General features: G+C 38.7%; 2 protein-coding genes across 5 annotated transcripts; one reads left to right on the top strand and one right to left on the bottom strand.

The window, feature by feature from the left end:
* Nucleotides 1–41,440: 41,440 nt before the first annotated feature.
* PFN2 (profilin 2) lies at nt 41,441–46,002 on the top strand (the record flags this gene model as incomplete). Of its 2 annotated transcripts, none has more annotated exons than XM_080696082.1 (3): nt 41,441–41,572; nt 43,585–43,777; nt 45,905–46,002. In XM_080696082.1, the coding sequence occupies 3 exons, from the start codon at nt 41,441–41,443 to the stop codon at nt 46,000–46,002; spliced, it is 423 nt and encodes a 140-aa protein (XP_080552208.1). The 2 variants fall into 2 exon arrangements, with proteins under 2 accessions (XP_080552208.1, XP_080552207.1); XM_080696081.1 differs by lacking the exon at nt 45,905–46,002 and adding an exon at nt 45,583–45,680.
* Nucleotides 46,003–50,262: 4,260 nt separating this feature from the next.
* Nucleotides 50,263–111,952, bottom strand: RNF13 (ring finger protein 13; the record flags this gene model as incomplete). 3 transcript variants are annotated; one of them, XM_080696825.1, is made up of 9 exons in its annotated part: nt 50,263–50,627; nt 50,918–50,998; nt 74,264–74,357; nt 78,791–78,896; nt 82,323–82,413; nt 89,365–89,452; nt 101,935–102,060; nt 108,122–108,202; nt 111,839–111,952. In XM_080696825.1, 9 exons carry the CDS (start codon nt 111,950–111,952, stop codon nt 50,263–50,265), a joined length of 1,146 nt encoding a protein of 381 aa, XP_080552951.1. The 3 variants fall into 3 exon arrangements, with proteins under 3 accessions (XP_080552951.1, XP_080552952.1, XP_080552953.1); XM_080696826.1 differs by having other exon boundaries at nt 50,263–50,540; XM_080696827.1 differs by lacking the exons at nt 101,935–102,060; nt 108,122–108,202; nt 111,839–111,952 and having other exon boundaries at nt 89,355–89,406.
* Nucleotides 111,953–144,179: the final 32,227 nt, after the last annotated feature.

The raw sequence follows: 144,179 nt of genomic DNA, 5'->3' as shown, positions 1-144,179 counted from the left end.
CTGGCACTAAGGCAAGAAAGATACTTATTGGTCATCAACATTTACTCAGGGCCACTATCTGAGGGGCTTTTCCAGGGCTTTAGATACTGTATCTCATGGGGTGTGTGTGTGTGTGTGTGTGTGTGTGTATTACTCAGGATTGAACACAGGGGTGTTTTACCACTGAGCTACCCTAGCCATATATTTCTATTTTATTTATTTATTTTTTCATATTTTTTATTTATTGAAACAGGTCTCACTAATTTGCTAAGGATCTCACTAACTTGCTGAGGCTGGCCTTGAACCTGCAGTCTTCCTGTCTCAGCCTCCCCAGTATTGGGATTACAGGTACACATCACCATGCCAGGCTTCATGTCATCTTAATAGCAATGCTTATTTTAAAGATGGGGAAAGGAGCCGGGTATGGTGGCGCACGCTTGTAATCCCAGCATTTGGGAGGCTGAGACAAGAGGATCGCGGTTTGCAGGCAGCCTCAGCTACTCAGTGAGGCCCTGTTTCAAAATAAAGAATAAAAATTCGGGCTGTGGTTGTAGCTCAGAGGTAGAATGCCCCTGAGTTTCATCCCCAGTACTGCAAAAAATAAATAAGTAAATAAATAAATAAGAGGAAACTAGGACTCAGAAAGGTGATCTACATGCATTCAAATTGGGGTTCTGTGCCAGCCCACTAGGCCATAAAATGAAAGAGATTCTCGGGTTTTGTGGTGAGACCTCGAGGCAAGTTAAAACCCTGCCCCTAGCCGGGCATGGTGGCTCACACTTGTAATCCCAGCATCCAGGAGGCTGAGACCAGAGGATCGCGGTTAATGAACAGCCTCAGCTACTCAGTGAGGCCCTTTGCAACTCAGTGAGACCCAGTTTCAAAATAAAGAATAAAAAAATAGGACTGGAGATGTAGTTTGGAGGTAGAATGCCCCTGAGTTCCATCTCTAGTATTGAAAAAAAAAAAAAAAAACACCTCTTCCCCTACACAAGGGAATCATACAGATATATGACATGGACCGCGCATGTTGGAGTAGATTATAAATAAAAGGGTTTTCCCTTGGGAGCTTAATATACAGTCAGCATACAATTTTCAAAAAGTTAAAGTCATAACTCATATGAACACATATCAAACATGTAATTCAACTCATTAATAAGCATGGTAAATTTGGCCTAAAGAATATTCTAGAGACTGGGTACTTATTGGTAAGAAAAACTAAAGACTAAAATTATTTGATTAGAAATAAGACTATGTCTTACAGGCCAATAAAACCAAAACTTTGAGGTAACTTTTCCCTTTTTTGTGTGTGATACTGGGGGTTGAACCCAAGGGCTTTCTGAGTCTCACTGAGTCACTGAGGACCTTACTAAGTTGCTGAGGCCATTCTCAAGCCTGCCATCTTCCTGTCTTAATCTCCCAAACACTGAGATTACAGGTGTGTGCCACTGTGCTCAGCGTGAGGATATCTTTCTTTCAGACAAAAATATCTGTGTCTCTACCAGACAAATGCATAAAAATCTATAACTTAACATACAATTTCACAGTAGTAAGAAAAGGAGTCAAATTGTTGGGGGGTGATGAGTTGATTCCTTACCTCAGGAACTCAGGGTTGGTGGGGTACTTGATTTCTTTGGCAGAAAAGAATTTCAGCACGTACCAGTCAGAGGCAAAGACAGAGGTTTACTTAGCAAAGTGGGGGATACATGATCAAGGGAGAACATGGGCCATCTCAAGAGTGAGACTGGTAAGCTTTTGGGATCACATAGTTTGGTTTTTTTGTTTTTTGTTTTTTGTTTTTATAGTAGGGGCACACAGCAGGGATGAAGGCCTGGGTTTTTTTCTCAGCATCCTCAGGTTTCTGACATTGATGTTGGGCCTGAGCTTGACCAAGTGTCAGACCTTCTTTGTGGAGCCTTTGTTTACCAGATAGCTTAGAAACTTCTTGTGGGGAAATAGGCATTTAAGATTAAAGGTGAGGGCCTTTTGGGGATGTTTGCCTAAGGACAAACAAACCCTGTAGAATGAAGATAAAAATCAACATGGAGTTTTTAGATTTAGATAGAGCTACAGTCTTACTTTTTATTTCTGTTTGTTCTTTCTTACCTATTACTTTTATTTCTCCTATCCTACCTCAAAATGAAGAAATAATTCTCTAGATAATTACTCATTGGTAGGTTTGCTAAACAATTCTCTAGTATGATAGGAAAAGGATATGGTTCCTCTCTTAGTCTTGTTTCCAAGTTTGGGTTGATTATTTTTCTTATCAGTACAATAAAAACCTATTATTGTAACCGTGCCCAGGCTCTTGACAAGGTGGGGAGAAAATTACAGATGTTATGGGTCATGGAGGCAGGGGTTTATACCATACCGAGGTCTTTTTTTGTAATAAAAAAATATAAAAATATTTTACTTTTGAAAATCTTACAAAAATTTACAAACAAGAGACACATAGTTTCTACCTTCAAGGGCACAGGAAGGGGCCGTGCACAAAGCAATCCTGTTTATTTTTCAAATGCTCTGGAACCAAACACCTTTAACCCCAAGTTAAACAATGTAGAAGCAACCTAAATCTAATATCTAATATTGCATCATGCTTGAATCATTCTGGTCACTGTTCCATGTTATCCACGTGAGTGATTCGGTCGAATGAATTCTCAATAGCCTTGTGAATTATCTTACACCAGGAAATAAGTAAAAGCATTGGATTTTCAGTGGCCAACAAGACATTGTGGAGTAGTTAAGGTAAATGGTCTGCTAGTGTGCAGTCCATGTTGGACAGCCTTAACCTTGCTAGTAAATGTGTGTCCTTGTCAGACTCTTCTGTCCCCCTGCACTAAACAGGCTCAGTTAATTTCCAGTCCCACCTTTCAAGCCAAGTGAAGACCTGGGAACAGGAGGTTGTTCAGGAAGGTTCAGGAAGGCATCACCTCCTGTGGGGTTGAGGGGAGGTAAGAGACCACTGGTGGGCACCCAGAGATCAGGGCCCACCAGCCCACAAGAGAACAAGTCAAATCAAGGATTGAAATTGGGCAAAAGACATTGGTTCCCTCAAACCCAACTCTGACCAATCACAAAAGATCAGATAGGGAATCTCAGTGAGGTTTAAAAGCCCACCTCCCAAGAGCTTGGGTGGTTACTCTTCTCTGGGACCCCCACCCCATGAGAGGGAGGTGAAATATTTCTGTCTTCTATCTTTCCTTGACTTAAAAGAAACTTTCATATTTCTATACCCGTCCTTAGTCCTTGGATTTCATTCATTGAACTCCACTGAACAAGAACTCTCTAAGAGGAGACACCCCCATTTCTCAAGTTTTGCCTTAACCAGACTAGTTCTTCCACCTTTTTTGATCCAGAAGTAGGGCAGAAAAAGGGGAAAAAGAGAAGAAAAAAGATGCTAAGAGATATTAAAGTATTAGGAACTCAAAAAGACATACAGAAAGGGCACTTAGCATGTGAAAATACAATTAAATCTTTTCTATTAAAGGAATAGCTTGGCTTAAGCTCCATTTTGAGGAACCACCATTGTGTAACTTGGTGTGGGCTTGTATTTTTTTTTTTTTTGGGTAAAGATGGGTTTTTGTGAAAATTGCGAGTGCTAACTCCATGCCTGGCAACCCCTTCGATCAGTGGCATAAAGATTGTGAGGCCACGCTCCCACCAGAAGAAGCACAGCACAGAAGCCCCACGTGGAAAATAAAGTTCCCAGCTGTTTTCTGCCATGTCGTTCTTGCCTACCTAACTTTACTGGTGGCGAGATCCCTTTTTGCAAAAAGTAAAATTCACCCTGCCAGCCACTTTAAAATACGTGTCTTTTCTTACAATGCCATAAAATTTTAATTCCATCATGCACGCGCAGACTTCCTAGAATGGTTCCTACAGCATCAACGCGTATTAACGCGCTTGAGACAGGAACCGTAACCAACCTGAAGCAGGTACTACTTTATTCCTAGAAGAGGAAACACAACGATTGAATAACTTGCCCAGGTTAAGTCATAACCTGCGTATTTCCATCCCAGAGTAAAGTCACATTCCAAGGGACACCAAGAGTTTTGTGTATTTTCTGTGGCATTCCTTTGAAAAACTTAAAATTTGTAAACACAGCTTATAACTACTCTTATTGAAATCCTTCGCGTTTACTCTCAACTGACAAAAATCCAACTTAAAGGCTCTCAAGATGAAAGGGGTTCTTGTGAGGATCTTGCAACCAGGGCTGTTCTCCCTGCAGGCATCGCTGGATCCAGGGCCTCTGGGATGCCATCTGAGCATTGAATGTGCGTCTTTCTCTGCCTCTTGGCTCTGCTTTGTGTGAGGCCTTTGCTCTAGAGGGAGTTTCTTGCATGCTGCTGGGGGAAATTGCTTCCAGCAACTCCAGGTTCACACAGTCTCCACAAGGAGAAATCCCAGAGTACAACAGATGCCTTACATCTCCTAGTGTCCACATACTGGTCGTAGGGAAGGCCAGTGCTCCCAAGTCATGGAGACCTCTGGTAGGCCAGACAGAACTCAGCTAGCTGGGGAAGGTCACGGGGAACTCAGTCTTTGCAGAAGCAAAGAGCATTCTGTTACCTGAGCAGGGAGAAAGAATATCAGGTGAAATCGACAGATAACCATCATGCTTAAACACGGCTTTTTCTCCCTCCTGACTCAGAATTCTCTTGTTTGTGCAATTCAGAGACCACCAGCTCACACCCCAGCCCCAGAGCTCTCGCCGGATTCTATTTCTGCTTCGCAAATCCCCCCTCCCAAGGCCTCCTTCTGATTTAGATTCAATGTCAATCACTTACATTCTAATTTGATTTTTTTTTTTTGCTAATGCACTATGTCTCCCAATAATACCTGAATTTAAAACCCTAAGTGAGCAATTAAAACATTTATTGCTGGCTCAAATTAATTTTAGTGTTGGCACATTGGGAGGGAGGGCCTTGGTCACAACACACAAACACCCAGCGAATGTGCCTATTCCCCATGGCAGGACACTGTCACAGTCACCTGGGCCAAGACCTCCTGCTGCCCACACAGCCAGTCATCAAGACAGAAGGAAACCTGACTGCAGCTGGTACCAGGAAATTCCTTCCACGAACAGTCATAGGGTTTCTTTTAAACCTGGGACACATGGGCAGCCACTTCTTCTGGAGGGGATTTTCAAGGGTTCAGAATGATCTTACCTTCTCTGGTTACCCAAGCACAACAGTTAACCCAACCCACAGCGTATTTTCTTTCATCAGACGTCACATCTTAAATATTCTTGCACAATTCTCTCTTTCAATCGGCTGCCCCCATCTCTCTCCACGTAAACACTGTATGATCCCTGGCCCTTTGTCATTCTTGACCATTTAATGCCTCTTCTTTAATCTGCTAAGTAAATGCCTTAGAGGAGGGCTGCCCACAGCCCTAAAGGAGCGGGGCTTATGTTGGCAGGATGACAGAGCAGCATCAGCGTCCCACGAGCTGCAAACAGCCGGAGTAAATGGAAGGCAACATGTCTTCCCCAGCACCAGGTGGAGGAGACTATTATGAAGTCAACTAAAAGCTCACACTTAGGGCACAGCCCTGAGATCTCCACTGATGGGCCAGCCTTCGGCTTTTAAATACATTCTTTCCATAGGTGGCTCAATATTTTCTCCAAATTGTTTCTTTTCAACAAATGGGCTCAATTCCCACCCCTGACTTTTTACTCTGAACCTATGTCTACCTGCAAGCAAAACACAAGGGTGGTATTTGTAGTGAAGAGAGTGCATTTTATATTCCTTTATTCCTTCCACATTCTTCCGGGGGATGCTGGCATTGATTAGTCTAACAAATTTATTCCCTAAGGAAGAAGTTTGCTAATGCAGGAAGGCTAAACAACACCAGGGTTTATTTTCTTCATTCTATTGGTGACATTGTTCCCTACAGGCCACTAATCAATAAAGCTTGCTATTTCTTTCTTGAAAAAGACTTTACTATAAAATACTGCACTCCTTTCCTGGTCTTCCTTGGGGAAACCAATTCCATTGTAGCTACGGTCTGAAGGAGAGGTGAGGCTCTGTCCAGAAAAATCCAGGCTTGCCCAGGTTCCTCTAGAACACTGAGGAGCCTATTTGGAGGTCTGTTTGCATTAAGGCTCCAGAAGCTTACAGAGGAAACTGCTTTTTTGGGGGGGGAGGGGGTGCTGAGCTACACCCCAGTCTGAGTTTTTATTCTTTATCTGGAAACAGGGTCTTACTAAGTTGCGGAGGGCCTCACTAAGTAGCTGCCTGTGAACCCAGGTCCTCCTGTTTCAGCTTCCCAAATGCTGAAATTACAAGCGAGAAATACCACACCCAGCTCCAGAGAAAACTTCTAAAAAGAGATCTTTCACAATGAAGATTTTTCATATTCAGGGCTGGGAGCAAAGGGGTGATTTTGAGTACAACAGAGAGTGCAGGGCTCACATTGTTCTCCAGATGGATCTTCCTACTGTCCCACTAATCTCGACTTTTCCCTGCATCCTCTCCCCTCAGATCTCTGCCTAGAGTGGGAAGGGAGGTTGAAATACAAAAGAAAGGTATTTCACTAATACGTCTATAAGGCTTAAAGAGCAGGAAGAAGTACTCCCTAGTGGTCCATTTTTTTTCAGCCTGCTTCTTTCCACCGTGACCCAAAACACCTGATGACCTCAACTTAGAGGAAGGAAGATGTGTTTGTTCACAGTCCTGGAGGTTCACAAGTTTCAGTCCATGTTAGGCCTGGTCACAGCTGCAGAGCTCAGGGGATGGTGATGGGAACCAGAGAATGAGAGAAGATGACCGGAGGCTACACCCCCTGCCCCCCGGGACCCACCTCCTCCAGGGCTACTTACCACTCAGCAAACCCATTGACCCATCACTGGGTTTATTCACTGATTATATTAGAGCCCTCATGATTCAATTATTTCACCTCTGAACAATTTTTTCCCCATTGCCAATACACAAACCTTTCCAGGGATCATTCTATATCCAAACCATAGCAACCATGTTACAGAATACAACACAAGTGGAAATCGATGTACTGGCCAGGCATGGTGGCATAAGCCTATAAGCCCAGTACTTGGGAAGCTGAGAGAGGAGGATCACAGGTTCAAAGCCAGCTTCGACAACTTAGCAAGCAAGACCTTGTTTCCAAATTAAAAAAAAATAATAATAATTTGGGAATGTAACTGGAGATGAATGCCCCTGGGTTCAATCCCCAGCAACACACACACACACACACACACACACACACACACACACACACACACTATTGTTCCCATTTCATTAGAATAATCTTTGAGCCCAGGATTCCTACCTATAGCAGCCCAGCACTGAAGCCATCAGACACAGCTCAGTGCTACGTGGATGAGGAAGGTAACAGGAATATGTGGGAAATGGTGGAGTCATATTATAATCATGCCCCACAAAGGCTGGTATCTGCCTGACTCTGGGAATGATTTTTTTGGGGGGCCAGCGGAGCAGGAAAGATGTGTACCTAGAGCTCCTGAAATTCTGTGACTAGAGGCTGACTCAATAAAAAAAATCACTTTATTCCTATTTCTGTGGTCCTGTTTCCCCTCAGGTTTAATGTAGGAAGAGATGAAAGTCAGAGTTATGATAAAAATGCATTTATTCAATTGTCTGCTGTCTTTTTTCTCCAAAACATAATTTTAGCTCTAGGTTACTCTATTTTTTAGTTTGTAAATGAGCTGATGTTTGGAATCAGTCTAGTTTTTCTCTTGGGCCTGTAATATACGTTATTTCTAAGAGTGCACTAGAAGTATGATGAGCCAAAGCTGGGCCAGAGATTACAATATTGATTTCAAATTACAGATATACTTTCAGCGGGGAAAAAGAGCAGACCAACCCTTTTGCCAGAGCTTCTCCTGGGTGTCCCCTTTTTAAGATCACAATTCGGATGCCTGCAATCATTTGCATTTTTGTTACTAATTATTCCTGCCATTGGTGCAACCAGCTACTTTTGGGTGCAATTATTCCCTCGTGTGTGCAATTACACACAAAGAAATCCCAGCTCTGCACGTGCAGCTAATTGTGATAAAACAAAAGAAGGCCAAGGAGGACAATTTGGCTCCTCAAGTCATAACTCCAATTTCATATGTGTGCCAGAGACACGAAGACAGAATCATGGGACCGAGTGATGATACCCACCCTGGGCATCATGGGCAGGAGAAGCATTCCCACCACTGGTTATGGGCATGTTTTTAGAGGATTAAGTTCTAAACTTACCTAAATGAGCAACTCATTCCCACTACTTATTCGCCTTTTGCCAAAGTGGGTTCTAGACACAAAATCAAGCCATGGAGACTTTTAGTTAAGGAACCAGACTTTCAGAAAATGCCAGATTTCAGTAAGATTCTGTCCTGTTGTGGTATTCACAAAGAACACGGACATGGACATTCCACTGAATGATAACATAGTCAGTCCTCATCCCTTGTCTGTGCTAGACACCAACATAACTGCTAAGCCCCGGGACTGGGAACGATGCTATAATCAGCTGACTCGTGAGGTCTCAGTTCCAGGAGCATCAGCCCCAGGTGGCAAAATAGAGCAGGCTGCTACACAAACCAGGGTTCCAGGCAGCACACATATGGACCATTGTTATATTAGATCTCAGTGTTCAGGTCCAATTTTAGATTAGAAATAGGAAACAGGTGTGCATCCAAGCCTACCCTCAGCCTGTAGCCCTACTTTAGTAGAATTATACACACACACACACACACACACACACACACACACACACACACATACACACACACATGTTCCTTACCAGAGCTTTAGCTAGTTTTTTTTTTCCTTGGAACGCAGTTTCGCACATACCAGTTCTGGAGCCAGCCTGTCAAGGTTACTATTTACTATATACTGTTGTGAGCCAGTTACTTTACCTCATCGTGCCTCAGTTTCCTCCTCTGTAAACGGAACCAGTAATAGCCCCTGTCCCATGGTGTGTGTCAGAGACAAAAGGAACTAGTACATGAAAACCCTTGCAACAGTGCCTAACACTCCATAAAGGTGGTATGTTTTTGTGAGTTCTTACTGCAATAATTTATGTCTAGATCTCCCCCCCCTCTGATTTGTTAAGGAAAAGTATCCCCAACTGAAGATAATCATATAGCTCTTCAAGTTATACTCAATCGTTATTTAACACACAGGACTAAGGTGAAAATAACTTGATTAGTTTCTGTTGACTGGAGGCCAGGTTCTAGAAAGTTAGACATTAATCTGTAGAAAATTGATAAATTGTGAATATTTTTTTAATCCAGAGAAATTATTTCTTTTCCATCAGAAAGAATGGCCTAATGTTTAAGGATTTAGGGTCCTGGAGGCCATTAACCATACCTAACTTTGCATTCTTTTTCCAGCCTGGTCCTTGTTTCATTGACTACATTTACCAGTCTCTCCTGTCCTCCTTTGGCCCAATTTTGCCATTTTGCTGGGGTCTTCATTAATGAATTAAAGAAACTTTTGACAAATGCTCACCACCTATTGTTTACATGTCATGCTTTCACTTTTTTTTAAAAAAAAAGATATTTTTGCCATACTCTATCTCCGTCTTTGGCATCTTTATGCACTAGTCCTGTGCTTCTCAAATGTTAATGTGCATCCAAAATACCTGGTAATTTATAAGGTCTGGAGAGAGACATAAAATTTATGTCCTGTTGTGGTATTCACAAAGAACACGGACACGGACATTCCACTGAATGATAAAATACTCAGTCCTCATCCCTTGTCTGTGCTAGACACCAACATAACTGCTAAGCCCCGGGACTGGGAACGATGCTATAGCCAGCTGACTCGTGAGGTCCCAGTTCTAGTAGATGCTGCTATCCTTAGTCCTGGTGCAAAGCCTAGACTTGGGAAGTGCAGGTGCTTAGAAATGTCTGTGTAAACATCCACCCAATGGTGGGAACCAAAGATGTCTTACTTCTTACCACCCCCTTCCAATAGCCACTCTTTGTTTTCACAACACATACTCCATAATATAGAGGATCTGATTAGGGTGAGGGTGCAATTAATAGACCATGTTTATCATAATAACCTAGTAAATGAGAGTCTTATGAGCTGGTAAGGGGAAAACCAGAGAAAGTTCATTCATAGGAAAACACAGCCGGTTATGATGTCAAGATGATGTCATCTTTGAGGGTTATGGTCCTCTTGCAAGTGGCAGGTCCAGGATTCCCAACAGAATGACAACTACCACCAGCAGCTTTGCCCAACCAATGTCATTTCCCAAAGGCCACAGGCATCTCCTCTTGAGCAATCTCCGGCTTCAGGCAAGTGAATCATACTTGGCCTGGAAAATGCAATGTGAGCTTCTAGCCCAGGCAATGGACTTAGCTTCCAGTTCCTGCCATCTTAGGGAATCTAGCTTCATTCGTCTGTAAGCAACAGGCAGTAAACTCTCTTCTACTGGAAAAATGAAATAATTATGTGGCCTGAGTGTGAATCTACCCTGATGGCTCATTAGAATTGAGAACTTGTCTACAAATACGTGGTATCTTTGCCTGACTCTCACTTCCAGAGAGCCTGTTATCATTAGTTTGGGTAGGACCTGAAAAATAGTATTTTTAATAGTGTGCTATGGCTGGGGGCGGGAAGATAAACAGCCACATTAGCTGCCCTGCCATTGATGTAGACAGGAAGTTGTTGAGGACTGACTCTTTCAATCACTCCAGCAACTCAAGAAAGCTAAGCTGCCTCTAGCTAGACATCTTAGGAGCATTACAAATTTTCAAAAAAAAGTTTAATTCTAAACACTATAACATGAGTGTATGAAGACCGTTTTTTTTGTTTTTTGTTTTTTGTTTTTGTTTGTTTGTTTTTAGTGGTACTGGGGTTCCTGGAAACCCTTCTACCTCCAGGCTACACTCCCAAACTTTTTTTATATTTTTATTTGGAAACAGGGTCTCTTAAGCCAGCGCGATCCTCCTGTCTCCGCCTCCCAAGCGCGGGGATTACAAGCGTGCGCCACCATGCCCGGCTGTTAAGACCATTTTTAAAGGAAACGTTCTAGGTGCTACAGAAGGTCTTCTTTGGATGGCTTGAATCCTGCCCATGACACTTCTACTTGCCCAAACACCTGGAAATCAGAGGAACAATGAGTCACCAGAGCGTGAAAATAACAAGATCCACACAGAAGGAATATATTTAGGCAACCAGAAAACTGTAAACCTGGGATTTGGAAGATGTGTGTGTGTGTGTGTGTGTGTGTGTGTGTGTGTGTGTGTGTGCAGGGGATTGAATCCAAGAGTGTTCTATCTCTGAGCTACACCTCCAACTCTATTTTATTTATTATGTTGAAAAAGTTACCACAGGCTGGCCTTAAATCAGCAATCCTTCTTCCTCAGCCTCCCAAGTACTGGAATAACAGGTGTGTGCAACCGCACCCAACTCTCTTTTTTGTTTTTGTTTGTGCGTATGTGTGGTTCTTGTACCTCTGGGCTACATCCCCAGACTTATTTTATTTTTTATTTGGAAATCGAGTTTTGCTAAGTTGCTGAGAGCCTCACTGAATTGCTGAGGCAATCCTCCTGTGTCAGCCTCCCAAGTACTGAGATTACAAGCGTGTGCCACCATAACCTGCCTTTCTTTGGTTTTTAAATAACATTACTTTGATTGCCAAAATGATAAAGCACTTCTAAAACTAAAATAAATCAATTCTAAAAAATGTTGTAAGGTAAGAACATGAAATCTTTGTTTCCACATTCTCTTTTGTTTCTTACCATTTTCCTTTCCCATGCCCAGCCCCTCCATCCCCAAAGGGGGTCAGCACTGAATCTAGCAAGTTTCCGTCTGAATCTTTTCATATATATGTATGTATGTATGTATGTGTGTGTATATATATATGAAAATATATATTTGTATATTTAATATATGTGATATATGAGGAAAAATATATACATATATATTTATATAAATATATACATATGTATATGATATAGATCATATATTGAGACAGAGAAATAGAGAAACCTCATTTTTCCATGCTGTTTCCAGGTCTTCCCCACCATTCTCATTTAATTCTGCTCCAGTCGGGATCTCTCCAACACTGTTTCATAGAGAACTTCAGCAGAGCTCCCACAGTGGTAATCATTTGGCAAAACTCAGTGGACATCTTCCCCGCCCAGCAGCTCACTGCAGACACCAGGCTCCCGGTATCTGCACCTCTGTGGCTGCTCCTGTCTCCTCTGCGGGCCTTTCCTCATCTCCCTTCCCTCTAACCCTGGACCCCGAGGCTTGGCCCTCCAGCCTCTTCCCTCGTCTATCAGTCACTGCCTTGGAGACCTGTCCCAGTCTCTGGGCTTTAAGTGTCATGCAGTTGCTGATGATGCCCAAATTTATGTGTCCTTAGAAATGTATACATATTTTATGTTTTGGTTTGCTTTATTATGATGTGAATATTGTTATGTGCCTTTCTTTATCTAAGTATGTCTAAGTTGTAAATTCTTAGAGGTGGAACTAAGAATGAGAAGGTTTTAGAATACTCAGCACTGCGATGGAGGGGACCTCCGTTTAATTATCGAATAGCAGAACTGAAAAGTGATTGGATTTAATAAATGAAAGCCTAAGCAGTAGATAATGAGAATGAAAGGGAGAAAAGGAAAAGTTGATTATAAAAAAAGTGGGCATTGCTTTCTACTTCTCTAAGCCCCAAAATATGTATTGGGTATCTATTTTAGAGCAGACACATGCAAAGGAATGAGACATTGACTCTGACAAACAGGAATATGGCCCTAAAAGTCTCTCTCAGAGAGGTAATGCTTCTCTCTTTCGCTTTTTGGACAGGATTCATCTTTACTGAGTAATTTTAAAAGTGTGTCCTGGTACTTGCACATTATACTTGAAGCCTGTAGACCTTTCAAAGAATACTTCCCAAGCTGGGCATGACGGTGCATACCTATAATTCTAGAACTGAGAGGCTGAGACAGGAGGATCACAGATTTGAGGTCAGTCTCAGCAACTTAGAAAAAGACTCTCAGCAACTTAGTGAGACTCTGTTTCAAGATAAAAATAGGGCTAGGAGTGTGACTGAGAGGTAGAATGCCCCTGGGTTCAATCTCCATGCTCCCTTCTCCTCCTCAAAACAATCTCTCAACAGAACAAGGTCTCTTTCCTATAGTGGCTGCTAAATCAGGGTACTTCCTCACTTTGGCCAGCTTTTGACCACTTCAGAGGCCAAAATATCTCTCCATCCCATCATTGCCTAAAAGCTCCAACTCTGTACATAGGAGACTTTGGGGACATTCCAGATCAATCAGGAGTTTTGTTACAACACTGAGGTCACCCTAACTAAGCCAGTATCACTGTGTCGATATTTTTTGTTCAGATTTAAAGAACTAATTTTGCCAAGAAGTTTGCAAAGCCCAAAATAGAGACTTCAAAGACATGGAGGTGGAGTTCAAAAGACATCTCACATTTTGATGGGGCTTAGTTCAAGACATCCATGACAAGAATGAGTTCATTTGGATGGTACAGGGGGATAGCGTGTCGACTGCTAAGGATTTTCAAAGGTTTCTCTGCCATGTTACTTACAAAATCTCCTGTGAAATTCAGTCTTTTAAGTCAAATTAATGATATCATCTCTCGTTGCTGGTACCTGTGTGTTCTTACCTGCTTAGGGAAGGGCAGGGGCTGGTGAGCTGAGCTTCTTCCAGCATCAACAATCTCAATTTTCTCAATGTGGGAAATTTAACTTACATTAGAGGTAATTGCTTTTCATAAACAGTCCACAGGCTCAGGGCTGAATCTGAGTCTCTGACCCCAATCTTAACTCTGAGCTTGGCACAGAAAGCATGAAAGGTCTGGGTAAGAATGTGAGCATGTCTACAGATGCCAGCTAATAAGAAAGATTCTAAGTACTCTTTAATTTGGCCACCTTTTTTTTTTTTTAAATCACATCCTGTCATTCTACCATAAATGTTGTGATGAAATGCTTTGTTTTTCTTGGGTGCGGGGATAGAATACCGCTAGATCCTGGAGAGGTTTCTAAGAGAAAGCAGAGAAAGCAAAGATCAGCCAAGACAATTGGACTTCCTCTCCTTTAGCCAGTGTCAGCTCCCTTTCATTCTCTGTCTTTTGAGCGCCGCTGCCTCATTAGAGCCTCTGACGCTCTAATTTTGCAGTTCCACCAATTTGACATTGAATTCACCTTTCCTTTTACAGGATCTGCTGCTTTTTCGGTTCCCTTTTCGGACTCTGCAAAGATAAAAATCTCATTTTGCAATGAAAACCGAGACCTGGATACAAAATAGACCCAGGACTTGCCTTAATTGGCAAAGGAAAAAAAAAGAAAAGAAAAGAAAAGAAAAGAAAAGCTTTGAGTGAGCCAGATAATGACCCCAGTACAAACCCAACTTTAAATCCAGCATAATTATCATTTTTACACTCAGAATGAAACCCAAATCACTTCGTTGTGAAGGTGTGGGAGAAATAATCATGCAGTGCAGTGGGGGTAGGCGCCACTCAGCCATAGTTGCCATAAGAGTCAGTTGTACTAACCTGCTGGATCACTGGCTTGAACCTGTCCAATATGGAACAACCTCAGGTGTAACTAGAAACTAAACCCATTGTTATAGTTTAAGTCTAGAATGTCCTCCCCAAAATTCATGGATTGAAAGCTTGGTCCCCAATGTAGCAAGGTTCAGAGGTGGGGGCAAGAATGGAGGAGGTGGTTTGCTGGAAGTGTGGCCTTGAGGACCATAGTTGTCCCTGACCCCTGTCTGTCTGTCTTGTCTGTTTCTCTCTCTCTCTCTCTCTCTCTCTCTCTCTCTCTCTCTCTCTCTCTCTCTCTCTCGCTCTCCTTCCCAGGTGCCATGAGCTGAGCAGCTTTCTCTGCCATGCCCTGCTGCCATGATGTTTCTGCTTTGGAGTCAGCCAACCATGGACTGAACCTCTGGAATGATAAGCCAAAATAAATCTTTCCTGCTTTAAGTTGTTTGTGCCAGGTATTTAGGTCATAGCAACAGAAAGAAGAAAATGCCCAAACAGGAAAATTTAAGGAAGGCTAAAGCAACAACTGCAATTCATTTTTTTCCAAGAAAACTTAGTAATCTTTAAAAACAAACAGATTTGAGAATTTACTTTTACCCTTCGGATAGTTTGTCTCCTACTTATACCACAAGCTAAAGTTAGACACCAAATCTTCTAAAATTCCTCCTTTCTCTTTTGCACTCTCCACTCCTCTTTTTCTTTATCCCAGTCCCTTCTATCTCCTTCTTCCCCACTCTCCCCTTCCTTTACTTTTGGTTGGAAGGAAGTGGGCATTCCTCCAAGGCTCAGTCTTTACAATTTCTCCTTTGAAGTATCCAACTTTCGTCTTTATGATTTCTATTTTCTGTCTCCAGATCTATCATCTCATCTATATTCCAGGTCCTTGGGACGCACTCACACGATGCTGTTGTAGCTCATCTCAAAGAATGCCACATAGATCCCTTCTCCTATCAAGAGGTGGAATGTATCCCTTCACCCCCTCAAAACTGGGCAGATATGTGACTGCTTTGACCAACACAATACAGTGAATATAACACTGCAAGACTTCAAAGCCTAAAGAGCTTACATCTTCTTCACAAGTTTCTTGGAACACTAATGCTGGGAGAAACCAGCCCTGGGAAATGCCAGCCATCGTGAAAGAAATCCAACTACCCCAAGACCACACTATGCAGTAAGGAAGACATAGCTAGAAAATAAGGAGAAGTCTTGTGGAGAGAGAAATGCCCCACCAGTTCCCAAATGTTCCAGACATCACAGTCTAGGCAAAAGGCACAAGGGTAAAGAATATAATTACAGCCTTAGCTGTCATGTGCGTACAACCTTATGAGAAGCCTCAACAGGGAACTACCCATCTGAGCTCATCAAGACCATAGAATGGAAAGAACCCATCATAAATGGTTGTTTTAGCCTGCAAAGTTTTGGGTACTTTGTTATGCAATATAAATCACTGGAAGAGATGTCTAACTTTCACTCATGCTCTGACTCCTTCATGTAGCAACTGTTTCCTGAACAGATCTTATACATGGAACAACTTGCAAGGTACTAGGGATAAGCAATGAACAAGACAAACCTAATCCCACTTACATGAGGATGACATTAAAAAAAAAAAAAAAGCAAATCACTGCTCAACCATTTTGAACTTCTAACTCCTTCCCTGTCCTATTAGTTGATAAATTTTCTTACTTTTTTTTTTTTAGTGGTACTGGGGTTCCTGGAAGCCCTTCTACCTCCGGGCTACACTCCCAGACCTATTTTATATTTTTGAAACAGGGTCTTTTACGCCAGCGCGGCTGGCTTCAAACCTGCGTGATCCTCCTGTCTCCGTCTCCCAAGTGTGAGGATTACAAGCATGCGCCGCCACACCCGGCAAATTTTCTTACTTTTAACTGAGAAAATTGAAATAGAGAGGAACTCTTTTATTGACCCAGGATGTCTACAACATGTAGAAATTCCACATTTCTCTGAATGAATCATCCCCTGAGGTTACCACATTTATTTGAGCTCTGTGTTCCATCCCTTTCATATCAAGTTCTTTTTTTTTTTTCTTTTTTGCAGGTCTGGGGATGGAACCCAGAGGCATTTGACCTCTGAGCTACACCCCCTGCCCTATTTTTTTTTAATTCTTTATTTTGAAACAGGGTCTCACTAAGTTGCGGAGAGCCTCACTAAGTAGCTGAGGCTGTCCACAAACTGCGATGATCCTCCTGTCTCAGCCTCCCGAATGCTGGGATTACAAGCTTATGCCATCACACCCACTCATATCAAGTTCTTTATAACTTTTATCAAAAAGTAAACATGGTCCAGGTGTTCTCAACCAGGCCCTTGGCTCAACAAGCCTGAACCACAGACTTGTATATATTAAGCCACGTTTGACGTCTTGCTAGATTTGAACATGGTTTTCCCTCCCCCCAAAGGTTCATGGGTTGGAAGCCTGGTCCCCAGTATAATGACATGGAGAGGTGCTGGAACTTTTAGCAGGTAGGACCTCATGGGTGGTCATTGAAGGCACCACCCTCAGAAAAGATAAATGCCTGTCTCTCAGAAATGGGCTGGGTCTCTCGGGACTAGAGGGCTGGTTGTTACACAGCAGCCCATGTATTTGCTCTTCCTCAAATGCAGCTGCCATTCTTGCACACATTCCCACTATGTGGTACCTTCTGCCACGAAGAAATGGTATCATATAGCCAGAAGGCCCTCATCAGAGATCAACGAGATGGAACCATTTGATCTTGGACTTTTGGCTGCCAAAATTGTGAACTAAATAAACAAGCCTCTTTCCTTTATGAAGTACCCAGTCTCAGGTACCTTGTTAGAACAACATAAAACAGACTAAGGCACCCCTCGACTTTGGTACCTTAAGAGGCATCTCAAACTTTACGTGATCCAAACAGAACTCTGAACATTTCAGCTGTATCCTGTACCCTCATAGTCTTCCCTACCCCAACAAATAGCTCCCTAGCCAATTCCATTTCTAAAATAGAGAAATTATCCAAGATTTCTCTTTCACCCCCACATCTAATGTAATAGGCAGCTCTCTTGACTCTGCGTCTTGACTCTGCCTCCCGAGTCTTGAATCCACACACTTCTCTTCAGCATCAACACATCCACCCTGGTCCCAGCCACAATCTCTTGCTGGGCTGTTGAAATTTCAAGCCTCTTAACTTGTCTGTTCGATTCCACTCTGACCCATACAAACTGAGCCTCCTCTTTCTAGGGCAGCTCAATGAAAACACTAAACATCTAAAGGGCACTGACAAGGATTTTGGAACTCTACTGAGGTTTTAAAAACAGGACCAAAGCAAGATACACTGCATGAGTCACAGCAGTTTACCTGAAATCCTTCCTCAGCTCTGAATGCCTGTCTCCACGGCAGCCTCTCAGAAATCCCTCCAGGGGGCTTTCCCAGCTCTTTCTTCTCAAACTCTCCTCCAAACTCTGCAGCCAGCATTGTCTGCTTCCCTTTCCCCTCCCAGCATCTGCTCACTGCTCACTGAGGATTCATATTTACCTTTTCTAGGCCTCTTTCAATTTGTCATTTATTCCAAGCAACAACACAGTCAGGATCCAAGATCTCCTTGGACAAGAGGTGAGGCTGCAATCATTTGTAATACTATACTTTTTTTTTTTTAACCCAAACCACAAATTCTACCTAGAAAAAAACTTCATTTTCCTTCCAAGAGGACAACACACTGTTTAGGTCATCTTCCAAACTCATAACCCACCCCCAGCATCCTTCCCCAGTTGTTCCCTTCTGTTGGGTTAAGCCACATTCTTCCCTGACCTCAGGCATGGGGTGTGAGTGGGGTGAGGGATGCTGGGATGACTGGTGAGGACTGGATCATCCGGGATTTCTTCTGATCAATGACTTTTGGACTCACTGTAAGAAATGGATTTCATATAACAGCCAAGTGCATTGTATGCATACACACTCATGTGACTAAATAAAAAATTTAATAAAATATTATTAATATTTCCTATTCTGTGTCTTTCATTTTAAAATGATATTTGATCAGCTGGGAAAACTGGTGCATATCTGTAATTCTAGTACTTGGGAGGCTGAGGCAGAGGGATCACAGGTTCAAGGGTAGACTCAACAATGAGTGAGACTCTAATCAACCTAGTGAGACCCTGTTTCAAAATAAAAATGAAATAGGGCTGGGAACACAGCTTGGAAGTAGAATGCCCCTGGGTTCAATTCCTAGGACCAGCAGAAAAGATGTTATTTTGATCCACCAAGTGATGTGTGTGCATATGAATATATCACTTTGAATCTCACTATGTTATATATCACTATGAGCTAATAAAAGTATAAAAATAAAAGTAAAAACAGTACTGATCATCTTTGATATATACCAAAATATTTACAGATGCAATGACAGGAAATATAGAAGTTGCTGAAAAGTAATTGGGACAGAGGACTAGGATGTAATGAAATTGGCCGTGAGTTGATCATTGTTGAAACTGAGAAATTATTGAAATTGAGAAGTTGTTACACAATACTTTCTACCGTTTTGTATATTTGATAACTGACAAGTCGGGTCCCTCCCCTTCCCCACATGACCTCTGCAAGTGCAGGAGGTGGAACCCTGGAGGCGGAGATTCTGCTCCACAGGCAGTATCAGGAGAGAAGTGGCATGCCCATGCTTAATCCCATCCCCCAGAATATCAGCCTTAGAAGCAGGAGCACTTCCACTCTGGCCTCGGATGGTCCCACTGGTGGATTGGACTGGCCCCCTTCCACCAGAGGGGAATTTCGAACCCGATTAAAAGTTGGTACCCCACATTCTGGTTGCCTCCACTCATGTTTTTACACAGCATCCCTGCACAGACCTTTCAATAACTTCCTTAACAAAAGTTTTAAAACAAAACAAAAATACTAGCCATGACCCACTAAGTTGATTTGATAATTTACTTATAAGCAAAGAATTACAGTTTGTAAAGTACCTTCTAGAAAATCAACAAGTTAGGAAACCTGAAACTAAATGTAGTAGAACATTTAACATTGAAGTTTACTCTAGTATTCTCCCTCCTGCCCCCAAACAAGGCTTAGTTCTCCATCTAGAGATGAAAGGTAGGATGTTTTCTACATATTTCTTCCTTTCCAGGGATTGTTGTATATAAGATGTCTCTCTGACAAAAACCTGAAACAGATACTGGGGGAATCTCCACTCACCAAGATTCGGGTCAATTTCTCACATCTGATTTCCTGAATATGAGGGGACTTGAGGGTCTTCTAGGGTCTTCATCAAGCCTATGACAAGTGCAGTCATATTGGAAGCAAATTAGAAGATGCTTTTGTGGCCAAATCCTGCAGAGTCTCTGATGTTGGTCTCCAGGGCATAAAATCTGCTCAACCACTGCAGGCAGCCCACCACGCTGACTCATGAGGTTTTCCCTGGTGTTCTCTGAGGCCTTCCATAGTCAACCTTTCTCTTCCTTCTTTGCCCATCCTGCCCACAAGTTCTCAACTTTCCCAAAACAGATAATCTTTACAAATAGCCTCTGGACTTTATTGTAAAACCTTCACAGTGGCCCAATTCTCAGTGGATCCTGAGGCCATTCATACCTGTGTGGATCAAAGATTAAAATGAGATGAAAAGATGATAGAATTGGCCAAGGCAGAACTGCCAGGTGTCCATTTTGAGAGGACTTAAAAGGAAGCAATCACTGCATCCATCTAAATAAGACGGTAAGTTTTCCTGAAAATCTTGTCAGTCATGCCCATCAGTTGGCCTCCAGGGGGGACTTTATAAAGTTCATGTTTGATGATGAGTTGCCAGCCATCTGGGATATGATATCCATTGAGAAGGCGACTTTTATGAAAAGGAAAGGTCCTAGTTGAGGGAGGATGGGCAGCCTGTTGCATGTAGCATAGAGCACCAGTCCGCAGCTATCTAGACCACTGGCTGCAAAGATCATACCCAGGAGGCACTGGCCAGGTATGGGGAGAACTGCCTCAGGAGGACCCCAGCTGTGTGGACCCTGACAATGTACCTGCAGTGCCTACTCACCTGTTAGATCTGCTGAGTAGGGATCTAGCCTACTGCTCCAGCATCATCTTTTGTCTGGAAACCATCAGCAAGAATGCCTAAACCCAATTCTTCTAAATCCTGAACATATCCATGGAAAGGAGGCCCTTAAATACACTATTCGATCATAGTATGACCTAAGATTTCCAAAGGATACTTCTGGCTATAAAAGTTTAGTCTACCTCCTGGAAGATATTAAAAATTCCCATAAAGTAGACTATTAAAAGGCTGCTGATACCCTTTTTAATAACTTACATGCAAAGATTACTGATTTCAGTGGTTGCCTTCTGCAGTATCTGGTGGATGACAGTAAATTATTTTACTGACTACAGTTCCCTACAGGAACTATCCCTCAACCTGCCATTGAGCTGCCGGTATCAGCTCTCTTAGAACACCTCTGTTGTAGAACCCTCACAGAGCTTTGATTCCTCCTGCAGTTAAGAGAAAAACTGACCCACTAATGGAGATTCTATGGGTCAAGGCTCTGAAACTCAGTACAAAAAAAAAAAGTCACACTTAAGAAGCTCTTTCCATAAGCTGTGACATGGCTGCTGCTGCTGCTGCTCTTGCAATGCACACAGTCCAGCTTTTCTGGGGTCAGATGCCTGGCTCTAGGATCCCTAGGCACTGGAGGCAGAGATGGGCTCTGGTCTAGGGCCAGGTCCTGGTCCAGGCCCCAGGCTTCCAAAAGCTCTGCTCTCTGAGTCTCCTCTCAGCACTGGCTGAGAGTTGCCTCCAGATGACCCCACATAGTAGGGTGCATGGCTGGGCACCAAGCCCATCTCTGAATGGCTGGGCACAGAGATCCCCGCACTACATATATTACTCTTGCTGTCTGTCCTCTGGTATCTGCTTCTGACTTCTTTTTTGGGTCTGTAATGGATTCACATTACAGACTCTCGTTTCCTGAGAAACTGTGTCCACGGAAGCTTGGGTTAAATAGGTTAAAAATTCTTTAAAATTGCATCTGACCTGTAAACCATTGAGGAAGCGGACTCGCTCAATCTGCAGCAGCCTCAGTGGCCCTGAGAAAATCTGCCTCAATATGAATGCACCAGCCTGTGTCAGACATTCTTCCTGAGGTTGGAGGAAAGATGTCTCCGAGAGGGCTATACCATGTCCCCAGTATTCTGAGGAGTTGCTCTCCAAAGAGAGGTTGCTTCTAGGGGTCTGTGCCATCCACTCTGCATCACTCAGACACTTTGGATGAAGCAGTCGTTGAAGTTCAGTTCTGGGGGAATATATAACCCTACATCCATCCTTTGGCACCTCAGGAGGTACCATGTGCTGGGCCCCAGGCTGGCTGTTCTCATCCATTTCCTCATTTATTCCACACAACTGAGTGATGTAGATAACATCAGCATTTTGGAAGTAAGTAAAGTGAAAGCCAGGGAGATTAACTAACTTGCCCATTGTCACGCTTAACAAATGCCTAACTGAAGCCCCGACGTGGTGGCCCACGCTTGTAATCCCAGTATTTGGGAGGCTGATACGGGAGGATCCAGGTTGGAAGCCAACCTCGGCTATTTAATGAGGCCCTCCGCAAACCTAGTGAGACCTTGTTTCAAAATAAAGAATGAAAACTCGAGCTGGGGGCGTAGCTCAGGGGTAGAATCCCCCTGGGTTCAATCCCCAGCAACACACACACACACACACACACACACACACACACACCCTGACTGGGATTCAGAGCCCAAGGCCATCCCAATGTCAGAATTTACACCCTTACCTGTGGTGCCACCTTGACTTCCCAATCCTCTCTTGGCATTACAGAGGTTTGTCAAGTATTTCCTCCTCGAGTAAAGACCAAATAAAACTTACCGTCTTTGTCAGTTTAGGTGCTGTACCATCGTTGGGCAGCTTTAGCAACAGAAATTTGTTTCTCACAATTCTGGAGGCCGAGAACTAGTGACCTTGCTCTTGGTGAGTTTATCTAGTGTTGGCTTCTCCTGTTGCACCTCAGTCCTATCCCCTTCTCAGGCTCTTGTGAGGACATCTGGGGTAGCTCTGCTCCCTGAAGTTGAAGTCTCTTCCACTCTTCTTATTTGCACTGTGATTTGCTTTGATTTGGTTTGGTTTCCCCAAATGCTATGACCAGAACCAAGCAGGATATTCGCAGATTGAACGAACTGGTAAGACAATGCTTCTTTTCACTCCCCATGTCTTTCTCAATGGTTCATAGCATTTCAGTGCTTTATTTCATCTTATTGGGACGACAAAAGCAAAACAGAGCAATATTTCACCATACAGTGACTTCCCAATCACTGTCCTGGAACATGACTTGACTTGGAACCAATGACTCTATTCTATGGCTTACATTGGTGGTTTCTGAATAGTTCAAATAGAATTTACCTGCAGAATTAAAAGTTTTCAGTTCCTATTCCTGAGAGAAAGGCACATTACCAGGTGTGTGTGTGTGTGTGCGCGCGCACACGCGTGTATATGTCCTTTATATGAATCAGAACTTCCAAACATCTTCCCAAAAAGACCAGAATGTTTCCATGACTCAAATACATCTTTTAACAATCAATCGGGCCTTCACTTTACTGGATGAGAGTATCCATCACCTGAGAGATGTGAATAAAGCATATATATAGTATGGTAATGGGGACAGAAACCAAGGCTTCAAGCATGCTAGGCAAGTACTTTACCCCTGAGGTAAATCCCCTACCCAAACATATCTTTTTAAAGGCTTAAAACAATATTTTGATTTGGCTATATTTTATGCCTGACTTCTTAAATATGTTTTTTCCAAAACATATTTCTGCTAGATATATAGGTAAATTTTCCATAAGCTCAGTGTGGTTTCAGTTGGTAGTGGAGTGGGGTTGACCCTGACCCTGACACAGCTCCCGACCACACATGTCCACGTCATCCTTTTCACAGGCTGTGAGACTCTAGGTGATGCCCTTCATCAGCAGAAAGACTGCTTAATTCCCGTCTAGCAGTTTATTTCTAGACTAAAACATTCTATTGAGGAAGAGCTTCCTGGACACTGATGCAAGTTTTTAAGGTTTGCTGTAAAATTTTTTATTACCTCTCCTTTTTATGATGTTCGTGTAACATCTAATTGCCTACCTCCTTAATTACTAACTTCTCAGTCCACTTTTGGAAACCCTAGTGAAAATTTCACCCAGTTTTACTCTTTAAAATGTTTCTTGTCCTATATTTTATTGTTTTGTTAGAAATATGTAGAACTGAAGCCAATAAAAGTACTTCTGTGATAAAGGATATCAAGCGTGATCAACCCAGTCAACTCACTGGGTATCTAACCTCAGCCAAGGCTAAGAACCATGCTGTCCTAAACTCTCCCAAGTTCCCAACACCTTAAAGCAAACGTAAGGAAGTAGACCCATTCTGTCTCAATGGAATACATATAAGTAATGAAAAATAATAGACATTACTATAGTTTTTATGATTGCAATAAATGAATATAATAAATCCTTGCATAAAGACAAAATACAGATTTTACTTTATCCAGAACCTGTCAACATGGGATCTTGCCTTACCTAGAATATATATTCTAAATAAATGTATAATTTTTTAAATGTATAATCTAACGTACTTTTGAAACTACTTGAACACAATATCCATATTTTTGAACCTGAATCCCTGCACTGTGTGCAGAATATATATGCATGCCAAATATATGTGCAGTATTTTAATTCTATGGGAATAGTTGAAATTGGACTCAAAAATTGCACATATAATATGATTCCAATATTTTTCACCTCCTTTTAATATTCGTAGAAATACTGGTGATGATGTTAACAATGTGCAGTATGACTACTGGTAGACCCTAATGTCAGATCTCTTTCCATGTTACAGGGTGAACCTTAGGCAAAGACAAAATGGTGCTATCATGGTCAAAGGTAAACCAATTTAAGTACATTTCAAACGTCTCAGCATAAGAGCCAGCCCAAGCTTTTGATATATCTTGTCTACTTATTCTCTTGCTTTCCATGTGACTTTTTGTGATGGGCCAGCCCTCCCACTCAGTAATCTCTGTGTCTCTCCAATGGTCTGAGACAGGACTCAACACAGACCTGGGAAAACACTTTCTTTGGCATTTCTTCCAGAAGCGTCTGCTTCCCATCAGGCATTTCCATGGACAGGAGCTGTCCCCTTGGGAGAGTTTGCATTTGCTGAATTGAAGCTTTGTCCATTAGCTCTGACTCTCATGTGTTTGGGAGTGGCGCTTCCCCAGTCTGCCCACAGAGGTGAATAGCATGAGAACTATCAGTCCATGTTCTTGACTCTTCATTGAATAAAACAGAAAGAGAAAAATAATACTTAGCTACTAGTTTACATAATTCTTGCATGAAATCATCTGGGGTAATTATTTTATAGTTAAATTGTGGATTTATTGAGGTCTATCTCACAGAATCCTTAGGTGATCAGAAAGGGAAGGGGATTGCCTTACTTAGCATTTTAGTACTGATATAATTTTTACCAAAAAATGTCACACATTGACACCCAATTTACTTCAACATGATGCTGGTGTTAGTCACGCTGGTGTGTTACAGAGCCGGCCGACAGCCTCTGAGAAGCTCCAAAGCATTCCTAGACAATCAAAGTCCAGGGTCAGGGGATAAAGGCATCTGCAAGACCATATATGACCTAAAGCCCATGGAACGGACCGAGGAGCTCAAAGCGGAAGAAGAACTTCCATTCACAAACACAGCCTGAGATTGATCTACCCGTGTTAAAACAAAGGCAACCAGCCACAGCTGAGGCATGTGTCAGGGTGAAGAGGCCACAAAACTGGATGAATTGACGCTTTTCACCTATGTTAAAAGTAACGTGGTGCTGGGCATGGTGGCGCATGCTTGTAATCCCAATACTTGGGAGGCTGAGACAGGAGGATCACAGGTTTGTAGCTAGCCTCAGCAACTAAGTGGGTCCCTCCACAACTTAGTAATACTCTGTTAAAAATAAAAGAATAAAATATGGCTAGGGATGTAGCTCAGAGGTAGAATGTCCCTGGACTCCACCCCCAGCACCACACAAAAATAAATAAATAAATAAATAAATAAATAAATAAATAAATGTAACTGGGTAATGAGAATTGCTTCTTATTATTACCTACAGTGAATAATATTCTCTAGAACTAGAAAAAAAATGATATGTGGTCTTGAACTTTCCATGAATGGAAAATGTGTACTAAAGTTTCTGTTTGGAGAGAATAGATGACCAGTTGTGGATCACAGAATTAGAGAAAACCTTCCTGGCTTTCTAAAGAACCACAGGATGTTTGCTATGCCTAGAGATGCCACTCTGGGTTTACACACTAGAGGCCTACATAACCAGAAAAAAAAAAATCTTTCATTAGGAGGGCAGTTTGCAGGTATCCCTGGAAACAGGGATGTCTACAGTGAAAGTTGAATCCAGCCCCCTCTACTAGTCAAGCTTAACAGCATACTTAATATATAGAAAAAGAGTTTAATGAATCTAATACATTTCTATAGAGCAAAAACTAAAGAGTAAATTTGGAATGAAAACACAATAAATTGATAACAGGCACATCCAAAGATGCAGAAAAATGTCATCTAAAGATAAGAGAAAAAGAAGCCATCAGTAGTGACAGGACTAAACACTGAAATCACTAGAAGTACTTTGCAGTTGCTATTATGAATACGTTCAAGGACTTAGAGGAAAAGCTGTCATAATGACCACATAGATGGGAAATATTACAAAGAATAGATACTATAAAAAAGAACCAAATGGGAATTCTAGATCAGGAAATGAAATATCAGCAGTGAAAAATTACTTAACTGCACACTGGAAATAGAGAAGAAAGGATAAGTAAAAGTAAAGACAGAAAATTGGAAGCAATCAAATCTGAATAACAGAGGAAAAAACAATAACAAATGTGTAATAGTCTCAGGAAGAAAGGAGAGACGATGGGGCATGAAATTATATTTAAAGCAACTATGGTTACATATATCAATTTGGAGACTCCAAGTTTGTTTCAAAAACTCTAAACAACCATATACAAAAACCCACACCTAGAAACATCATAACCAAACAGACGAAAACTGAAGATAAAGAGGAAAATCTTAAATCAGCAAATAAAAATGATATATTACATACAGAAGAATAATAACACAAATAACAGCTTACTTCTGATAGAAAGGAGTAGAGACCAGAAGATAGTGGAATGACATCATTAAAGGGCTAAAAGAAAATAAAACTGTCATTACGAACCTTTCTCAGAGACAGTTAAAACAGAGAATTTGTCACTAACAGACTTTTATTACAGGGAGAATTAAAGGGAGTTTTTCTGGTTGAAGGGAAGCAATGGCACACAGAAGCTTTAATGTATAAAAAGGAATCACAATGTCTAGAAATAATAAGTATTTAAATACATATAAAAGGATTCAATTTATTTAAAAGACAAATGATCGCTTAAAGCAAATTGTTTAACACTATATTGTTAAATTTGTAATTTATATAAATACAAAACAAGGTAATAATAGAACAGAAGATGGTACAGTATTATCTATAAGTAGATTCCGATGAGAATAGTGCAGGTTGAGCTGGCCGTGGTGGCGCACGCTTGTAATCCCTGCGCTTGGGAGGCTGAGACAGGAGGATCGCGCAGGTTCAAAGCCAGCCTCAGCTACTTAGTGAGGCTCTCAGCAACTTAGTGAGACCCTGTTTCCAAATAAAATATAAAATAGGTCTGGGAGTATAGCCTGGAGGAAGAAAGCCCCTGGGTTCCACCCCTAGTACCACTAAAGAAAAAAAAATGCAAATAGATTAGCTAAAAAAATGTAGCAATCTAAATGAAATACTCAAACATATTGGAGTGACCAAAAGAAGGCAGAAAAGGAGGAGAGGATTAACATTAAAAGATAGAAAGCTGTGGCTGTCGAGGCTGTTCACAATTTGCTCAGCGTGCTGCTTGGTGAAGAAGTAAGCTTGAGGAGTTACCTGTGTCTTTTGGGACCTCCCTCTGCAGACTGGCTGCAACACCATTACCTGGAAGCTTGTTGGAGATGCAGAACCAGAATCAGTAAGATCCCCAGATGATTCTTACACAAATTAAATTTTGAGAAACACTGCTGTAGAATATTCTCACTTTCCATGTTTTTTTTTTCCTGTAGTTTTTAAGTATATAATACAAATAATACTGAGATTTGGGGATATAAGGTTCTTTTAGAGTGGTACATGTCTCTCCAAAAATGTGGCTACATGCATGATTTTGTTATAACCCAGGGACAAAGTTTTTTAATCAAACGTCACTTCTAACTGAATCATGTTAATCAGCGTGAGAGGAATTAACAAATAGGTCTCGTAGCAAAAGTCATTGGCGTTTCTCATTTCTATTTCATGAGGCATGTGTATTTTTAAAAAATCATTTCTGGATCACTAGAGTTCATAATTTCATCACATTTCACTGTTCACTACAGCTCTGCCTAGAGATAAGAAATGAAAAATGAAAACAGATCTCTGATTCATGCTTCTTTTGTTCTAATGAAGACACAGCTCACTGACTTTTAAAATAGAATGTTTTAAGACCAAATATTTTATTTGGATATATCTGAAGAGCTAAAATATTTCTATTGAAACTGTCTGTGAGAAAACATTTTAGATATGAAACATCTGTTTTGGGTCATTTCTAGTTAAAGACTAATATTTGCACAGGGCAGGGAGGCCCATGGCAATATTGTATTGCTCTAACCATAGTATTTCCATGATGTCGTGCTCCTGAAGGACTGGGTAGAAATATTCACCCCTTAAGCATGGCTCATACATTCCCAAAATATGGGGGGATATGCAAACTTGTAGATACATAAAGCTTTCTCACCTCCACCTTCTCTTTCATTTGGGGGACAGAGGGTGGTGACAGTAGGTATGGGCACTGGACACAGCTTCACCCCACTAAAGGCTCGAGATTGGGCCAAGGTGCCTAGAGTCAAGGGAGACAGGAGTGTTGGACTTAGTATCTCTCCAGCAGGTCATTGCCATTAGTAGTTCTTTCTGGTTCAAAGAGAATATGACCAAGACACCGCTCTGACTTTGTGTGGGGGTAGGGACCCTCTAATCCCCACCTTTTGAATAGCAAGAAGTAAAAACTTAAAGCTTCTTGTCCAACTTTCCATATACAGGGTACTAGAGCTGGAAGCTCCTAGGAGCTTTAAAAGTTACTGATGCAACCAGGCATGATGGCACACACCTGGAGTCAGTACTCAGGAAGCTGTGACAGGTGGATTGTAGGCTCAGGATAGCCTTAGGAATTTAGGAAGACCATCAGCAATTTAGTGAGCCCCTGTTTCAAAATAAAAAGGGCTAGGTGTGTATCTGAGAGGTAGAATGCCCCTGGGTTCAATCCCCAATATCAAAAAGCAAAATTACTGATACCTATGTCTCATTCCTGAACATTTTGATTGAATTGTCTTGGAAGATGGCCTGATCACTGGGCTGATTAAAAGTGCCCCTGGTGCCTGCCGGTGTGCAGCCAGGGGTCTCTGTGCCACATCCTTGGGGATCCCTCTCTCTTCCTCAAGATACCCCTCCCTCCCTGATCACGGTTCCTTGGATCATTTGATTCCTTCTTTCTCCTCAGCTACTTTCTTTCTGCCCTTATTGAACGAGTCTCCAGTCTTTTGGGTCTTCGAAATTGTTGTGGGTTGATTTGGGCACCTCAAAACTCAAATGTGGGAGTCTTAACACCTAGTATGTGACTGTATTTAGAGACAGGGCCTTTAAAAAGGTGATTAAGAAGCCGGACATGGTGGCACACCTTTGTAATCCCAGTTTGGGAGGCTGAGACAGGAATCCAATAGCATATTCACAGCCAGACTCAGCTACTTAGTGAAACCTTTCACAACTTAGTCAAACCCTGTTTCAAAATAAAGAATAAAAAACAGAACTGGGGGTGTAGCTCAGAGGTAAAATGCCCTGGGCTCCATTCCCAGTACCAAAAAGAAAAACAAAAACAAAAACAAAAAAACCTCTCATGCCAGTAGACCCTATTCCAACATGACAGGTGTCCTTACAAGAAGAGACCAACATGTGCCAAGTTACAGTGAGACAGTGAGAGGACAAAAAGTTCTGATGTGCTAATGCATTGTAGAGTGACTATAGATAGCAATTATGGGCTGTGCATTTTAAAAGGCTAGAAAAAAAAGGAATTTAATAGGAAATGACAAATACTTGAGGATATTAGTATGTTTACCCTGATTTAAACACTATACAATATATACATGGATACAAACATCACACGGCACCCCATTGTTATATATGTTTAAAATTTTTAAAATTTTAAACATATATAAAATTTTTATTTGGATATATCTGAAGAGCTAAAATATTTCTATTGAAACTGTCTGTGAGAAAACATTTTAGATATGAAACATCTGTTTTGGGTCATTTCTAGTTAAAGACTAATATAAATATAAATAATATATATTATAATAAATATAATATATAAAATTAATAATATATAATATAAAATTAATATATAATATTAATATATTAATATAATATATTAATATATTAATAATAATTATAGAATTATTATATAATTATATATAATTATATAATTATATTATATAATTATAATTATTAATAATAAAATATTATATTAATATATTAATAATATAATATAAAATTAATAAATATAATATATAAAATATAAATTATATAAATAAATATAATAATATATTATAATAAATATAAATATAAATAATAAAGACTAATATAAAGACTAATAATAGGTGTTAAATTAAAATTTTTTTAATTTAATAAGGAAGAAGAGATAGGACACAAAGAGGCACATAATAAAAACCATTTACAAACAGCAAATATGGTCATCTATAAGCCAAGGAGACAGGCCTCAGAAATCAATCCCATGAATACCTTGATCTTGGACTTCTAGATTGTAGTAAAGTACATTTCTACTGTATAAGTCGTTGAATCTGTGGTACCTGACTTCACAGTCCAAGCTGTCCAAGACAGAAATGTTCCCAGAGCACAGGATGCACTAAGTCTTGGTCCTTCTCCCGCGGAAGCGAGTCTGTTGGCGTGTGGGTTAGTCTTTAGCATCTGAGCAAAACAGCCGCACTGACATGAACATTAATGACAGTGGACTGGATGTTTAGACATTGATATAAAATTGATTAAATTCCTTTAATGTAAACTGCAGTTGCAAACTTAATAGGACTGAATCTTTTGATCACTTTAACACCTTATACAGCAGATAAAATAAACATGATTTTTTAAATCTTGTAATATTTTAAAGTATTCTGTCAAATGCCAATATGCTGAATTTATTTATGAAAGCTGTTTTGTACTTTCCTAAAAATTATGAACTTATTTTGATTTCTTCTGAATGTTTCAGTAATCTTAGCTTGATATTCTCTAAATAACAATTCTCACCAGATCCAAACTCATTGAGGCACATAAATCTATTTTTTTTTCTTCGCAAGCAACTCAAACCCAAACCAATAATTATAACACTGTGCTTCTTTTCCTTATTGTTTAACTTTGTTATTAGACTTTTTAAGTCCACTCCTTTCTCTAGATTTTTGGGTCTAGATTTTTGCCTTTAGAACTTAGCGTCTGCCTCCAGAAATGTTGCATTCAAATTATATTTTACATTGCTCCATATTGTAACCGACTGATCTACCTTATATACAACATATATATTCTTTATGGACATCTATAAGGAAGATTTTTTTCTCTTCCCACACTGTATACACTTATGATTATATTTATTTTCCCATTGCTTTTATTCATTGTATACTTATATGAGTAGACTCTCACACATGCAGTTTCAAACTTTTCTTCTGAAGTTTGACAAAATATAGAAAACTGAACCAATTAGATAGATTTCAATGGAAATCCATATAATCAGTACCCAGATCAAGAAATAGGTCTATAACAGCACTCCAGGGCACACTTCAAAAACACACCCCAGTTGTGCGTGGTGGTGCACACCTGTGATGCTAATGTAGTGCTTGGGAGGCTGAGGCAGGAAGATCAGCCTCACCAATGTAACAGACTCTCAGCAATCTAGTGAGACCCTGTTTCAAAACAAAAATTACAATAGGACTGTGGGTGTAGCTGGGAGGTAGAGCAGGGCGTGGTGCCACATGCCCATAATCCCAATACCTCAGAGGCTTAGACAGGAGGATTGCTGGCTTGAAGCCACCCTCAGCAATTTAGTGAGGCCTCAGCAACTTAGAGACCCCATTTCCAAGAAAAAACTAATAGGAGCCTGGCGTGGTGGCGCACACTTGTAATCCCAGCATTTGGGAGGTTGAGACCGGAGGATCATGGTTCGCAGACAGCCTCAGCTACTTAGTGAGGCCCTCTGCAACTCAGTGAGACCCGGTTTCAAAATAAAAAATAAATAAAAATAATAAATAATAATAATAATAATAATAATAAATAAATAAATAAATAAAAATAGGGCAGGGGGTGTAGCTTGGAGGTCGAATGCCCCTGGGTTCCATCCCCAGACCTGCAAAAACAAAAACAAACAAACAAAAAAAAAAACTAATAGGGCTGGGGGTGTTACTGAGGTAGAATGCCCTTGAGTTTGATCCTTCGCAACACACACACATACACACACACACACACACACACACACACACACACCACAAAAGTGCCTCTAGGTTCAATCCCTAGCACTTCCCCATCCACACACAAATAACCAATTCCAAAAGGATATGATTTCTTTTGTTTAAAAGTATATGTGTGAGGCTCAACCATACTATTGAAAAGTCTTAATTTTGTTCATTCTCAGTGCTAGATAAGACCCCATTTTGTGAATGTAACACAATTCATTCATCCATTCCACTGCTTATGGGCATTTAGGAAAATCTTAAGGCTATTATAATTTGTGCTATAAATATTCTTAGTCTTTGGTAAAAACATACAAACACTTCTACTTGGATATATAGATAGGAGTGGAATTGTGGGATCTTAGGTTTGCATATGTTAAGTTTTGGTAGATACTGCAAACACCATTCCAAAAAGACTGCAGTATTTTACACTCCTGGTAGCAGTATATAAGTTGTTCTGGTTGGTAACAACATCTTAGTTTTAATATTTGCCAGTGTGATAGGTATGTAGTGATATTCTATTGTGGCTTAAAATTTCAATTTCAATTTTTGTAATGAAATACATATAAAATTTACCATCTGAATTCTTCTAAGTGTGCAGCTCATGAACTCCATTCAGAGTATCCGCATTCCCTTCACCACCACCCTTACGCAGAGCTCTCCATCTATTTTAACTGAAACTCTGTATGCATTGAGTAACAATTCCTCATTCCCCTCTGTCCAGACCCTGGTACCACCATGCCACTTTCTGTCTCTAAAATTCTGACATGGAATCATACACACGGTATTTGTCTTTTTGTGGCTGACTTATTTTACTTAGCATTAATGTCCTCAAGTACCAGCCATGCTTTAGCGTGCCATTCTACATACCTACTACAGTTTCTCTAATTCATCAATGACATTTGGGTTACTTACACCTTTTGGTTATTGCGAGCTATGCTCCTATAAACATGTGCACAACATCTGAATTTTTGATTTTGGTTCTTTTTGATAGACGCCTAGAAGAGGAATTTCTAGATCATATGGTCATTCTGTTGTTAATATTTTGAGGCACCACTGTACTGTTTTCCAATATGGTGAAAATCAGAGGTCCCAATTTTTCCACATCCTCGTAAACACTTATTATTTTTTCAATACGAGCCATTCTAACGGGGATCAGATGGTGCACGTGCTTCTAATCTGCCCTTTTCTGGTGGCGAATGTGGCCGAGTGTCCTCCCCGGGGTTGACTACCCTGCCTCCTCTTTTGTGTCTGAGATAACTTTGCTTATAGGTTGTCACTCTCTTATGAAAGTTTATTTACACGTTCTGGAGTCTATGTGTTCTGAATTAGCTTTTCAGATTCATGTTTTGCAAATAATTCCTCTTACCCTATGAACTATCTTTTCTTATAGAGAAGGGAATCTGTCATGTATGTTCTCTCCATGATTTTGAAAATCACACTTTGGTCCCACCCATTATTTAAGACTTTACAGGAACTAGTTGAGTCTTTTTTCTATTTTTCTGGTACTAGGGATAGAACTCAGGGGCACTTTATCACCGAGCTACATTCCCAGACTTTTTTGTTTTTTGTTTTTTTATTTTTTTAATTTTGAGATAATCTCCCTAAATTGCCAAGGGCTGGTTTTTAATTTGGAATCCTCCCCTCGGCCACTCAAGTTATTGGGATTACGGGTGTATGAACCACTGTGCCTGCCTAGTTTTTTTTTTTTCTATGAAACATTCTTTTATTACCTTCTTATACCTTTAAACTCCATTAACTTTCTCCACCTTTACCCTTCTAGAGTGCTTACTATCTAATGGTAATGCAATTGGATTGTAACCTTGTTTGTCTCTTATATACCCTGTAGCCAGACTATATTGCTTACATATTTTGCATGAATTACTTCCCTACTTATTTAGTTAGTTAGTTAGTTAGTTAGTTAGTGGTACTTGGGATTGAACCCAAGAACATTTCACCTCTGAGGTATACCATGAGCCCTATTTTATTTTTATTATTTATTTATATGTTTTGTAGTGCTGAGGATTGAACCCAGGGGCATTCTACCTCCAAGGTATACTCGCAGCCCAACTTTTGTTTTTATTCTTTATTTTGAAACAGGGTCTCACTAAGTTGCAGAGTGCCTCACTAAGTAGGTGAGGCTGTCCTCAAACCTGGATCCTCCTGTCTCAGCCTCCCAAGTCCTGGGATTATAAGCATGTGCCACCATACCCGGCTTACTTTTATTTTTGAAACAGGGTTTCACTAGATTGATTGGTCTCACTACTTGATGAGGCTGCCCTGAAACCTGTGATCCTCTTGGCTCAGCCTCCCCAAGTACTGGGATTACAAATGTGCACCACCACATCCAGATCCTGCTTAGATTTTAGATCAAAGGAGAAGCTGAGAGTGGTGATGCATGCTTGCACTCCCAGTACTTGGGAGGCTGAGACAGGAGGATCACAGGTTCACAGCCAGCCTCAGTAACTCAGTGATGCCCTCTGCAACTTAGTGAGATCCTGTTTCAAAATAAATAATAAAATAGGACTGGAGATGTATCTTGGGAGATAGAATGCCCCTGAGTTTCATCCCTAGTACACCAAAAGAAAAAAAAATCAGAGGAGGACTTTCCTTTATGTTGTCCTTAGTATATACCAACATGTACAGTTTTAGCAAGAGCCCAATACTTGTTACATGACTTAAAAAATGGTAATACAACAAGGAATATCTACTGTCCAGTAAGAAGAATTGATAGTAAGAAGAACTGATAGTAAATAAATTGTACAAGTCAGTACACTTTGTTAAGGGGGACTTGAAAATGGAACCACAAAAGTAATCGAATGAATCTCGTATCTACAACATAAAACACTTTTGACCTAGAGTTGGTACAATTATCCTACCCTCATGTTTATGCTTTTGTTTTGCTGTTGGACTCTTTGGTTAATGTACATGATGAGTCTGGGTCAGCCTGAAACGGCAAGGCAGTAGTATAAAGCATTGACATTGGTGTTTAAGAAGCTTGTTTTATGCAAAATTACCTGCCTAATGTAAGTTTCTCAATAAGGATGGCAGTATTGTAGATTGTAGTGGTGGTAATATTCTTCAAATATCAATATCAAATTACGTGTGTGTGTGTGTGTGTGTGTGTGTGTGTGTGTGTGTGTTTGTGTGAGATGGTGGTACTGGGCATTGAACCCAGGGGCATCCTCCCTCCAAAGTACACTCCTAGCCATTTTAGGTTTTTTTTGTTTGTTTGTTTTTGTTTGTTTTGAAAACACATCTTGCTAGATTGATGAGGTTGGTCTTTAGCCTGTGATTCCCCTGTCTCAGCCTCCCAAGTATGTGGATTACAGGTGTGTGTCCTCAGACCTGGCTAGTTGATAGTTAAAAAAAAAACCTATATTTTAACATGCTCTTTAAAAATGCAACACATTTTTGATCAATTTACACTTTTAGTTCTCTAATTATCCATATGTTTGTGGAACCACAAACATAGGGTGAAATATAAGCTTTTCTGGAGAAAACCAAAACATTTTAAAAAGTTTTATTTTAATACATTGTAAAGGAAATAGCTACTTAATTAAATTAAATTTTATTGCTTGTCTTCCTGGACTGAGATGAAGAAAAATTGGATATATTCTCTTTGGGGGTGTTTTGATAAGTGCCTGTGTTTCATATATCAGATAACAAGCTGACTCTTGTTTTTACAGGCTTTCTGCCCTACCCTTTGGAATTCTACAACAAACATCTCTCAAATTCAAATGTAACTTTCTTGGATTGAAATGTCCCATATGTGATTCCAGAATTCCCTTTTTGCATTTGGTAAACCTGAGAAAATGAGTCAAACCTCTTAGAGAATTTTCTACCAGTTGGTGTCATATTTAGATATGACACCATATCTTATGTCATAAGATACAGAAAACCTTTCTAGCCTCCGGGGCCCTATTTAATGTATCACCACCATAAAATTGATATGACAGTTTTCTATGCTATTGGCCAATTCAGTCATTATTACAACCGCCATGCAATAAATGCACAGCATTTCCTCAAGTGTTTAACTCACAGAAAAGCAAAACTTGATAAAACTTGATAAGGACTCAAGGTAGGCAGGAAAATGAGTGTTCTGGTTAGGCTAGGGTTTGGTTGTATTTTACAGAGACTGCTCATAGTAGCTTAACCAAGCTAGGAGTTTATTAAATTAACAAGAGCCTGAGGGTAGGCAGTGCAAGGTTACTGAAGCCACTGTAGAAAAGGCCCCTCTGCCATTCTGCTCCACAACACTTAGCACAGATACAAATAGCTGCTCCACCTGGATACTGTATCACACTCTGGACAAGATGGAGAATAGGTTAGTGGTAGGAAGTGTATGCCACAGAACCGTCCTTTGGTCTGTATTTGTATTTAGATGTTAGAAATAAGTAGCTTTCCATGAAGTAACTTCTGTTCCAGCTCACTGGCCAATGAAGATGACCACCTTTGCTAGAAGAATATCTGTACAAGTATTTTAAATCAGATTTGTTATTACCTCAACCAATTGATGATTCTGTTAAGGAAGAAGAGTGTGTAGTGGTTAATCAAACCATCAACTGGCTAATCAAATCATCAATGTCTATCCCATTTGATTACCTGAATTAAGTGCCATGTTTTACATTTTAAATATTGCTGTAGGTATGCTTCTTTTTTTTTTTTTGAGTTTGGGGATGTAACCCAGGGGCATTGGACCTCCAAGCTACACCCCCTGCCCTATTTTTTATTCTTTATTTTGAAACAGGGTCTCACTAAGTTGCAGAGGTTTTCACTAAATAGCTGAGGCTGTCCGTGAACCGCGATCCTCCGGTCTCAGCCTCCCGAATGCTGGGATTACAAGCGTGCGCCACCACACCTAGCCAGGTATGCTTCAAGAATGCATTTCTTTCCATTCCTTTGTAAGTTCTCCACAACACAGATCATAAGTAAGTTTTCCTTTTGATTATTATTTCTCAACTTACCTGATTATTCCATTAAGAAAGAACTTAATGACATAACCATTCAATGGATTACAACAGCCATTAAAAAATGTCAAAAATATGGCAAAATATTTCCACAAGTGCCTCATAAAAATGTATCCAAATAACTAGCAAACCTGACACAGACACTCACCTTTACTCCTAAAATATGTATATTAAAGCCATAATTAAACACTATAGTACATCCAGAAAAATGTTTAAAATTAGAGAGGCATGATACCAAGCACGAGTGAAATGTGAAGCAACTGAAACCCTCACACAGAAACTAGGTGAATCTTCAAAGCCCCTTTTTTCCCCATAAATAAAGAGAAACAAATCTTGAGCAGAAACCAGACAAGCACTCTGCATGCAAGTAGGAATGGTACTGGGTGAGTGCAAATGCCAATAGCAGCTCTGTGTGTGTGAGGGCCTGGACCAGATACTCAGGGGGCAGCACAGGGAGGGTGGCAATAGCATCAGGTGCCCAGAATCCTGAGGCAGAGAGCAGAGGAGATGCACATCTGTTGGAGGAAAATGTTTTCAGCCCAGATCATTACAATTTCCATATATCAAGATCAAGGAAATATAAATTCACAACCTAGAACCCCCAGGTATAAAAGGTGACGAGCCATCATGGTGAACAAGAGTAAAAACAACACACAAGGTATTTAGATATTGGAACTGTCAGACAGATGCAAGGTATACAATGATGAGGTAAGACATGTTTTTGAAAATAAAGTAAGAAACCACTCCCCTGACCCCCCCCCAAATCTGGATGAATAGAATATCCTCCTCAGACATTTTTGAAGGCAAGAAAGAAAAAAGGCATAAAAGTAGGACTAATAAAATTTTTTACAAACAAGTCCAAGTATATGCCAATGAATATAAGTGGAATAAACTTGCCAATTAAAGGATATATTGCCATATTGAAAAAAATCCCCAAATCCAGCTATGTGAAGTTTACAAGAGACACACCTCACTTGTAAAGACAGAGAAAGGTTGAAAAGCAGTAGAGGGAGAGAAGCTAAATAACAACAAAAAGAGAACTGAGATAGTTACCTTAATATTTGACAAAGAGTACTATTGGTGATAAAGAGGGCAAGAGGACAGCTACTTAATGATAAAAGCTAAATTCATTGGAAGGAAAATATAGCAATTTAAATTTCTAATTAACCTCAAAATAAAAAAGGCAAAAATTCATAGATTTTAGGGTAAAATGGGAAAATCGAGAATTATATTTGTTTTTACTGTAAAAATTATAAATAAAATGAGTAAACACATTAATAAGATGACAACTGTACTAGCTTGCAGGACTACGGATGATCTTTTTCTATTTTCTAAATTTTCTTTTCTTTCTTTTCCCTTTCTTCCTCCCTCACTTCCTTTCTTCCATTCTTCCTTCTTTCGTTATCTTCTGGCCTTGAACTTTTCATTTCCTTGCCTCTACCTCACAGGAATCTGGGATTACATGCATAAGCGCGAACACCTGGTTTCTACATTTTGATTATTGTGATATTACCCTTATAATAAATATACCTTTCCTAAAAACAAAGTATGGAGGTTAAGATTTTAGATATCTGAAGGTTTTGGTGGGTTTAGTTAATTATGATTTTTATAAATTTTTTAAAAATTGTCATCTATTGCTTTAGTTCATACCCCAATGTTTATCAAGTTGAGTACGAGTACATTTTAACTAGAACAATTCCTAGATGGCTTACTAAAATGTCAAGTGACTTATTTATTGGCTTAAATAGTTCAGTCTCTATTAGACTTTAATGACAGGTTTGCCACATAGTTTATTTTATACAATAAGAATAAAATAATGTATAGTATCCTACTCCAAGTTGAAACATGCTATTTATTCCCCATAGCTACATCATTCTGGCTATTTATGTCAACAACAGTTATGACTTACCTAGACTTCTCCTAGATGCTGCTATTATTACACTAGTGACCAGTTACCCTAAAAAAGTAGAGAGATACAAATTGGTAATCGCTGCTGTTCTCATGAGGATGTTTCTTTGGACTTAGCCTATGTTGTTTTTCCTAAACCTGACTATTCTGCCTCTACTTATACTTTTGAAAGATGTGTGATAAGCAACTGTTAGATGGATAGATACACATCAGTTCTAGACAAGTGGAAAGCAGGGCACGCCAGAAGGCTGGCTCTAAAGCAAATAAACTCAGGCTGACTTGATCATCATGGCACTGAAAACAGAGACAATAAATGCACTCTCTTTGAACATATAACCCAAAAATCTAAGCTGTGAAATCCACTATTGCACAGGATATATTTTTCATAGCTATTCCAATTTACTGTATGCAATTCTAGAAAAATAACATCAAGTTGGAAAAGTAAAAGAGCCATTAAAATGCACTGCTGTATTTTGAAAAACATAAGAAGATAACAGGAATTCTAAGTTCTTATGAATGTTTTGCTGAATACATGTGTTTTGGGTCTTTTGAAATTCGAATTGCCAAGGCATTCAGTTTATCTATCTTTTCACTGTCTGAAGCCAATAGTAAAAGAATAAGAATGGAATATAATTATTTCCAACTATGTGCTATAACAGTACAACAAGATCTAAACTGTGTGTGTGTGTGTGTGTGTGTGTGTGTGTGTGTGTGTGTGTGTGTGACTGAGGATGGAACCCAGGGGCATCGACCTTCAAGATACACCCCCCTGCCCTATTTTTATTATTTTGAAATGGGGTCTCACTAAGTTGCAGAGGGCCTCACTAAGTAGCTGAGGCTATCTGCAAATCCCGATCCTCCTGTCTCAGCCTCTCGAATGCTGGGATTACATGCATGCGCCACTACACTTGGCTAAGATCTAAACTCTTAACAACTTCAGAGAAAATTAAAATTTCTTTAAGTCATCATCACAGTTTCTTTTTGATCATTACTTTTGAAAATTTATAGTATTGTAATCTACATACATGAAGAGCACACATCCTTAACTACTCAGATTAATGAATTCTCACAATATCCATGTAATCAGCACATTGTCACCATCATTAGCTTTTAGGGTGATAAAGGCTAATAAGTAAGGATTAAAAACATCAGCAACCATCACAAAAGGCAAAGAAGTAAATGATGCATAGGGTTTACTAAGTTAGGTGGGAAACACTTGAAAAAAAAAATAAAAAGTTTGGTTCACACTTTATACCAAACAGGTATTCAGTCCCTTCAGAACACTAGCAAATTTATTATCTTAATCTGACAGATGACTAACGTGGAGTTTCTCCTACTGTACTTTTATATTAAAACGTAGACACAATTTGATTGTTTAGCTACGTCCTTGTGTCCTTACCAGAGCTACAATCCTACAATTTTCCTACTAATTGTGGCACTACCCAATGACTTTCAAATTGAAAATCAACTTTTTAACTTTTATGGTTTTCTTTCCATAAACTGTCAGGTCGTCTTGTACTTTAAAACTTAAGTCACGGTTGTAGGATATCTAATGCTGTATCTAGTCCTATTGCCTAGAAGTTGCTTAAAGACTGTAGAATTAAGATTCACTGGGAATCTAAGATTCACTGGAATTCACCTATTACCTTGTATATATAAGCCTTTCCCAGATCTGGGTCCTGGAAATTCTTTTTTTTCTTTTTCACTTTCTGAGGACATTTGAAATATTATAATGCTAACTCAGTGAACCCTTGTCTAGATTAGCACCCTTTGTATTTTCATGGGTGTCTTCCACCCAACGTAAACTCCCCCTGTATTTGTAAACCGTCCGTATTTGTTTGGCTCCAGGTTCACGAGCCAGTGAGCCCCCTGTGCGATCGCCCCCATCAAAGGTGCTCTACCTGGCACAGAACGCCCGGCGGGGGCGCGAGGCCCGTGGTACCCAACGGAGGCAACAATGAAGGATGCGCAGGGTTCCGCGCGCGCGCGCGGGCTCTGACTTCAGCAGCGCCCCGCTGGCCATCTTTAAGAACCGAGGGGCAAGAGGGCTTCCCGGGAGGACCAGGGAGTCTGGCTGCGGCCGCGTGGGCGACCCGGCCACAAAGAAGCCCACGCGCGCCGCATCCCGTCGCCCGGGCAACGGCGTCCGCGGCGCGCATCCTCGGCCGTGATTGTCCCCGCGGTATCCCTCCGCGCCCCGCCCCGCCCCGCCCGGGACCCTCGCGCGGGGCGGCGCGGCGGAAGGATCGCACGCACGCGCATCCGCTGCACAGCCGCGCCGCCCAGCAGCCCCGGCAGCCGCCCGCACGCCGGTCAGCTCCCGGCCGGGGCCCGGGCCGTCCCGCCGTCGCCGCGTCCCCGCGGTCCCCGGCAGGGGGGCGGTCGGTGCCTGCGCAGAGCCGCCTCCTCCCCGCCCCCGCCCCGCCCCCGCCGCGCCCGCCGCCGCCGCCGCCGCTGCTGCTGCTCGGCGTCCCCGCTGCAGTGCGAAGGGCTCGAAGATGGCCGGGTGGCAGAGCTACGTGGATAACCTGATGTGCGATGGCTGCTGCCAGGAGGCCGCCATTGTGGGCTACTGCGACGCCAAATACGTCTGGGCGGCCACGGCCGGGGGCGTCTTCCAGAGCATCACGGTGAGGCCCGCGGCGCCCCCTCGCCGCCCCCCGGCCGCCGGTGCGGCGCGGGCCCTCCCCCGGCCTGCGGGGCTGTGCGCGCCCCGAGCCGGGCTGCGGGGCTGCGGGGCGCGGGGTCTGGGTGCGGGGCCTGGGCAGGGGGCCCGGGCTGTGGGAGGCGGCGGCGGCCCGGCCCCCGGGGGTCTCCGAGCGACTCTGCGTAGGTTTGCCGGTGTCCAGGCCTCCCCGGCTGGTGAGGAATGTACGCCAACCACGTAGGTGGTGGATTCGTGAATCTCGACTTCAGCTCTATAGGGTTTTTTTTTTTTTAATTCTCCAAGATGGCGAACTGCCATTGATTTCTCTTCTCCTATGGAGATTCATCGATATGCCGTTAGCCCCAGTTATGCAATATAGCTAAAAAAAAAAAGGGTGGGTTTTTTTTTTGGGGGGGTTCAGTCATCTGCGAAGGCCAAGGTGGGGGACACTTCTCCCAGGTCCCTCCCCCTTTAGCTCTGGTAGTAAAGGAACTAATGCAGGTTTATACTTAACATTGCCTGATTTTCTGGTGACATGAGGGTTTTGACTTGGTTGACACATGTTTGGGGAATATTTGTCACCAAGGCTCCAGCACCGCTTTATCGTTTTGCCTATTTCTGCCTTGTATCACATACCAGACCATTGCTTTTATTTCACGCTCCCTTCCCATCAAAGGCCAAAATCCAAGTCCCCTATTAAGAGGCGCTAATTATTCTTTTACTACTTAGCATGGTTTAACATCCAACTGTAGATCAGTCCTTGATACTAGTCCTTTAAGAATCCCCGATTCTCGCACTGGGAACTACCGTCCTTACAGAGAATTGGCATCTGGTGGTCAACTTTTTTCCTGCAGTCCTCTTGCCTTTGTGTGTGAGTTCCCGCTGTCTGGCTGGGAAGATTGCGGGAGTGTGCTTGGAAATGGCTGGGGCCTGCTATGACTCTGCAGTTCTGATGGGGGCGACGCCTTCCTTCTTATTCAGGGAATGTTAGCATGCACGTTTTCTCCTTTCCGGTTCTAGGGGCTTCCTCAGTTTCTTTCCCAGTCTCCCTCCATTTTCTCTCTCATTTTTACGGTTGCCTGCTGCAGTGATGTAGACGGAATCCGCTTTGCGTTTGCCCAGAAGGAAAACTGATTGCTGAGATGGGAGGAGAACGGAAGTTGGAAAGAAAAGGGAGCAGTGGCTAGACAGATAGGAGGGAAATATGAATTTGGAAATGCGCTGAGGCCTGGGGATTGGAACTGCTACCATCAGGGATATTTCAAGCTATTCGGGCAAGAGAGAAGTGAGCAGATCCGCTAAGCACAGGTTTTATTTCGGGAGACTTTCAAGGAACTTTAAATTTGATGCTTCATGACTGATTGTAATGTGACCGAAGGTGTTGACAAGCTGCTATTCAAGGAGTTTATAGCTGGGTCTTTACCATTTTACATGAGCACCTTTGGGCACCACCTGATGTGATGTAGTTTATAAATAACTCCTTGCAGTTTTGCTAGTGTCAGCTGCCAACTATGTAGAAAGATTCTTTGTACAGATTGCTTTTCAGTTTACAAACCACACTATTAATGGTGAAAGCAAATTAATTGATAGAAAATGGTAATCATTTAGGATTTGATTAACCTTCAGAAAAGACTGAATCTTAGCTGGGCATGGTGGCCCATGCCTACAATCCCAGTACTTGGGAGGCTGAGCATAGGTTCAGAACCAGCCTCAGCAACCCAGCAAGAACCCGTTTCAAAAAACAAAAACAAACAGGAAAAAAATTTTTTTTTTTTTAAGGAGTGGGGGTATAGGGTGAGGTAGAATGCCCTTGGTTGGATTCAATTCCCAGTACCACAAAAAAGAAAAGCTGGAATATTGCTTTTTACATTAGTGAAATGTGGCAGGATAAACTCAACAGTCTTTTGTGTTATAACAAGTCCTGAAAGGAATTAACCACAATTTTAATGTTTTTCCTTTTCCTTTTCCTTTTTTTCTTTTGGGGGGGGGGAGCAGCCAGTAGAAATAGATATGATTGTAGGAAAAGATCGGGAAGGCTTCTTTACCAACGGTTTGACTCTTGGCGCAAAGAAGTGTTCAGTGATCAGAGATAGTCTATACGTTGATGGTGACTGCACAATGGACATCCGAACAAAGAGTCAAGGTGGGGAGCCAACATACAATGTCGCTGTCGGCAGAGCTGGTAGAGGTAAGCAAAGTATTTTTGTAGATAAAAAGTTGCATGCCCTATTACAACTTAATAAGCAGGTTCTTTAACATTTTGAATGACAGTTAGTCCATAATGGCTATTAAGGTGGTTTTCGTGACCTGCCCAGCACTGAAGGGAAACACTGCTTTCTGTCTGCCTGCTTTAAGGTAGTTGCACCTGCAGCCTGGCCACCTTTCATCCTGGCTTCACTCTGAAACACAACCTCGATATCAACTCACTTTGAGCATTAGTGTAGCATGAATGTAAACTGAAAATGAAAAGTTGTCTCAAACTGCTTGACAGGTCAGAAGGTAATCTTGTGGTATAGACGATCGTTAAATCCTCCAGATCACTTGGTTATTTCTGTCCCTCATGAGTCTTTTACCTTTGGCTCTTTTGTTCTTCCTTCCTTGCTTAGATTCTTAGTACTTCACTCATCATCATAAAGAAGAATGAACACCTGTTCATTTTCCTTTTAGAAACACTGCTGGGGAAGAGAGAAATAGATGAGTGTTTGGAATCAGTTGTCCACTTACTAAAATATCTTCAAACTGTGTCTGAGATTGAGATTCGAAAAATAAGAAACAACAATTGGTTTACAAATTTAGTCGAAAAATTCTGGTGTCTCCAGACTTAGACCAGAATTTCTGATGTCAGTTTTATGGAAATTCTTACTGCCTTTTATCCTTTCAAAAGAAACTTTTGAAATGAAAGTATATTGTAACACCTAACTGACTTAACAAACGTGTTTTAAATGTATTAACTTCTATAAATGATTTTTAAATAAACAAGGCTTCAGTAGCCTCATGTGGCCGACTTGATGCATCTAATTTAAGAACAGCCTCCCATGTGGAAGGACCGATGCTGCACTGAGCCATAATTTAATGCTGTGGTTCTACCAGCTCCCTGTGGTTGTCCTAAAGGTCACTCTTATTCTGGTGTGATTTGATGTTTGTGAGAATTTACTTAAAGAAAAACTAAATTACTTTAGAATGATAGACAAAGCCGTAAACATTAGCTCTTCTCAGACATACATATTCTTTAAAAAAAAAAAAAATCACAATATGAAGCCAGAATGAGATTTTCTTACTGTAGCTCACCATTGACATCTAGTGGCAGTGAATATAAAATGTAGCATACACTTTTACATATATTTGAGGTTGGACCTTAGAATTGCATCACAGAAAAACCCAGTGTTAGAAATAGTAAAACTTTCAGGATTTTAGTCAGTAGTAAAAACAAGACTAGCAGAGTGAGAATCTCAGTATGCTTAAGACAAATACTTTTAAATTGGCTTTTTTCTAAAAGGTACTGAAAATGCTTTTTAAAAATTATTTTTCTTAAGTGTACAATATGTTTATAGTCTCACTGGTGAGACTTAATAGTTTGTACTTAGGAAACATGTTGAACTTGTGAAGAATTTTTTAAAAATTGCCCATGATTTTTAAAGTTGTGTTTTTGGTACAAATAATACATACTTGTCCTATCAACCAGAATTTCTTGTCCTAAAATAGAAGATAAATGATTGCTTCCCCTTCCCCCAAGTTGTATAAAAAAGACAGTTGTATAGAACTTTGCTGCTGATAATGGTGCTTCCAAGATGCAGCCCATAGTCTGTGTTCTGCTTTTATGATAATTCTGGTTTGAAAGCTCTCCATTCTGGAGAGTTAGTTGACTTCAGTGCTTGACAGTTCATGGAAAACTAACTTAATGTTAACTTATTAATCTGGGTTCTGTCTGCTAAAACTTAAGTGACTTTCTTGATTAACACTTCTTTTGAAACACTTTTCTTCTTTCTCTTTCAGTCTTGGTCTTTGTAATGGGAAAAGAAGGGGTCCATGGAGGCGGATTGAATAAGAAGGCATACTCAATGGCAAAATACTTGAGAGACTCTGGGTTCTAGCTGCTAGGCAGACTGTTAAGTATTAGGGGAAAATTGCTCTTAAACTTTCCTAGCTGTAAGCTTAAGTCTTAATTCTGGAAATTTTATTAGCAATGCAGGGTGATGGGGTATGAACCTGTGTCTCCTTTGTATCCCTCTGTTGGTGGGGAAAGGTGTCTTTCTTTCTGCCCTCCCCCCCTTAAATAATTCTGTTCACTTTTGTTTTGTTTCCTTGTGTACTCCAGCATTGGTTATAGTCATGGGAAAGGAAGGTGTCCACGGAGGCACACTTAACAAGAAAGCATATGAACTCGCTTTATACCTGAGGAGGTCTGATGTGTAAGCAGCCTCTCCCCATCTACCTAGCAACTGTCTTCATCAACACCCCAATTATGGTCACACGCTACCAGACTGTGTAGCTGGTAGCTAGTTTTTCTTTACCTATTTTCTAATGTCATGATTCCTGTTTGCCCAATGGATCATTTGTATGCTAACCACTGTATGTAACCAACTCTTATCTGGCAACATAATTGCAGCACAATAATGATTTGCATGATACCTTGAAATTGGGGGGAGGGGGCATGCCAAGTTGGGCATCACTTTGTCTTAGCAATTAATGGGATATTGATTACTAAAATAAGTTAATATTAAGCAAGGTGCCGGTTGTACAATCTAATTTGATCAATGTCTTTTCAGCACTTTGAGCATTTACTTGGCTCATTTAGTCTTCCTTTTTGTAGCGCATGGTTGGGAGGAAAAAGTGCATGCATCTTTCCTTCACTCCTCTTTTCTCCTCCCCTCCCTTCGCACATAAGATATTTGGTTTGCTACCATCCACCTGTGCAGTGCCTGGTTTATTTAACCTTATACCCCTTTTGTCAGCGAGCTATTGAGAGCTGCAGTAGTTTGCTTTTAGTATTGTGGTTGCACTGGGGTAGAGTCAGACCTTTTCTCATAGCGTCTCAAGGACCTATGAAGAGTGCAGCTGCAAAACAAAAGCAAAAGGCACTTCCTCCCGTGACCTGGAGTAACCACACTGAGTGAGTCCCCAGGGGTATTCCGTCACTGCAATAGCTCAGATATTTGTTCTGTCTTTTCCTTTGCACACCAGCTCTACTCTTTAGTAAAATTGTAAAGGCTGCCATTATGGACATTAGGTATCCCACATAACCATCTGGAGTGTGTCCAGTTTGTTCTTCATAGGACCAATTTTTATTTGCAGCTTGAGTTTTTATAAGAAGTTGCATTATTGTGGATTTGGCTGTCTTGTGATGAATTTTTTTCATATGTATTCTGTGCCATACTATTGTTAAAATGAACTGTTGCTATTGTGAGATGGATTTTAACTGACCTAATAAGGGTTTCTTTGGAATGGCACTACTTTAGGGACATCCTAGTATTTGCTTCTATTGTTTGGGCCTTGTGGATAATGTACAGATTTAAAACAAATCTTGTTGCTGATTTGTCCATTTCTTTCCCTGCACTTTGTTACATCTGGGATACAGTCTAACTCATCTGATTTAATATGCATTTAAAAAAATGCCATAACTATTAAACACCTTGTTTACAGACAGATGAAATAAATTTATTCCAACCAAATACTGAAGACTCCTGTTGTTCATGTAAATTATCGGCTTATTGTTACAGTTCATTTTCAACATAATGGGAATATAGAGAATAGACCAGAGTCTGCTGCAAACATAAAATTAAGTACCTAGGAATTTCTTTTTAATAGGCTTTTATTTATTAAAAAGTGCTTCTAGTTATTTCAGGCTCATCTTCAGATTTACATGAGGAAAACTGATTTATCTGCTAGGAAACTTTCTCTCTTGGTCTCCAGATGGGGAAACTAGTGAGCGTAAGAGGCCTCAGTACCAAGAAGGGTTTCTGCACCATTGTGGCTTCTTCTGTGTTGAGCTGTCCTGTGACTTTAGGCTGGAGTCTGCGGGCAGGCAGAAGTCAGCCAGCGGGGGCTCTCCCACATAGGAGCAGAGGCATTCCTTTGACAGCATTTAAGGGAATTAGGAAGCTTTTATATTTTAATGGCTTTTGGAATAACATGTTGACCATGGCTAAATAGTTTAATAAGTTCCCTCATATCTACTGAAGTTTAGTAAATATGTATATTTAGGACTATTTAGATAAATCAGTATTAGCATGAACTGTCAAGCAGAGACTTAGAGCAGTAGGTGATCAAGTTAGTGGGTCTGATTGAAACTGGGTTAGGGTTCCACACCCTGCAGATGGAGAGTCTGTAAGTCCAGGAAGTGTGTGTGTGTGTGTGTGTGTGTGTGTGTGTGATGGTGGTGTCATAGGGATTGAACCCAGTGGTGTTCTACCCATGAGCTTAGTTATACCACTGAAATATAGATTTCAAGTGAATAAGAAAGAGTAATGATCCTAGTCAGTATTAAGACACTTCAAAAATGTTTTTTACAGCTAAAGTTATTTGGAATTTCAAATAAAGTAAATTTTGATTCAGAAAAACTTCCAACTTAAATGTAAAGGAACCTAGTCCTTGAGCTGATCTGAACCATGGACTAAGGGCTAAAGGTTTATATAATTTTAATACACAGCCACACATTATAGTGACTAAAACTCTTCTTGTTCTAAAATACTCTATTTTGGGTATATTTTGGGTTTTTAATTCATTTTAAGGCTTGTATTTATCATGCATTTATGTACCAGACACTGAGGTTAGTGTTTTATCATCACATCTTCCCTTGGGCTAACGAAAGTATGCAAGCCGGGCCTGGTGGCGCACGCTTGTAATCCCAGCATTTGGCAGGCTGAGACAGGAGATTCACAGTTCATGGACAGCTTCAGCTACTTATTAGGCCTTCAACTAAGACCCTGTTTGAAAAAAAGAATAAAAAATAGGGCAGGGGTGTAGCTCGGAAGTCGAATGCCCCTGGGGTTCCATCCCCAGACTGGCAAATAATAATATAATTAATAATAATAATAATGAGCAGATTTAAAAGGGTGATGGCAGTAAAATTATGTGACATTATAGCTTTGATTCATCACCATGGGAAACTTTTCTCAGGCTTATGTTTGGTGTTTAAAAAAGGAAGAATAAGGTAGTATCTTGACAGTATGTATTGAATTAAGGTACTTTTTTTCCCCCCAAAGTGAAAATACCTGGAATTTTTTGTTGTTTTGCAGATTCTAAAAAAAAAAAAAAAATAATTCAAGAAGTGAAATTTCTTCCTAATGTTACATTTCTCTTAAAATGCATTAGTGTTTTTTTCCTTTTCCAGCAAACACCTCATACGCCTAATGTACTATTCAGAACATTTTATTCACAGTTTCCCATGTCAGCAGATACACTGATAGTAAAGCTATACCATAGTTTATAAATGGTACCATCATGTACGCTGTTTATTTTTGGAATGATTCTAACTACAATCTTTTTAATAAGTTAACCTAAATGCTGTGAGTAGTCCTTATACAAACTTCTCAGCTAATGTGTGCTTATCTGTCTCGGTGATTATCCCTTTATAATAAATAGTCTGCATACATAAGACTAATGTGTTAAGTAACAGTACAGAAGAACAAATATTTACTGGTTCTTAAAGTGGAAAACATGTTTATTAACATTCAAATTTCTCTCGTACAAGGCCATATAAAAATTCTTAGCATTTTGATTATACATAAGTCTGTATTTTCTACATAGTTACAATGATGTATAATATAATTTACCTTTTCATAATACATTGTTTCAATACATTAGTTCTGTTAAACATATGCACTTATTTTCAAATCCAATACTTAGACAATTTCTGCCATACATAGTTTAGCAGGGCTGATTAGCCATAAGATGCTCTTTATTAAGAGGTATATGATCTGCGTATTAACAGTTGCTGAAGTTTGGTATTTTTATGCAGCATTTTCCTTTTGCTTTGATCACAACACAGAACCCTTAAAGATACTGAAATATCCAGTAAGTCCAGAGACACTACTTTTAACTGTTCAATCAAATTCATACATAACACTATAGTATTAAAAACCTTTAAAAAAAACACCTTAAAATCTGTACTACAGACTTTCTTATCAAGATACTACTACTTGGGAACGGGATGGAAAAAGTTAGCTTTGAGTTTCTTGGTGTGTGGATGGGGAAAGGGCTAAGTTATGTTGTTGCCTCCTGATGGCGATTTGGGGAAATACTAGAACAGACAGTGTTCCAAATCAACATTTCTAGCTAACTTTATGGACGTGAGAGTCAGCTTAGCTCATGCTAGATGGTGCAGTGCTGACTTCATGTGTAAAACACAATTTGCGTACTGTGATCTAAGTCTTAATTGCAAGCTATATTGAGGACTTTTTAAAAATGTTTTGGCTATATGTCATCTTCAAAGAGCTAGTTTGATGCCTGAGTCACAGCACCAGTCTGTTATTACTTATTAGTGAAATGAAGTACACTCCTGTAAATAAGTACCCGATCAAAAAGCCTGTATTGGTAATTTGATTAAACTAAGTGCTAAGAAAGTAAGTTACTTCTACAGAAATCTCTAAAGGGAGCCAAAAAAAAAAAAAAATCAAATTATAGACCTAAATAAATGTCTGAAAAGGAAGTAACAAATCCATCACCCTCTGGAAGTCACACAGTATTTGCTATGTTGTAATCCTGTTCACTATTAGGCTGCAACTGAACTATGACACTGTGTTCATTAGCTGCATTATCTGCGTCGCTGCTGTCGGTATCCTCGTTTTCATCCTCCTCGTAGTCTGAAGATTCTGTCATGTTCTGATGTGAGTGGGATTCTGACAAAGCCCCAAATGACTGGGCACTGACGGAGGCCAAGGGTCTGAGTAAAGGGGTGTGCTCTGACACTTCGTTTTCTTCCTGACTGCTGTCTGTGTCAGAGTCCGAATCGCCTTGAGAAGGAACAACTTTCTGCTTGCAGACTGGACAGGTTTTTTTGGTTTTAGTTAGCCAAGGGTCTACACACTTGCAATGATAAGCTGTTGAAGCAAAATATATTTATCTTCAGTTAGTACACCACGATTCAGAACATGTTGTGTCTGAGTTTTGTGATGTGTACATGTGCCAGGGACAAGAGAAGGAAAGTGTACAATTTCATAAGTATACCTCTATAAGTATATACTCATAAGTATACCTTTAATGAGATGCCTCATTAGTACACAGCCTGGCTTATGGTGTATTAATAACTATTTTCTCACACCTCCTCTCTAATATTGGACCTAAATACAAATTATTCTGTGTGTAAATTCAAAGCAGTAATTGCTCATACCATGGGAACAGGGAAGGATTCTGAGCTTGTCTCCATCTTCATATTCATCCAAACAAATGGCACAGACATCATACTCATCTCCTGAACAGAAAACCGTGAAAAATCAATTAAGATTTGTAGAGAAATACTTTAGCTTCTCATACTTTTCTTGGATAGGTGTCTTCACAGTTACTTTAAATGCCCACTGACTCACTTATCATTAAATGATGCCTTTGTTTTTTGTTGGACTTGAGTTACATAGCTATTCAAGTTTAAGGACCTGAAGTTACAATTTAAGTGATTAACCTTTTACCTAAAAGTGATAAAAACATGTCAAATTTGTTTATCGCAATTATTCTTGCAAAGGACTTTAATAAGAATCATAATCACATTAGTGTTAAACATTTACTATTAACATGCTGATTTTAAAGTTTCTGTGTATCACTTGATTGACTGCAACACTGGGGATTGAACCCAGGCCTCGGGCTTGCTAGGTAAGTCTATTACCCTTGAGCTATGCCTCCAGCTCTGAGCCATTTTTTCCAAATAATAAAAAAATGAAACATGTTAGAACACATTCAAATGTTTTTTAATATTTTAATAAAAACAATGAGACACACTGGGCTTCAAATCTCCCAACATACAACATAAAAGTTCAACATCAGACACCTAGGTACTCAGGTGATATTTATTACTTAATATCATTGCTATCTTAATTGTCTTACTATTGAATTTGTCACATTTACAATCATAGTTTTTAATTCATAGCTCTGTGGAACTCAAGTTTATAATCTTTTAAAGGAAATGGCAGTCTTTTAAATACTTTTAAATATATTTATTTATTTATTTATTTATTTATTTATTTATTTATTTTGCAGTACCGGAGTTGGAACCCAGGGGCATTCTACCTCTGAGCTACACCCCCAGACTTTTTTTTTGAAACAGTGTCTCAGTGAGTCGCAAAGCCTAAGTAGCTGAGGCTGTCCGCAAACCACAATCCTCCTGTTTCAGCCTCCCAAATGTTGGGATTACAAGCATGCACCACCATGCCTGGCTCTTTTTTCTTTTTTAATATGGAACACTTCATGAATTTGCATGTCATCCTTGCACAGAGGCCATGCTAATCTTCTCTGTATCATTCCAATTTTAGTATGTGTGCTGCCAAAGCAAGCACCTTTTAAATAATTTTAAACTCAGCTTTTTCAGTTGAGTTAATAGCAGCTTAGACATCTCAGTGACTGCTTTCAGTTCAGTGTTTTCCATTAAATGAATATGTTAGGTAAAAACTTAGAAGAAATCTCAGGGAACAAAAGACAATTAAATTCATTGCCTGTCCCACACAGAGGGTAACAACCATGGGAGATATCAGAAGTAAAGTCATTGTCTGAATAGTTAGTCTGGGTCTTTTTTTTTTTAATGGCACATTAAAAAAGGGAATGATTAGTTCTTTTGAAACAATCTTCTTTTAATGTCCTCTAGTCATTTATTTATTTAGTTTTTGTTACAGTACTAGGAATTGAATCCAGGGGCATTCTACCTCCAAGCTACACCCCCAGATATACATACGTGTGTGTGTGTGTGTGTGTGTGTGTGTGTGTGTGTGTGTGTGTGTATGTGTAATATTTATTTTTATATATTTTATTTTTATATATTATTTTTTGTTCTTTATTTTGAAACAGTCTCACTAAGTTGCAGAGGGCCTCACTAGGTAGCTGAGGCTGGCTTCAAACCTGCATCCTGTCTCGGCCCCCTAAGTACTGGAATTACAAACATGTCCCACCACGCTCAGCTCCTGTAGTCATTTAAACACATTCAGGAGGAGTCCAAAATAGAAAGCCTTAGTGAAAATTAGCGATTTTTGTCCATTATCTTGAATTTGCTTACTCTAGTATCACAAATGCACATTACCTGTAATGATTTCATTGTATAGAATTTGGCAAGGCTGATTAGACTCAAATACTAGAATACTCCAGTCTACCTACAGTGATCTGTAATTGTACAGATGATCCACTGACGTGGACTTAGAACAGCCATTTCCGATATATTAAGCAATAAACCATTACTGATGTTCTCATGCAAATCAAACTTGTCTCATCACCTTGTGAAAACAGCTACTAAGAGAGATGAGCCTGGATTATCCAAGTGGACCCAGTGTGTTCACGAGGGTCTTGAAAAGTGCAAGCGAGAGGCAGAAAAGTTCCTCATCAGTGCGCACAATCAGCAGCCCCAGCTGTGAAGATGGCAGGGAAGTTAGCAGTCAAAGCGAGGGTGACCTCTAGAGGCTGGAGAAGGTAAGAAGGTGGGTCCACCTCTGGAGCTTCCACAAAGAAACAGCCCTGCTGATATCTCCCATATTTATCGTCTTTGTGTGTGTGTGGGGGGGGGGGGTACTGGGGATAGAACCCAGGGGCTCTCTACCTCCAAGCTATTTTATATCTTATTTGGAATATTTTATATTCCCAGACCTATTTTATATCTTATTTGGAAATAGGGTCTCATTAGGTTGCTGAGAGCCTCACTAAGTAGCTTGAGGCTGGCTTTGAACCTGCGCGATCCAACTGTCTCAGCTTCCCAAATACTGGAATTACGGGCAAAATTTCAAAGATGTAGTATATGATCATGGACCAGACTAGAGCCTAGTGCTCTGCAGAAAATTATTCTTCATAGTCTTGGACACTTATGTTTCAGTCTTGTCAGACAAAACAAAATATTGACATACTTGTGTCTTATGGTTGTTGTGAGGGACAAAAGAGAGAAAGCAAAAGTAGAGTGCCTGGTACTTGGCAATATAGTGCCTCTTACCCATTTTCCACTTGCTAAAAACTAGCCTGATAGGTGTACTGGGGCACACCTTCTCCTGTCCCACCAGATGACACAGTTTACAGTAAGCTACTGGCAATGGATATTGTGCCTGTTGTACTGAGGGAAGTTGTGTAAATTAGTTTAATATTCAGCAGCCCTTGAACTGTGAGTATAAAAGACTTCTAGTTTTACTAGGTTAAGTGAGTTAGAAACACTTAAAAGCAGGTTGTTCCTCCTATATATTATCTCCAGCCAAAATGTGGTTAAAGGTCACTTGTGCCAAGTTAAGAAGCCATGATATAAACCCCTCTGGGCGAGCGAAGCTTTGCTGATTCACTACTGGTCATGATGTAGAGAGGCCGGGGGAGAAGGAAGACTCATGTCTATGTGAAAAAATATGGAAGTGCTTCTGACTGGAATTCTGGTGTCTGGCTTTTGTGTTACTTTCATAAAGTGTCCAAACGTATTCCTGAAGGTAACTTTTAAAGACTCACCAGTCTGGGAATGTAACACGTAGGTGTAGAGAGCTTTCATTTTTCTCTGTAAACCTGTTTTTCCCCCATGACAGTTTAAGCCCCTACTCCCGGCTCATCAGGTGTAGCAGAAGCCCTGACCCATCACAACAAAGCTAGGCAGCCACTACATGGCGAGAACTGAGCAGCAAGCCTGGGCATACCCCTGCCTCTTCCCACACAGTCTGCATTCAGCCTGTCACCATGTCCTGTAAGCCTGTAGCTGCAAAATGTATCCTGACCCTGTGCCCTTCTCTCTCCTCAGTCACTCTGGTCCCGACAGATGGGATGACTCTAAGAGCCTCCTCTCTGGTCACCCTTCCATTCCTGTCCCATGCTGTTTTTCCCTATGGGCCAGCCTGATCGTTTAAAACAGTGTATCAATTCATGTCAGACCCATTTAAACAACTTCCCCATCTCACTAAGAATAGAATCTGAGCTGTCGGTGATCTGAGTCCTCCCACCTCATTCCATACCAAACAGTCTACTCTCCTGTGCTTCAGCCACACTGGCCTCTCAGCCTTGGAACAAATACAAGTCAGTTAGCTGGAGGACTTGTGTGGGGCCAGGCTGTGACAAAAACATAAGTACATATAAGATAAAGAGGAATTACCACTTCTACAGACTCAAAACTGAGCTCGTCTGAAATAATCATAGTGCAAACTGATGCAGAACGTCATTGCTGAGTTTTATTACAAATTAGTCCAGCCATTAAGTCAAACAAGAACTGATTTCTTCAAAAGATAAAAGAGGTTGAACATTCAGATCTAAATACATAGAGATTTCAGAGGAGAGAATGAACATACACTTTATAATAAAATGCCAAGGGAGGGCATGTCACTGGATTTATAAGCTTCAAAATAGAAAAGTATCTTCACTGATCAAGTGCCTTGCCACTTGTCCACTGTATCTGCCAGTAAGAAAACAGCAGCAGCTTTTCCCCAGCAAATAAAATGAATAAATTCTGTCCTCTAGTCTGAACAAAATACAAAAGATTAAGATACTTTTTTATAGCTGAATAGAATTCCACTGTGTATATTTCCATAATTTTGCAATCATTCATCTATTGATGGGGGCCTAGATTGGTTCCATATTTTGGCTATTATGAATTGTGCTGCTATGAACATGGGTATACGTACACTACTGTAGTTCTCTGATTTCAACCCCTGTGGAAAAATACCCAGGAGTGGCATAATAGCCTGATCATATGGTGGATCTATTCCCAGTTTTCTAAGGAATCTCCACACTGATCTCCATAGCAGCTGAACTATTTCACACTCCCACCAACAGTGTAAAAGAGTTCCTCTTTCCCCACATCCTCGCCAGCATTTGTTGTTATTTGACTTCTTTATGCTTGCCACTCTGACTGGAGTTAGATGGAATCTCAGCATAGTTTTGATTTGCATCTCCCTGATGGCCAGTGATGTAGAACATCTTTTCATGTGTCTATTGGCCATTTGTATCTCTTCTTTTGTGAAGTGTCTATTCAGTTCAGTGGCCCATTTCTTGATTGGGTTGTTTGTTCAGCTATAAAGAAGAATAAAATCATGCCATTCACAAGAAGATGAAAAGATCTGGAGAGCATTCTGTTAAGTGAGATCAGCCAGGCACAGAAGGAGAAGGGACATAGGTTTTCTCTAATATGCCCAAACTAGGGAGCATTGGGGATACCAGAGGGACTCCAGATAATGGAGGGGAAACCTCGGCAAAGCAAGGATGGAAGGACAGGAGAGGAAGAAGGCTGAGGTTGATTAATGGAGTTACATCCGAATATGTATAAAAGTATGAATATAGCATGGTTAACCTGGACACTCATTGTTGGGAGTGGGGGAAGGGAAAACAGGGAGGGAGGCAAAGAGCACCAAATGTATACCATTTTCAATTAAAAAATAAACAAAAAACATTAAGATACTTTTAAGGCCAAATTTGAGAATTCTTACCAGCTTGAAGGGAATGAAACTAATATTTACATCCAAGGTTAGCCTAAAATGCAGTTAAATGTAAGCATTTCTTAATAACTAGGTTAGAGTAAAATTTATAAAAACTGAACACTGTTCCATTTTTATGCAATCTACTATAAAGTGCTATATTGCTTTTTTTCAGTCACTGAAGTAAAAAAAATATTTCTCTGTGTGTTAGCTTGGAAAATCTCAGTAACTGAGCTATGAAGAAAAGTGCTTGGTAACTTAAAATGACAGGCATAAAATCTATTTTTATCATTTATATTTAAGGATGCAACTGCTCCACAGACTGATGGGGTGAGGAAGATAGCCTCAGATAACTCCCCTAAATGCTTAATAGAAGGACTGTCAAATGAAAGCATAAGGATTTCCATCTGTTAGGAAACACAGTGAATGGTCTTTATTGGTTAAATTGGAGAAATACATTAACTGTTGCAGGAAACTCAAAAATCCACAATTTCAATTGAGCTGTGGTTTTTTTTGTTTTGTTTTGTTTTGTTTTGTTTTTTTGTACTGGGGATGGAACCCAGGACCCAGTGTCATTCTACCTTTGACCTACACCCCTAGCCCTATTTTTTATTCTTTATTTTGAAACAGGGTCTCACTGAGTTGCAAAGGGCCTCACTAAGTAGCTGAGGCTGTCTGCAGACCATGATCTTCCTGTCTCAGCCTCCCTGGTACTGGGATTACAAGTGTGCGCCACCACGCCCACCTTAACTGAGCTAAGAACCACAATGAGTAATGAAACGTATACGAAGCTGGCTGTTTAAGAAGCAAAAAAATAACCAAAAGGCTGTATTACTTTGAACACTGCTAGAAATGGTGGTGTAAATACACAAATCTTTTTTTGTGTGTGTGTGGTACTGGGGTTCCTGGAAACCCTTCTACCTCCAGGCTACACTCCCAGACCTAGTTTTTTGTACTTTTTTATTTGGAAACAGGGTCTCTTAAGCCAGCGAGGGTGGCTTCGAATCTGCGCGATCCTCTTGTCTCCGCCTCCCAAGTGTGGGGATTACAAGCGTGCACACACAAATCATTTTTATGCAAATTCACTTAAGTATTAATCAGCACAAACATTTCTTAAAGACTTGCAAAAGTGAGGATCAAGAAGATGGGAAGATTGAAGATTATGGCATCTCCCATCTCCACATAACAGTAAACATGAATGTGCTAATTTTTATAGCTGTTACACTGTGTAAAAGCTTCAAATTGCTAGTTCTTAATAGTTCCTGTGCTGGGCATGGTGGCGCACGCTTGTAATCCCCGCGCTTGGGAGGCGGAGACAGGAGGATCACGCTAGTTCAGAGACTCTGTTTAGGAGACTCTGTTTCCAAATAAAAAGTATAAAATAAAATAGGTCTGGGAGTGTAGCCCTGAGGTAGAAGAGTTTCCAGGAACCCTAGTACCACCAGAAAAAAAAAAAAAAGAGTTTCTGTGGATTTGATTATAGGCTACACCTATGGAATATATATATATATATATATATATATATATATATATATATATATATATTGGTGGTACTGGGGTTCCTGGAAGCCCTTCTACCTCCGGGCTACACTCCCAGACCTATTTTCTATTTTATATTTTTAAATTTGGAAACAGGGTCTCTTAAGCCAGCGAGGCTGGCTCCGAACCAGCGCGATCCTCCTGTCTCCGCCTCCCAAGCACAGGGATTACAAGCGTGCGCCACCATGCCCGGCTGGAATATATTTTCAAATGTCAAATTATTTTTGGTTCACTGGCAAATATTTCCAACATACTTTTTAAGATAATGAAGAAGATAATCATTGGAATAGTTTCTTTTAGCTGGGCGTGGTGGTGCACACTTGTAATCCCAGTGCTTAGGAGGCTGAGAGAGGAGGATTGCATAAGTTCGAAGCCAGCCTCAGCTACTTAGTGAGGCTCTTAACAACTTAGTGAGACCCTGTTTCCAAATAAAGTATAAAAATAGATCTGGGAGTATAGCCCAGAGGTAGAAAAGCCCCTGGGTTCCACCCCCAGAACCCCCCCCCCCACAAAAGAATAGTTTCTTTTATTCTTTTTTGTGGGGGCAAGGTAAAGAGGAGTGAGGGGTTAATTATAAATAATTCACATTTCCCTAACATTTCCGCTGTGTTCAAAGCCTACGAGAGCTCTTTTATGGCTTCCATGGCATAGTACCATGACTCCCTGGAAGGATGAATGCCTACAGAAGTGTTCCAAGTGCTTCCCTTCATGTTTTCAAGTAGATGCAATGAGCATAGATACTATGTTAAAAGCTCTTTCTTTCTAACATCTATGAATATCAATACCATTAGAGTATATCAGAACATATATAACAAATACACTCTTACTTTATATGACAAATGTCATAACAACCAAAAATCATAAAACGTACTTACTGAAAGTGATTCAAGTGTTAATACACAGAAAGTTATATATTTTTTCAAGTGCTTTACAATTTTGGGACCTCATTTTTATAAACATAAAAACTTAATGACTAGCTGGCTGTGGCACGCTTGTAATCCCAGCATTTGGGAGGCTGAGACAGGAAGGCTGCAGTTCACAGCCAGCCTCAGCTACTTAGTGAGTTCCCCCGCAACTCAGACCGTTTCAAAAGAATAAAAAGACTAAAAAATAGGGCTTAGGGTTCCTTGCAGTTCATAGCCAGCCTCAGCTACTTAGTGAGGTCCCCCGCAACTCAGACCCTGTTTCAAAAAAATAAAAAGACTAAAAAATAGGGCTTAGGGTTCCATCTCCAGTACCAGAAAATAAGTAAATAAGTAAATAAATAAATAAATAAATAAGTAGATTAATAATAAGGGATAGGGGTGTAGGTCAGAGGTACAATGTCCCTGGTTTCCAAACCCAGTATCGCAAAAAAAAAAAAAATTAATGACTGAATTTTGATGACATTTGCATATGATTTTATTCAAGGAGTAGGTTTGTTTTTATAAAAATAATTGCTACCATTTTTGAGCTCTTGTTATACACTAGGCAGCATTATAAGCATCTTTCATATGTTGATTCATCTTTCATATGAATCCCCACAGAGACCTTATGAACGAACTGCATAATGGCTCTCACATTTATACATGGAAGGATTCATGGAGAGGTCATATAGCCAGTCAGTGGGGAGATTCAGAATTCCAAAACAGGTCCTCCAGACTTCAAAATCTATGTGCATGGTCTTAACCACTATGATGTATTGTCTCCTAAGACATGTACTTAGATTTCTGATCATATTTAAATATTCACATTTTAAAGGGGTTCCTTTTTGTCTTTTTGGAACCAGGGATCAAACCCAGAGCACCACACCTGCAAAGCAGGCGCTTCACCACTGAGCTACATACCGATCCAAATATTCACCTTTAATTGAAATGCTTTTAGGCAGCCACTTATTTACTAAGAAATGGAAACATTCTCAGTTCATAAGCCAGAACTTTTTCTTGAGGTATGTCACACGGAGAAGTGATGAAGGTAATTTTTTCTTTCAATCTATGATGGCTTAATGTTTTTTACAATCCCTTCTAGTTATTCTGCAAAAGAGCAGCTATATTCTGCAACTTTAATTCAGGGTCAAATTCTTCTCATGTATTGTGATGATAAAATGGTAGTGCATGTACTACGGGAAACAATCAGGTGACTCCACTAAATGAAAGCAAAGCATTAGCAACTTTCGAGGAGAAATGTGTTAGAGATTTTCAATTAATTGGGGACAAGAATAAAAAATGATGCTTTACAGGCTAAAAGTAAATCCATTAAACTTAAAAATTAAGTATATACATAGGTATCAGCCCTAAATAGCCTGACTTTAAAAATATTTTCTCTCTATTTAAATATTCATTCTATATTATTCCTTATTGCTTCAAACTTGGTTGCAATTACCTATGCAGATAAAGTACAGCTGTATCCAACGTATTTCTGAATAGAGGGTCAAACATATTCAAAGATTTGTCATCCTCCTGAAGAGAAAAATCGACTTAATGGGATTTTAGAATGTAAATACTGTGCCAGACCGCACATACTTAAGAAGCATCTCTGGTACAAGTACAGAAGGTTTCATTATTCTCTTCTCATTTTTCCTTTTTTTGGCCACTAAGAAATCAGGGTGTAAAATACCCTTTTAGAGCTGACTTCAAGCTACTTAAGTTTACATATGTTGTTAAATACTAATGTGTTCTAATCCAGTATGTCTTTTTCTCCTTTTAAAGCAGTTAAAACTTGCTCAGTTTCAGCTACATTTGTGGCACTGGGACCACATTATCATTACAGATTGGTTCTGGATGATTTCTTCCTGTTGGCTAGATTGGCCTAATATTTAGTACAACTTTCAAGTGATTATAAAAAAAATCAAACATAAAATTTCCACCTAAACTGTACATAGAAATTGATAAGAAAACACTAAGATCCAAATAAAAATAGAAGCAAGGGCATGCTATAGCTTGGATCCTGAAAGTTCTTTCAAGGGCCATGTGTTAAAGGCTTGTTCCTCGTGGGGTACTTACTACTTGAAGGTCACAGAAACTACTGCAGGAATAAGTAATGAAAAAGCATTTGTAAAGAAGTAATAAACAGGCCAGGTATAGTGGCATACAACTGTAATGCCAGTACTTAGTAGGCTAAAACAGGATTGCAGGTTTGAGGCCAGCCTCAGCAACTTAGCAAGACTCTGTTTTAAAAATAAAAAATAAAATAGGGCTGAGGGTATACCTTAATGGTAGAATTCCCCTGGGTTCAATCCCCAGTACCACACACAGAAAAAGTACTAAACGTGGCAAAATCAAAGTTATGCAAGGTTAGCAATAAATAGCAGTGAGGAGGGAAGCTGTATGAATATGGCTAAGCCCATCATGTTAAGTTCCGAATGCCAAGATAAGGATCCTGGTGTGAAACTGTAGACAGCAGAGGTCAAATGAAAGCTCTCAAGCAGAGGAAGGACTGGTGTATGAAAACACCTTAAAATTTCTTCATCACTGTGGTAAAGGGACTGGTGTGTGTGTGGGGGGGGGTAAGATACAGCGATGAGCCAGAGACTTGCAAGACTGAGCGCCTACTATTTAGAGCTTCCAGGATTCCTGTGTAACTAATGTGGGCTTGCGTGATGCAATGGTGAGAAATAAACAGATTGATCATCATTTGAAAGAATAATTCACTGGATTTTATAAATAGATATTGGTAGTAAAAAGTGAGGGGTAAATCAAAGATATTGTATAGAATCAAAAGTGATGGCTGTTGCCTAACTTTAAACATTGTATTTGAGAGTAAGCTAGGAGATAGAAAAGGAGCAGGAGAGAGAATTGGGGAAAATTAAATATATAAACAAATTAGCTATCCAAGCCTTTTTAAATGAAAAATATTAAAGATTTGGTCAGTGAATACATTTTATCCTGAAATGTTCTGCAATTACTGTGAGACTAAACATAGCATGAACAATATGTACAAGTTCTTTAAAGACTAGTGTGTAAGGATATATTATCTCTGTAAAGATGGGATAGAGATTTGTTCCTCCTCACTAGACCACATATTGCAATACACAGAATTCAGTACCGTGATAGAAAGTTATACTTTTCATGCCTATGAACCTATATATAAATTTACATTGTCCTGAAAATTCCTGGAGAATTGGAGTGGCATTTTCTTCTTTATAAGTTTTCTGGAGTGTCCACTATAGTAATAGTCAAACTGGTTTACTTACTTGACAAATATGGATTAAGTACCTAGTAGGTGCCATGAAATGTATTAAAGTAGAATTTAAAGGAAGAATTGGTATTTTCAGGAAAACAAAGTAGGAACAGTAACCAGAAGTCAAATAAATTAAATATTAGTATGAAGGCATCACAAGAAGTAGCTCATCAGAGTAGAATATAGGACCCCAGGAAGAAAATAACAGGGTGAGGCTGGGCTATGAGTAGGGATCAGACCACATGATCCTGGCTAGGGGTGTAGCTCAGAGGCAAAATATCCTTGGGTTCTATCCCACCACACACACACACACACACACACACACACACACACACACACACACACACAATTTTTAGAATAAACCATGAAAGTTACTTTGCTATACAAAATTATGAAGTGAATTATCGCTAACACCAAAATAATGAACTGTCATATATATGCTGACTCAGTTAATGAGAAAGGAAAATCAGTTTTGGACATGCCAACCAGGAAGACTGTGCCGGTTATCCAGGCAGAGACATCCATTAGTTAACTAGATGTATGGGACCGGAGCTTAGGAGGAAGATCCGGGTGGGAGATAAAAGTTTGGAAGTCATCAGGCAGAGATCACCATGAAGAAGCAAGAGCTAACACGAAAACAGTCTGATATAATCCATAGATCTCTGCCTGGAATACAGAATGCTCTCAAACATTTGCTACTAGTCTAAGTGTTGAACAAAGAATAAATGGAGGCAAGGAGATTCCTACTTGACAGAGGACGAAGAGGGCTGACATGATTAGCTGCAGAGTGCTCCTGAGTACCCAGCCACCCACACCACCAGGACTGAGAAACATGGCGTCTCAGCAGAAAAGTGCTGACGGCAGCAAGATGCGTGTGTAGAATCCATTGAGTCAGAAGAAGGCTGAGAATCTCTGAACCACTTTTTTTTTTCTTCTTGAGGGAAGAAACTAACCTAACTTTATAAATGCTTCATTGCGTCATTGACAGTGTAACCAACATAGGATCATTACACTTGTTAAGTAGTTATTAAAGTAAGTCACAGAGAATTACTAGCCCTGAAAATTTGTTGATAATACTGCCTGAGGAAAGACAAATTTAAATAAAACATAAAATATGCCATGGATAAAGAAACCAATGAAAATAATATGTATGAAAATATTTTGCCGGGTGTGGTGGCACACGCTTGTAATCCCTGCGTTTGGGAGGCAGAGACAGGAGGATCGCGCAGGTTCGAAGCCAGCTGCATGCGCTGGCTTAGGAGACCCTGTTTCCAAATAAAAATGTAAAAATAGGTCTAAGAGTGTAACCCGGAGGTAGAAGGGCCAATAAAAAAAAAAGAAAATATTTTCCATAAGGTAGAATGCTAAACATGTAATCAGAAAAAAAATTGATTCTGAGTAACTGAAAGGAATAACCATCCTGTAGGACACAGTAAAGACTATTAAACTACTTTAGATTTCTCTTTTTGCACAAATTAAGGAATCCCCAAGACTTAATCTTGCCCATAGGATTTCAAAGATCCTGTGGTTCACATGGTACCAGACCTGGGTTTTGGTCCACAAAAACAATCCACATTGGAGAAGTCACAGTTCTGCATTGCTTTCTTCTCAGAACTTAGACCCTTGGGACAGGTGTTACCAGAGACAGATTAAATGGCTGGCTCGAGATCACATGTAATCAGTAGAAGAGTGACATTTTGTGGCTCTAAATCCTTCATTCTTTCCACAGATCTGAGAACTGCTCACCTTGTAAAAATCAACTGCTAGCTCACTCTTTGCTGTTGGGTTCATAAGAACTACTCAAAAACTTCTTCCTCCCAACCTACCCATTAATATAGATTTGGTAAAAAGTATAGTTAATGCTGAAGTTTATCTGTAGTGGGATGAAAAAGTAGGAACCAACTTTAGGAAAGAAAGTGACTTGTGGTTCTGGTGGAGTTTTGCAGTTTTACCTATAATTCCTAAAATGAAATGACTCCTGTAGGGGAAGAAGTAATACAACTAATATTCCTCACAGCATAAGACCCAATAAAAGCAGGTGCTTGCTTTCTTTATGCTCTTTATTTATTCAATTAGGGAAAATTTCAAACAGATGATTGTTTTTAAGATAGCAACAGTGATATATTAATCATTCTGTGTTCAGAACTATATTCTACGACCTCAATTGACACCTTCAGGCAAATAGGAAGAGAAGGGGGAAAAGGCAGCGTTTCCTCAAGACACTTTATTGCTATTTGCTCAAAAATAATCATAAATATCTTTGATGACTAAGAAAAATAAATCCCCATAGTTGTACAATGTACAAACTATATAACTGTATGATGTGGCCTAGATTCAGAATTCTTGGTGAGGTAACTTCCTAAAAAACTTTACACCTAAAAGCTATTAAGAACATCAGTTTTTAACACTTCCATTATCCTTTAACAGCACTGATCCTAACAGGCTTTTCATTGTCCTAGACAAGGCAACCCCAAGGGGGGGAAACAATCAAGCTGAATTTCTGATTAAAAAAAAATAACTTAAATATAAGTGGCCTATGTTGATATGGAAATCATTTTTATTTTGTTCTTTTTCATAATTATGATACAGCAACATCTTTTTCATAGATATAATGACTTCCACAATGTGTTTAGTCTGCCACTTCTAAGAGGAATTCATCCATTCAATGACTGGCTCTAAATTTCTCATAATTGACTTGCACTGAGATAATCATAGGTATGCTGAGAACATAGTTTTACACTGTTAAATCATTTGTGCAAATTAAAAACTACTGTCAGTGGCCGGGTGTGGTGGTGCACGCTTGTAATCCCCGCACTTGGGAGGCGAAGACAGGAGGATCGCACTGGTTCGAAGCCAGCCTCGCTGGCTTAAGATACCCTGTTTCCAAATAAAAAATATATAAAAATAGGTCTGCGAGTGTACCAAACACACACACAAAAAAATCTACTGTCAGTGAATATAATGGAAGGCATATTAGCAAATGTTTGTAACTCTGACAAAGTGCTAGTACAAAGTGGCTTGTGATTTCAGTATAATTTGAAGCAATTAAGCAAATACTTGAATTCCTACTATGTTCTATGCTAGGCATGAATGTTTTATAGAAATTAATAAGTCCCATGCAAAGAAAAATATCTTTAAAACACAGACTAATAATTTACAAATATTAGATATATCTCAATTTATTTAGCACAAAAGATGTGCTAAATAAAGATGCTTTCTAAATTATCTCTATTAATTCAATATTTACATAAAATTAATGGTGATATCTACTTTTTGGTAAATTTCATAAAAAACCTGAAATATGACAGTTCCTTCTTAATTTATATTAACTCCTACATCCCTACTGTGTAGGTAGAAGAGTGTGTTTAGATTCCAATGTAGGTATTTTATTTTTAAAATATATATGTGAGAGCCAGGTGTAGTGATGTACTCTTGTAATCCCAGTATTTGGAAGGCTGAGACAGGTGGATCACAGGTTCTCAGAGAGCCTCAGCTACTAATTGAGGCCCTCTGCAACTTAGTGAGACCCTGTTTCAAAATAAAAATAAGAGCTGGATGTGGTGGCACACTCTTGTAATCCCCGCACTTGGGAGACAGAGACAGGAGGATCACGTAGGTTCAAATTCAGCTGTGCTGGCTTAAGAGACCCTGTTTCCAAATTTAAAAAGTATAAAAATAGGTCTGGGAGTGTAACCCGGAGGTAGAAGGGTTTCCAGGAACCCCAGTACCACCAAAAAATAAATAAAAAATAAAAATAAGGCTGGAGGCATAGCTCAGAGGTAGAATGACCCTGAGTTCAATCCTCAGTACCATAAAAGATACATACATACATACATACATACATACATACATCATACATACATACATACATACAAGAAATATACCAAATAACATATACATTATAAGTTATCACCTTGAACCTCCTTATGATATATAATTACAGTGTGTCAATGAAAGTATAAAATGTGTGTATGTATGAATTCCTACGATACATGGATATATGTGTATATATCTCTATATACACTGATATGTTTCCTACCCTGCTTATACAAAGGGCTGAGAAGCAGATATATCTTAGCAGTGATGACAACAACTAGCACTCAAGATTGTTGTTTCGAATACTATTCCCACTAAAAAGAATCAGGGCTCTTCAGACACATGCTTATTCCAGGGCTGGAACAACATCCTGCTATTCCAGGAAACTAAAAAGAGCAATAAAAAGGGGGGAGAGGATGGCACTCACAATTTCTAATCTGACAGAGAAGTCATTACTTCAACAGCTAGACAAAGCCATAGTGGCACAAACTTGCAATCCCAGTCTTTGCAAGGCTGAGACATGAGGATCACAAGGTTGCTGACAGCCTCAGCTACTTAGTGAGGCCTTCTGCAACTTAGTGAGACCCTGTTTCAAAATAAATAAAGAATAAAAAATATGGCTGGTAGTGTAGCTCAGAGCTATAATGCCCCTGGGTTCAATCCCCAGTTAAGCAAAAAAAGAAGAAAGGAAGAAGGAAGCTGGAAAGACTAAAACAACTCTTCGTGTATCTACTTGAGAATTGAGGCCATGGAGAAAATCACTGTGTGCCCAAAATTGGACAAACAGATTGACAAGAAAACAGAATCACAACTTACTAGAGCAGAAACCCAGTAGAAAAAAACTCTGCAGGGAGGAAGGTTTCTAGCCTGGCACATAAGACGTTTAGAAGTTACTACTCAGTCATAACTAGTAAAAGACTGAACAAACTATAAAAAATCAATAGACTTACCAGAGTAAAGAAGTAAAGTCATAGGGTATACCATGCCCCCCAATACACTGGAGAGACAGATGAGCAAGTATTCACAACTTTTAGACAGAAATCTGAGTAGAAAACACAAGAACCAATAATGGTAGAAAAGCCTAAACTATGTTAAACAAGTTAGAGTTAAAAATTCCAGGGGCACCCAACCCTTGGAATTTTTAGTTTTACTTCTGGGGCTCCATGAGGAGAAAGTCCTTTCTGCATTGGGGCATGGATGTGGAAATATTATGTTCTGAACAAAGCCTGTCCTCAAGAGAAACTATTTTACCTGATCATAATCTACTGAGGTTTTGAACTGGGGAAAGAAAAAAAGATCCTATCAGCTCTAGTCTTCTGTGCAGGAAAGGAAATACACAACGGAAGACACCCCCTCCCCAATCCATCTAGACTGGGCGGGGCGGGGGTGGGACTAAGAAGAACTTGTGAAGTTCATAGCCTAGTGTTACAGGCTCACTAAAATACTGAGATATTGCCGGGCGTGGTGGCGCACGCTTGTAATCCCCTCGCTTGGGAGTCAGAGAGACAGGAGGATCGCACAGGTTTGAAGCCAGCCACGCGCACTGGCTTAGGAGACCCTGTTTCCAAATAAAAATGTAAAAATAGGCCGGGCGTGGTGGCGCACGCTTGTAATCCCCGCGCTTGGGAGGCGGAGACAGGAGGATCGCGCAGGTTCGAAGCCAGCCTCGCTGGCTTAAGAGACCCTGTTTCCAAATAAAAAATATTAAAAAAAATAGGTCTGGGAGTGTAGCCCAGAAGTAGAAGGGCTTCCAGGAACCCCAGTACCACCAAAAAAAAAAAAAAAAAAAAAAAGTAAAAATAGGTCTGGGAGTGTAGCCCGGAGGTAGAAGGGCTTCCAGGAACCCCAGTACCACCAAAAAATAAAAATAAAAAAATAAAATAAAATACTGAGATATAATTATGGGACCATAGAACATTTTGCCCCCTCACATCTTACTATCATATCACTAATGTCCTACTGACTGCATTTTTCACATGATATGTAATATCTGGCTTTCAACCAAAAATTACAAGTCATTCTAGAAGGCAAAAACACAGTTTGAAGAAATAGAGCATGCATCAGAACCAGTATCATATAGCAGGAATGCAGGAATTATCAGAGCAGAAATTTAAGATAATTATAACTAATATGCTAAGTGCTCTTAGAGAAAAATCGGCAATATTCAAGAACAGATGGATAATAGAGTGGAGAGATGGAGGTTCTAAGAAAGAACCAAAAAGAAATGCTATAGATCAAAAACAGTGTAGCAGAAATGAAGACTGCCTTTGACTAGTTCATTAGTAGACTGGCCATAACCTAGAAAAGAGTCTTCTGAGCTTGTGAAGATATGTCAATAGAAACTTCCAAGTCTTAAAAAGAAAAAGAAAAAAAATATGGAAAAAAAGAAACAGAATATCCAAGAAGATAGAACAATTTTAAAAAAGTTTAAGTTATACATAATGGAAACACCAGGAGAATTAAATGATAAACTAATAATGACTGGGAAATTCCCAAAATTAATGTCAGACACCAAACCACAAACCTAGAAGATAATCACTCCAAAAATGAACACATTATAACTTAGAAAAAACAATTTGACAACAGGCACTGGACATTGAAGAAATATGGGCCCATCCTAAGAGAGCCAGCCTAAGAATAATCGGAATAGAGGAGGTAAAAGAAGGTGAAACCTTCAACAATCTCTTCAAAGAAGTAATAGCAGAAAATTTTCCAAATATAGAGCAACAGGTCGATACACAGGTTCAGGAAACTTATAGAACTCCCTCTAGACGATATCAGAGAAAGGGTTCCCCACAGCACATAAATGTCAAAATGACCAATGTAGAAGCCAAGGAGAGAATCTTAAAGGCAACAAAAACAAAAGGCCAAGTAATATTCAGAGGCAAACCAATTAGAATTACTCCAGGCTTCCCAAACCAAGTCATGAAAGCCAGAAGGGCCTGGAGTAACATATTCCAAACTCTGAAAGAAAACAACTTCCAGCCAAAAATGTCCTACCCAGCAAAACTATCTTTTAAATTAGATGGAGAAATAAGAAGCTTCCATGACAAACAGAAGCTGAAGGAATTTATGTCGTCAAAACAAGCGCTAGAGAAAATACTCAAAGAGATTAACTACAAAGAAGAAATAAGTAATACATGCCAGAACAAGAGAAACAAGAATTTCCATCCAGCAGAAAACTAAGCAAAAAAGAACAGAGTATTTCAAACTGAAATAAAATCTTAACATGTTAGGAATTAAAAATCATCTCTCAATAATCACACTTAATGTAAATGGCCTCAACTCCCCAATAAAAAGACAAAGTGCATTAAAAAAAACAGAACCCATCTATCTGCTGTTCCCAAGAAACACACCTTACAAATAAAGATATAAACAAATTTAAGGTAAAGGTTGGAGCAAGGTAATCCATGCCAAGAGAACTCGAAGTCAAGCAGGAGGAGCAACTATGATATCAGACAAGGTAGACTTCAAGCCCAAGCTTATTAGAAGAGACAAATAAGGTCATTTTCTACTGGTAAAAGAAACAATCCAGCCAGGCGTGGTGGCGCACGCTTGTAATCCCCACGCTTGGGAGGCAGAGACAGGAGGATCGCGCACAGGTTCGAAGCCAGCCTTGCTGGCTTAAGAGACCCTGTTTCCAAATAATAAAAAATATAAAAATAGGTCTGGGAGTATAGCCCAGAGGTAGAGGGGTTTCTAGGAACCCCAGTACCACCAAAAAAAAGGAACAATCCAGCAAGAGGAAATAACAATAATCAACATTTATGCCCCAAACATAGGTGCAGCTACTTTCATAAAACAAACTCTCTGTGACATTAAGTCACACATAAATCCCAATACAATAATACTGGGAGACTTCAACATACCTCTCACACCATTAGACCGATCTTACAGACAAAAGGTCAGTAAAAATGGCTCAGAACTAAAGAACACCATTAATCAAATGGATCTGTTGGACACATATAGAATATTTTACCCAACTACAGCGGAGTTCACATTTTTCTCAGCTGCTCATGGAATGTTCTCCAAAATAGATCACATCCTGGGCCACAAGTGAGCACTGGAAATTTAAAAAATGTGACATACTTCCCTGTGTCTTTTCAGAACATAATGAAATGAAATTAAAAATCAAATATTAGAAGACCCAGAGAAACCACATAAACATGTGGAGGCTGAACACCACACTTCTGAATGAAGAATGGGTCATAGAAGATTTAAGAGGTGAAATCAAGAAATTTATATAAACAAACAAAAATAAAGATACAACATATCAAAACCTCTGGGACACTTTGAAGGCAGTGCTAAGAGGAAAATTTATAGCATTGAGTGCTCACATAAGCAAAACAGAAAATCACCAAATAAATAACCTAATAACACCTCAAAGCCCTTGAAAAATAGGAACAATCTAACCTGAAAGCCAGTAGAAGTAAGGAAATTATTAAAATCAGAGCAGAAATTAACAAACTAGAGAATAAAAAAATACAGAAAGTCAACAAAACCAAAAGCTGTTTTCTCAAAATACTTAACAAGATAGATAAACCACTAGCCAACCTAACTAAAAAAAAAGAGAGACAATCAACCCAAATTATGAAGATAAGAAATGAAAAAGGAGACATTACTACTGACAGTGTAGAAATCCAGAGGATTATCAGAAACTACTTTGAAAAACTATACTCCAACAAAATGGAAAGTCTGGAGAAAATTGACAACTTTCTAGATAAATATAACCTTCCTAAATTGAGTCAAGAAGATATTGAAACAGCAAAAAAGAGCCTACCATTAAAGAAAAGCCTAGGACCAGATGGTTTCCCAAGTGAATTCTATAAAACCTTTATAGAAAGAGCTAATACCAATACTCCTCAAACTATTTAATGAAACAGAAAAAAAGTGACTCTCCCAAATACATTCTATGAAACCAACATCATATTAATACCAAAACCAAATAAAGACAGTTCAAGGAAAAAGAACTACAGGTCTATATCTTTGATGAATTTGGATGCAAAACTGCTAAACAAAATACTAGCAACACGCATTCAAAACCACATAAAGAAAATCATACAACATGACCAGGTAGGGCTCATTCCAGGGATTCGAGGCTGGTTCAACATACGAAAATCAATCCATGTAATTCATCATATAAACAGAACCAAAGACAAAAATCACACGATCATTTCAATACATGCTGAAAAAGCATTTGTTAAAATATAACATCCATTTATGATAAAAGCACTGCAGAGAACTGGAATAAAAGGAACATATCTCAACATCATAAAGGCAATCTACAATAAGGCCACAGCCAATATCATATTAAATGGGGAAAACCTTCAAGAATTACCCCTGAAAACAGAAACAAGACAAGGATGTCCATTATCACCACTTTTCTTCAATATAGTACTTGAGACTCTAGCTCTAGCCAGAGCAATAAGGCAAGAAAAGGAAATCAAAGGAGTACAAATAGGGAAAGAACAACTCCAAATAGGGAAAGAAGAACTCAAAATTTCACTATTTGCAGATGACATGATACTATATTTAGAAAACCCAACAAACTTAACCAAAAGGCTTACAGAATAAATCAACAAATTCAGCAAAGTGTCTGGATACAAAATCAATCTTAAAAAATAAGAAACGTTTCCATACACCAACCATAAATCAACTGAAAAAGAAATTCAGAAAACACTTCCACTCAGGATCTCCCATAAAAAAAAAAATACTTAGGAAAACTTAACCAAGGAGATAAAAGATTTCTGCAAAGAAAATTATAAAACATTGAAAAAAGAAATCAAAGATCTTAGAAGATGGAAAAGTCTTCCAGGTTCATGATAGGCAGAATAAATATCATTAAAATGGTCATCCTTTTAAAAGTGATCTACAGATTCAACATAATGCCCATTAAATTACCAAGATCATTCCTCACAGACATAGAAAAATCAGTCCTTAAATTTATTTGGAACAACAAAAAGCCCAGAATAGCCAAAGTAGTTCTCAGCAACAAAAACCATGCAGGAAGAATCACAATACCTGACTTTAGACTATACCACAAAGCCATTTTAATAAAAACAGGATGGTACTGGCACAAAAACAGATACATAGACCAATGGAACAGAATAGGAAACCCAGAAACAAGTCCACACACTTACAACCAATTGTTTTTTGAGAAAGGAGACAAAAACATACAATGGAAAAAAGACAGCCTGTTCAACAAATGGTGTTAGCAAAACTGGCTAGCCATATGCAAAGAATTGCAAATTAATCCTACTTTCTCACCCTGTACAAGAGTCAATTCAAGATGGATCAAAGACTTGGAAATTAGAACAGAGACGTTGAGGCTCCTTGAAGAGGTCATAGGTCCAACTCTGCAACACATAGGCACAGATAAAAACTTTCTCAACAAGAAACCAAAGGCACAACAAACTAAAAGGCGAATCAATACATGGGACTGCATGAAACTGAAGAGCTTCTGTACAGCAAAGAAAACTGTCAAGAACCTTAATCGAGAGCCAACGGAATAGGAGAAGATTTTTGCCACCTACTCTTCCAATAGAGGATTAATATCTAGAACATACAGAGAACTCAAGAAACTCAACACTAACAAAACAAATAATCCAATCAAAAAATGGGCAAGCGAACTAAAGAGACACTTCATGAAATAAGAAATTCAAATGTCCAATAGATGCGTGAAAAAATGCTCAACATCTTTGGCAATCAGAGAAATGCAAATCCAGAAGACCCTTAAATTTAACCTTACCCCAACTAGAATGGCAACCATTCAAAACACAATCAACAACAAATGCTCACGATGATGTGGAGAAGTGGGAATTCTAAAACATTGTTGGTGGGATTGCAAATTAGTGCAACCACTTTGGAAAACAATATGGAGAATCCTCAGAAGAATGGGAACAAATTTACCATTCAATCCAGCAATACCACTTCTGGGTATCTACCCAAAAGAAAGAAAACCAAACTATCAAACTAATGCATGTGTATCTATGTTCATAGCTGCACAATTCACCACTGACAAACTATGGAACCAGCCAAGATGTCCATCAACAGATGAATGGATTACAAAACTGTGGGATATGTACACAATGGAATTTTACTCAGCCATAAAAAAAAAAAACACACAGTTGCAGCATTTACGCGGAAATGGATGAAACTGGAAGACATTATGCTAAGCAAGATTAGTCAGTTGCAAAAAGTGAGAAATCAGATGCTTTCCTAATATGTGAAAGCTAAGGTAAAAGGGGTCATAGGAGGAACTCCAGGTGAAAAAGGAGATCCTATAGAGGAGCAAAGAAGACAACCTAACTGTGGGGATGGGGGAGGAGGAAACTCTTTAAAGCACAGGATGTACTTATTCATATCAAAGTCAACCACTAAGCCAAGCATGGGAGGGAGGGATAGGGAGAGAGTGGGGTGGGGACTGGGAAGGGGCTGGCTGGGTGATTTGCGTATTTATGTCTACACAAGTTTTTTTTACCCCATTATTATGTATAAATACAATGCACCAATAAAAAAAAAAAGAACTGAAAAGACAATAGAATGGAAAGAATATTTGCATATCCTATTTTTTAAGAATTTACTATCCAGAATATATCAAAAAATCCTATACCTCAACAAAATCTCAAACAACCCAACTTAAACATGTCTAGAAATTTCTCTAAAGAAAACATACAAATCACGGGTATGGTGGCACAAACCTGTAATCCCAGCTATTCCAGAGGCTAAGGCAAAAGGATCACAAGTTCAAGGCTAGCCTGGGCAACACAGTGAGACCCAGTCAAAAAAAGGGGGATATATATTGTATGAGTTCATTTTTATATAGTTCTGAAAAGGGAAAAGATGAGTGGAAAAATCAGAGAGAGGTGATTGATTTCCCAAAGAGGATATGAGGACCTTCCAGAGATGTGAGTCATATTCTTTATCTTGATAGGTTTAGGTTGTACAACTGTATTGTTTGTCTGAATTCACAGAACTGTATATTTAAGTCCTATGCAATTCATTGCATATAAATTATACCTCAAAAGAAAAAAACTATAAAAAAAACCTCACTAAACTCTTAAGTAGTGTTATACATGATATTATATTTGGGGAAAGCATATTGATATCTGCAACTAACTTCAAAATGCATTGTAAAAAAATTAGGAGGAAAAATAGTAAGATGTATTGATGGGTAGATAGGTGGCAACAGTATAATAAAACATTAATTGTGCATCTAGGCACTGAATATATGGGTGTTAGAAAGTTCTTTCAACTCTTCTGTATGTTTAAAATTTTTCATATTAAAATGTAAAGAAAGAAGAGTATTAGAATATGGTCATCATGTATTCTGAAATAAACTGGGTTTATCTATTTATTTATTTATTTATTTATTTATTTATTTATTTATTTATTTTTGGTAGTACTGGGGTCCCTGGAAACCCTTCTACATCGGGGTTACACTCCCAGAACTATTTTATATTTTTATTTGGAAATGGAGTCTCTAAGCCAGTGAGGCTGGCTTCGAACCTGTGTGATCCTCCTATCTCTGCCTCCCAAGCGTGGGGATTACAAGCGTGTGCCACCACACCCGGCAAACTGTTATTATTTAGAAAACAAAAACATTCACTTACCTTTCTTGAATTTATGTACAGGGAGTTTTTTAAGTTGATCCTTACGAAGTCTATTTCTTCTGGCTCTATGTCTGTCTTGAACAAATTTTGTGATCTAAAAATAAAAAGAGGAAAAAAGGTGTTAGGTATTATTTGAAGTTTCTAGATAGCTACTGCAAACAAACTGAATTTATTTAAATTTTAATCACAATAATATTATTAAGTAAACATCAAATTAAAAGTGATTAGTTAACTTACACATTATCTTTTGAATTTTTATTCACTGGCCTTAATTATATTTAACTTACTGATAAAGACACTAAAATAACCTGTAACTGTTTGCTTGTAAAACACAAATAGTAGTCTGAAGATTATAAAGGCTTCAGTGGGTCACAAAGAATAGGAAGTTGAGATTCCTTTACACATAAAACTTCCGAGCATATACTCATTAGAGATATTGTACATTTAGTTTTAGCAGCATAGTGGTCAAAGCTATTAATACTTCCACTACAAATATTCAGAAATGTAAGATAAAGTACACAAAACACTTTCAACTACAAATTCCTAGGCTGCACAAATGAAAGGGAAGTCTACAGGACCTGAGGATGTAAAAAAAAAGGGATTCTCTACACACTGTTGGGACTGTAAATTAGTACGGCCATATGGAAAACAGAATGGAGGAACCTACCCTACAATGCAGCCCCTGGGTTTGTATCTAAAGGAGATGCAATCAGGGTGTGAAGGAGACATCCACCCACCAGTGCCTGGAAACCAGCATTCTACTTTCTGCTTCTATGAATTTGACCGCTCTGGGTGCCTGACACAAGTAGAGCCATGCAGTGTCTGTCCCTTTGTCACTAACTTACTTTATTTAGCATAATGTCTTCAAGTTTCACCCATAATATAGTGTGTGTCAGAATTTCCTTCCTTCATAATGCTGGCCAGGGGTCCACTGGGTGAATATACTCTACTTTGCTCATCTACTCATCCATTCGTGGATAGTTAGGTTGCTTCCACCATGGCTACTGTGAATGCTGTTGCTATGAGCATGGGTATACAAATATATGTTCAAGCCTGGCTGCGAACCTGCGATCCTTCTGTCTCAGCCTCCCAAGTACTGGGATTACAAGCATGTGCCACCATGCCCGGCTCCAGGGTATTTAAATCTTATAAAACAAATTAATATCATCTAACATATGAGCTGAATAAATGAGAAAAATTAATAATCTCAAAGCAAACAGAAGAAAAATATATAATTCAGTATCTATTTAAAGAAAATAAATAAAAATCTGGTTTTCTTATTTTCAGCCCTTACATTCCTTTATCCTTCATTTTACCAGCAAATACTGCACAATGTTAAATAGTTTGTCCAAACATGTACCCATTTAGGTTCCTGATTTCAAGGGAAGTCTTCTAACGTCACTATTTAGTGATGCTGATTCTAAGTTTTAATTCTATAATCTCTATCAGCTTCTAGATATTTACTACTACTTCTTTTTATGTTTGTGGTACCAAGGATTGAACTCAGGGACACTGTGTCTCTGAGCTATACTTCCAGACATTTTTATGTTTTGTTTTGAAACAGGGTCTCCTGTCTCAGCCTCCCAAGTACTGATTATAGGCATGGGTCACCATGCCTAGGTAGAAAAATATTATTGTAATAGAGAAACTTGGTAAACATTATTTTAAGCAACAGAGGAATATTAGCATCATCAGTAGTGTTATAAGGATATACCCCCTGACATGATGTAATGAGAAGGGCAATTCACCTCTGTAATATTCTTTTGAAAAACAACCCAAGCTGGGCGTGGTGGTTCACTGCTTGTAATCCCTGCGCTTGGGAGGCAGAGACAGGAGGATCACACAGATTCGAAGCCTGCCTTGCTGGCTTAAGAGACCCTGTTTCCAAATAAAAATATAAAAAATAGGTCTCAGAGTGTAGCCCAGAGGTAGAAGGGCTTCCAGGAACCCCAGTACCACCAAAAAATAAAAAAAGTCATCCAGCCAAATCATGAGATTTAAAAAAAATGGGATTGAAGGGCCATTCTGCAAGTTATTAGCCAATAGCCTTCAAGTCTATAAAGTCACAAAAAACAAAGACAAACTGAGAAACTGCCATAGATCTGAGGAGACAAGGGAACTGTGATAAATACAATGTGGTACCATGGACTGGATCCGGGAACCGAAATACTACAGTAATGGAAAAACTGGTGAAAGACACACATAATGGCATTTACTAATGTACCAGTGTGAGTTTCTTTTTTGACAAAATGCCCATGGTAATGCAAAACATTAACAATGGTTAAACTACTTCAGCAATTTTTAGGAACTCTCTTCTTTGTAACCCTGCTGTAAGTGTAACAATATTCCAAAATTAAAAGTTCGTTTTAAAATATCAATGTTTCAATATCTTAGTAATAACTAGTTAGAAAATATAATTCCAAAAAACTCTCTCATAATAGCAAAAAATTCTACATATGTAGTTAATCTAACCAAAGACATGAAAGATTTACAGAAAAATGATTAAACTAGGTTATATGAAAGACCTAAATAAATAAAAAATGTCATAGCATCATGGGAAAATTAAACACTTTAAAGATGGTTATTCTTGCCAGGTGTGGTGGCACACACTTGTAATCCCCGCACTTGGGAGGCAGAGACAGGAGGATCGCGCAGGTTCGAAGCCAGCTGCGCTGGCTTAAGAGACCCCGTTTCCAAATAAAAATGTAAAAATAGGTCTGGAAGTGTAGCCCGGAGGTAGAAGGGTTTCCAGGAACCCCAGTACCACCACCAAAAAAAAAAAAAAAAAAGATAGTTATTCTCTATTTCAATCTATAAATTAAATAACTAGATTAGTGGACGTTAATATAAATATTCAGAATGAAAAATAAGCAAAAAAGTGGGATTGTTTTATATCTTTGCAATTTTCTTTTAATATTTGTGTAAAGAGAATACAGAGATTCTCATCTGCCTGTCTTCAAATGTTTTGATATCACACATCATGCAGCCTCTAGCAACTTCCCCTATATACTTCATTCCAAAAGAATGAAGGTGACAAAGGCAAATATATTATTACTATCATCATCATAATTACTATTATTATTATTAGAGTGTGTGTGTGTGTGTGTGTGTGTGTGTGTGAGAGAGAGAGAGAGAGAGAGAGAGAGAGAGAGAGAGAGAGAGAGAGAGAGAGAGAGAGAGAGAGACTGAAGACTGAAACTGAATCCGAGCCAGGTGTGGTGGCGCAAATTTATAATCCCAGCACTCAGGAGGCTGAAACCGTAAGATTGCGGTTCGCAGACAGCCTCAGCTACTTAGGCCCTCCGCAACTTAGTAAGACCCTGTTTCAAAATAAAGAATAAAAATAGGGCAGGGGGTGTGGCCCAGAGGTCAAATGCCCCCGAGTTCCATCCCCAGACCCGTGAAAAAAAAATTTTTAAAAAGAAAGAAATTGAATCTGGAGGCATTCTACCTCCGAGCTACCCTCTCCCACCCGTTTTTTTTTTGTTGTTGTTGTTGTTTTTTTTTTTTTTGGAAACAGGGTCTCCCTAGGTTGATGAAAGTCTCACTACTTGCTGAGGCTGTCCTTAAACCTGCATTCTCCTATCTCAACCTCTCAAATACTGGAATTACAAAGGCCTTTATCTTAGTTTTATTATCAAAGTCAACTTGACTTCACAGACCAGCTATGAGTCCTGCAACTCTACTTTGGCATTACTGTTCTTTAGAAACAATATGTCATCCCATTAACCTCAAGGCCTGCATATTCTTTCTTTACATTTTAGAATGGAAATTCTTAAACATACAGAACAGTTGAAAGAATTACACAATAAATATCCATATATCTACTACCTAGATTCTACAATTAACATTGTGCTATACTTTTATGACATATCTGTCAATTCCTTGATCTGCCCATCAATAAATCACCGTATTTTTTCCTGCTAATTTTTTTTCCAATACTGAGGACTGAATCCAGAAGTATTCTACCTTTGAGCTATACCCCCAGACCTATTTTATTTTTTATTTTGTAACAAGGTCTCACCCAATACTGGGATTATAGGTATGCGCCATAAAACCTGGTTTCCTGTTAAATATTTTGCAATTCATTTCAAAGTAAGTCACAAATATCAGTATACTTCTCCAAAAATACTTAAGAGTGTAGAATTTTTTTTTTACAATTCTTTGTTTTCTGTCAAGGTACAATTTATGAGTAATGAAATGCACAAGATTTTAAGTATAAAATTTGGTGGATTCAAACAAATGCCATATATGTGTGCAACCCAAACTTCTATCAAGATATGGAATCTGACTCTTGCCCCTGGAAGATCCTCCTAACATTTCAGCAAATCCCTCACCCCTCAATGTCCCCCCAGAGGCAATCACTGTTCTGATTTTTTCCAATCATATTATCTTTATCTTTTCCGGAACTGCATATAAATAGCCCCATAAATATGTACTTTTTCATAGGGAACTTGTCACACAATACGATGTTTTTAGATTCATCCATAATATATTTTATAAATTATTAACAATTAATTTACCTACCATGAAAATGACTATCAAGATGAGACAGATGCCCACTATGATGAGGAAGGGGATTAGATAGTATTCTAGAGGAAGACTAAATTCTGGAACTAAGATAATGTGGCCCCTAGAAGAAAAAAAATTAATAATTAAGAATAAGAATTGCCAAACTGGAATGCTAAATAAAAACAAGAAAAATGCTTTAAAGATGTATAACCATTATAATACAATCCACTACATGTATCTCTTATTTCTAATATATGATTCCTAATAATTTAAGAGATATTTTTATGTCAAGGCTATTTTATACATTTTTCAAAATAACTTGCCTATATAATTAAAAGAAGCTCTTAGACTGGGTAAAGAAAATCAGCCAATCAATACTATATCTATCCTGAGAGATATGATTTACTGGATCTAGTGATATGGGGAAAATTTATACTTTATATGCAGCATTATCATAAAAAAAATGTCAGTAACTTTGGTGGCACGTCAGCAAGAACCCCCATCTCGACCAAATCACTGTTCATTGCTTCCTTCCACAGAAAAACTCTAGAGCCACAACTGATCAAAATTATACTCCTCCCTACCCTATGCTTTACACATACCTATGGCACCAGGTGCAGCAGACACAACCCCTGTGCCCTACATGCATTGGGGAGATATGGAATGAAACACTTAAAAAAACAAAGCTTTAAAATATAGTATCTGCTTGGGTTTAATCCCATATATATGCATATATATACATACGTATATATATATACACATATATGTGTGTATGTGTATATATCTATTTATTCACATTTATATATTTATATAAAATGTTTGCAATTCATTTGGCAGTCAGCTTAAGCTGATATGAAAAATATTCATAAATTCTTTTTTTACGGTACTTGGGATGGAACCCAGGGGCATTCTACCTTCAAGCAACACCCCAGCCCTATTTTTTATCCTTTATTTCGAAACAAGGTCTCGCTGAGTTGTAAAGGGCCTAAGTAGCTGAAGCTGTCCGTGAACTGTGATCCTCCTGTCTCAGCCTCCCAAATGCTGGGATTACAAGCATGTGCCACCATGCTCAACAAATACTCATAAATTCTCTGCGGTTATCAGGGAAATGCAAATCAAAATGACACATATTTCATCTAACTCCAGTTACAATGGCAATCATCAAGAATATAAAGAATAATATATGTTGGAAATAGGAACCCTTATCCACTGTTGGTGAGATTGCAAGTTAGTACAGCCGCTATGGAGATCAGTGCGGAGGTTCCATGTAACGCTGTCGTTACAGAACCATCATACAACCCAGCTATACCACTCCTGGGGATCTTCCCAAAGGAACTGTCAGAATATTATAGTGATACATGCATGTCCATGTTTACAGCAGCACAATTCACAAGAGCCACACTGTGGAACTGGCCAAATTATGGAACCAGCCTAGGTGTCTGTCACAGATAAATAGATGACAACATATGGTACATACACACAATGGAATTCTATTCAACCATAGAGAAGAACACAATTATGACATCTGCAGAAAAACGAATGGACTTGAACGTTGTGCTAACTAAGATTAGGTGGTCACAGAAAATGAAGTCACATTACTCCTCATATGTGGAGGCTGGAGGGAAACTGGGAAACAAAGCGGGCTTCAGACAAGGGAGGATGCTAGTAGAATAGAGGAGAGGGGACCTGGGGAGGGAGGTGGAGAGGCAGAAGGGGAAACGTGAGGATGATGGAAGGAGTTCAAATAATCCTTTGTCCACACATGAGTAATCAGCATCATCAGCATCGGTGTGGATGTTAGGTGGGGAAGGGGAAGGAGCAGGCTGCGCCCTGGGACACACACGAGCTCTCCGTGCCTGCTTCTTTCTGTCACTCTGAACCTCACTACTCATTACAATGCATCAGTTAAAGAAACCTCTCCGCAGTTACAGTGACTTAACAGTGGGATACTGCCTTAAATTCCATTTGGAATGTCACTTAACTTTTAAAAATCTAAAAATGTTCAAGTTCCTCAATACATGTCTCCAAGAAGTGGGATAAAAGATTGTGGACATGTATGAACACGAAAAGGATCATATAATAAAGCAAGTTACAAATATTGTGCATTATATGTTCCATTTTATGACACATTATTATTAATATGAGTGATAAAATATAGAGGAAACTAAAGGCTTATATTTACACTATATTTTGGATTCTATGTTTATAAAATAATTTCTTTAAAATAAAATATAAATGAGGGTCTACATCTGAATATGTGTAAAAATTATGAATATGGCATGGTTACCCTGGACAATCATTGGTGGGAGGGGGAAGGGAAAACGGGGGCAGGAGGGGAGAGCACCAAGTATAGTTTAAATGTATACTATTTATGCTCAATAAAAAATTTGTTTAATAAAAAACAATAATAATAGCCGGGCGTGATGGCGCACGCTTGTAATCCCCGCGCTTGGGAGGTAGAGACAGGAGGATTGCACAGGTTCGAAGCCAGCCGCATGCGCTGGCTTAGGAGACACTGTTTCCAAATAAAAATATAAAATAGGTCTGGGACTGTAGCCCAGAGGTAGAAGGGCTTCCAGGAACCCCAGTACCACCAAAAAATAAATAATAATAATAATAATAATAATAATAATAATAATAATAATAATAATAATAATAACAGAAAAGATAAGTCAGGTGCAGTGGTACATGTCTATAATCCCAGATATTCAGGAGACAAAGGCAGAAAGATCACAAATTTAAGGTCAACCTGGATACAATTTAGAGAGATACTGTCTCAAAATTTAAAATATTAAAAAAGGCTATGGATGTCACTCAGTGACAGAATGCTTATCAAGCATGAGCAAGGCCCAGGATTCAATCCTTAGTACCTACACACACACACACACACACACACACACACACACACACTCACACACACACACATTTCTTCAAAGAAAATGTAAATCACTTTGTTTTTAAATACCACTGGTTTGATTAAATGAAAAAATGGAAAAAGTTTTATCATTTTAGCAATATTAGTACCAACATTATCAACTTTCTCTAGCATGAGTATATTTTTAATACATAATCAGACCTGGGCATGATGGTATATACCTGTAATCCTAGTACTTGGTTCAATATTAAGTATAGTATTTAGTACTGTAATCTTAGTACTGTAGTTCATGGCCAGCCTTAGCAACTTGGCAAGGCCCTCCGCAATTTAGTGAAACCTTACTTCAAAAGTAGAAAAACTAATACAGCTTGGAGTGTAGCTCAGAAGCAGAATGCCTCTGGGTTCAATCCCCAGTACTACAAAAAAATTATATATATATATACACACACACACACACATATATATATACATATATGTATAAATGATATAATCATACACAGAAGAAATAATACAATACAGCAAGTCTTAACATAATGAGTTAAAAGGGATAATTTAGGACAATATAGTTCATTCTATAGTATAATCTTAACTACAATTAACATTATATACAATTCTACTCAACTATAAAGAAGAATTTTAAGTTGTGATTATATTTTTATATTTATTACTTACCCTTTTTCATATGTGAATTCATCTTTCAGGGAATTAGCTGATGATTCACCAATAAAGACAGATGGAATGTCAATTTTCTTTAGGACATCAACTATATAAAAGAACAATAAAATTTGTAAAAGCCAATATTTACTGTACAATACACTTAACTTTTCTTCATAATAGTAGAATATACAACAGAAAAATTACAATCAACTTTAATTACCTATTGATTGATTTTTTTAAGATTTATATTTATCAAAGTGGTTTAGAAACACTGTAAAATTTACAACAAAGAAGCTAATACTCTACGTATAGGTTACCTCACTTAATTTTCTCTATAGTCCCATGAGATTGAGATATTTCTAAGTAAAAAGAAGGAAAAGCTTCTTTTACATACCCATTTCTAGGAGAGATACAAGGCAAGAATGTAAGACTACTTCACAACAGTCTGAAAAACAGCACACACATCTCTGGCTTCCCAGAGTCAGAGGCTGCCAGGAGCTCAGAAAGGGCAGGGAGGAGAAGGCTGGGTAAATGTTTACTTCCCCGAAGCCTGGAGTTCATGCTAAAGCTTTGCATTTTGACTGGTATCTCAAGAGATTTGACCCCTATACACAGACTCAAAACCAAAAGCAAATGCCACACAAAAAAGAGGATTTTGTAAAAATTACCCATTACACAGGAACAGAAAATAAAAACAATCTTTTTGCTTTTGTTTTTGTTTTTTGTGTGTCCTATAGGTTGAACCCAGAGACATTCTACTTTCAAGCTACACCTCCAGCCTGATTTTATTTCTTATTTGGAAACAGTATCTCTCTAGGTTGATAAGAGTCTCATTACTTGCTGAGGCTGCCCTCGAACCTGCAACCTTCCTGTCTCAGCCTCCCAAGTATTGGGATTACAGGTGTGTGACACAATGCTGGCCCAAAAAAGCAATCTTCTTAATGTTATCAACAGGAAAAGCAGCCTTACTATTAGCTGTGATAGCCTTACTATTAACAGTTTAGCTTTAGAGGTAGCTCATTTGTTTTAGTTTTTAAAAGTAGCTTTGTTTTATATTTTAAAAAACAGTGCATATGCATTATGTGTTTAAAAAGTGGGAAAGAGACAAGAAAAATAAAACATTAGCATATTTCCCACCCAAAACTTGTTTTATTTGAAGTAATCAACAGTTCTATAAGTTCTGATAGATACATAAAATTATGTAACCACAATTAAGATAGAGAATGTTACATCAATATCCCAAATTCCCTCACATCTTTTTATATAGGTATTCCTTCTCTTAACCTCAGCAACCATTGATTTGCTTGGGTTTTTTGTTTGTTATCCTTATAAACACAAGGTTTTTAAATGTTGGTATCCTTAGCGGAGTATTTTTTCACTTCTGTATTATTTTACTCAAATATAAACATTTGTTCCCACACACATTAGCATTTCCCCTTTTACTTACACACACACACACACACACACACACACACACACACACACACACACACACCATGTAAACCCCAGGAAGACAGAAAACAAAAAGGTTGTCAAGGAATATTTAATCATTATTTTTATATCAATGGGAATATTTATTTATTTTGCAGGACTGGGAATAAATAACATTTTGTATCAATGGCAAAATAGAATAATAGAAAAATAAAACCCATTTTCCCATTCAATGATACACCTACCATATCCTATCATGTCAAAAAATATACATCTATCTCATTTTAATAGCAGCAGAGGTACTGTTATGGAACAATCTATATTTTAGGGAGCTATTTTCTATCTTGCTAAGAGGTTTTTCTCTATCACATATCAATTTTAAATTTATTTCATTTGACAATTAAAACTTACAATTACATATCCTTTGTAAAATGTTTTATATTTTCATGAAGATACTCTGATAAACTTGAGAAAATCTGACTTGTAATTATTAGCTTATAATTATTGGAAGTAACATAACTTCTTATGGATTGTGAGAACTAAAGAGATGCAGAAAAATCACTTTAGTAAGAAGATTAAGATGAAGGGGGGAATGCTGTATGCAAATATGAATAGCCGCCTTGAAGACTGCAACATTATTTGTCTACGGAAGACAGAAGATGCTTCAGTTAACAGTAAAGCTTTAAAAAGCACTAAATATTAATTTAACATACAAAACTGCCAAACATACAAAACTGCCAACCAGTACTATCATAATATCACAGGTAACTTATAATCCGAACGGCCAGCTCCAGCCTCTCCAGATTCACGTATCCAACTGCCTGCTCAGTATCTCCAGTTGACTAATAGTGTTTCCAAGTTACTGTGTCTCAAGCAGAGTTCTAAAGTCTCTTTTTCCTCAATCAACTCTACCCTTAATCCTCTCCATAAACAGCATGACCTAGTTTCTCAGGCTAAGCATCTTGGAATCATCCTTGACTGCTCCCTTCCCTTTACTCCCTATAACAAGTTCCGTCAACTTCAAAATACCTCCAGAATCTCGCCACTTCTCATGCCCTGACTGCGGGGACCCAGCCGCCATGGTTCCTGCCTGGCTGCCGCAGCCACGACTTTCCCCCATGGCCGGGCCGGTGGCACCCTTACGTCATCCACCTTCACTCTAGTCTCAAGAACAGCCAAAGTGACTCCCAAAAGAGGTCAGATGCCCTCATGCCACTGTTTAAAATCAATAGGTTCAGGATGAATCCCAAAGTCCTTGTCATGGCGTGCAAGGCCCAAGCTGTGCTGGCCTCCAGCTCCTTCGCCAGTGTCCTCCCACCACTCTCCCTGCTCGCTCCACTGCAGCCACTCTGGCTTTCCGCCACATCTTGGAACACTAAGCGTGGTTATCTCAGAGACGCTGCACTTGCCGTTCTCTCTCCTTGGAACACTACTTCAGAAATGTGCACGAGGCGGCTCTCAGCTACACACCAGTGCCTTGCAAGAAGCTTTTTCTGAGCACCCTATGGAAGACAGCCGCCTTCTCCTCGCTCTTGTCGCTCTGTGCCCCTTAGCCTGGCTGGTTCTTCTTATAGCACTCACTATTTCTCGACATCTATCTGGTTAGGTATTCATTTATTCTCTCCCCATTCTAGAATGCAATAATAATAATAATATTTGAACAACCAATAAAAGATGGCTAAGAATCAGGCAATCTCCTAGATGCTTTAAAAGTCTTACTTTTTTTTGCCCTCATGGCAAACAAATGAGGTGAGTACTATTATCATCCCCATTCATAAACTGAGACACAGAGATGTTGAGTAATGTGCACAGATGCTAGGTACACAACTCTAGGTAGTAAAGCCAAGTTTCAAGCCCTGGTAGGGGTTCTCTCTGACTGCGGCACTACATTTCTTTGGCTATGTAATTCCCTGCTAGTCACAGTACCTAAAGCAGAGCTTAATACAAAGAAGGTATCAAAAAATATTTGTGGAAAGAAGAAACAAGATAAAAAGGAGAGGAAATCGGCCCAGAGATCCTGAGAACTTGCCCTCATACAGTTGGGAATCTGCAGCCTGGACCCACACTTGAGGCTCAGGCTCCTTGTCTAGGCTCCTTCCCTCTCACCATGCCTGGGTATTCTCATGTACCTTCTCTTGTATGATCTTTACAATATTGTCTGGTCAAATAAAAATTAAAATGATTTGCACTTTTAGAGATGAAAATAATGGTCTTAGAAAAGTAAAGTAACTCTCCCAAGGGCACAGGTTAGCCTGTATATTAACTAACCTGGGGGAAATCCACGTGTTCTGGTTCTAGAGCTGACTTTTTTGACACCATATTCTGCTGCCACTTGAGGATGAACAATGTTACGAGCTTACTGAGTTAAGCCATTCTGTATCCTAGCTGAAATAAAAATCAGCATTTTTCTTATGTGAAGCACTGGCAGAAAAGGGCTTTTATTTAAAATACTCTTTTGTGTCCAGATGTTATAATTTTAGCTTGGGAAAACACTAATATTCCCTGTAGGTAGGAACTAAGTTATGAATAGAGGGATAGACTTAGATACTTTTTAATAAATCCACGTTTTACTTTCCTCTACCAAGTAACAGCAAAGATGAAAATGCTAAAGATCCTCACGACATTTCATGTTTGAGATGCTTAAACACACGCACAAACTACAGGGACCAAAAGATCACAGAAAATAACCCAAGCAAAAAAATCAAGAAGGAAAATTCTGAGCAGTTTTTGATATATAACAACTTAGAACATTTCCATGGCAACAGAAGGATTATATAGATATGCTCTACTTTTAATATTTAGTACATTCTCCTTTGGAACTGACATGCTTATCACAAAAGGGCTTAATTGTTATAAAGACAATATGGGTGCTAAAAGGAACTGACAATTCCATCTTGCAAAATTTTTCTTAAAAATCTGTCATAAAAGTACACATTTTACAAATAATAATCAGTCCATTCAACTGAAACTGTATTTAACCCTAGGTCCTGAGAGCTTACTTAGCACTGGGTTCAGCCATTCAACAAAATACATAAAGAGTAATAAGTAACTTGCTTTAAGTTATACAGCTAACTGGTGAAACTTGACTTAGAATTCAGGTCAGAGTATATGTGTTTTCCATTTTCTAGTAATAAACACAGGTCATAAAAGTTACTGCCCTCGGAGGTATCAACAGAGACTTAAGTGTTTAAAGGCGGAAAAGGAAAATAAATGTCAAATCCACCGCATTTTTTGTATGGTAAAGGCAGCAATGTAATACAAAGATAATCTACAGAATGAGAGAAAATATTTGCAAACTATATGTCTGACAAAGGGGTTGATATCTAGAATATATAAGGAACTCTGGAAATTCAACAACGAAAACGATCTGATGGACGATAGATTTAAATACACATTGTTCAAAACATACAATATGGCCAACAGGTGCATGAAAAAATGCTCAACATCACTAGTTAGTAAGGAAACAGAAATAAAAATGAGATGTCACCTCATTCCAGTAAAAAGAGTTAATGTCAAAAAGGCTAAAGATAACAAGTGCTGTGACGGATATAGAGAAAAGGGAACCCTTGCACACTGTTGGTGAGAATGGAAACTAGTACAGCCATATGGAAAGCAGTGAGGAGGGTCCTCTAAAAACTAGAGAGAGAACTATCATGTTATCCAGTAGGCCCATTACTGGGTATATATCCAAATAAAATGAAATCAGTATGTCAAAGAGACATCTGTACTCCCATGTTCAATGTAGCACTATCTGTAATAGTCAAGAAATGGAAACAACCTAAGTGTCCATCAACTGATGAATGGATAAAGAATATGTGGTACATATATACAATGAAATACTATTTGGCCATTAAAAATGAAAGAGAACTAGAAATCATTAAGCAGAGTAAGTCAGACACAGAAAGATAAGAACCATATGTGGATTCTAAATAAATTGATCTTAAAGAAGTTGAGAGTAGAATAGTAGTTACCAGAGGGCAGGAACAGTGTGGGGTCGGAAAAGTTTGATTAACTCCAAAATAATTAGAAGCAAGAAGCTCTGATACTTTTACACAATATGGTGACTATAGATAACATTTCAAAAAGCTAAAAGACAAGATTTCAAAAGTCTTACCATAAAGAAATGATAAATGTTTGAAGAGATAAATGTGTTTAATCTCATTTAAACAATATACAATGTGTATAGTCATCAAAACATTATGTTACTACAATAATATGTATAATTTTTATGCTTCCATGTATCTATTAAAATAAATTTAATTTGGAAAAATTCTGAAGTACCAACAATATTCATTTATTTGATGAGTAAACTCCCTTCATCTAGTAATTCTTATATATAATTTCCAGGCAGTGGTTGTCAAACTGTTCCTGAAGTACTAGAATCCACCAGGGGTACTTCATGGGCTCTACAACCATAAAGATTAAATTAGCTAGAATATCGAACCAAGAATTAAAAATATAAAGATATTAACTAAGAAACTTTAAATTTTAAATGTATTATAATTTTGCCTCATCATATTAGGGTTAAGAAGGGCAAACAACAATGCTATCTTCAGCTACAAAAAAGATGATGTTTTGGTCAAGGAATATAAAATATCTGCCACTGGGATGTAATTAACTTAGAGTCCTAAATATAGTCCAGAGCAGTAATAGTCCACAGCTTTATGTCCATCCACTCTTGCTCCAAGCTCTACCTTGCATATAGAAATTAATGGAATTCAACAGTAAGTGATAGTTATATACTAAATAAACAACTAAAAGATCTTCTAATTATTAATGCTGCCAGTAAGCATCTTAGTAGCAATTTTTAAAGTTTTGGTAAAATTTGAATGTCCTAAATTATTAAAACTACATTATGTGAAGCTTAAAACACAGCCTGAATAAATCCAGTTATTACTAGAATTGATTTAGTTCTCCTATAAGCTAATATTTACCAGAGACTAAGGAAAGGCACTCTCATTTCAAATTAAAACTATGAACTTATCAATGTAATGTTAAGGACTGATAACCAAATGATATAAGAAAGCACAAGTTATGTGGCTTGAAATTCTAACAGGAATAGTAGCTACTTAGTATATCTGTATATTCTAAAATTTAATGTTATTGATCTATAAATAATTTACAGATTTTTTCTATGGCATTCTTAACTCAGTAAATTTAACCTATATTTAAAGCTTTGCTCTTCTTTTGATTTCTAACAAAATATCTCTAAGTAAAATACATAGCCTAAAAATTTTCTTAACTGTTCAAAAAACAAGTCTATTTCATCGCTATTGTAAATAAAATTATTGGGGGGGGTGGCTCACAATTAAGAATAGAGAAGAAATCTTGCATTTAAAGAGAAATGAAGCCGGGCATGGTGGCGCACACTTGTAATCCCCGCGCTTGGGAGGCAGAGACAGGAGGATCGCGCAGGTTCGAAGCCAGCCACGCGTGCTGGCTTAGGAGACCCTGTTTCCAAATAAAAATGTAAAAATAGGTCTGGGAGTGTAGCCCGGAGGTAGAAGGGCTTCCAGGAACCCCAGTACCATAAAAAAAAAGAGAAATGAAAGAAAGAAAATCCTGTAATTTTTAGTTTCAAATGATCTGTCAAACAGGAGAGAAGAAAAGTGATACCTGTACTTACTGTCGTTGGATCCCATGCTAATGAGGTCATCAGAGTCAACATTGTGAACTATGGCTGCTTTGTACCCTGCTCTCTGTGCATTTAAAACCTGAAAATCAGAACACACTCTTGTTATAAGAAAGTATGTCATAGTACCCTTCAACTTCAACGAATGTCAGCAAGTCTGTAGTAATTACATAGAACTAGACTATGCACATATACACGAGTAAATCTCAGGTGTTCTTGAATTATAGTGGAGGTTTACAACGAAATATCAAGCACTCCCTTGATGTCGTCGTGATTTCACTCATGGCGCTATGTGAACCCAGAAGCAAATAAAGAACAGGGACACAAGCTCAAATGTTAAAAGGACCCAGAGCAATAGACCTGGCTATTGCTAAACCAGACTTCTGCGTTCGGACTGGGGGTCTTCACACCTTATGCACTCCAATCCCATCTCTGCTACTAGCAGGTGGAATAAACTCAGGCAAATTACTTTCTTTTTAAATTTTCAATTCCTTAAACTTTAAAAGAGGAATGATGGCAATATTTTTCTCAAAAATAATACTAAAAATAATACTGTAAAAAAGCTTAACACATAAAAATTATTGAGTAAAAGCAATTTCTTATATTAGTTTGAACACTGACCATGTCCTTTAAAATTCCTTTTGAAAACTTAGAAAATTTAGAAATATCTCTAGCCTGTCATTGCTAACTCTTCTACATAGCTATTCAGTCTTTCCTAAATCTAGCCTCCAAAATAGTAGCCTTTGCACCATAAGAATATAACTGTAAAGCCAGGCATGGTGGCGCACGCTTGTAATCCCAGCATTCGGGAGGCTGAGACCAGAGGATCATGATTCGCAGCCAGCCTCAGCTACTTAGCGAGGCCCTGTGCAACTCAGTGAGACCCTGTTTCAAAATAAAGAATAAAAAATAGGGCTGGGGATGTAGCTTGGAGGTAGAATGCCCCTGGGTTCCATCCCCAGTACCAGAAAAAAAATAAAAAGGATATAACTGGATATATGGAAGAATTTTCTTACATGAAAAATTTGAAAAGTGTCCAAAAATTCTATTATACCTGGCTTTGAAAAAAAATGTTTTAAATAAACATAAACCCAGACTCTATTTATTGGATGATCTTTAGACCACTGGTGAAAGTTAAGAATTGATCATGGTTTCCACATTGGTTAAATAAATACACACACAAATATATATATATATATATATATATATATATATATATATATATATATGAATATATGAAATACTTTAGAATATTTACATGTTTCAAGATATATATGGTAATATATAAACTAAAAACCCTAAACATACTAATGTGTATAGTTTTGAATACTTAATATGAGCTCTTCAAATGTAACACTTTATAATCACTGATTAGTGTGATATGTCTCTCAAAGTATTTTCTTTATACTTATGCTTTAAAAAACAGGCTAATTAACTTTTGAATTTTCTTATCTAATATTAGTTCTGCTTTAGTTGTAAGCATTATAATGGCTCAAAACTCTGCTGTAATTTATTAAAAATAAAACCTAGCCGGGCGTGGTGGCGCACGCTTGTAATCCCTGCGCTTGGGAGGCAGAGACAGGAGGATCGTGCAGGTTCGAAGCCAGGCGCATGCGCTGGCTTAGGAGACCCTGTTTCCAAATAGAAAAATGTAAAAATAGGTCTGGGAGTGTAGCCCAGAGGTAGAACGGCTTCCAGGAACCCCAGTACCACCAAAAAAATAAATAAAAATAAAAAATAAAAAAATAAAACCTAAATAGAGTTCTAAAGAGTCAGGGAAAACCCAGACTCGAGTTCCTGAGAGTAAAAGAGATGTGTAATTACTCAGAGACCCTGGATCTGAAAACTTGGTAAGAGAAAGAATCCCTTATACTCACCCCGGCCAGGCAAGGTGGCTTCTCTAAAAAACCACCTCACCAATAAAAGTTCAATTTCGGAGACAAGAGCATAAATAAATCAGAGTAATTTTACCAATGACTAAAAAAAAAAAAAAAGTACATCCACAACAGATAGAAAGTTTCAAGAAATTAATGTTTTCTTCATCCCTACAATCTCCATGGCACTTAAACAGCTTATGCAGAGCTGGGCGTGGTGGCGCACGCTTGTAATCCCCACGCTTGGGAGGCAGAGACAGGAGGATTGCGCAGGTTCGAAGCCAGCCACGCGCACTGGCTTAGGAGACCCTGTTTCCAAATAAAAAATATAAAAATAGGTCTGGGAGTGTAGCCCGGAGGTAGAACGGCTTCCAGGAACCCCAGTACCACCAAAAATTTAAAAAAATAATTTAAAAAAACAGCTTATACAGAGGAAGAACTCATCATAGAAATAACACTTAAATAAGTTAAATGAATATTTGTTTAATAGCTAAAATTATAATATAAATATAAGAAATAAAATTGAGCAGAGTTTTTTTAAACTAATTAAAATAATTAGTTCACTAACTCTAATATTAAAAACTCTAATGCTAGTAATAGCGGCAAGAAATCAACCAGACAACACACTGTTACAAAAAATGTTTTATAGTCATGTAAGGAAAGGTCAGTAATCAAGAACATATATTTACCTTCTTTTTACATGAATACATGTTTTATTTTGGTTGGACTTTATTATCCAACTAAAATTGATAAAATGCCAGTCCCCTAGCCTCTTCCACCTAGACACAGCTGCTTTCTAAAAGGAAGGGGGGAGAGCTCAAGAAGGATATTGTAGTTTTTTAACCTTTATTTTTTATTTATTACACATATCACCTTATTATTTATTCATGACATTACCATTGTAATAAAGACTTCAGTTAGCTTTTATTTAAACAAAAGCACAGTTAGTAGGGCTTACTATTAGTTTTACTGATGCTTAGGAAAATAACACAATGGGAAGGAATTCTGTAAGCTGTTTGATCTACAAAAAAACAGAAGCATGTTTTCAAAAATTTAACAAGTATGGTTCCCCCAAGGTTTTTGTTGTTGTTTTTATTGATTTTTAAAATCAAGAAATAAAATTAAATCATGAAACACATTAACATATGGACCAACAAGCTTATGAATACAAACAAGGAAAATATATTCATGTTTAGGAACTATAAAACTCATGTGTCAGTCAAATCAAATTACATTTTCAACTAAGCAGCAGCTGGTATTTTTAAGAACACATGAGGCAGAAATAAAATCTAAATCATTTAGTAATCATGTGCAAAGATTCGCATTCATAAAATGCAACCTCAAACACATGGTGTCAGATGGAAGTAAAGAACTCAGATTCATGAATAAAAAGCATGCATAGTGAACAAAAACCTAAATCCAAAACAGCCATCAGAATTGAAAACTGCATTAAAAAGCCTTCTGAATTGTATTGCCAATCTGCCTTTTTAAGGAGACTGATCAGAGCTATTAGTTCAAATTGTAGTAAATGTGCCGAATATTTTACATATAATCAACAAATTAGATGCAACTGAATTATGAAGACCAGGTGGCACCTAACCAAGAGTTGTAAAGAAATAAAAGACTGTTGGCTTGTTATTATAAATAGCCCATGTGTCAGAAGATGACAGACTACTAATGGCAGCATCCTCAATAAGACAGGTTCTAAAAGAAACCCTGGAAATGACACAAATGTTCCTCTTATTTCTAGATGGTACAAATTGATAATAACTGACACTAATAAAACATACCTTATAAGAAGAAGCGACTGCTGTCTAAATGATCATGAATAGAGATCTTTTTAGAAGACACATAAGCACAAGGAGTTAGGGGATTATTGGTAGAACATATACAATAAGGTTCCAGAACAAAAACTACATAAATAAAAGAAACCATCTGTTTGCCAGAGACTTGTGTTTATTATTTCCAATATCCAACACAACTCTGCAACGCAGACATTCTTTTCCATATTTTAGAAACAAAGACAGGTAAATGAAAGTGCCGCAATGTCACACGAAGAAGAGCTGAGATTTGAACACTACTTTATCTGCTTAGACAGAAATACACAGGTGCTATAGCCAGGGTCTGGAGTGCCCCCCCAAGGTCCGTAGTTAAAGGCCTGGTCTTGAGCCTGGCGATTTAGAAAGCAGCAAAACCTTCTAAGAGGTGGGGTCTAAGGAGAAATCTTTTAGGCCACTGCAGGGTGGGCCCCTGAAAGGTGCTTTGAGACACTGGACTCTTCCTCTTCCTCTCTCATGCTTTACCATGAGCTGGGCAGCTTGCTTCACTCCCAGCTCCACCACAATCTACTTCCTCACCATAGGCCCAAAAGCAACTAGGCCAAGAAACCATAAACCGAAGTCTCTGAAACTATGTAAAAATAACCTTTGTCTCTTTATAAGATGATTATTTCAGATATTTGTTATAGTAACAGAAAGCTAACACAACAAGGTTTCCCAGTGGAACAAGATGAAGCCCAGGACTACCAGTTTTACTTAATACTTTACAGATGTCTAGAAAGGGAAATTAAATTGAGAAATGCAAGGCTCAAATAACCTTAATCTTATAATCTTGTGGGCAAAATTAAGCTATATATTAAATAGCACATATCAAGAAAGGTGTTAAAACACTGAGGAAGAGGTTATAGAAACTTAGAGGAGAAAAGCTGTGGGTAAAATACCTATAACAGGTCTTATGGGACCTGAATTACACCTTAACACAGAGAGAAAACTTTGGTTAAAGGTGGAAAGAATTGAGGAAAATTTTTCATATACAAAGAAGAAAATGATGTAAGACAAATGTCAAATTAAAAAATATATTCAAAACAAAATGAAACAAAGCCCTGACTTGAAAAGTGCTATTGAAAAGTAACACAGCAGAGTAGTTAAAAGTATAGACTCTTGAACTAGACGACCTGGACTCAAATCATGCGTTTGTCATATACAAGCTGTATAATTTAGGCAAGTAACTTTTATAAAATTCATATAATAGAATAATATGCCAAATTTAAAGGTTTGCTGTAGGATTAATTGATATACATAAAGCACTTAAAACAGTACTCATATCGTGCCTGGCACACACACACAAAAGTGTTACTTATGACACCTGTCATTTCTCTTACTTTTTTTTTATTATTGATGATGGAGGGTCAGAGGCTAGGAATGACAAGGAAAAAAGTGACAGATTATACAGTACCTTAAAGGCCATTCAAAAAAGTATACTTGGAGTTTTCTCTTGTCAGGAGTTCACAGTAGACAGCTGGATTAAATAAGGGTGGACATGGCTAAAGCAATGTTCTAGAACAATCTAGAAGCAGCTAGATTTAACTGAAGAAAAGAGACCGAAGATTAAAACTGTTATACAAAGGCAGAATAACTGCCACCATGTGAAAGAATTCTATCTTTTATCCTTCTTCATAACCAGCTGTTGAACCTAGGGGCCCTGAGGGATGCCTTTGACCCAAAGTGGAAAAGCTGAGAAATAGGCATTGGTTTGATATGGAAATAGCAGGAACTTGTTTTCAGCACACTAAATGTGAGTGGTAGCAAGGTTTCCTAAGAAGGTAGACGACAGCAGGTCAGGACATAAGACAAAAATGCAGATTTTTTTAAACAAACTCATTCATTTATTCATTAAATACACACTTAAAATAAAGCTAGACCTGTTATTTTAAAATATTTTTATTATTAAATATTTTATTTTTATTGGTGCACTTAATGGGGTACAAGATGATAGAGGTCTATATGCATATATCACTCATTTAGCCCTTTTCCAATTTTTATCCCATTCCCTTCCCTTCCCTTTCTCATATTTAGCCTAGTGATCGACTTTGATATGTTTATGAATGTACATCATGTACATTAGGGAATGTCCCTCCCCCATCCCCAGTTAGGTCACTTTATTTGTTCATCTATGGTTTCTCCTTATTTAAAACAAACTTAGTAAAACATAGCCAATTCACATGTTTACCTTCCCCTATAGTATTCAATCCCCCTTAAGATCTATACACAAAGTGAATTAAGCATTTTTCATTGCTATTCTGGGAAGAGTCACTACAAATACACAGATCTGTGTACATATCTAGGCTACACACCTGCCGTAATGGTAAAAATGCAACAGCGGTGACTTTTCTTGATGGAAAAGAACCTTGAAAAGAACCCAATTATTGTATCAGCTAGTAATCCAGATGCTCATAATAAATGATAAATAATAAATAAGATATAGTAGAGAATTGTTATTGAAATACAAGTCTGAATTTTAAGTTCTAAGACTTTCATCTGAGTTACAGTGCTGTTATTCTCTTGCATGGAGAATTATTTTTTATACTTCTACTAGTGCATTATAATTATACATCATAATGAGGTTCAAAGTTATAAAAACAAACATGCACACAGGTCTTGGTGTGTTTCCCTGTCTTAGCCTCCCAAGTCCTGGGATCACAGGTGTGCACCACTACGACCACCTGGTAGTGATCATTTCGTGCATAAGCACAACATAATCTGAACTGTTTCATCAGCTCTTTCTTTTCCCCTTCCCACCTCCCTCCTCCTACCCCCCTCCACTATTCTATGGTCACTCTTCTCAATTATTTAAAGCCTCTTTTGTTTCTTATTTTCTCTCTAGCTTCCACATGAGAAAAAAATATTTAACTCTTGAATTTCCGAGACTGGCTGATCTCAGCATAATTCCAATGTCTGAACAGTGAAAAGCTCAAAAGCAGGAGATTTCAGAAAGAAACACAGACAGGTGATTCTATCAACACTATACACGCATCTCCAGCAGACACCTAGTGATTCTGAGAGCAATGGGCTTCACACAGTGGGCAAATATGTTTGATAAGAATAGTTGTCACTTTATATATAGTCACTTCTAATTTTAATGGTAACACCACTATATTTCAAGGGTGAAAGGTTTTTTTAACCGGGAAAAGAGAGTATCTCTCACATATGTAAAGTTGTTCAAATGAAATTAAAACTAGCCAGGCATGGTGGCACAGTTTGTAATCCCCGCACTTGGGAGGCTGAGATAGGAGGATTGCACAGGTTCGAAGCCAGCCTCAGCTACTTAGGCTCTCAACAATTTAGTGAAACCCTGTCTTCAAATAAATAGAAAATAGGTCTGGGAGTATAGCCCGGAGGTAGAAAGCCCCCGGGTTCTATCCCTAGTACCACCAAAAAAAAAAAAAAAGGAAAAAGAAAAAATAGGGCAGGGGGTAAAGCTCAGAGGTCGAATGGTCGAATGTCCCTGGGTTCCATTCCCAGGCCCACAAAGAAAAAAATTAAATTATAACTCAGATAACCGTTTATCTAGCCCTATCCAGAAAGATATAAACCACAAAAACATTTTTTTTACATATCTGTTGTTTAGTTCCTCCTAAAAAACACAGAAAAAGTTTTACTTTAGTCATTGTAGATAAAAATATTCCTTAGACATATTGCATTTTCCCAGCTTTCTCAAGTAAAGGGCACCAGATAGGATTTGACCTTTTCCAGTTACTCAGGGGTCATTCTGAGCATACTTTAACAGACGGTAGCTGCCTTTTCTCCTAAGTATCAAATGTTACTTCCTCTTTCTCTGTGAATCTACTATACAATGGACAACTAAGAGTCATCACAGCCTCCTTTCGCCCTATGTGTTTCTTCTGAAGTAGAAAACAGAACTAAACCTAATAAGAATTATTCTCATTAAAGAAATTAAGTGCCTAAAAATCCCAAGAAAAACTGTTGGAAGTACATGGTTTTAATGCTGAAGCTTTGTGACATTTATTATGAAGATACAAAGCCATGTTCCCTTTTCTTATTTGAAGTTATGGTCTGAGACGGCTGACCTTTTGATAAGTGGCATATTACCACTGTACATGTTTACTTAGAGATAAGTTTGTTTATTTCATTAAAAATATTTCTGGTGAGGCTGGCAAAATCTGTGTTGTATAAAAACCTGTATTTGTTTATTTCAAGAAAACCATAAAACAGAAGCCAAAATGTTTGGAAGTTTAAAAAGTATAATCTTATGTTCCAATGGCTTTGGGGGGGGTACTGGGGATCGAACCCAGGGGCATTCTACTTCTGGGCTACAACTCCAGCCCTTTTTATTTCTATGTTGAAATAGGGTCTCATTAAGTTCCTGAGGCAGGTCTTGAACCCAAGATCCTCCTATCTCAGCCTCCCAAGTACTGGGATTATAGGCTAATGGCATGATTTTGAAGTCAATCTGAGTGCCCAGCCAACTCAGTCTCAGGGCATGAGATTCTGAAAGTTAATCTGTGGTATACAGGTAAGCAACTGTTAAATAGTAGGAGGTACCATTTAATATTAAAACTATAAACAAAAAGCAATATTTGAATTTACAGCTATTTGGGCAAAAGAATACTTTAGCATTCAGGCCAGCTTTCACTGCTATTAAGAAAAGGCTGGCCTAAATAAGTATTTTCAAAATGTAAGTCTTGACCCATTACTATGCAGTAAAGTCAGTGAACCCAAATGAAATTTATTTCTTAAATAAATTTCGTATACCAATGTATTATAGATAGTATAGGTAAAAACCTTTATTATAGATCTGCGTGTTGTATATATACTAGAGCATGCATAAAAATAAAATTCTGAGTGTGCGGTGCAGTCTAAAAAGTTTGACACCTACTCATATAGACAGTTCTTAATGTTCTGTAGGTTGTCTGCAATCAAAAAAGAGACTGATGCCTCTCCACGTATTGCTGCAATCCTATTATGCAACATACCCCACAAAATCAGCACTGTCATGTCATAGGTCTTTGAATGTGGTGTTTCCAGTCCTGTTTAATATTGTGCCCGGCACCTGATTACTAAAGATAATAAAATTAGGTCATTTCATAAAGTTAATTATAATAAATTTTTTTCCTGGTGACATTAAGAAAATCTAATGAACCTTTGTATATATCTACTTCTAATGCTTGCCATTAGCTTAAATTCCCCCCCCCCCCTAGTACTGGGGATGGAACCCAGGGGCATTCTATCTCCGAGCTCCACCCCCAGGCCTATTTTTTATTCTTTATTTTGAAACAGGGTCTGAGTTGCAAAGGGCCTAAGTAGCTGAGGCTGTCTGTGAACTGCAATCTTCCTGTCTCAGCCTCTCAAATTAAATTAAAAAAAAAACTTTGTAGTAAACTACATCATTTAAAATGAGCAACTCTAAAACTGTCTAAATATTTAACTCTTAGAATTTCATTTTAAATCTAAACAGGGTATCCACAAGCATTTCCTCGTCACCTATGCTACATATTAAAATGAAGGATCTCAATTTATATTTCTTGAATTCTGATAGGATTCATTTTCTAATCATATATTAATTATTTCTCAACCTCACATAGCAGAAGCTCCATTTCAACCCACTCACCACTGAAAATAAAACTTTGGAAGAACTTTTTGTGCAACAAAAGGATAACACTCTGTTCCTCCTATCTGCCTACTAGGATTTCCCAGTAATGACAGGGCTCACGTTGCACTTGAACAATAAGGGCAATCACAGTGAGAATCTGGTGCTCAGCGCCACCCAGTGACAGAACTGAGCACACGCTCCCGCTGCCTGTGCTTGTGTTGCAGGCTCTGTTACTTCAATCTCAGGGGCAGAACCACAGAAAACACAGGATCTGCTCCCAAAAAGCTCAAGTATTCAAACACTGGATCTGAGCATGAGTTCTGCAGCCTCTCTTCAAGCAGGACAGAGTAAAAGATTCAAATGGGCTTCTCTCAACAAAAGGCTAAGTTTTAACAGTGTTCTCTTTCTTTGGAACGAAATTCCCTAACCTCCAAAAATTGTTAATTGAATTTCTGCTGTGTTAATGGCTATATCTCTGAGTCACAAATTACCTGGTATGGTTTGTATGAGGACAATACGGTGTTTCTTTTATTGAAACATAAGTTTTACTTTATCATTAACTTTTAAGGAATAAGGAAATCAAATGTTTCTTTAATTCCTGTACATTTGTATTTTTTAAAAAATCTGTAAAAAGCAAATTCTAAAACACCCACCACCATCAACCAACTAAAATATCTTGATAAATTTTTATTTCTTGTGTCTTTTCTCTTCACTATCTACAATGCAAAGGATTCCTTTCTCCAAGAAAAATTTTGGAAGACAGAGCCCATTTTCATTTCTCCGAGATAATCTACAATGTCACTTTGGATAGGAAAAAAACAAAATCGACTACTATCAGCTGATTCATCATGCATAGTGCTGAATTAAGCTTTCCCAAGTACTCAGTTCTAGTGAGTGACCTAAGAAACAAGCAAGTCATTTTTCTTACTGTTTACATAAATACATCATTAAAAATGAAATATATAGATAGATAAATAGATGAATACATGCTATTGATAATCTACAAAGAGAAATTTATTTGCAATTTTATTTTTTATTTTCTTAATAGCCAAAATTTTTATTTTTTTTAATTTTATTTATATGTGGAACATATCAAAAATGGTATACATTTAGACTGTGTTTGGTGCACTCCCTCCACCCTGGTTTTCCCCCCCAACAATGAGTGTCCAGGTTAACCATGCTATATTCATACTTTTACACATATTTGAATATAGCTCCTCCATTAATCAACCTCAGCCTTCTTCCTCTCCTATACTTCCATTCTAGCTTTTCTGAGATTTCCCTTTCATTATCTGGACCTCTGGTATCCTCAATGCTCCCTAGTTTGGGCATATTAGAGAAAACATATGTCCCTTCCCGTTCTGGCTTGGCTGATCTCACTTAACAGAATGTTCTCCAGATCTTTTCATCTTCTTACAAATGACATCATCTTGTTCTTCTTTATATCTGATAGAATCCCATTGTGTGTACTTCCTATAATCTTGCTATCCATTCATCTGTTGATGGAGACCTAGATTGGTTCCATATTTTGGCTATTACGAATTGTGCTGCTATGAACATAGGTATGCACATATTATAGTACAATAAATTATATTATAAGCACTATAGTATAATAAATTATACTATGATTATATACTATACTATAAATTATTATAAGTTATTAGATTCTGTGACATAAAACTGTATATAATAATTAATTTGGAAGCTCAGAAAATGCAGTCAGAGATTTCTGCTCAAAGAGAATAGCCAATAAATAATACTTATTCACCAGTAGCCACACTGCAAGGGAAATTCTTTTTGGAATGAGATTCCAGTTTTTTATCCTTAATCACTCAGACTACTGTGATAGATGATCAATTAAAATCATAATCCATTACGATTATCCATTATAATCACTATGTCTTCCCCGTAAACTGATGTCCCCAAAATTAATACAACTGAGATGAAGACAAATATCTTCACAAATGACATAAGTACAAATGTTTTAGGCTTAATATACTCCATTATATTTGGTGAAGGAAAAAAAAAGTTAAAAAACACATGTACAACAGACTAGAATTTTACCCATTAAGACTGGGCCTACAGTACAGTGAGGTACTGGGGATGAAACCCAGAGCCACTCTACCTCTGAGCTACACCCCGAGACCTATTTTTAATTCTTTATTTTAAAACAGGGTCTCACTGAGTTGCAAAGGGCCTCACTAAGTCCGGAGGCTGTCCATGAACCTCCCAGATGCTGGGATTACAAGCATGCGTCATCACGCCCAGCTGTCAGTAAGAAAACTTTTTTTTTTTTTTTTTTTTTTTGTGGTATTGGGGGTAGAACCAAGGGGATTTTCTACCTCTGGGCTATATTCCCAGACCTATTTTATACTTTATTTGGAAACAGGGTCTCACTAAGTTGCTGAGAGCCTCACTTAGTAGCTGAGGCTGGCTTCAAACTTGTGCGATCCTCCTGTCTCAGCCTCCCAAGCACTGGGATTACAAGCGTGCACCACCAGGCCCGGCCAGTAAGAAAATTTTTCACATTTCCCTTTCCAATATTAGAATGGCTCAGTTTTAACTTTCTTACATGTTCTTTACATGTACATATGTTTTAGTATTGTATTAGCAGGCGGCTTACTATTACATGGTTCGATTTAACAAATCATTATTGATTGCCCACTATAAACAAGCATATAAAATTGGCACATAAATATAATTAGAACATGAGTTCTAAACACTATATGCTCACAAATAAAAAATATACATAAGATAACAAGGAGATACAGATCAATAAAGGAATTATTTGCAAAGTAGAAGTATAGCACAATGAACTGGAATCATTTACTCTGCCAGAGAGGGAATAGACGGAAACATAATGCTTTCAGAGGAGGTAACATGTTCAGCCAGCACACAAGCAATGAAGGAGTTATATAAATGAAAATGGATGCTAAAGGTTATTCTAGACAAAGATTTTGGGTAGAGAAAAGAATATGTACAAAGATTAAAAAGGGATAGTCAGCATAGCTCAGCCAGTTGAAAGACTAAATAGTTGGTGTAGCTGGAGCATAAAATTCAAGGAAGGAGATGGAAAGAGATGAGCTAGAGTAATAGTTACATCCCAAAATGCCAACAGAGGGACTCAGATTGCAAGCCCGCCTACTCACTACCTTCACAGTCTTCACAGTTTCTCTGGCCTCCTTTCTTTCTTTTTTATAATCTGAATACTTTGACACACTGCCTTAAATAGATTTAGACTCAAGGGAGAGTTTAAGTGAGGTAACTAAACAATTTAAACAGTGAAAAAAGAAAATAATACCTTTATATCAAAATTACAATCAAGTCTTCTAATTAGTACGATGAAAGCGCCAGATGAGTTATCTCTTAGTGGTGGAGGCACGATGGGTTCACAAGCATTCTCTGGTTTTGAGTTGATCAGAAAACCCTGAAAAAGAATTGGTAATAAAGTTAATTTGTTTCACTCAATGAACCAATTATCATTACAGACATATTAAATATGCTTCATGTGTTTTACATATGCTAGAAATGCAAAACATCTAGCAACTTCAACTGTTCACAGTCCCAGAACTTCTAAAGTTGTATTTGGTATCATAAGCATTTAGGTTTTTTAAATAAATTCTGACTTTCTTAATATTAATTTTTTTTTTGCAGGTCTGGGGATGGAACCCAGGGGTATTTGATTTCCGAGCTATGCCCCCTGCCCTATTTTTCATTCTTTATTTTGAAACAGGGTCTCACTAAGTAGCTGAGGCTGTCCGAGAACTGCGATCCTCCAGTCTCAGCCTCCCAAATGCGGGAATTACAAGTGTGTGTCACTATGTCCAGCTACATTAAAATTTTTTTAACTGCATATAAAACAATCGCTCCAAAAACAACCACAGTTAAAGTGTTGGTATATTTCCCAACAGTGTTTGACATTCTTAAACCAAGCAAATCCTTTTTTAAAGCTAACTTTTATCTTTCTTTCATGTTACCAAACAAGAAAAAGGCACATTAAAAACAATTTCTGACACTTATTTCAGAGAAACAGTAGCCTGAGTATACAAAGGTATATGTAGAAAGATGTTCACTACTATATGGTTAATACCAAAAACTAGAAGTCATGTACACCAATATGGCAGCTATTTAAAAAATTAAAGTATATTCATCAACAGAAAAGTAGTGCAGCCACTGAAAATGAAGTAGATCTATATGTACTAAGTTCAAAATGTCTGCAAGATAATTATATATTTAAAAATGAAGCGGCAAGTTGCTTTCCTCGAGATGCAGAAAAGTCTGCATTCACAGAATACATTAGAGCACAATGTCCTATGAGTAGACTGAAATATAAACCAAATCATTATCTCAACAAGCACAAAATGAAAAACACCTAAGAGGATGATTAAATTTACTAAATTTGTTTATAAGAAAAAATTAGCAGCCAGGCATAGTGATACATGCCTGCAGTGGTCAACAAAAAAGCTGAAGCAAGGCAGCAAAGCATCTGTAAGAATATGAAAGTGCAAATAGGAAGGGAGGGAGAAAAGTGGTAAGTACTTTCGTCAGTGGATCCCTGAAGTTATGGATTAATAACACCCGCAGTAGTAGCAAGCAGTTGACAACCTCACATTTGGTGAGCCACAGTGCTCAGCACTCTGCCAGGCACGACAACCGTGCAATGTGCTAATTTTTGTAATGAATATTATTTTAATCTCCATCTTACAGGCAACTTGCCCATGTAACAAAGCAGGCACACAGCCCAGAAGTGTATGTAACTCGAGAGCCTATGTCCTTGACCATTGTGCTGCACTGCCTCCTCAAGACAAAAAGAAACTGGGTGCTCCGTGGTGGCGCAGGCTAGTAATCCCAACATTCAGGAGGCAGAGACCAGAGGATCACGGGTTGCGGACAGCCTAGGCTACTTAGGGAGGCCCTTTGCAACTTGGTGAGACCCTGTTTCAAAAATAAAAATAAAAAATAGGACTGGGGGTGTAGCTCGGAGGTAGAATGCCCCTAGGTTCCCATCCACAGTGCCACAAAAGAAAAAAAAGAAAGAAAAAAGAAGAAGAAAAAAGAGAAAGAAACTGAGTGAAGAACAAAACTGCAAAACTGGCAACAGGGAATAGACATTTATAAAACTGAAATGTCTGTCTAAAATCTGTTACAGTTGATTCCAAAATTTCATACAAATACTTCCAATGATGGTGCTGTCAGCAGAATCTTTATGTCATAATTTTTACACTCAAATATAAATAAGACTTTAGTGATCAATAACTTTGTTATCTAAATCTTTCCTAATGTGAAACAAGTTTATTTATACCAACAACTTTCTGGAATGATAAAAATATCCACTGCCCTTTTCTCTACTTTTTTTATTTATCAGATCATTCTTCTAAAACCTACCAGTGAGTTTCACACAGGGCACATTTTCCAACAAACAGTTAGAAACTTATCTTCTTTTATGCATTAAAACATCTTTCAGGGCCAGGGATGCATATCGGTGGTAGAATGAATGCTTTGCAGGCCCAAGGTCCTGGGTTTGATTCCCAACACCACTTTTAAAAAGCCCTAGCAAGGCATGGTAGTGTGCCTTATAATCCCAGTACCTGGACCCAGCAGAAGGATCACAAGCTCTCAGCCAGCCTCAGCTACTTACTTAGTAAGGCCCTCTACAACTTAGCGAGACCCCGTTTCCAAATAGAGAATAAAAAATAGGGCTGGGGATGTAGTTCAGAGGCAGAATGACCCTGGGTTCAAACTTCAATACCACACACAGACACACACACACACACACACACACACACACACACACACACACACAGGAACAAATCCCTTAAATTTTACCCAGATAATAATAGAGTTCCTTTAACACTGCCTTTTTTTTTTTTTTTTTTTTTTTTTTTTTTTAATGGTACTGGGGATAGAACCCAGGGGCATTCTACCTCTGATCTGCACCACAAGCCCTATTTTTTATTCTTTATTTGGAAACAGGGTCTCACTGAGTTACAAAAGGCCTAAGTAACTGAGGCTGTCCTCAAACCACAACCCTGCTGTCTCTGCCTCCCAAAAGGTGGGATTTTACAAGCCTGCACCAAGTTGGCTTAATACTATCTTCTGTGCGGGGCTAGGTGGCTCACACTTGTAATCCCCCCCACCCACCCCACTGCTTGGGAGGCGGAAACAGGAGGATCTTGCTGGTTTGAAGCCAGCCTCGCTGGCTTAAGAGACCCTGTTTCCACATAAAAAAGTTAAAAAATAGGTTTGGGAGTAGCCTGTGGGAGTGTAGCCCGGAGGTAGAAGGGCTTCCAGGAACCCCAGTACCACCAAAAAAAAAAAAAAAAAAAAAATACTATCTTCTGAATACACTCCTCTTTTCTTGAGAGTCCAGATTAAGTAGTAGGATGAATAAGGCTGAATTCCTTCTCAACTAATTTAAGAACTAAAAGGCCCAGTAAGATAAGGGAGGGAGGGAGGAAGATAAGGAAGGAGAAAGGGAAAGGGAAAGGGAAGGGCAAACACACAGCATGTGGTACAACCAGGAGAATGGAATAACTCCACAGACGTAGTAACATGAAGAAGTGGTGTATGACTTAGTTCTTACACTTTACTCTCTTTCCCTTTGGAGACAAAACTACTACTGACTGCTGTTAATCGCTCTGGCCAACTCTTTAGCCTGTTCTATACATTGCATATCTATCGATGCATTATAAAACTGAATTAGGTTTCTGGCAAATATGTCATAATTCTTTCAACAAATTTTTGACATACGTTGCTACCAAGGTATATTTATCTTAATTTAGGACCCAGGATGAAAAATGAGTATATTAATTATTCCAAGCTACATGCCCACCTTTAATTTCATAGCCTTCTATGTCTTTCTACATTACTGAGGAAGTCACTGAATAAAACAGAAATATGAAGGTATATATAATAACTTAAAAATTAAGGTTTTTTTTCTTTTCTTTCTTTTTTTTGCGGCACTGAAAATGGAACCAAGGGGCATTCTACCTCTGAGCTACACCCCAGACCTATTTTTTGTTCTTTATTTTTTTTGAAACAGGGTCTCACTAAGTTGCTGGGGGCCTCACTAAGTGGTTGAAGGTGTCCATGAACTGAGATCCTCCTGTTTCAGCCTCCCAAATGCTGGGATTACAAGTGCGCGCCACCATGCCCAGTTAGTGGAACTCTTTAAAACAAGATTAAGAGGAAAGGCTTTTCAGTGACATGGGGTAGTATGACTCCTCATGCTAGAATGAAAGAAAGGTCACCAGCCCAAACCACTAGCAATCAGAGAAATGCAAAGTGAAACAAGAGAATACTTTTGCCCATCAGGTCGGCAAAAGTCAAAAGACCGATAATAACGAGTTTTGGCAAGAGAATAGGGACACTATTAGCTGAAATAAATTCACACAGCCTTTGAAAGAAGTTATCTGATATATATGCATGTATTTCTCTACTACCCATTCTACTTCCAGACCTCTATCCTAAAGAAATAAATGGACTTTCAGTAAGAAGCCAAAATATCCGTCAATTGGGAATAACCAGTAATAGTTCATAAGACACAATACCATGCGGTGCTCAACAGGAATGTGCTAGAATTATCGGTAGTACTCTGAACAATCTCTACAACAGAGGAGGGCTGGAAGGATCAAACTGCAGAATAACTATTGCAGTGGATACGGCATTTTGAACCCCTCTTTCCTACAGATTCTAGCCTTCCCAGATAATCTAAAACAACAAAATACTGTATTTCCCAGCTTCCCTCAAAGGTAAGCATTTCACCATTTCACCAGTGTATGTCGCTAATAACTACGTGGTCTATAGTCTGTCAGTCAGAAAAACCCTTGCATTCAGAAGAGACAACGTGAGGGGAATCTCCTTGGTTATGTGGGTCGCAGCAGATGCAGAATGCTTTCAGGTAAAATTGCAGAGGCTTCAGGCCAGGGAAAAGGTGCTGTGGTTTGAGGGTCTGGTGGCTGCCCCAAATCTGCGGAGCCAGTTCTACACGGTGGTCCTTGTGTTTGTTCCTGCAACAGTTTGGAAACTGCTTCGCAGCTATGATACCCCGAACGTTGTGAAGCTTTTATACATCTCTTTCTAAATATTTAGCTAAAGTAGATTCCATTCAGAATTCAGAAGCCTTTCATCTATACAAATGGTAAGCATTTTTTTATCCTTATAAGTTAAAATTTGTAAAATAAAAAAGGCACTATGTATTCACAAAAGGATTTGAGGGCCTTTAAGTCATTGATAATATTTAAGTCCAAAAGGAGAAGTTCAACTGGAATGTACAAGTAAGGAAGGAGTTTTCTATGTATACTTCTCCTCTTTTAAATCCTTTTATATTGAGAAATAGTCGTATAATTCTGTGAATATTTCAATCATTTAAAAATCTCAAAAATTTAGTAAGTTTACAGTACTTCAATAAGAAATTTAGGAAAGTTAGAACACACTGAAAATATTCTGTGGTATGTATTAATGCAATCGCATGTTATCTGGAAATGAGGAAGGACTTCCTAACCATGATTCCAGAGACAGAAGGAAAATATACTAACTTTTAACTATAGAAGTAAAACTCCTAAAACCTTAAGAGAGAAAATAACCTGAAGCCTATATGACAAACAATAATCAAGGCTTCCAATATATAAAGAACTCTTACAAATCAATTAGAAAAAGATGGACACCTGATTTCAAAGTGGGCAAAGAACACTTATAGTCAATTCTGTATATATGTGTTTCTGTCTTTCTCTCCCTGCCCCACTTTCTGACACACACATTCACAGAAAAAAATTAAAATGTTCAGCTTTGTTGATATGTTTCAGCAAATTAGTAAAAAAAAAAATGGCAATGTCTAGTATTAAAGAGGGTATGAAAAGAGGAACTCTTCTAATGATGAAATTCTAAATTATCCTATGATTTGAAGTAGTACATGAATGGAAGTAGTGCATGGATACACAGGAATGAAAACAGTCTCTGTGGCACTGTTTGTAAAAACCAGACAACCTAAATATTTACTATGAAAAACCAAACAAGACAAAGTACAAAATCCAGTGTTTCATAATATTGCAAACCATGTAGTAATTAAAAATAATGATGTAGATCCTGACTTAGCATGAAAAACTGATCTAGATTTACAATGAAGGGAAAAGACAGGAAACCATGTAGCAAGTTTCTAGACGTGTTAAATACAGGTTCTTTAAATATGGAAGCATTATCATAAATTTTTGCACATATATCTACAAACACATATACATAGCACATATACTAAAAAATCAGGTCTGAACACTATATACCAAATCTTGTAATACAGTCAAAGGTGACTTTTACTTTCTTCTTCATACCTTTTGTCTGTGTGTGTGCCCTCAGGATCGAACCCAGAACCTTATGCATACCATTTGAATAGTCTTTACCCTTTAAAAATTACCACTATGAGGTTTATGATAATAAGTAATAAATAAAAATAACAATAAAAATTTTCTATCTTTACCGCATTACTGTTTTCTTACCTTTAAACCTTCAGCTGGAAGTCTGTAGCCAAATCTTGCTGGAAGATCATCAAATGTCTGAGATGCATTTTCAAAATTATACTAAACATAAAATTAAAAATAACCAAGTTAAAACCAATTTACAAAAGATTTTAAAACAAAAGGTTTATTAAATTATATAAAGTACATTTCAATAGATCTTATTTACTATTGCAGGTTATCACAATAAAGTTAAATTTTTAATATTTATCTACTAAAACAGGAAGGCATTTTATGTTTGACTCTGATTTCACATATTATTATCAAACAGCAATAATAATTCTGTAACATTAAACAATCTGCTGTTTTCTGAACTTTTTCCCACAGATAATTCCCTAGCAAGGAATTTTCTAGGCGGATCATTTTCCAACAAGAGTTCCATTTTATTTTCTCTATAAGGATATGATTTCATAGGAAAATTTATAATATACTTGACTCAAGCTATGAAAAATGACTTTTCATGGGGGTGCACACCTGTAATCCCAGTACTTCTGAGGCTGAGACAGGAGGACCACAGGTTCAAGGCTAGTCTCAGCAATTTAGAGACAGGAAGGATGGATAAGAGGGAGGGAAGGAAAGAGGGAGAGATATGACATACAAATAACACAGTTAAAACTGACATCTTTTCAAAAGCAACATCCCAATTCTGGTCCAAATGGAACTAGAACCAACTTAATGTTCAACTTACTTAAATTTGTACTACTGCAAACTCAGATTTTAACCATGCCCTCACTCAATTAATAGGAAGATTTAATATGCACTACCTATTAACTCACTTCCTTTTTTATTTTTTAATTATTTGTTTGTTTGTTTTGCAGTACTGGGGATGGACCCCAGGGGCATTCTACCGCCAAGCTACACCCCCCGACCTATTTTTTTTATTCTTTATTTTGAAACCGGGTCTCACTGAGTTGCAAAGGGCCTCACTAAGTAGCCGAGGCTGTCCGCGAACCGCGATCCTCTCATCTCAGCCTTCCAAATGCTGGGATTACAAGTGCGCACCTCCACGCCTGACTCGACTCACTTCCTCTGAATGACTGTATCACATCTGATTCCTGGCCTCAGTGTTCAGATCCTCTTTTTGCCAGTTATGGGTGTTCACAACCCACTCCCTTCCAGCTATGTCTGCACGAATGCCCTTTTGTGTCTTCTTGTTTTATTTTAGTTTGATTTTTTGGTACTAGGATTGAACCAAGGGGCATTCTACCTTGGAGCTATACATCCTCCACCATTTTTTTTTTTTTTTTTTTTTTTTTTTGGTGGTACTGGGGTTCCTGGAAGCCCTTCTACCTCCGGGCTACACTCCCAGACCTATTTTTTACATTTTCATTTTGGAAACAGGGTCTCCTAAGCCAGCGCGCGCGGCTGGCTTCGAACCTGCGCGATCCTCCTGTCTCTGCCTCCCAAGCGCGGGGATTACAAGCGTGCGCCACCACGCCCGGCATCCTCCACCATTTTTTTAAATTTATTTTACAACAAGATCTCACTAAGTTGCTGAGGGTCTAAGTGGCTGAAGCTGGCCTCCAACCTGAGATCCTCCCGTCTCAACCTCCCAAGTACTGGGATGATAGGCATGCACTACTGTGCCCAGCTTGCATGCATGTCCTTCCGTGTTGGCACAGAGACCAGAGTTAAGCAGCTCCCAATTGACGATGCCTCGACTAGATGACAGCAACATAACACATTCTACACTTACCTGTGTGAGGCACAGGAACACTGCTGGCAAAAAAAACACTGACTGTTTCTCTAAACCTTTAGTTTTGTCTCCATTATTAATAAATACTCTTACATCTTCTCAAATACTCTAATACCTTCTCAAGAGGATCAGTGAAGGATAATCAGAGTAATAATTATAATGAAGATAAAAATGGTATGTAAGACACCTACCATGTGATATGTCAAGTACCATTCTATGTGTTTTATTTATGACCACAACATTCTAATGCACAAAGAAACATGTTGCAAAGTAACCTGATCAAAGTTGGACAGCAGGCTAGGATTCCAAGGTAGTCTACTAAAATAACTTAATATATTGACAGCTGGGCCACAGAATAATAGTCCACCTCAGGTAGAAAAGAACAAAGGAGTGATGGGCATCAAAAATAAATAACAGGGGAAGCCGGGCATGGTGGTGCATGTTTGTAATCCCAGCACTTGGGAGGCTGAGACAGGAGGATCGCAAGGTTCGGAGCCAGCCTCAGCTACTTAGTGAGGCTCTCAGCAACTTAGATCCTGTTTCCAGATAAATTATAAAATAGGGCTGCCGGTATAGCCTGGAGGTAGAAAGCCCCTGGGTTCCACCCCCAGTACCACCAAAAAAACAAAAACAACAAAAAAGAAAAAATAGACAGAAAGTTCAGAAGTCAAAGGAGAGAAGGGAAACAGAACTTCATTCACTAATCATTCCCCAAACCCTCTCATTTCAAAAGCCATTCCAAGAATGTCCCAAAGGCTTTGGAAATCAATTTAAAGGAGAGATTGGATTAGAATGGGCTCTGTCCTTCCATTGCACCTCAGGGAGGCCTAGGCTACGTGGAGAGGGAGTGAGGGGTTCTAATCAGCCAGTCCCTACTACAGAGCACAGAGTGAGAACGCTCATCTGCACTACGAACGCGCTCTGCCTCCAGAAGCTCCAGGATACAAACCAGTCTGGCTCTTCAAGTTCCACGATGATCCTGGATCTAGACGCACGATAATATACAGAAGCACAGCTGAGGACCACCTCAAGCTTTGATCAGCAATGATTCTGGTCCTCCTGTTTATTATCTAATACTATAGAGCAAATGAGCTATACCCAGAAAGTTAAAAATAATAAATCCTTAGCAAAGACAGCATACAGGCAACACACACACACACACACACACACACACACACACACACACACACACAATTCCTCTTTTTGTTACCTTTACAGAAATGGGAAATAGAAAATATACACACTTTCTGGTTTAGAAGAGACTGAGACATGGCTGAGAGAAAACTACAAAGGTTTGGGGAAGAGATGTTTCTCTAAAGTCTTTCCTACCCACCAGCAAAGGCAGGACCACTGTGCTGCTCTTCTGACCCATGAATACTAATCTTAGACTGAACTTTGGGCATATTGTAAAACTATGGACATCTTGTAAAATTTTTTAAAATATTATCAGTAGAAGCCAGGCATAGCGGGGCATGCTTGTAATCCCAATACTTGGGAGACTAAGGAGGAATACATGTTCGCGCACAGCCTCAGCAACTTGTGAGACCCTCTGCAACTTACTGAGACCCCGTTTCAAAATAAGGAATAAAAAATAGGGCTGGAGATGTAGCTCAGAGAGAGAATGCCCCTGAGATTCTTCCCTGGTACTACACGGGTGTGCGCGTGCGCGCACACACACACACAAAATATTATCAATAGAGACATTATTGAGATTTGATGGTCATTAGAAATACGCTAGTTTCTAAGAAAAGCATAATGCACATGCATGTAGGTATGTGTATACCAGTGCACATGTGCCCATACTCTCAACAGCAACCACATTTACCAGGAGCTTGCCATCAGTGCATGAGACCTTGCAACAGATGTTAAGCAATAACAATGAACAGTATGTGTCTCTGGTCTGTCTGTAGGTAAACAACTCCGAAGATTTCATTGTTCTGGACTTTCTTAAAGTTTTTCTTTAGGGTATGATTTTAGACATGAAAAAATTCTACTGTACTTACTGCTAAAATGTCTGCTTCTACAGGCAATAGGTTTAAGAACGCAAAGAGCTGAACGGTCAGGATGGTGTAGACCTGTGTAGCCGACAACACGAGCATCCCCATGGAGAGCAGCATCCCGTCAGATTTCCTGGAAGACAGGACAGGAGGCAGTGAGGGCCGATGCTTATTCCTTGAAAATAAATCACTTGCTATATTAATTCCTAACACCCCAAAATATCCCATTTAGGCACATGCATCTATTAAAATTAAAATACATTTCAAAAGCTTAAGAATTTACATAAATCTGCACATTGAGATAAATAACCAAAGCCAGTCAATACCTACATTATGGTGACTCTAAGTTCTGTGTTTTAACTACAAAGCAAACATCTTCCCAGTGCTAAGTCCACTAATCTAATTTTTACAGAAGCTATTTGTCAATAAAAATTATAGTTAAAAAAAACACAGAGAAGAAACATTGCTTCTTAAAATTTAGATTTTCCCATAATTTTTAGAAACTTTAGCCTCTGGTTCAATGTAAATTTTTTGTAAGTTTATTTTGTATTTAATTACTTTTGTACCTATATCAAAAGATGTAAAAAATAGCTGCTTATTATAAAGTATAGTTTAAACACTTCTAATCTGAAAATCCACTGCGCTCTATAACTTTCAGACTTTGGAACATTTCAGATTTCCTATTTTTTGATTAGATACTCAACTGATAAAATCTATGCAAATATTCTAAAATCCAAAAACTCTGAAATTTGAAAGACTTCTGGTCCCCAGCATTTTGGATAAAGGATATTCAACCTGTAGTACTTTTTGCTCTTTTCCTCTTAACAATTTATGCTCCCCTCTCCCCATTTTTTTTTCCCTTGGTACTAGGAATTGAGACCAAGGAAGTTCTACCTCCAAGCTATACCCTCAGCCCTTTTTATTTTTTATTTTAAAATGGCCTCACTAAGTTGCTGAGGCTGGCCTCCGACTGTGATCCTCCTGACATAGCCTCCAAAGTCCTAGGATATTACAGGCTTAAGTCACAGTGCCCAGCTCTCTCCTCTATATCTTAATGGCAACAGATACCTCTCCCAACCCTGTACACTTCTCTGCATGAGTCTCAATCAGTCTTTCAGCAAAAGATATCATGAAAAGACTGAATGTTAACTAAAATTCTCACTGGCAAGCCCTAATCCATTGTATAGTGGACTGTTGAATAAGTGAGAACAAAATTTGTAAAGATAAGAGACCTTACAATGAATTTTTTCATTAAATACTACCGACTTGTAATGCCAATTTTGATGAGGATTACTATCAGTGCTCTGGATCTAGAAGCCAGTATCTATCTAGTGTCAGATCAGGGTGTAGAGTTCACCATGTCACATACCAACAGTGTGATTTTTGAGGTAAAATGTTTTAAATACAGGAGCAGTTGCATCATTAAAAGGAGAATCGTGCCAGACTTAGCAGTATAAGCCTGTAATCCTGAGACAGGAGGATCACAGATGCAAGGGCAGCCTCAGCAAAGAATGAGGCTCTCAGCAACCTAACAAGATCCTGCTTCAAAATAAAATATGGCTGGAGTGCAACTTAGAAGTAGAGTGCCCCTGGGTTCAATTCCCAGTAGGGGGTGGGGAAAGAAAAAGAGGAAAGAAAGAACCATAGGACCTAAGACACAACTGCGTAGAATAAACGCAATTAGAGAAGGAAATTACTGTAGCTAGAGACGCCAACAGATGAAATAGGAAACAAAAACGGAGGACCACAGTGCGTGGGGCGACCGTGACCTGAGGATGTTTCAGCTTAACATTTGTGGGGCATTCTGGTATACACATAAACAAGCAGAGAGAAATAGCCTAGTGCCCCATGCAAGGCAAAGGAAGATTTAGGATCATCAAAAAATAGGTGATAACTGAAATGATATAATTTTCACTTTAATGTAAAAATGAACGTCAAAATGAGACTAACTGAAGGATCTCTAAGTTTTAGAGGCAGAGAGAGAATAAATAAAGCAGGATAATAAATAAAGCAGAGTAAACAAAGAGAGATATTGATTTCATAAAAGTCAATAGACAAAAGAAACTCTGAAATGAAAATGGTAGGGGGAGCCAACATGTCAACAGAAGCAAATACTGGAGGGGAGGCCAGAATGTCTTCAGCTTTCACATTAAGAGCCTGTCCTGCCCAACCAATTTTACCACAGAAAGAGCCTGTCCTGCCCACACAATTTCATTCCACTGCACTCTAACCTTCACCTCTACTCTGATCAGTCAGTTTCCAGGAATGTACCCTGCCGGCTCCGGCCCCACTCCTGTGCTATCCAAAAAATACACATTCCTCTGCCTTCAAAGGAGAATCTGGGAAGATACTGCAAATCCTATGAAATTACATGCGAAATTTTGTGTACGTAAAATATATGCAATTTCTGTGAAAAAGGTCTGTAGTTGTTAGCACATTCTCTTTTAAAAAATAAAAGCACAAAAGCTTATTATTGTTCTTTTTCTCTTTTGAATTTTAGCTTAAATCTTTCCTTCTCTAAGATGCCATCTGAAGAGAAAGGTTAATAAGCTTGAATCCTTTCATCCATTCTCCTAGCACTTAACCTACTCAAGTAAGATAAATGTGGATTGTCAAACGTTGCTAGACAGCATTATTTATTATAACAATAACTTCCTGATTGGTGCAAAGTATTCAAACTGAAAATACTGAGTTAACTATAAAAGCTTGCTTCAAACACAAATAAAAAAGAGCTGGGGTATGGTAGTATGTACCTGTAATCCCAATATTTTCCAATATGAGACAGGAGGATCACAGGTTCAAGGATAGCCTCCCTGTATTGTACAGTAGTGAGACTTTTTTTTTTTTTTTTTGGTACTGGGAATGGAAGGGATAGAACCCAGGGGCATTCTACTTCCAAGTTACACCCCCAGCCCTATTTTTTTATTCTTTATTTTGAAACAGAATAAACTGAGTCTGTTTTTTTTATTTTTTATTCTTTATTTTGAAACAGAATGAACTCAGTCTACTGAGTTGCAAAGGGCCCCACTAAGTAGTAACTGAAGCTGTCCTCAAATCCCGATCCTCCTATCTCAGCCTCCCAAATGCTAGGATTACAAGTGTGAGCCACCATGCCGGGTACAGTAGTGACACTCTTATCAACCTAATGAGACCCTATTTCCAAATTAGAAATAAAATCAGGCTGATGTGTAACTCAAAGTTAAAATGCCTCTGGGTTCAATTCCCTGTACCATAAAAAAAAAAAAGCCTCTTGCCCCCTGTGTGGTATTTCTTTAAACTAAGCATGACCCTTGAGGGAAAATGGACTGTTACAAGAAGCAGTTCTTTCGGATATCCTGTGGAATTTTCTATACTGAGGTGGTACACATCCACACACTTGATTCGGTGTGTTACAATTCAGTGCACTTTTTAGTGAATATGAACCTGTAGGAGGATGAATGAAAGACTTCTCAATGAAGATGCATTTAGGTTGATATGCTGTGGTCCCAGGCTGCATCCTCATACAAAGCTAGTGAACATGGTGTCAGGTTATGCCTGTCACTGACAATGTGACTGTCAGAAGCCCTGACCACTGCTACTCACACAGTGGGCCTGTGACTTTCTTCCCCATTACAGTTCTTACTGGCCTCTTGTCCTTAAATTTATTTAACTGTTGCAACCTCAATAATAGAACAGAGTAAAGTATTTTTTGTTGTGACTCTCATCATTCCTGAACAGAACAGTTTTATCTTGAGGATATCTCTCTAGAACCATGCTTGGAAAGTGAGAACACATAAAAAACCCGAATAAAATCTTGCTGAATACCAATATCTACATCTTTCCTCCTTCTTTTTCCTCCTCCTCATCCTTGTCCTCCTTTCCCTCCCTCACCTCTCACAGTACCAGAGATAAAATATCATTCCATAATCATTTGATATATACACAAGCAGAAGAAAGTTGCTCTTCAAAAGTTCAAAGTATAAAATATGCAAAATAATCGTTAATAACTACTAATCAGGTTTCTAAAACCTGATTATCACTATCACCTTTAATCACACCTAATTTTGCCTACTATTTGATAGAATTGACATTTTATCTGAAATCAGGTTCCTAGTCCTACATATAAAGAGTTTTCCAACTGGCAAACTCTTGTTCTACCTTTTGTTAAGTCTATACTGTATCTCATCTAAAATGTATTCTTGCAAAAATATTTAATCTGATTTTAAAATGCCCTTAACTCTAATTTTAAGCTTGCAGTAATTACACAGAATGAAAAAGTAAGTTGTAAGACATGACAAAGTGAGTAGCTTGCTTAAGGGCAATCCCACAATTTCTATAAATTCAACAGAATAAACAAAAACAGTACAAGGGGATAGAATGAGGAAACAGCACGAGACTGTTACAAATTAATAGATGAAGCTGGGCGTGGTGGTGCACACTTGTAATTCCAGGACTTGGGAGGCTGAGACAGGAAGATCACGGGTTCTTGGCCAGCCTCGGCTACTTAGTGAGACCCTCCACAACTTTGTGAGACCCTGTTTCAAAAAAAAAAAAAAAAATAGGGCTGGGAGTGTAGAATGCCCCTGGATTCAATCCCCAGAGCCACACAAGAAAATTAATAGATAAAAACGGCTCCAGATCAGCGCACACAACAACCCACCAGGCTCCAGAGAGGAGGGGCAGACAGCAAGCTGAGGTAAGCAGCTGTGAAACAGTCGGGCGGAATTCAGCAGTTTAATTGGCGCAAGGAGCGTCTACAGCTCCAAGGGGCCGGGCTCAGCATACCTGGCAGGGACTCAGAGCGGAACTCAAAACCAGAGAGGAACTACGCCAGCCTCATGGCCGAGGGTGTGGCACTGGCGCCATATTGCCAGTGGAGGTGGCGGCAGCAGCAGCGAGTTAACCAAGTCCACTACTACTACATCAGCGCACTCAACAACCGTGAGTCAAATTGTGGCTCCTAGAGGAGAAATCCCAGTACTGCACTCCCAAGGATTTGCGCAGATAGTCTCCCTGGGTCAGAGATTTTTGTAGTCCAACCCAGTGGGGGAGTGGCGGTGGCACAGATATCCCACCATAGTCACAACTCCCCGTGGGAAAACACCCAGCCTGGCATCCCCCAGGGTCTAAAGCAGCCTCGATTGACTCGAGTCTGAGACTTTGCGATACAACTCATTAAAGGAGTGTGGTGACTGAGATACTACAGACTCAAGATCCAGAGCACCTTAAGTGAAGTCATAGTGACCCAGGGAAGAACCCAGAGAAGGCACAAACTTCCGAAATCATGGCAAAGAGGAACAACAATGGAGCAATGAATGCCCACAACCCCACAACATTAGAACCTGATAACACAGAAATTCAGAGATCTCTAGAAGATCAAATCAGGAAAATAACTGTAGAAATAATAGAGGACCTTCTAAAAGAATTCAGAAAGAGTCTAAAAGAGATAAAGGATGCAATCATTGAAGTAAAGGCCTCAATTCAAAGTATAAACAACTGATTAGACCACATGGAGAATAGAATCTCGCTCCTAGAAGATGATCACTCCAAAAATGAACGCATAGTTTTTAATTTAGAAAAAAAAAATCCGACAGCAGGAATCTGACAATGAAGAAATACGGGTCCATTTTAAGAGAGCTAACCTAAGAATAATTGGAATAGAGGAGGGAAAAGAAGGTGAAACCAAAGGGATGAACAATCTCTTCAAGGAAGTAACAGCAGAAAATTTTCCAAACGGAGCAAGAGGTTGATACACAGGTCAAGGAAACTTATAGAACTCCCTTTAGACAGGATTGGAGAAGAGGATCCCCACGCCACATAATTGTCAAAATGACCAATGTGGAAGCCAAGCAGAGAATCTTAAAGGCAACAAAAACAAAAGCCCAAGTGACATTCAGAGGCAAACCAATTAGAATCACTCCAGACTTCCCAAACTAAGTCATGAGAGCCAGAAGGACATAGAGTAACATATTCCAAACTCTGAAAAACAACTTCCAGCCAAAAATTTCCTACCCAGCAAAACTATCTATCAGATGGGGAAATAAGAAGCTTCCACGACAAAACAGAAACTGAAGGAATTTATGTCTTCAAAACCAGCACTAGAGAAAATACTCAAGGAAATTAAATGCAAAGAAGAAATAGGTAATACATGCCAGAACCAAAGAAACAAGATTTCTCATCCAGCAGACAACTAAGCAAAGAAGAATAAATAGTATCTCAAACAAATAAAATAGTTATAAGGTTTTTGGCATTTGCTCCATTGTAAGTTGACATTTGTGCAGGATAAGAGATAGGGCTCTAGTTGCATTCTTCTACATATGGGCATCTCATTTGCCCAGCATCACTTGTTAGCGAGGCCAAAAACCTTATAACTATTAAGAGAAAAATAGGGGAAACACTTTAGCATATGGGTACAGGCAAAGAATTCCTGAATAGAACCCCTAAAGCTAAGGAAATAAAATGAAGAATCAATAAATGGGATGATATCAAATTAAGAAACTTCTGCACAGCAAAGAAAACAATTATCAGAGCAAAAAGACAACTGACCGAATGGAAGAAAATCTATACCAGCTACTCTTCCAACAGAAACATAATCATCAGAATATATAAGTGACTCAAATACATCTCTTTTTTTTTTTTCAATACTGGGGGTTGAACCCAGGGGCATTCTACCTCCAAAGTACACCCCGGCCCTATATGTTTTTATTCTTTATTTTGAAACATAGTCTAAGTCACGGAGAACCTTACTAAGTAGCTGAGGCTGGCTGCAAACCTGCAATCTCCAGTCTCAGCCTCCCAAGTACTGGGATTATAAGCATGCACCACCATGCCCGGCTTAAAAAAAAAAAATCAATATTAAAAAAATCAAATAACTCAACAATAAGCGGACAAATGAATTGAACACACTTCTCTAAAGAAGAAGTACAAATGGTCAACTATACAAAAAATGTTCAACATCTTTAGCTCGAAGGAAAATGCAAATCTAAACTACTCCAGTTATAACAGCAGTCATCAGAAACAGATAACAGTAAGTGCTGGTGCGGATGCGGCAAAATGGAGCTCTTATCCACTGCTGGTAGGAATATAAATTAGTACTATGGAAGTCAGTATGGTAGTTCCTCAAAACGCTAAAATAGAGATAACATATGATCCAGCTATACCATTCCTTGGTACTTACCCAAAGTCAGCATATTTTAGGGATACATGCATTCATGTTTATCACTAAACAATTTATAATAGCCATATTATGGAATTGGCCTAGGTGTTCATCAACAGATGAATAAAGAAAATGTGGGGTATATACACCATGGAGTTTTATTTGGCCATAATGAAAACTGATATAATGTCCTCTGCAGGAAAATGAATGGAACTGTAGACCTTAATTTTGAGCAAAATAAGCCAGTCTTGAGAGAAAAGAATTTTACGTTTTACTTCATATGTGGAAGCTATAGCAGAAAAGCAAGAGAAAAAAGGACACCATGAAAGTAGAATGGTGACAATATTATTTACTAATTTTTGGTAAACAATATTTGGATAAATCTACTCCCTTGAGATTCTATATAAAATTTAGTTTCCTTCTATTTTCATTTTGCTGAGTGTTTTTTTTTTAATCGTGAAAGAATATTGAATTCTGTTAAATGCTTTTTCTACATCAACTGAAATAATCATGTGTTCTCCCTTCATTCTGCTAATGTGGCATATTACACTGATTACTTTTCATATGTCGAAGCATCTTTATATCCCAGGAATAAGTCCTATTTGGTCACAATGTATAATCTCTTTAAAGTTGAATTCAAAGTTGAGCGTGGTGGTGCAGGCCTATAATCCCAGTACTTGGGAGACTGAGACAAGAAAATCAGTTTCAAGAACAGTCTCAGCAAGTAGTGAGACTCTCATCAACCTAGCAAGACTTTACTTCAGAATGAAATTTAAAAAGGGCTGGGCATGTAGCTCAGAGGTATAGTACCCCTGGATTCAATCCCTAGTACCACTCCCACTCACCTCACGTAGGAGTTGAACTCAGTTTGTTCATAGATTGTTACAATAACTTGGATATTGTGAATTGTGTTGCTACAAATGTGAATATGCATATATCACTGTAATATTCTAACTTCAATTCTTTTAGAAAGATACCAAGGAGTGGCATTAGCTGGGTCATATGTGATCCTACTCCTAGTCTTTTGAAGAAACTTCATACTGATCTTCATGGTTGCTGTACTTACAATCACACCAATAATGTATAAACATTCCTCTTCTCCCACATCCTCACCCGGGTAAAATACTATTTGAGGGTTGCCACTCTAACTAGGATTAGATGGAATCTCAGTGTAGTTTTGATTTGAAATTCTCTGATTGTTAATGATGTTGAACATTTTTTTTCATATATTTACTGGCCATTTGTATTTATTTTTTAAGAAGTGTCTATTCTGCTCAATTTCCTGTGTGTGTGTGTGTGTGTGTGTGTGTGTGTGTGTGTGTGTGTGTGTGGTGTGTGTGTGTGTGTGTGTGTGTGTGTGTGTGTGTGTTGTGTGTAGTAATGGGAATGGAACCCAGGGACATTTTACCTCAGAGATGCACCCTCAGCCCTATTTTTTATTCTTTATTTTGAAACAGGTCTCACTGAGTTGCAAAAAGCCTCACTAAGTAGCTGAGGCTGGCCGCGAACCCAGATCCTCCTGTCTCAGTTTCTCAAATGCTGAGATTACAAGCGTGCACCACCATGCCTGGCTTTTTAATTATTGTTGTTGTTGCTTTAGAGTTCTTTCTATATTCTAGCTATTAGTCTTCTATCAGAGGACTAGCTGGTAAAAATGCTCTCATTCTGTGGGCTCTCTGTTGACACTCTTGACTGTTTCCTTTGCTAAGCAGAAACTTTTTAATTTGATGTTATCCCATTTATTGATTCATGATTTTATTTCCTGAGCTTCAGGGGTCTTACTGAGGAAGTCTTTGTCAGCAGTTATATGTTGAAGAACTGGTCTTATGTTTTTCTTCTAATAGTTGCAAAGTTTCTGGCTTAATTTCTAGGTCATTGGTCCATTCTCAGCTGACTTTAATGCAGGGTAAGAGATAGGAGTCTAGTTTCATTCTTCTATATAGAGATATCCAGTTTTACTATACTGCTTGTTAAAAAGGTGAATATTTTTAGCACCTTTGCTGAAAATAAGCTGGCTATGAGTGTGTAAATTATTCTCGGTATCTTCTATTTCACTGATATGTGTTTATGGCAATACCATGCTATTTTTGCTACTATACCTCTGCAGTATAATTTGAAATCAGGTACTGTAGTACCTTCTACATGGTTCTTATTGCTCAGAATAGCTGAAATACAAAGAGACAGCCGGGTATGGTGGTGCACACTTGTAATCTTGGAACTTGGGAGGCTGATATAGGAGGACCGCAAGTTTGTGGCCAGCCTCAGCTACTAGTGAGACCCTCTGCAACTTGGTGAGACCCTGTTTCAAAATAAAGAATAAAAAATAGGGCTGGGTGTATAGCTCGGAGGTAGAAATCCCCTGGGTTCAAAGAGATGGCATACTCTCAAATTCTTTTGATGAAGTATCACCTTAATGAAAAACCAAATAAAGATACTTCAAGAAAAGAAAATTACAGACCAATATCCTTGACAAGCATAGATGTAAAAATTCTTAATTAAAATACTAGCAAATTGCATACAAAACCACATCAAGATTGTGTATCACAGCCAAGTTGGTTTCTGGACCAGGAATGCAAAGTTGGTTCAATACATGCCAGTCAGTAAATATAATTCACCACATAAATAGAACTAAGACAAAAATTACATGGTCATCTCAATAGAGGCAGGAAGAGCATTTGACATGCTTTAAAAGAAACACTGAAGAAAATGGGAATAGAAGGAATTGATCTCAACATCACAAAGGCAATACATAACAAACCCAAAGCTGACATCATACCAAATGGGGAAAAAATTGAAAGTATTTAGTTTCAAATCAGGACAAGACAAGGATGCCCACTAGCACCACTTCAATTCAATAGAATACTTGAAATCTTAGCCACAACAATTAAGCCAAAAAAAAAAAAAAAAGGAAATTAAAGAGATACAGTAGGGAAAGAAGCAGTAAAATTACCTGTTTATAGATGACATCATACTATACTCAAAACTCAACCAGAAGACTTCTAGACCTGATAAATTCAGCAAAGGAGCCGAATACAAAGTCAACTTGAAAAATTAATAACCTGTCTATACACCAATAATAAATCCACTGGAAAAAAGTCTGGAAAACAATTCATTCATGATAGCCTGGCCTAAATAAATAAATTAATTAAATGAATCCAAACAAGGAGGTAAAAGATCTCTACAATGAAAATTAGAGAACACCGAAAAGATAAAGGAGACTTTATAGGATAGAAAGACCACCTCAGTTCTTAGGCTAAACAAATATTGTCAAAATTGCCATAATACCAAAGCAATGTACAGATTCAGTGCAACTGCTATCAAAATACCAAAGTCATTTTTCACATAGCTAGAAAGAATGGTCCTAAAATTCAAATGGAAGAATAAAATATCCAGAGTTATTGTAATTGTCTTGAAATAGTCTTCTCTTTTTTAATCAATCTAGCTAAAGATTTGTTAATTTTGTTGTTCTTATCACCAAAACCAAATTGTGATTTTGTTGATGTGTGTGTGTGTGTGTGTGTGTGTGTGTGTGTGTGTGTGGTACTGGGGATGGAACCCAGGGACTTTCTACCTCTTAACTACACCCTCAGCCCTATTTTTTATTCTTTATTTTGAAACAGGGTCTCACTGAGTCGCAAAAGGGACTCACGAAGTAGCTGAGGCTATCCCTAAACCGTGATCCTCCTATCTCAGCCTCCCAAATGCTGGGATTACGAGTATGTACCACCACACCCAGCTCGTTGATTTCCTCTTGACCTCATTTTTTAGAACTTGAGCACTCTAGCTGGCACATGTGATTACCTTCATTGCTTAAGAGCACATATGGTAGTTACTCATCAAATGCAGGTCTGGAATTGCAACACTTCAAAATTTACCCAGTATCACAGTAAATCTTAACTTCAGGTTTAAATCTGTGGCAATACTGTACAACTCATCTACAAAAAATATTTTAAAACTTCATTTTAAGAACTGCAGAACTCAAACCGGGCGAGGTTGGCGCACGCTTGTAATCCCAGCACTTGGGAGGCTGAGATAGGAGGATTGCAGTTCACAGACAGCCTCGGCTACTTACTGCTGACCCTCTTGCAAATCAGTGAGACTGTTTCAAAATAAAGAATAAAAAAATAGGGCTAGGGGTGTAGCTCAGAGGTAGAATGTCCCTGGGTTTCATCCCCAGTACTGAAAGAAAAAGAAAAAAAAAAGAATTGCAGAACTCTTGCAATCCCAGTACTTGGGAAGCTGAGACAGGACTGAAGTTTATGGACAGCCTCAGCTAATTAGTGAGGCCCTCTGCAACTTAGTGAGACCTTGTTTCAAAATAAAGAATAAAAAAAAAATAGGGCTGGGAATATAGCTTGGAGGTAGAATGTCCCTGGGTTCCATTCCCCAGTACACCCCTCACAAAAAAAAAAAAAAAAAAAAAAAAAAGAATGGCAGAGCCATTTAGTAAGTGCTAAGACCAACATTCCTTTCAGAAAATTCTTTTCCAAATAACATTTAATTCTGAAGATGACTCAACATTCTGATTCAACTGCCTCAGTGCCAATTAACACTCATGAAACAGCCAATCATGTCCATAAGAAAGTCTCCAAGTAAGCTTACAGCCCATGGGTTCTCAAGCTGTATACCTAAGCATCACTGGCTTTCAAAAACTGGGCCAAGCAGGGCATGGTGGCACACACCTGTAATCTCAGTACTTAGGAGGCTGAGACAGGAGGATTGCAGGTTTTAGGACAGCCTCGGCAATACAGTAAGACTCTCAGCAATCTCGTGAGACTCTGTTTCAAAACAAAAATAAAAATTTTTAAAAAAGGTATAGCTTGGAGATAGAGCACCATACCACACCTCGAGGAAACACCCCAAAGTATATATTCCCCTGTGAGTAACTGGAGTGATACTGAAATTCCTCAGATTTGAAAATCCTCACTTAATAAGGACGCACACTTTATTTCCCCTGTAACATATTTTGATCTGTCCTAAGGGAATAGGAGAGAAGGTAATGAGGAAGGAAAATCCCTAATACCACAAAAATAAATAAATAAATAAATAAAGAGGAAGGAAGAGAGGGAGGGAGGGGAGGATGGCTGCTGCGCCAGAATATTGCTACCATAATTGTAATCCTTTCCTAATTTATAAAAATACTTAGCATGTAACAATTTTAATTTGTTTCTATCAATAAATGTTTCTCATACTATGACAAGCATGAAAAATGTATACTACACTAAGCATTAACTCTAAACATAACAATTAACTATTTTCATGAAAAATCCAAAAGTAAGTCATATTTTAATAGGTTATTTTTTAATATCCCCTACAGAATCTTTATTATGAGTCAAATTTGGAAAACACTACTCTCACCCAAAGACTGGCAAGTCATTATTCTTAAACTTCTTGCAAGTCAGTGGGCAGGGGATAGAGGGTCAAATTAGAAGAGGAAAAAGAAAAACAGAAATAGAAGTGCTAACAAAAACACAATTCATAATTCTCTCAAATACCACTGTGGTCACCAGTGCCATAGGTTGCCAACCCCAGCAACAAGCCACACAGCAAACAAGCCAAAGACAATTGACAATGAAGCTGCTTTCATGGACTGTAGAATCTTAAGTACCATTTAGGGAAACATGGCCAAAAAAAAAAAAAATCTGGTTTTCTTGTTTAGGAAAAATATCATGCCTAATGTAACTGAAAATATCAATCTCCTAAACCGAAATGTTTTCTTTTTATGATGCTTCATGCAAATGCTAACCCCACCACTGTAGCTAACAGTGATACAGAAAACTTGACTTCCCATGCCAGCTACTTTGTTTAGCATCTAACATGAATGTTTTTCCTTCTAATCCTCAAAACAATTGTTAGAATAAAGCAAAAATATGCAGAGGAAAAGTAACTTACGATGTCATTCCAGTTTCCCTTTTGGAGGCCACAATCTCTCCACATAAAGACCAGGATCTGAGTGAATAAATGAAGCACTTCCCTTGCCCGGCATCCCCACTCCTGCTCCTCACTCTTCTGGAGAGCTCCTGAACAAACAGCTGAGCATGCCGATGGCAGCTGGGTGTGTGAGCCTGAAATCCGGCCTACCGTGCAGATCAAGCTACACCGTGACTACTGGTCATCAGCACGATTTCTTTAAAACATCACCCACGGCTCTGTTTTTGGCCTTCTTTTGTATATACTACAATCCCCCTTGGCAAGTGTTTGCAACCTATGTACCTACCACCCCTCACTTCTCTTAACCTCTTCTGCTTTTTTTATTTATAATGATATTTATTACTATCATACTATAATTTTCTTGTCATGTATTGTTTAATTTCCATACTTGCCCCAAGAATATATATTCCTTGAAGGCACAAATCTCTATTTTATGGATGATAAACAATTCTAGGTATGCATAAGGTATTTAATGTTTGTAGAATTAATGCAAACATGCATAAATATATAATATATAATTACATAGTGATATAAATAATTGTAATTAATAATTCAATACAAATAATTAACAACTGGATTAATTATTAATATATTAACATATAGGATATAAATAAATATCATGGCCTCTCTTAATATCAGCTTCCCAGAACCTCTGAATGTGGCCACTGATTAACTAAGATTTTTTAAAATATTTTTAATGGCTGTAATATTATGCAAGGCAGGCATGGTGGCACACACCTATATCCCAGTATTTAAGAGGCTGAGAAATGAGAATTGCAGGTTCAAAGCCAGCTTTAGCAACTTAGAGAGACCTTGTTTCAAAATAAAAAATAAAATAGGGCTGAGAGTATAACGCAGGGGTGGAAGCCCCTCAGAGAAAGAAGCCCCTAAATTTAATCCCTAGTTCTCCCAAATAATGCTTTAAACAGGGCCCAGTGTATAACTCAGTAGCAGAGCACTTCCCCAGCTTGACAAAAGAAACAAAAACCAATCCGAAAACTGTTCCCATTAAAGAGGGGCAGAGTGGTACAAGCATGTAGTCCAGCTAATGGAGATTGAGCCTGTATTGATTGTTAATAAGATCTGTAAACAAGTTTTCATACTTAGGCAGAACAATAAAATCCTTTTCTCTGCCTCTAAGCTATTAGCCAAGAGCTGCAGCCAGGATTGACCGTGGTCAGCTAAGAGTTGGCTGACTGTCCCGTTGAATACTGACTGTTAAAATACAAACACCTGCACTTAGAAAAAGAATTGTATGGATTTTCACAATAGTTTAGGGTAAAGTTAAAAGGTGAAAAAGCAAGTTATATTAACTCAATATTAATTACTAATTACACAAAATAGTGATAGCCCAAATCCTTCATACTTTAAAAGACTCTATTCCTGTGTCTTTCTTTTCTTTATTGTAAGACAAGCTTTTAACATAATAAGCAACTTTTAGCAGACAGAGATAGGAAAGGACTAAAAACTCACAAAGGACACAGTTGGACAACGCATGCTTTAAAACTAAAACCAAAGATGAAGCGGGCTTCTACCATGCAGGCCCCTGACTTTGTTAACCAAGGAACACATTTTGATCAGTGATGTCAGACCCGTCTGTCCCTATGAGGATGAACAAAGAAGGCTAACAGAAATGGCTTGCACAGCAGAGATACCTGGCAGTCCTGCACTTGCATTTGGTGGGAAAAGATTACTGGTTTAACTGTGGGAAAGGGAGATGGTGAATTCTTATAAAACATGTGTACATTCAAAAACTTCAGTGTCTTACTTTCAAGGTACCCCACTGTGTCCTCTCTGACACAGTGCTTTATTGTTCTGCCCCCCCTTCTACCTTTGTAATAATAAAATTTGCATAAGATTACAGCAGTATAGTTCTGGCTATTTTTTTGTAAACCAGCTAAGAACAAGAACCCAAGTCAACATCTCAAATCATTACACAGCTACTTGGACAGCTCAGGCAAAAAGGTCACTTGGGTCCAGGAGTTTAATGCTACCCTGGGCAACATATACGGTGAAATACTATCTCCAGGCAAAAGTGAAAAATGTTGTGCATGCATTAAAAATATGCATAAATGGCCAGGGGTGGTGGCGAATGCTTGTAATCCCAGTACTTGGGAGGCTGAGACAGGAGGATCGCACAGGTTCGAAGCCAGCCTTAGCTACTTAATGAGGCTCTCAGCAACTTAGTGAGACCCTGTTTCCAAATAAAATACAAAATAGGTCTGGGAGTGTAGCCCAAAGGTAGAAAGCCTCTGGGTTCTATCCCCAGCACCGAAAAAAAATACATAAATATGTAAAACAATTAAACAGTCTGTTCACACATGTGACTCTGGGTGATGGGACTATAGATTTTTTTATAATTTTATTTATACTTATTTGCATGTTTTAGAATTTAAAAAATTAATAACTTTCTAAAGTCTGTTTCACTTTACATAGCATATACTAAACAAAATACACAGAAATCTTAACAAATCTGTTCCACCTGCTCAAGTTTTCTAAATGTGAATTGCCTTTACACAATACAGAAAACTGTTTTTTAAATGAACAAGCAACAAAGGCTTTAGTTCCCGAGTCTATTCACAATTTGGAGAAGATAAGATTCTTTCTTTTTAGATGAAATGTCAATCAAAACAGAGTGAAAACAAGGCAGATCTTGAGCAAGGAATGAACAAATCTGAGTGTTCATTTTCTCCCCTTAAGCAGTCAGTTATGCCCAAAACATTCTGTTCCACACTGTGGTCCTTATAGTTAGTTATCATTATTGCCATAAAGGTTAACTGTGGTAGCCACTTGGGCTCCAAGGCAGTTGCGCTAGTTGGCAATACGTCTCACTCAACCATAAGTCTTAGGTTCTAACTGTACACCATGGATTGCAGCATCCCAGTTCCCACTGACAAGAAGCTCCACACTGTGCTCAGGCTGAAAGATATAAACAAATCAATACCAAAATCTCATGTTTCTAGATCTATCTACTGGAACCATTCCAGGTACCAAATCTGTGCCACTAGGAGTTTAATCAGGAGACGGAAACCATACAGTATATTAAACAGAAAGTGTTTATTAAAGTATGAGAGCAGAGCAAATGTAAAGATATAAACAGAGATGAAGAAGAGCAGAAAAGGATTACAAAAGGGCATGAGAAAACCTCTGGGAGTGATGGATATGTTCATCAACCTCAATACAGTGAAGGTTCCATAATTATATAAATAGGCCAGCATTTATCCAAGTATACATTGTAAATAAGTAATTCACTATATGTCAATTACAAGTCAATAAAGCTGGGTTTTTTTTAATTTTTAAGAAAAAATTTATTAAATTGATAAAAGGAAATACCTAAAAAGACAAACTTGGAAGAAGGGTTCTTCCCTGAGGCTGGAGTTCAGCCTTTGTTGGAACAAGTGCAACTCTAGAACACTAGATAATGGAGAATTTCACTAGGTTGACTGGACCAGAGTTGACCCATAGTGACCAGGCCAGCATCCTCTGCATGCAGGCAAGCTGGGCCTGGGGGCAGCTGTACAGAGGTGTCAGGGCCACTGCAAGAGCAGGCTTGGAATGTGCGATGCTCATATCAAGTAGGTCACAGGAAGCAAGTCCCTGGAGAACAAGCAAGTCAAGGCTGGTGGCTCTGCACCCAGAAGTAGAGGAGGCACTGCAGGAATGAGGACTGGGTCCACGGAGCCCTTATCATAAAGGCTGTGCTAAATAAAGTACTCATCAGGACTGGGCTGAGGGACTACAGAGAGTCTATGCATTCTGAGCACATAACAAAGACAGCGCCACTAGAGGTCCCCACTTCTAAGCACCTCTGAGAGACCACTGCATAAAAACGTCCTAACAAGACAGAAGTGGCCACTGCCCAACACTGAGAATGCACTAAATGCCATTGAACTGCTTGCTTTAAAATTTCAGAAAAAAAGCGATTAACATTTATAATTCATGTTGGACAAATGTATAAACTACAAACGGTTCTTCCTCTCTGAAGGCTAGATGTTTAAAAAAAATTCATGAGATAATCAACATGTGCTCAAGTGTTTTGTATCTAAGCAAGTTGTATCAACTACTTTCTCTCTCATAACTTCATTCAGTAATACTCATCTACTTCAGTCCCTCCATGGGATTATTTCCCAGTGGAAATCCAATCCCTCTATAAAGTGGAACTGAACATTTGGACCATTAGAAACTGAACCTGAACTATAGTCACATTACATTCAAATTTCAACAAATTTCTAACTCCTTAGAACTGATTCTAAATCAAATTCTTATAGCTGTCCAAAAGTTCTCTTACATAAATGAGCAAAATATCCCAAAATTTCCATTGTCTCTTCAATTTATATTAATGTGACTATAAACATTTAAATGTTTTAGCCTGGTGTGGTGGCACGCGCTTGTAATTCCAGCATTTGGGAGGCTGAGACCAGAGGATCACAGTTCAAGGACAGCCTCAGCTATTGAGTAAGCCCCTTTGCAACTCAGTGAGACACGGTTTCAAAATAAAGAATAAAATATAGGGCTGGGGTGTAGCTCAGAGGTAGAATGGCCCTGGGCTCCATCCCCAGTACTGCAAAATAAGTAAATGTTTCATGATTATTAATACTCTAATGCCATAAAACTAATGATGGTTGTCACTCTTCAAAAGTAAAAAGTAGATTTCTTCAACAAAGTAAAAAATTAGTCATTGAAATATGTAAAAATAACATAAATATCTTCCTTATGGTTCACTTCTTTTAAGAGGAATATAAAAGCATATAGAAAAATATGCCGAGCCGGGCATGGTGGCGCACGCTTGTAATCCCCTCGCTTGGGAGGCGGAGACAGGAGGATCGAGGATCGCGCAGGTTCAAAGCCAGCAGCGCTGGCTTAAGAGACCCTGTTTCCAAATAAAAATATAAAATAGGTCTGGGAGTGTAACCCGGAGATAGAAGGGCTTCCAGGAACCCCAGTACCACCACACACACACCAAAAAAAGCCTGATTATGTTACTCCTTGCAAAAAAAATCCTTAATAGATTAAAAAGACTTCAGAATAAAACTCAAAACTAAATTGGGATCTGGCACAGCTCTTTATAAACTGGCTCCTGTCTGTCTCCAGCTATGTCCCTCGCCATTCATTCCTCCAGTCTTTCTTTTCTCTAATGCTCTAGTTTCTCTTCTCCCAGCCTCTCATAGGTGCTTTCTCTTTGCTACCACAAAGTAACAAAATTATTTTAAATTGTTTTTCACTCCCATATTATTTAAGCCCCTTGAAGTTAAGGACTATACATTTTCTGATTCTATACACCCAACACCTAGCACAATAATCAGAGGTAAGTGACTACTGTATAAATATATGTATTACAGAGTGAATTTTATGATCCATTTTCAAGGGCTAAAATATTATGGCTTATTTTTCCTCTACCAAATGTCAAAAGATGAAACTTTGTATATTTTGCTCTTTTCTAAAACTATTACAAAGCAGTCCTGATATTAAATAGTATTAAATATAACAAATTGAGGACAACTTTTTAGAAGTATCTAATTCATTAACTGAAAGTATAAATTTAAATTGATGCTTTTTCAATGGAAGATCAGTCAACTCTATGTTATCTGTATTATTAAGGTGACACAGTATAATAGTCATTTCTTAAAACCAGGAAATTCCAATTACCTCACTTATAGATGAGAAAATAAACTGAGAGATGAAGTTATTTATACAAAGTCAGACAGTTTATTAGTGGGCAGTTTGGTTAACATTCAGATTCCCAAGCCGGGCGTGGTGGCACATGCTTGTAATCCCAGCCTTCTGGAAGCTGAGACAGGAGGACTGTGCAGGTTTGAAGCCAGCCTCAGCTACTTAGTGTGGCCCTTTACAACTCAGTGAGATCCTCCTTCAAAATAAAGAATTTAAAAAAATAGGGCAGGGGGTGTCGCTGGGAGGTAGAATACCCCGGGGCTCAATCTCCAGTACCCCCCCCAAAAAAAAAACCCACTACACTCAGATGTTGATGCTTTTGGCTATAATGTAACTTTATTTCCATGTCAACCTATAAGACAACCAAGCAAAGCAATTCAGTTTTAATTTCTTTCTTACAATAGTCCTTGGACTCAATGTTTGCCCTCATTTCCTAAGTTAATGATGATAATAATAACATCTCAATTACTACCTACTATGACCTAGTTTTCATGTATTAACTCTAATTTTTAAAACAACTCTCAAAATCAGCATTATTGTTTTATAGAATGGGAAAACTGAACCCAGAGAATGGATGGCACAGGGATCTATTCACAGAATCTCTATTCTTCCTATACCATGCAGCTTCTCCTCTCGTTCTTTGAGGTTCTTCTCCCACATACTGGTCTGTAAGTGGAATATAATCTTTCCAGTTCTTCATATACCCTCAATGTTGTCCCTGTAATAATCCTGCACACTCTTCAATTTTTAAAGTTTTGCTATTAATCAATCAAAGGGAATAACAAAAATAAATCTGGATATGTGACAACAATTCAACATTCAACATGTTTACAAATGCCTAGCAGTATACAAAAATCAAAGTATCTTTCAGTTCTTAGCGTATGGGCAGGGACCGGGGGCATGGTAGCTTAGTGGTAGAGTGCTTGCCCAGCATGCTTGAGGCCCTCAGCTCCATACCCAAACAAAACAAAACAGAATCAAAGTTCTTGGTGTGAGAATCTCTAGTCTCCAAATTAAAAATTTTCTTCCTCATTACCTTCCTATTCCCTCAGGACAGTGATCAAAATATGTTACAGAGGAAATAAAGTGTGCATCCTTATTAAGAGAGGATTTTCAACTCTGCGGAAGTTCAGGATCACTCCAGTGACTCACAGGGGAATATATGCTTCAGGGCGTTTTCCTCAAGATGTGGTCTAATGGTCTCTTCACTTTAAGAGATACACAGAGCTTCCAGTTTTCACCTTACCTTTCCACATGTCTGAACAATATCTCTAAATTCCCCATCATCTTCTCTCCTTTTCTTTTTCTTTTTCTCCCCCCCCCCCCGCCCCAGTATATGGGATTGAACCCAGGGGCATTCTACACCCAAGCTACACACCCAGCACTATTTTTTTTTTTTTTTTTTTTTTTTTTTTTGCGGGTCTAGGGATGGAACCCAGGGGCATTCAACCTCCGAGCTACACCCCCTGCCCTATTTTTTATTCTTTATTTTGAAACAGGGTCTCACTGAGTTGCAGAGGGCCTCACAAAGTAGGTGAGGCTGTCCACGAACCGTGATCCTCCGGTCTCAGCCTCCCAAATGCTGGGATTACCCAGTACTATTCTTCATTCTTTATTTTGAAATAGGGTCTCACTAAGTCGCAGAGGGCCTCACTAAGTAGCTGAGGCTGGCCACGAACCTGCGATCCTCCTCTCTTAGCCTCCCAAATGCTGGGATTACAAGCGTGCACCACCATGCCTGGCCCATCATCTTCTCTTAAATGCCCCATCATCATCTCTATTCTTACGTCCTCTTCCATCAAAAGTTGTTCTTTATCATCTTCTCCTTATTTTGTTAATAGCATCACAATCTTCCCCCAAATTTGCCTTTAGGCCCTTCGGCCCCTACTCATGTCAGTTCCTGATGGCACAGTAAACATTTTTCAAATCTATACCCTTCGTGATAATCACCACATCTTGCCTCGACTGCTGAAACTAAACTGCATGGAATTCCTACCTAAAAATCATATACAAAGAAATTACATACAAAATTCTTAGTCTGGCATTTGAGGATCTTCACAATCTATATCCATTTATCTTCACCAGATATTCCCTAAACATAAGATCTGGCAAACTTACTCCGCCTGTCCTACCTCCTTCATAAAAGTCCAATGTGGAACTATCTTTCTTCTCTCATCCTCTTCCAACTACTAACAATTTTTCAGAGGGTGACATCCTTGACAAAGGGAAAAAGGCTGAGGCCTATCACTTACTGAACAGCTCTCTCTAGAACTATACAACTTATCCTATCCCCAAACACCATGAGCAAGGAGTTAAAGAAAGGGAGTTTGCCCAAAATGACTGGTAAGTCAGAATCAAAAACACTGCAGTAATGATCTGCATTTTTTTAATGAAATATGATACAAAAAACAGGCTTTGTAGTCAGGATACTCAGGTTCAAATCCCAGGTACTACATCAACTACCCATATGAACTCAGCAAGCTATGTATCTGAGATGCTTTCTTCCCCATCTTTGAAAAGGGGATTATTGTACTATATATCACATTGATGATTGTAGGAACTATGAAAAATAACATAAAGTACTTAGAAACGAGATGGTAGTAAACATCCTTAGCTATTATTACTGTTGTTATTTATATGCTCTGATAAACTCGGACAATATCAATCATATGCTCTCACTGTTCTCAAATCAGTTTTTGTGCAGTGTAAAAGCTCCATAAAAGTTTAATACTGCTGGTTGTGGTGGTGCATGCCTGTAATCCCTGTACTTGGGAAGCTGGAACAGGAGGATCACAGGTTCAAAACCAGCTTTAGAAATTTAGCAAGACTCTCAGAAATCTAGTGAGGCTCTGTTTTCAAATAAAAAAATAAAACAGTAGCTCAGAAGTAGAATGACCCTGGGTTCAATCCCGAGTAAAGTAAAAAGCTTAATACTATATTTTATATATGTTCAATAAATACATGTGGAATACATGAATTTCTAAACCATGATTTACCACCATACTTAATTTAAAGGAGTTCACTTATCTACCTATTCGGTTCCCTCTTTTAACACTAACAATGCTTACCAACTTTCTTCCCCTTTTTATGTCATGTGAAACTACCATATTCAATGCCAAATGGTAGTAACATGTTCAAGGGTAGAAAATGCTATTTTGATTCTAATTCATTTTGCCTTCTGTTAAATATTATTGCTAGTTTTTAAATGTTCAAAACCATATGTTTTCTTTAAAAGTCAACCATTTTTAGATCACACCAACATGAAGCAAGTATACTGTAACACATGAACAAGCCAATTAATTTAATATACCATTATAGCGGGAAGTATTAAGACATAAAATACCTTGCTATCCTATTTTACACAGGGATTTTTTTTCAGTCCTGGGAATGGAACCAAGGGGCATTCTACCTCTGAGCTATTCCCCTAGCCCTATTTTTCATTCTTTATTTTGAAACAGGGTTTCACTAAGTTGCATAGGGCCTCACTGGCCTAGAACCTGCCATTCTTCACTGCCCAGCTAACTCAGGGATTTCTTTTTTTTTTTTTTCCTTTTTTTTTTTTTTTTTTTTTGTAGAACTGGGGGTGTAACCCAGGGGCATTCTACCTCCAAGCTATACCCCTAGCCTTATTTTTTATTCTTTATTTTAAAACAGGGTCTAAATTGCAGAGGGCCTCATTAAGTAGCAGAGGCTGTCTGCAAACCATGATCCTACCGTTCAGCCCCGATGTAGTGGGATTACAAGTGTGTACCACCATGCCAGGCGAAGTAAGGGATTTAAACCTGCACGTACAGTCAAATCTTTAGTCCTACCCTTACTTTGCTCAAGTTATCTTCTGAATAATTGATAAACCTTTGCTAGTCAGTAATTTGGAAAACAGGAGGGGAGCTGAATGCTAAGAATAACGTAGGCTCCTCCAAAATGCTTGAGAGAAATAACAAGTCTAAACCCAACTGTAAAATCTTCAGTATTAAACTTCCCAAATCAAGATTTTACCCATATGATTTATATTACACATGAAAATGAGACATGAAGGTAGCTGATTTCAAAGGCAGAGGTGTGTGTGTGTGTGTGTGTGTGTGTGTGTGTGCGCGCGCGCACGACATATACACACCAATAAGACCGTTGTTATTCCCTATATAGAGAGAAACAACTCTTCTGTCCAAACAATTAAAAAACAAAGCTGAGCTGCGTGTGGTGGTGCACGCTTGTGGTGGTGCAAGCTTGTAATCCCAGCACTCCAGAGGCTGAGACTGGGGGAGTTCTCAGACAGCCTCACCTACTTAGAGAGGTCCTCTGCAACTTGGTGAGACCAAATGCCCCTGGGTTCCATACCCAGACCCACAAAAAAAAAAAAAAAAAAAAAAAAAAAAAAAAAAAAAAAAGCTGGGCAGGGTGATAAGCTTGTAATCTCAGTACTTGGAAGGCTGAGACATGAGGACTGCAGGTTCAAGGGCAGCCTCAACAACATGGTGAGGCTCTCAGCAACCTAGTGAGTTCCTGTTTAAAAAAAAAAAAAAAAAAAAAAAAAAAAAAAAAAAAAAAAAACAGAAAAGGGCAGAGGTGTGGCATAGAGGTAGAATCCCCTGTACTGAGAGACAGAGAGACAGAGAGAAAGAGGGATGGAGAGACTTCAAGGCTTAACTAACAGACATATTTCATTTCTATCTCAATTCTTTAATTATTGCTAATGTCACAAAATTAGTAAGTGGCAGAGCTGAACATAGCCTGACTCCCAAATTTGGGATCTGGTATTTTGAAACATTTGCTTTTTCTGTAATACACTTTATATCTTCCTCTAGACATATACATTAAAAAAAAAACCTTGAGAGAAAAGCTTTGTGAAATATTTACTCTTACTCCATAAGATGTTTTTTCTTTCTTCTTTTCTTCTTAGTTGATTCAAAATCCACTAAAGAACCCCTATGAGCCCCAAACACAACATACTTAACTCCTGTTTAAACTACAAAGTTCCGTATTTTTTTTCTTTGAAATTGAGCCATCTCCTCTGCCCAATCTTTAAAATTTGTCCTTAAATTAAAAAGACTTTCCATAATCTCGAATTGATCTGCTTTTCTGATGAAACTCTTTGGAGGCACACCCAGTTTACTTATTTGCATTGTATCAAAAAAGCACAGATGTTCTCGGAGAACACATTATTGTTGAAAGAAATGTATCGGTTTCACAGTTCCTGCTGCATCACTGATGAACAGGAACAGCCGGGCAGGTTTGGGGCAACAACAGAGGTTCTCAGCAGCTGCCCACGGTGCTGAAATTAAGGATGGCATGATAGTTTTTAAATTTTATTAAAGCCAGATTAGGACAAAATAGAGGAATTATCAAAAAGCGGTCAGAGAAACTGCGGTGGCTGCCACCAAAGTTGCGTGACTGCTTCTGGGATGCCATCGCTTGCCTGCGACGTCTGCCCACTCCCTTCCTGGGACAGCGATCTTTCATCAGGGCAGGTCAATTCAATAAGCATACTAGCGAGGTGCTGTCTTTAAGAGGGCAGGACGTGGTTTCTGGCCATGCAGGGTCCAACCCAGCCTGCAATCTGAGCTTTTAGGGAAAGAAAGAGGGGGGTCAAGAAAGAAAGAAAGTGACTGTGCTTTCCATCATAATTATTTTTTTTAAGACAAAGCAGCCCCCGCAACTTAAGTGACTTCACCCCAGACTTCTGCGGCAAATGCGGGACCCAGAGAACCCCTTCCAAGAAGCATCCTCGGCCACCGCTGGAAGGGACCGTGGGAAGCAAAACATCACCCAACAACTTTGGACACTCAGAAACTCGCGAGGGGGGGTGCGGGGAGCCTCGGTTCTCCGAGGGCACGGCTTTTTCATTTATTCTGCAAAAAACCTCAAGTACTCGGCACCTGGCTGGCGAGGAGTGAGGACCTCTGCGGCGGGCCGGCCCCCACTCGAGGGCCAGCGAGGGGGTGTGTTCCGGGGCCGGGCCCCGCAGGACAGTCCCCGCCGCGCAGCCGGGCAGCTCTTACCTGAAAGCCGGCCCCGGGAACCAGGCTCGCCGGCCGCGTAGCTGCGGGAGACGTCCCTACCCCGACTTCATGACTGGACATCCGCACCGACCCCCTCCGCCGCGAGTCAGAGCGGGGACGACAACACAGGGCGAGGCGGAAGTCCCGCCCCACGCGCCTCATTGGCCCGCGCCCGGAGGCAGAGAAACGCCATTGGGCCTCCGCGCTGCCTGTCAAGGCTCCTTCCCACTCTCCCGCCGAGGCTCGCCGCCGGCTCGGGCCGGGCTGGGAGAAGTGCCCAGTTCGCGAGTCTCGTTCTTGGCCGCGTGATCGGTCGTCCCTGGAAGGGAAAGCAGGGTGGGGCGTCCTTCTGGGGAGCCGGAGTGCAGCCCGAGAAGCCGCTGTGGACAGAGATCGGCAGGCTGCGGAGGATGTGGCCGAGACCCCGGGAGCGGAGGCCAGGACGCCAGAGATGCTGGACCCAGCGGCCAGGGCCGGCGGTGGACCCGACTCGCTTAGGCTTTTGGACCAATTCGTCCAAGACCAGCTGGTGTGCGGCTCGTCTTCCCTGTCCCGCACTCACCTGACTGGCTGAGAAGGCCAGGGCGAGGTGGCATCCCCCCGCAGGGCGTCCAGGCTGAGGCCGGGATGGGTGGTCCAGGTGGCTCCAGTGGTGTGAGTTGCCAGAGTCCAAGCGGGCCCCCTGGGTCTGGCTCTGAGCCGCGCTGACCTCAGCGCTCTGGGCTGGACAGGCGCCACCCCCGGGGATCAGCAAAAGTCTGACCGTGTGATTCAGCCCCTAGGTCAGCCTTTCAAAACCCTCGCCTCCTTTTGATGAAACAAAAATCTTGTTCCTATCGCTCTTCTGATAAACTTTGCCTTCTGCTTGTCCCAATCTTAAACCAAGCTGCTTGGAATTTTTTTCATATACTTTTATTGGTGCGTTGTAATTCTACATCATACATTCAAAGTGATACATTTATGCATGCACACATCACTTGGTGCTACTTTGAATTTTAAATTATCCATTGGAATATTCACACTGATAGTTGGCAGTTGCCAACTATTTAAACTGTGTCAAGTCAACCCGTTTAAAAAAAAAAAAATCACTGGCTTAATGCAAAGATTCAAGGCCCTGAACTAAACTGTCAGGAGACACATTCTGGTTCTACTTTCCCCCCCCCCCAAAGATAAAGAGGTTTATTTAGGAAAGTGGAGGATACATGTTCACAGGAGAACGTTGGCCATCTCAGGGAGAGTGCCTTTGGATTCTCACAGTTCTTATTTTACAGGAGGGGCTGGGTAGGGACACACAGCATGGGTAGAAGTCTGGGTTTCCTCAGAATCCTCAGCTGATTCTACTTTTACGTCAAAATAATAAGATGCTTTTAATAGCTCTTTACAGGCTTCAACGCCTTCAACCTCGTTTTTCTAAAAGGGGTGAAGGAAGATTATGACGGGAAATATCAGTAGAATGCTACTGGATGTAACTTGCAACGTTTCAGGAGATATGAGTAGCTGGGACACAGGAATGGGGAGGAGGAGATTCCCCATTGTTTCTCTTTTGTATCTTTGAAATTTTTAGCTTACTGAAATAAAATTTAAGTAACATACAAATAGTTTTAAAAATAAAAGGCATCAAGTATACTCTCATCTTCTATGTATCTTGACCACATGTGTGTGTGTGTGTGTGTGTGTGTGTGTATTGTGTTGTGTGTTGTATGCTGAGGAGTGGCCTACCTGCTGATCTACACCTGAGCACTTTTTTATTTTTTATTTTAAAACAGAATCTCACTAAGTTGCTGAGGGCCTTGCTAAATTACTGAGGCTGGCCTCAAACCTGTCATCCTCAGGTCCCAGCCCTTCAGGTAATGGGATTATAGGCCTGTTCCACCACACCTGGCTAGTTTATGTTGTTTGTTTGTTTGTTTTTGGTACTGAGGATTGAATCCACAGGCGTTCTACTTCTGAACTCCACCCATTGCCCTATTTTTTCTTTATTTTGAAACAGAGTCTCACTAAGTTGTGGAGGGCCTCACTAAGTAGCTGAGGCTGGCAGTGAACCTGAGATCCTCCTATCTCAGCCTCCCAAGTACTAGGATTACAAGCGTGCACCACCACGCCATGCTATGTCTATATATATTCTTAAATTCTCAGTGATTGAGAAAACATTCAATACTTAAATATTAATACTTCTCCCTTTAAGAAAGTCATAAATAAAAGTCAGGATTGGGAATATTGCTTGGAAGGGTTGTATAAATAGTACACACTTAAAATATCTCAATGAATATTTTTATTAACATATCTTAAATTTGTTTCTATACTAAGTCAGATTTATTCTATGACATTAAAAAGGTATCTTAAAAAGTCCACATTTAGCCAGGCATGGTAGCTCATGCTTGTAATCCCAGCATTTGGGAGGGTGAGACGGGAGGATTGCAGTTCGAGTCCAGTCTCAGCTATTTAGTGAGGCCTTTTCAACTCAATGAGACTGTTTCAAAATAAAGAATAAAAAATCAGTTTGAGGGTGTAGCTCAGAGGTAGAATGCCCCTGGGTTCTATCCCTGGTGCTGCAAAATGAAAAAAAGAAAAGAAATTCCACATTTTATAGGTCAAAAAAAGTCACAGAGAAGAGTTCTATTAAATCCTTAAATAAAGGCACCTTGAGTGTAGAACATTTGAATGTTGACGTCAATCTGGTCTTTAAATTGGTATAGTTATAAATAAGATAATGTGCTATTTAAATTCCATTTAGGCAGACTAATTTTGGTATACTTCGTTGAAACAATTATTCCCCCCACTTGTGATGAATGAAGGCAACTGGAAGAAGATAGATTGGGGGAGCCGGGCGTGGGGGCGCATGCTTGTAATCCCTGCGCTTGGGAGGCTGAGACAGGAGGATCGCACAGGTTAGAAGCCAGCCTCAGCTACTTAGTAGCTTCAGCAACTAAGGCTTTCAGCAACTTAGTGAGACCCTGTTTCCAAGTAAAATATAAAAAAGGTCTGGAAGTATAGCCCAGAGGTAGAAAGCCTCTGGGTTCCACCCCCAGTACCACCAAGAAAAAAAAAAGAAAAGAAAAAAAAAGAAGAAGAAGAAGAAGATAGATTGGAGAAAGGTACTATAAATGGAGACTAGGAAGTAAAATTGACATATACCTTGATGATAGTTTGCAAGAACATGATGGGGTAATAGGGCACATGACACTAATACCCCATTAATTACCTCCTTATGAAAACAAATAAGAGGGAGTGAGCTTTTTAAGCGATGTATATGACAGTTCTTATTTTATAATTTTATTGTTACATTATAATTATGCGTTGTAGTGATATATTCAAAGTGATACTTTTTTATATGCACACATCACTTGGTATATTTCTCTGCCCATCCCATCCCATCTACCCCTCTGTTGAACCTTTTTTCATATATTTGTTGGCCATTTGTACTTAAGTCTTTCCATCATCTGAGGGCTTCTTCAATGTCTTTCTTCAGTTTTATTTTTATTTATTTATTTTTTGTGGTACTGGGGATGGAACCCAGGGGCTTCTGCAAATAGAGAAAATTTCATTTCTTCTTTTCCATCTTTTTTTTTTTTTTTGTGGTACTGGGATTCCTGGAAGCCCTTCTACCTCCAGCTACACTCCCACAGGCTACACTTCCAGACCTATTTTTATGCTTTTTATGTGGAAACAGGGTCTCTTAAACCAGCGCAGCTGGCTTTGAACCTGCGCAATCCTCCTGTCTCTGCCTCCCAAGCGCAGGGATTACAAACGTGCACCACCACGCCCGGCTTTTCCCATCTTTTATAAACCCTTTAATTTCCTTCTCTTGCCTAATTGCTCTGGCTAAAATTTCAAGTAATACATTGAATAGGAGTGGTGATAGTGGGTATCTTTGTTTAGTTCCTGACTTTCTTTATTCAATATGATGTTGGCTTTGTGTTTGTTTTATATTGCCTTTATGGTGCTGAGGTAAGTTCCTTATATCCCTAATTTCTTCAGTGTTTTTAACATGAATGGGTATTGAATTCTGTCAAATGCTTTCTCTGCATTTGAGATGATCAAATGAGTTTTGTTCTTAGTTCTATGTATATAAAGAATTACATTTATTGATTTGGTTTGGTGAATCAACCTTGTATCCCTAGGATAAAACCAACTGGGTCATGATGCACAATCTTCTTGATGTAGTTTTGAATGTGAATTGCTTGTATTTTTTGTTAAGAATTTTTGCATCTAGCCTGGTGTATTGGCACATGCCTGTTATCCTAGTACTTGGGAGGCTGAGGCAGGAGAGTCACAGGTTTAAGGCCCACCTCCTTAAAGTAGCAAGACTCTGTTCCAAAAAAAAAATGGCTGGGAGTGTAGCTTGGATATAGAAATCCCTGGGTTCAATCCCTGAAAAAAGGAAGGAAGGAAGGAAGGAAGGAAGGAAGGAAGGAAGGAAGGAGAAAAAGAAAAAAGAAAAATTTTGCATTTATGTTCATTAAGGATATTGGTCTATAATTTTCTTTCCTTGAAGTATTAAGTTTTGGTATCAAAGTGATAGAATGAATTTTGAAATATGTCATCTCTTATATTTCACAGAATAATTTGTGGTGCATAGGGAGAGTTCCTCTTTAAAGGTCTTGTAGAATTCAGCTGTGAATCCATCTGGTCCTGGGTTTTTCTTTGAAGAAAGACTTTTTAATTACTTTTTCAATCTCTATGCTTGTTATTGGTCTATTTAGGTTTTCTGTAATTTTTTGGTTCAATTTAGGTCGATTTTATTGTCTAGAAATTTGTTGATTTCTTCTAGGCTTCCCATTTATTGGAATATAAGTTTTCAAAGAAGTTCCTAATGATCCTCTGGATCTCCATGGTGTGTTGATCTCTCTCTCTCTCTCTCTCTCTCTCTCTCTCTCTCTCTCTCTCTCTCTCTCTCTCTCTCTTTTCTTTTTTTTAAGATTTAAAGAAGTTTATTAGAAAGATAGAAATACAGAAAATAGCCCCGAGTGGGTGCCAAATATGTTACAGTTTTGGAAAACTGTCCCCAGGGATCTTTGTTTTCCCCGAAAACTCCCCAAAGAAACAAAAAACAGAAAAAGAGAAAAAGATAGAAAAAGAGGAAAAAGATAGAAATACAGAGAATAGGAACAGCTCCATACCAGTCTGGCATGGAGGGGTGACTCAAAATGAATACACCTGATATCTCTTTTTATCTCTACTTTTATTGATTTGTGTCATTTCTCTCTTCAACTAAGTTGGCTAGGGGGTAATCTTCCTTGTTTATCCTTATAAAGACCAACTTTTTTGTTTTATTGATTCTTTGTATTGTCCTTCTATTCTGTTTCATTAATTTTACCTATGATTTTATTTATTTATTTATTTATTTATTTATTTATTTATTTATTTTGGTGGTACTGGGGTTTCTGGAACCCTTCTACCCCCAGGCTACACTCCCAGACCTATTTTTTTATTATTTTTATTTGGAAACAGGGTCTTTTAAGCCAGCAAGACTGGCTTCGAACTTGTGTGATCCTCCTGTCTCCACCTCCCAAGCGCAGGGATTACAAGCGTGCACCACCATGCCCAGCCTACCTATAATTTTATTTTATTTTATTTTTATTGGTGCACTGTATTCATACATCATAATGGGATAAAAAAAAAAACTTGTGTAGACATACGTGCACACATCACCCAGTTAGCCCTATCCCACACCATTCCCTCCCTCTTCCTCCTCCCCATGCTTGGCTTAGTGGTTGACATCTAATATTATAGCAATTTATCCAAAATTAATAATGATAATCTCACATAACAGATTCATTTGTCTGATATGAAACTTTTGATCACTTACAGATAACATTTTAATATTTCTTTTTGCTTTCTTTCTTACCAGAGGATATTTTTAAGGTGAAACTATCATACATTTTTTTCCAGAAAAATTCTATCTTAACATGAAATATGAACTCTAAATACCCAAAACAATCTCGAAAAAGAACAAAGCTAGAAGATGTACATTTTCTGATTTCAAATCTCATAAAGCTACATTAATTGAAACAGTGTAGTATTGCTATAAAGGCATATATATAAACCAGTGGAGTAAAATAAAAAGCCTAGAAATAAATTCTTCCATATATGGTTAAGTTATTCTTGACAAGGTTTCCAAGAACATTTGGTGAAGGAAATAATGATCCTTTCACTAAATATTGTTGAAAAATAATAATTACATGAAAAAGAATAAAGTTGGACCCTTACCTAGCACCATATACAAATATTAACTCAAAATAATAAAAGACCTAAATGTAAATCTTAAGACTATAAACTTTTAGAAGAAAACTTAGGTCCTAACACTTCACAACATTGAAATTGGCAGTGATTTCCAGGATATGATTTCAAAGGCACAGGCAATAACAGAATAAACAAACTTCCTAAAAAAAATATTGTACATCCAAAGACAATGTAAACAGAGTTAAAAGTTACTGATAGAATGGGGTAAAATATTTCCAAATGCTTTATCTGAAGGTATATTAATATTCCAAATAGAAATCTTAAAATTAGCAACAATAAAAGCAAACAATACAATTTAGAAATAGGTAAAGGACTAAAATAAATAATGAATCTCCAAACATTTTAACCAATAAACACATAAATATATTCTTCTTTGCTTAGTTGTATGCTGGATGGAAAATCTTGTTTCTCTGGTTCTGGTGTGTATTACCTATTTCTTCTTTGTAGTTAATCTCATTGAGTATTTTCTCTAGCAGTGGTTTTGAAGACATAAATTCCTTCAGTTTCTGTTTGTCATGGAAGCTTCTTATTTCCCCATCTAATTTGATAGATAGTTGTGCTGGGTAGGAAATTTTTGGCTGAAAGTTGTTTTCTTTCAGAGTTTGGAATATGTTACTCCAAGCCTTTCTGGCTTTCATGACTTGCTTTGGGAAGTCTGGAGTGAATCTAATTGGTTTGCTTCTGAATGTCACATGCCCTTTTGTTTTTGTTGCCTTTAAGATTCTCTGCTTGGCTTCCACATTGGTTATTTTGACAATTATGTGGCATGGGGAACCTCTTCTCTGATCCTGTCTAAAGGGAGTTTTATACGTTCCCTGGACCTGTGTATCGATCTCTTGCTCTATGTTTGGAAAATTTTCTGCTATTATTTCTTTGAAGATATTATTGATCCTTTTGGTTTTACCTTCTTTCCCCTCCTCTATTTCAATTATTCTTAGGTTAGCTCTCTTAAAATGGGCCCATATTTCTTCAATGTCAGATTCCTGCTGTCTGATTTTTTTTTCTAAGTTAGAAATTATGCATTCTTTTTTGGAGTGATCCTCTTCTAGGAGCGAGATTCTATTCTCCATGTGGTCTAATTGATTGTTTATACTTTGAATTGAAGCCTTTATCTCAATGATTGCATCCTTTATGTCTTTCAGACTCTCTCTAAATTCTTTTTTGAAGGTCCTGTGTTGGGGTCTGCTCAAACTGCCTGACAGAACTTCTGATGAATTAGCTACATGTAGCGCCAAGCACGTTGAAGTCTGTACAACTGCTTGACAGAACTTCCAATGAATCAGTTACATGTAGCATCTAGCGCAGGTCTGCAGAACCTCCTGAACTTCCAATGAATGAATCTGCAACATGTAGTGCCAAACGGATATAGAGG

The sequence above is a fragment of the Muscardinus avellanarius genome, assembly GCF_963383645.1.
Source record: "Muscardinus avellanarius genome assembly, chromosome: 5".
Taxonomy (NCBI): domain Eukaryota; kingdom Metazoa; phylum Chordata; class Mammalia; order Rodentia; family Gliridae; genus Muscardinus; species Muscardinus avellanarius.
This window is presented reverse-complemented; position numbering and strand designations above follow the sequence as displayed.